This window comes from Falco cherrug, chromosome 10 (assembly GCF_023634085.1).
Source record: "Falco cherrug isolate bFalChe1 chromosome 10, bFalChe1.pri, whole genome shotgun sequence".
Lineage (NCBI taxonomy): Eukaryota > Metazoa > Chordata > Aves > Falconiformes > Falconidae > Falco > Falco cherrug.
The window spans coordinates 4671869-4816047 of NC_073706.1; the positions used below are offsets into that span (position 1 = coordinate 4671869).

Consider the following 144179-nt stretch of genomic DNA (forward strand, 5'->3'; position numbering starts at 1 on the left):
CTGATAATCAAATTAATTCCTAAAATGTAGGCTCTCTGCTACCAAGTGCTTAATTCCCCTGCACCTTTAATGCTGCTCCTCTGCTCTGATATATGGTGGCTCTGCTGAGCCCTCCTCTCCAGATACAGAAGATTATTCATGAAAATGAAACTACTGCATTTATGTTTACATGATTCTCAGACAGTTGCGTGGCAACTGGAATTGTCTTTACTTTTATGCATATTAAAACACTCAATAGATACCCTTTCAATAATTAATTGGTAATGAATGTAGAGGCTGTAGATTGCTATATCCAATGTGTTTAGGCTTTATCCAGTGGTTAAACTGGCTAAAAAAAGCCTTGTTTTTCTGTGTTAGGACTTCCTTAACAGGAGATGCCATGTCCTCTTCTCAAAAATAACAGGCAGTAAACAAAACCCTAGAGGAGCTGACTGACCTGAACAGCATCAAGGCCAGCCAAGTGTGCGTTTGCAATGCACAGGACAGAAACTGTGTATGTCGCAGAGCAGATTGCAAAATCCATGCTGTGAGGTAGAGAGCAGTGATTTTCAATCCGTTCTCGAGACCTCTGATACTCTTGACATTCACCCAGCACGCTGCATCTCTCTTTGGAGGGCCCTGGCTGGCTCCTCCAACATGCAGCTCTCCCCCTGGAATGGGCAACAGCAGAGCAGCGGTGCTGTGCCTTGAGATAGCCCAGCAGGACTTGCTCTCCTCCCCTAGGTGATGGTGAAATAAAGGGTTTCAATTACTTACCAAAAAAAAAAAAAAAAAAAAAAAAAAATCAGCTGTGGCTAGCCTTCCCTGTTTAACCACATCACCTGGACAGTGTCAGTGCCCCATTGTACCTTTGGGCTTCTCTCAGTAGAGAACTGGGATTCCAAAAATCGCCGTGGCTGAGGCTGGCCACCCTTTCCTCCTCACTGGAAATGTAAAAAGGTCTTTTTCTTTAATAATAATAATTTAAAAAGGCAAGGAGGCAAATCTCTGGTGTTTTGGTTTTTATAATTGTTTTAACACAAGATGGAGTAAGAGGTTTTTTCAATCTCCACAGCTCTCCTTCTGACTCATTTAATTAGACCTGAGTGCTAATGGGTTTTCATGCTTTGTAGGAAAGTTGTAGACATGCTTGTTTGGCCTTGCTGTTGTTAGCACTAGCTTTGCACGGATGTTCATGCAACTGAGCTTGTCAGCAGAGGCAGGCACTGCATTGCTTCTGCCCTCGTCTGGGGTGTATCTGGAGTTTTAGTGTCACCACTTGTTTGGATGCATATCTGCTTACAAATCTGCATGTGCAAAGGGATGCACAGCAGTGTCCTCCCTGACCCTGTACGCAGTAGCAGCGTGTTGAAGTTATTTTCTTAATGCTTCTTCCTTACTGTCACAACTAATGTAACAGATCAACCAGTTTGCTTGCTATGAAGGCTTCTGTAGAACATGACTTTGCATGACAAAGTTACTTGAAACAAGGTATTCTGTGCAGCTGGGATGGGAACCTGCCCAGCGCGTCCGCTGATCTGTTCACACGGTTCCTCAGGTGGGTGCACAGTTGCCATGGCTGCAAGATGCAATCATGGTAAGTCATATAAATGAAGGATACTATTGATTGTTCATTTTTGCACACACCATTACATGCACACACTTTTGAAAATAAGGCTTGGGGCATAATTGGTTGCCAATGGAGCTTCACCAAGTTGGCTGCATACATTTGGTTTCCTTTATTTTTATGTTTTAAAGAGCTATTCATGCTGATTCTCGGAACCTGTCTTAGGGCTTCGAATTTCTTCCTGGATGTGTGTGTCTCTGCATTGCTCTTGTGTTCTGCACCTAAAACAGATAATGTGTTTAACCTCACAGATATGCTGGTTGGGTTCTGCTTTGTCTCTACGAAGCAAGGAATTAAGTGTTCCCCAAAGGCTTCCAAAGTTTGTTCCCAGAAATGAAAGTACAGGAGTTTGTTGAAAGCCTGAGACAAGGAACGTGTGGAGGCAGATGTGACAAAGCAGTTGACGGGTGTACTACTGAACAACTTGCTGGGGAAAAATCATTCAGACCCTCTCTTGAGATCCAAAGATTACGGGGGTGTATTGAGGACTCTCAGTCTTGATCTTGAGGATGGGCAGCTGTCGGTGGGTGCTTTCCTGGGCTCTCCACCGATATGAGCAATGCCATGCTGCGGAGCACGGAGGAGGCTCCTGCGTTCTCCCAGGCTGCCAACTAATGAAGTGACAATGGGGTGTGATAACTCACCAGCTGGTGCTGGATTATATAGAGTCACTGCAGCCTATTAACACTTTGTAAAAATCCGGTATGGCTTAGCTTCACTGAACCTGAAAGGCATTAGAATAAGAACCGAAAAGCTGAAGCTCATATGAAGTCACGAGTGTTCCTGGGACAGCAAAAGTGTTCAGACTATTTCTTGAGCCAGTTTGAAACTGGCGGACATATGTCTAAACGATTTTCTGTGTGAATGTCCAGCATATTATATATGGGGGTTTACGTGAGGGCAGATCCTCTGGGCTATTCATGAGTGTCCTGCTCATCTCCCCTTGTGCAGACAGGAGAAGAGGTACAGTGAATTATCACCCAAGTATTTTTGTACTTGCTTTCAGCTTTCCTGGAGAATGTGGAGTCCAGCCTGTCCTTGCAGGTCTTGATCATGCAATTGGTCTGGACCCGACTTGCCTTTCTGCTGAATTTCCTTTGGACTCTGCTTTGGGGTGATAGATTTAGGGTACAGTTACTGAAGAAAGGCTGATCTGATCTGTTTGCTGTTGCTGAAAGGAGGAACAGGTTCCCCAGAATCGGTTGTTTTGGGCTAGTTAGCTGCTAGCTCCTTAAATAACTGGGAAAGTGGTCCTGTGACCAGCGGAGCCGGTGCAAGGGCAGCGTTGGTGTTGTGCAGCTGGGAGTGGGCAAAATGGGAGGACAGGGAAATTCCTGCCCTTTTTGTGGCAGTGGAGTTGTGGCACAGAGATTCTGTGGGTTGAGTAAGGCTACGTACAGGCCTCTCTCCCACTCAGGTCCATCCCTTTTTTTGTAGTAATAATTCTGCTAAAAAGTCATAGTTCAGTGAGACTTTGTTAAATATATTTTTAAACAAAATAACTGTTCACTCAGAAGTAATCGTAAGTAACCTCTCTCCTGATTCCTACATGCAGGTCTACTCACAGCTCCACAGCAGGGGCTGTGGTGCCAGAAGAGGAAGGCTTTGGTGGTTATACTGGGAATCATAGCGTTCCCCCCATCTGCTGGCTCCAGCATTCGGTGCAGCGTGCTGCCCCTTTGACTGCGGATGAGGTGAGTAAACATATCAGAGTTGAAAATAACCCTGCAAAAAGGGTTTGCTTTTAGTCTGTCCTGATTAGTCTTAAGTAATTGAAGGGTCAGCATGAGGAAGGAAGATCCAAAGGAAGTAAGACATAAATGGGGTATGGCTTAATTAAAAGACATTCTACCACTTTTATCATTGCAGTCATGAAAATGGCTTATGGAAGAGTTTCTCTAGGGCTACAAAAGTTAGTCCACAGTTTTTGTCATATATTAACTGTATTCTAGCTGCTGCATAAATTATCCTTTAGTGATGTGCACCGTATAATAACCAAGATAGATAGATACACCTTAACTATTATCTCTCCCAAATGGTGCAGGAGCACTGGACTGGTGCATTACACCACAACTGCAAGCAATCACACTGTAGATGTTTAGTTTAGAAAGGTCCAGAGAATACATTTCTCATACCACCTACTTGCCACAAAACGTTTTCCAATGACTTATTTAAGACCTAATGAAAAAGACCAGAAGGCTATAATACACTAGAGGAAGAAAGCAGGAGAAATCAAAGTCATCAGCAGTGTTCGTTCTAAGGTCTGGTAATGCTGAAATTCCCAGGTAATCCCAGAATGCTGACAGCGTAGGCAAAAATATCTTCAGTGATCGCTGTCAGTATGAGTTGGAGGAAAGCTCTTTCCTTAATGCAATATCTTGTGATGGGTTAAATTCTGCATACACAAGTAATTTATACCAACCAACACCTGATGGCTCTAATGTCACTGTAGGCCCTGACGTGCACACCTTGGTGTCCCATTTCTAGTTACGACTATCTTCGGTGAATCAGGGGAAAGCAGGAAAAGTCCACAGAGTCAATTCTTCTCCCCTTTGATATGTAAGGTCTTTGTGATCCTTGCAGCAAACTAGTGGAAGCCCTGAAATACAGGATTAAGACAACATAAAGATGAGGTTGGCATGCTGTGAAAAGATTTGAAGTAACTTTTATGATGTCCTTATTGAAAGTATTAACCTTTTTTTGACAAGATAAGGGAAAATGAAGTTAAGATGACCTAGCTGTTTTATAACTAAGTACACAGTTTGTACAGATATGTTTCAGATAGCAATGGGAGTTTTCAGTGTCCACCAAAATCTAGATTTCAGTCTTTTGTCTTATTAAAGTCCTGACTCAGCAGATCCCTTCATCATCATTTTGCTTTCAATTATATTACACACAAACTGGCTTAAGTGCTTTGGGCTCCCCAGTTTGATTCCAAGTGAGACAGAAAATGGCACAATTTAGAACATGGAACCAATAGGTGCACTAATCCCCCGACGTCCTTGGTGCCAAGATGTGTTTCAAGTCTGGCCCATGTGCAAAAGATCTTCTTCCCTTTTTATAGTTCATTTAATCAGGGGTGTTTTTGACAAAAACCAGCAAAATATCCTGGAATTACCTAACGTGCTCCAAGTGATTGTCCAATGGTTTGTGTAGCGTTCCCATGCAGAGGTTATATAAAAATGTTCTGTTGCTATGTGAACTGAAGGTTTGTTTTGATGTAGCATCAATACCCAGGAGGGGAGAAAGGGGTGGGGGGAGGGAAGAGAAGACAAGACACTGGCATAGTGCCAACCTCTGGAGTTTTTTGCGATGATAAATTGTTCACAAGGAGTCAGCGTGACCCGCCAAGTAAACCCAAATGCTCTCTAAGAGCCATGGGCTTCAGATACTGCTGACAGACAAGTACTCCTTATCAGCTTTTTTGTTTAAACATACACGCAGAGCGCGCACACGTAGGATATCTGCTATAGCAAGAGAGAACGCATGCCAGCAAAGCGGACTGCACTGGCAGATAATGTCCACACAGATGTCCAGGTCTGATTCCCTGCTCCCCTCACCCCCCCACCCCCCCCAATACAGAAACTTTGCATTTCCCCTCGGCCAGTGGCACAGACCACACTGATACCCTCCGCTGCTGCTTGTGGTGGGTGCATTGTGGAGCACAGCGGTGGCCTCGTTGGTTTCTGAAGGGAGGAATTCCCATTCAGAAATTTTGACTGAGCTAGAGGGGCCCATGTTTCTGTTGCAGAGCTTCTCTTCGTTTGGCCTGGGTTTTGTTTTGTCCTGCTTTTTGTATTTGACTTGGTTGAAAGGCTTGGGAATTACAGCTTTGAAAATGTATTTTGTATTTATTTTCCTCCCCCTGCCCCTTATCCACTTTCTCCTAGAAAGTGTCAATCTTGTTCTGATGAGTGGGTCAAGGCATGAGCTCTGTGGTGGTTTGGGGAATGCTTGGGCATCCTGACTGGTTTTATGGAAATCTGTCTGTCACTCCCAGCCCCTGTGGTGCATCAGCCAGCTGTTTGCTAACAGAGACTGTAGTGCACACAACTCACTCTTGCAGGAAACAACTACAGGACAATCAAAGATCTAATTAACCTGAAATAAGTATTCCTAGGCAGAAGAGACTTAGGGAATTGACCAAGCTGAAGAAAACTGTTTTTCTCTAGTTACTCTCAGAGGGCAATTTTGAAGCAATGGAAAAACTTCAGGAGAGTATTCAAATGTAAGAAAATGTGCTAGAAAAATCCTGCCTTTAAGCAAAGGGGAACCATTCAAATCCTCTAAATCTGAAAAGTGACAAAAAATGAAACAAGATATGTTGAGAAATTAAAGATGTAAACCACAGAGAGAAGATAAAGGGATGGAATCATGAGTCTTCTGCTGTTTGAATGAGCTGATTCATCTGTCTCTTACCCGCTTTCCCTTTGTATACAAAGGGCAGGTGGCGGGGGAAATATGAAGGGCATTATGAAGAGTAAGTAGTCACAGGACATTTGAAAATACAAAGTGTTTTAGTAGTAGTAACCGTGAGCAGAGTGGATGAAATGGGCGCTTTGGTGAGTAGCGGAGTGACACGATCTGCAGGCCAGGTGCGGTGACGGCAGCGCTCGGTGCAGGGCAGCTGGCCAGAGAGCCTGCGGGGGCATTTCCGAGGGTACCAAAGGGAGCAGGAGAAACACTTGGCACAAGCTGTGCCGTGTATCCCTGAGAGAGCTCTGAGGGAGCTGGGGTGTCTGCACCGGGCGGTGAAGCACTGGCGGGTAATACTGGTGTGGGCTTCAGGGGTGGTGTAGCTGCGTTAGCCTTGTGCCCGAGATGGATAACTTAATGAGCTAGTGGGGCTGATCAGCACCATGCTGGTGAGGCTCTTCTCTTTGCACTGGAACCAGCTGTGTCAGTGTTCATGCCAGGTGTTCGGTGCTGTGCTTTGCTGTAAGGTGGTGATGAGCCCTGAGGGCTTGCTCATGAACTTGATCAAGTTGAATCCTTTGTGGTTCCCATGAAGCACACAGAGTTAATGGAATAATAGGTTGTGGTAAGCAAGATGCAGACACAAGAGTTAACACTTGCAGTCCATATCTGGCTTTCAACTTGATTGACTTTGTCATGACACTGTATTTATCGCTTTGTGCAGCTGTAAAATGAGGAGAGGTGACAGTAGGTATCACCTTTCTGTTACAATTGGAGAGAAATGGGAATCGGATATTGAAAAGGATGGTCTAGGAGATAGAGATTGACACAAGTGGGTGAGATTTCCAGGGGTAAGGGGGTGGATTATCTGATGGGGTAACCAATTACTCCTTCTCTGTTTTGTTATTGTTGCCATCAATATGAAGATCCAGGAGCTGCCATACATATTTGATTTTGTGAATGGGACTTAAACAGACAGAAAATCAAATCGGAGCCAGGAACTAGCCTGAAGGCAGACACATCCTAATGCAAAATTTTTTTAAAAAAAACAGATTTGAGCATTCCCTGTGGCATAACTTCCCTGTCCTGTTGCTGCTGAGGCAGCATGGACTGGTTTCCCCCAATTTCCAGGACACCAAAGAAATAAAATACTGTTCAGTCAAAACCAAAGTGCCTCTGGGCAGCAGATGAGGAGGGTTTTGGAGTTCTCCTCTATCTTTTATTGTTTTAATTTTTTTTTTCCATCCTGTGTTTGCACTTTAAGAAATTGTCATTGGTGAGGGGAGAAGGCAAACAAAAGTTGACTTTTGTTAAGCGGCTGAGACTTGGCAGTTGTGTGGAGGTCATGGCGCTCAGTCAGTGTCAACCTCCATTCCCCAGAGTTGTATCCTGTAATGTATTTATTTATCATTACAGACGGCCAAAAAAATTTTTTCCCCTTTCAGTTTGTTCTGTCCAAGGCCGCAGGGTTCCGACAGAGATCAACAGCATTCCCGCAGTGATGAAGCAGCTCGTCAAAAGCTGAATTAGATGTTAAATCTTTCTGAAGTGGGGAGGAGGTGGAAGGAGGGGAATCACATTGTGCTAAGAATTTATCATGTGTTGTTTCCTGTGAGATAATGTATAGGAGAAGATTTGTTATGGTGCAAGTTTCAAACTGCTGTTTCAGGGCTACAGTGTCTGCCAAGCTTATGATATATTTGATCTTTTCTGAAAGTCCTTCTTTTTCTTTTCTACCTTTTGTTAAGCGGTTTGTCTTTCAGGTAGGTAAATACTTAAAATATTTCATCTACCAAAATATGTACAGCTAAGCACCAAAATTTGCATGGATAAGAGGAATAAGCAGTAATCTGGATTAGACTGTGAGACTCAGTGAGGTTCCAGCTCCCAGACAGAAGGTTAGACACTGAAATTGTCTCTTAGCTTTGCAATTGGACATTTTAGCAAGTTGCATAGGCATGCCTTGTTGTAGAAACTGTTACGAATTTTGGTACAGACCTTGAGGGAAACAAGGCCTTGCTTTTCAAAGGTGCTGCATATGCCCAGGGTTACTTAAAGTGAAAAGGAGCGACAGCTTGATGGTGTTTCTGAAAACGTTTATTGAACCATTCTACATCAGTGATCACCTTTTACAGTGCAGGTAACTGTCTTGAGCTTGCACACTTGTAACGTGGTGGAAATATTCTTTGTGTTCTTCTTTTGCTCTTTTACCCCACTCTTTTTTTTTTTTTCCTCTCAGAAGGAAGTACAGCTGAGTCTCATTCATTTATGCTTTCTGATATAATTGTGTTTGCTCTCTGCAGTCATTGAAAAGGGCCCATAGGCAACTCATGTACCTTATTAATGGACTATAAAATGCACCCCTTTTCAATCTAAATTGAGAGGGGAAAGGTGTCAGATTTTTCTCTCTCATCCACTGAACAAATATGCTAGTGTAAGAACCTTTGAGGTAAAATAGTTTTGCTCTGATTCTTCAATAAAATGTCAAGTGCAATGATGGATGAACTGGCAATCCTGAAGTTTACTCAACGTTGTTTTGTTCTTAGTATCTAGGTCAAGATATTTCTGGGTTGCCTGGTTCAGACAAAATTTCTGCAGATCTCAAATAACACGGTTAATATTGTAAGTGGTTTGGTTACCAGGCAGGAAGAAAGCTTATTGATCAGCAGGATTAAGCCCTATGTCCATATGAGCCATCCTTTCCTGCCTCAACATAATGAATCTGAAGACAAAAAGCAGCCATGGCAAGTCCTTTCTGCTGTTGGGTGTGGAAGAAAGCTTGTAACATACCCGTCTCCCTGCCCTCGCTGCTTGCATGGTCTTCTTTCCTAGAGACCCCTGAATAACTTTTAAGATGACCTTTCCCTAAAGCAATCCTGGAAGTAAGTGCTGCTGTGTACTGTGCAGAGGATGGAGCGAGGTGTAGAGGGGAAGCCACAACTTCACCCACTGTTGAGTGCATTTTGGACTTGATCCTCACCTATTTTTTGTCTAAGTGTTGGTTTGGCCTCTGGACCGGGTCAACATGCTTGTCAGATGTTGGTTCCCATCTGAGTGTTCTTGTGAGGAAAAGACACCACTGGTTCAAGCCACTAAGCTCGGAAAACACGAGCAGATACCAAACGTGTCATGGGTGAGCAATGGCTTTGGCACTGCAGCCTCTAACTTCATCCAGGGTTTGGGACCTCAGTCAGCGACTCTGGTTGCCTGGTTTGAGTACAAGCGACTTAGAGTTCAAATCTTGTTTCTTCCAGAAAACAGAATGTTCTGCTTTTCTAGGTTGTCCTAAAAGGAGCTTTTGACCATCCTCCCTTTTGGAGGTTTGTGATGATGCCTAAGAAATCCAGAGTAACCTGCCTTTGCTCAAGCAGAAGGGTACATGGGTTGTGACATCACCTTTCTTAAGAATGGCTCCCATCTTTCACATTCTATTATTTACAGAAACCAGCTCATATGGCAGCAGCAGAAATCACTGAGTGAGCATTGTGGTCATGAGACGAAAGATAAGATCACGGTGGTTTCTCTGGCTATTCACTCAGTAGAACTTGAACTGTTTCTGTGAGAAGGCTAGGCTTTGACAACAGGAGTGGAGAGCCCCTCCAAGAAGAGCAGGTAGACAGGGAATTACAGCATCGTTCTGGGACATGGGAGATGTTTATTTGAAGCCCTCTGGTTGAGAAGTGGAGCTTCTGCATGACTACAGGAGCTGCTGAGCAATTCAGTGAAGCAACAGTGGCATATACGTGGTGTGGTTTGACCTGAAAGGAGGCGCAGGCAGGCTGCTCTGGGAGGACCTCACCTCACCTGGGGGTGCTTGGCACTCACCCGCAGGTCCTGCAAGGGATTTAGGTAGACGAAAGCCTGTTTTGTAGGGTCCAAGCAGGGCCAGGCATGAATGAGCTTGGTGTGCAGCTCGGCTCAAGTGGTGACATGCGCAGATGCGGAGCTGCGTCGGGAGCGCTGCTTCTGGAAGCAAAGATGCACAGAGTCAGGGATTAGACACACCACCTCTTTTGTGTGCCCAAAGGGCGAGTTGTGCAAGGTGGCTGAGCTGCTCCAGTATTTCACTGCTGCCGAAGGAGGGACGTCTCTCTTTGCCACCCTGCTCTTGTTAGATCTTTGCTGAACCAGTTCCCCACGCCGGCTGCAGCAGTGGCGAGCTATCAGAGCAAGTATCTCATGGGACTTCATCCTGTCAGGTGTTTGCAGAAGTTCACAGTGAAGCTGAAAATTGAGCCCTTGCATCTGGGGTGTTACGCTAGCACCTTCTCTGCCAAGCAATTTTAGTTACCACACGTTCCTGTGTACAGTTTCTGAAGGATCTGGAAGAAATTACAAGGGTGACGGTTATGAGAGGGGATGTATTTCAGGCTGGCAAGACATGTTTGTGCTTTGTTACCACTTCGCCTCGTCTGAGCAAAATGGATGTGCTAGTGGTATTCCCGGACTTTCTTGAGCTCTCACGTTAACTTTGGTAAGTGTGTATAAATGGAAGAATGAACATCATACAGCAAATAACTGTTTAGTTTTCAGTTTTTTGTAGAAGGCCTGTCTTTCAGGCTGTAAAATGCCTCTGCAGCCCACTTGGATGGGAGAGTTTCTGAATTGCTTTTCCTGGTTCTTTATTCGCTTGATATTCCTTTACGTTGTATCAAGCTGTCCAGACTGTGTTTCGGGGAGGATCTGATCCTCGCTCTGACACTGCAGGCCACGTAGCAAAGCCCCCTGGTAAAGCAATGTATCTGCCACAATAATATGCTTCCAGTGCACAGAAAAGAAATCCAATAGAAAAGTGACATGATAAAAGATAAGCTGTGTTAAACAAAGATGTTTTCCGTGTATCACATGAAAACATGGTGTATTTCATAACGCAGCAGAGCACACTTCATCAGAATCCCAGGGAAGAAGCAGACCTGCTAAAAGAATAACATTTTGGTGCCAGGGAAGTTATGCATTTAATAGATCTCCACTGTATTTTGCAGAGAGATTTGCAGCTACATTCAGCCTTGGCTAAAACGTAATGGCAACATGTTGTAGGAGCCAGTTGTCCTTAGGGCTTCACATTGCAACAATGGAGCTATAAATGATGTTATTGAAGTGGTAAGTGTCAAAAGGCGAGCAGGATGTAATTTCAATTGGGAGGTGCTTTTGATTAATTGGCCCATTTAAATGCTGAGCTGTCCAGGAGAAAATCCAGTCAGGTTACTTTTTAGACACTTGAAGGGGAGGAAGTTCGACTGTGCTCTATGTGCCTGGTTGCAATGGATCCTGTTCCTTATCCCCATCCACTCTGGCTAGAGCAGAAACTCCAGGAGAGTTCATTTTCCTGCGTGCAGCCTGTCCTGAGCCCTGGCAGCTGCTGATGTGATGCATGCCTTGCTGAGAGGCAGGGCGGATGGCTGGGATGGGGATGGCTGGTCTTTGCTCAACCTGTCTCCTCCTGGCACTTCTTGCCCAAAACAAACCTCATCTCGGTGTTGTAAATGGAAACCTCTCCTAACATTGTCAGCCTCTGGTGGGGAAAAAAAAAAAAAAAAAGAAGAATGTGGTGTTTTGTGTTTGTGTAGAGGGTTTGGAAAATATAACCTTCGGCATGTCAGAGAATGACGGTCTCTTACAACCTTTTTTATGGGCACTTCCTTTCTGCAGCATGCAGAAGAGCAAAGAGCTGATCCTCTGTTGCTTTGGTGTTTACTTTGGAAAGGATCTTTCTATAGCAGAACTGGGATTGTCTCTAAGAGACCAAGCTGTAATTAAGTCTTGTGTATTCTGACTATACGAGGAGAAAAGCCGATTTTATAAAGCCGTGCCTCCCTTCTTGGCCCTTGTGTCCCTTGCCTCTACCTGTCCCCACTCCCAAAGGAGACTGAAAGGGAAGAGAGTGGCTGAGTGGGACAGTGAAGAGTGCTCTTCGCTGGCACCAGAAGGGACTGTGTCAGCAGCAGAAGGACAGAACTTGGTCTGCAGGGCCCTCCTACCTTGTGGTAGAAAATCCCGATAGGGATTTGTTTTATATTTTGGAGGCCATAGGTTGGCTTGCTTTTCCCTCTCCTATCTTTGAACTCATAAATTTACCATTTTCTGACCATGGAACGAGGAACTGGTTGAATGAAATTACTCTGTAAAGTTTGAGAGTGGGACACCTTCCTCGTCCTGGGGGGACGGTGGGGGTGCACGTGGGGGGAACCTCGGGCAGCAGTAGGATGCGGGTCTGCAGTGCCGGCCGTGTCAGCGGGGCGGTGAGTGGGAGTTTTCACCACCAGCACTTAACGCTGGTGCTGCAGGACCTACGCTGTGTCTGCGGGCTTGCGGGGGAGGCTGAAACAGATTCTTGGCATAAGGTCTTGGATCTTGGAGCCTCTTTGCTTAATAGATTGCTCTGTCTCCCTAGTGATACCACTGCAGCTGCAAGCTACAGAGGCATCTTGGCTGGAGTCCTCTCGATTTAAAGGAGAGAATACTGGATAGATCTCCTCGGCAGGAGCATGACTGAATGCTCTCTTTCCACTCTAGCCTGGGAGAGTCCAATTCTGCTGACCTGAGGGACACATCTCCTCATGTCCCAGGCTCTGGAGAAGAGAGAAATAGTGTGTGCAAAAGTTTTCAGTTTATATAGAAAAATTTGAGGTCTCTGGCCAAGAGGCTTTTTTGTGCCTTCTCTGGCTTTTGGAAGTTGCCTAGTTTATTTTTGTCTGTGTGAGTTGGCCTGTTTTTTTAATATATGGCAAAGGTGGTTAGAGTCCTGGATAGACACTTTTTTATGTTTCATATAAACCTAAACAAATACATTAAATAAAGGTCCTTTCACCTCCAGGTTGGTGGTTCAGATCTAGTCGTGCTTGGGAACAGAACTGTTCAAGCAGTAAAAATAAAACATCTCCTGATTTATGAATAGAAGTGTCAAGTTTTGACTTGTTCTGATTACTGGCATCACATTATTTGTGAACATTTAGACAACTGCCAGAAACTCATGAAACACATTTGTGAATCCCAGAAGTTTCATAAACTTCAGCCTGAGTGATTATTTGCTTTCTGGTGAATAAGTGGGCTGGCTAAAGCGGTATAAAAAGAACAGTTAACTAATGCTCAAGTCCCATAGTAATAATAATAAGAGGTAGAGGCTCTTGGTTCTGTCACACAGAAGAGGGTGGCAGCTCTGCTGCAGTTTACACTGGGCAATTGCCATGTGCTCTGAGGAACTGATGTTACTGGTTTGAGAAAGCCAGGGAAGAAAGGATCCAGCTTGACTTTCAAATCTTGCATTGTTTGCTGGGTCAGCTGTTGGGGGGGGGGGGGGGGGGGGGGATAAAATCTACTTTTTGCTTGAAAGCCAAATTGTTATATTGGAGAATCCGTAGCAATAATAATGCCAGTTAGTGCTTGTAGAGCACGGGCGGTGTGGGGAAAGTGGGGCTGTGGTTCGGAGCGCTGTGCGAGACAGGGCGGACAGCTGCCTCCTGACACATGAGCAGATCAGCAGCTCTGTGAATTTGTACAAGCATTTAAGTGCCTAAAAAGCACAGGGATTTGGCAAATCCATATGGATTTCACACCAGGAGTAGAGATGCCATAATTAGAGCCTAAATTCAAGGCATAGCTGTGCTAAGTTGACTCTTTCCCTAGCAGACCCTGCCATACACCTATTTGTTGGGCATTCAAAAGCTGTCAGTGAACACCAGGCTGTGGGAAACTTGGCTAAAAGCAATGGCAATATGTGGCTTACAGTATTTCAGAGCTACTCTGGGACTAATTGTAAATGACATTTTAAAATTTTTCTTTTTTTAATGTTCTTTTCCTTCCTCTCTGAGACTTTATATTCTCTCACTGCTTTCTCTCCATCTGCAGAAAGTAAAATTTAGAAAAGGTTATTATAGCTGTTTTGTCACAAAATGTGGTACTTGCACGGGGAAGATGCAGGAAAGGGATAAAGTGGCATGGTTTGCTTCTGCTGGCCACTTTGCATAAGTGTGACTTTAAGTCATTACTTGTAATTTCTACTGGTAATTATAAATAATAGATCAAGTCCACAATTTATTTGCTAACGGTTCCAACAGATGCAGTGTAATTAACAGACCGTAATCATTAGGGTTTGGAGAGAGGGTGACATACCAATTTTTTAACTGCTTCTCTGCTTAGAAATGCATCCAAGCAGCGATGCACCCAGAGGCATAAGCACATGGATGGATGTACTTTGCGCATGCCATTTTATGTGCATTCTCACTTTGCTTTCCAAGTATTAACATGTGTAAATCCCTTTGGCATGTGCAGATATGTGCAAGTGAGTTGCGCATCTGTAGTGTTTACTTGCGTATGCAAGAAAGCATATGTGGAACTGTGCGCACTGAGTTATGCTTGCACCAAAGTCCCCTGGACATTTGACCTTACGTAGTATCTCTTCAAATCTGCAACTCGTTGATTCAGTTCCTTCTGCCTTAAAAATAAAGGCAGGGTGACTTTGGGTGGAGTAGTAATGATATTATTTTAGGAAATAAACCTTTGAGGCATATTGCCTGGTTATGTCTCCTTTAATCTAGTAACTTGAAAACCACAGAGACAGAGAAACCAGAAATACAGGTGTAGATCAGTGGTGCAGGTTGAGCTGATACCCAAGCCTCCAGTGAGCATCAGCCATTACTGCCAGGCAGATTCTTCTTTCTATGCACAAAAAGCATGTGGCTGCAGCATGACACCACGATCTCTTCATTGCTGTAGGTCCCATCTGTTCAACGGGCTTGTCCAACAAGTTGTATTCAGCTCACGGAGCCTTGGAGCAGGAGGGACACCGCCGTGCTGTGATGCCCATTCCCGGGAGGAGTGTGGAATGTGGCCCAAAGGAGTGAGTCTCCCACAGGTCATTCAGGATAGTAATCATAATTAGCTGCTGCTAATGTTAACGCATACATTTGAGTTTTAAGTGTGGTTAAAATATGGGGAAAAAAGTTCTGGGGAGCACTGCTTTTCCTTTATATTTTGGGAGGGCTTATAATGATTTTGTTCAGTAGCTCCCAATTTCTGCCAATAAAATCTATTCTTTGTGCATGGAAGTAAAGGTGATGGCAATATTTGTAAGAATTTCCTTGTAATGACAGTTCAAACCAAAGAAGTTTAACCAGGGAAGCAAGTGAGAGCCTTCTGGCAAACTGTCAGGTTGTACACCTCTAAACAGCTACCCTAGATTATTTATAATTTTAAAAAAAAAAAACAATAAATAAATGAAAGTACTCCTGATCTTCCCCGTGCAGGCAACCGTGCCAAATCTGCATTCTCATTTTGTGTCTCTTAGCTGCTGTAATTCAGGTTTCCTACTTTTATATCGCTTTCTTTAGGGACAGTGCTGGAGAGAGGAATCCCACCTGACTGCCTGATGCTTAAGACTGTGAATAACAGCTTGGAGAAGACCTTGTGCATATCTTTTGATCTTTGGGCTTCAGACAGCCCTTCACCCATAATTAACTTGTGTGTTGACTGATCACCTGAGTGATCAAGGGATACTCAGTATGTCAGTGGAAACCAGGAAACTATTACTCTACTGCAAAACAGCAATCAAGCCAACTCGTCTATGATACAAATCAGATACCTGCAGGAACAAGTCACGTACTGGCAAGCTGCACTGGAGATGGATGATATACTAAATTATTATATTCAATAGCATCAATTATGTTTACAGGGTGAGTAAGACCATGGTATCTTCATGACAAGCGCTGCGTCCAGATAACAGCAGCAGCAGCAACAACAAAAATTAAAAATTACAGTATGAATTTCAGGAGGGGTACTGCATTATACACGACTAGCCAATAAATCAGGAGCATCAGTGGATTAGATGGAGTGGAATGGTAAATGGTTATCATTCTGTTGTATAAAATGCACAGCTTAGGGTATATAGATCATTTAAAATATATATGAATTTGAAATCAGCCAAAATATATGTCAGGCATCTTTCTTCTTAGAATTATGGTATGTTTTTAAAGCGTAAGTGTTTTTCACAACAAATTTTAGTACGTTTTGCATTCAAATGAAACATCTACCATACGTGTGAAGCCCTTACATACACTGCCTGATGAAAGTGGAGGTAATCATTGGATTTATACGTTCTTTTGCACAGTCTGTCAAAGTCAGCCGTTCTGTCTAATGTAGCACATGGAATAGGAAAGGCTTTCTTGCACAACCTTCCATGAGAGAGAGCATTTACCATCTGACACGCTGCAACATGTAAACAAAGAGTCAAAATAGGTCTGTATTAAAAGAAGGAACTCCAACTGGGAAGGGATTAAGTTAATAACATTTTATGTAATCTCTTTATCAGCATTTCTGTGGCCAGTTTATGATAATAAACAGGCAAAAAAAGATCATGTTTGAGATGGAAGTAAATTACAGTCTGATATGAGTGATGTACCTCATAACCAGTTATAATTAGAAGGGAGGAATCTTACAGCACTGTTGCTCTATAAATCACAGCAGATATTACCCCAACTTGTACAACAACTATGAAATATGCTACGAAATGTGAAACTCGTGAAATAGTTTATTTTGTTGTAATTTTATTACAGAAAAGATCTGATTTGACACAAGCTCATGTCTTTATTTTTATTATTTGTTGTAGGGGTTGCTTAAAAATAGGGTAAACAACCTCAATTCCCTAGAAAACTGTATTTAACATTCCATTTAGTAATGACTATTTTTTTTTTATAATCGCAATTTGTGCAAATGGAAAGAATTGCGTATTTTTGTACACAGCATCCTTTCATGGAAGAATTGATCACAAAACCCCAAACAAGACTTGTCTGTAGCACAAGCCTGCTATTAAGCAAAATTTTGCACTGAAGACGTGAGGAATACAGGATGGTAACTAATAGATGCGTATTTTCTTTTCCTCTTCTGACAGAGTCAGCTTTGACCTGGCCTGGTGCCCACACGCTTTATTCCAGATGTGACCATGGAAAGTCCATAAGGGAGGCAACCAGAGGGAAGAAGCCCTTGCTGGCTTGATGCCTAAAAACAAATAGTAAGATTCCTTGAGTCTTTTTCTTGTATTAAGGTCTAAGTGTTTTTCCTATGATATTTTATTGTATTTTTAATAGAAAACGGATGGGTTTATTTCAGAAGTGTGTTCTTTGAAAACCTATGAACCTCTCAGGAATTTTGGTATGGTGGGGCTGTAGCTGCTTCTATTGATCCTAATTTAAAACTGTAATTGCAAATAAAAACATCATTATATCGCCCAGCTACCTTAATTGAAAGGATTGATTCACAAGAGCAAAGCATGATAAGGACTTCTACATGGGCCAAGTGCTTACGGACATTTTAACGCCTTCATTTCAGCACGGTCTGGGTTCATTCTTGTGTGGAAGAGTGTCTCAGGCATTGAGGAGAGACCTTCATTCTTCTAATACCTGGCCTTGTTTCTTGAGGTGCACTTAAAATAAGGCCAGGGACCTACCTAGGTGTCTGTAGGCAGTGGGACGATTGCTGGGTCTCCCAGGTGGCACAATTGCCTAAAGAAGCCACGTGTATATCAGTGTGTCAAGGATATGTGCTCTAGTTGTGTGAAAGTACTAATGTAACAGGTTCTTATAAGCGTAGGACAAATAATATTATGACTATGAACCATCTTTCTAGTCTGAAGCGGATTGATTATTTACATCTTCACAAACCGGTCTTTTTTGGTTCATCTCCCTGTAGATGGAATTTGAGACTTTTTAACCTTACAGTATGGTTTTCTCTTGGTACAATGTCAAGTTAGGATAACATCAGAAATTTTTCTTTACAGCATCAAACTGCTGTTTTCCAGAATTACTCATTATACTCTATAATATTTCAGGTTCAGACCTGAAACCCATGTAGTCTCTGAAGAATCACTGTCTGCACCTTTCAGCCATCCGAGACGATCGTGTTAGCCCCTAGCTCAGCCTCTTAGCTCTAGCTTACCTGCTGCCTCATGCCAAACCTCTTCTGGTCTTAACTGATACTGCAGTTTGTTAAATAAGTCCTTCGGTTATAAAAGTGTAGAGTATTTTTCAAAGTCCATGTCTGAACAAATACATAAATGAATCTAGGCAGATGTGACGGGGGTGCCTACAGCCCTGATATAAACGGATGAGGTGGAGGGTGTCACGGCGATGCAGTGAGCCCTGTGCAGGCTGGCGCGACATGGGTGGCAGCTGCAGAGCTTAGTCTCTCTGCCCCTTTTAACTCCCTTTCTAAATACGTGTTTGATAGAGCAGCTGATGTGAGAGATTTGGGGAAGCCTTGGAAGATGGACATGTTTCCACTCCTCTCAGGGCAGTTTTTTGTGACTGAACAGGTTTAGAGGATCCAAGGAGGAATAGGAGATTGTTGCATCACAGTTTCTCCTTGCATCTGTCCACACTACAAAATCAGGGCATGCAAAGTGTATTAAGTATGCCAAAGGCTTTGATCATCACCAGTCCTCAGAGAAGATGAAAAGCTCCCTTTTCCTTAAAGGAAATGGTGGAGGCTTAAGATACCGAGTTAGTCTTTCAGAATAAGAACCTGAAATAGCACAGAGGGCACGCCTTGCACTGGCATTTCGCTCAACCCACAAGAACATGACTGTTTCACAACAGCTCAGGGAGGTGAACACCCAAGACCTTCACTGTACCAAAATGCTTTCTGGGATCTCAGCCCAAGAGATTAGCTCTTCTTTACTCTTCTTTAGCAACTCAGATTATTTTATCTTCAGAGCTAAGTAACTCTCTTTGTGGTACAGTATAACAAGCCAGTCATGTTTGCTTAATGTACTCAACTTGGAGGAATAAATTTGTAGGGCAAGAAATATTTTTATAAGTTTTAGATTAAGATCAATGGGGTGGGGTCAGAGGAGAATGTTTGCCACTATGATTGGCTGGAAACAAGAGTGAGATGACATTACTCAAGGGAACTTACGCTGTCACGCAGCATTCAAATATGTGGGATAAACTTAGCTCCTTTTAAAAATAAATTAGTACTTTTAAAGAACTAAACAAAACTCTTGCTTATTATTTGAAATTATTACTTCTTTTGTCTTCTAGAGGTAAACAAAGAGCTGAAGGAGCCTCAATCACTCACTCAGTCTTATGACCTTATGGTCACTGTCCAAAATACCAGCAGTAACGTTCCATGCTGTAGAACTAAGAAGAAGAAAAGCAGATACTCAGCAGGGTTAGCCCAGTGTCTTTCCAAGTAATCCCTTATTTTTACAAAACATTTCCATATGGGAAACTCGATCACTGAGCAGAAGCACTGAAAACAGTGTGGCCAGTTCTTTGTGTAGATACTGATATTGGCTGTTGAATACCTAAAACAGTTGACAGGCTCTAGCAGTGCTGCTCTGCATGTCTAAATGTAAAACTGATGCCTGGGGCTGAAAATTGATCTATAGCATTAAACTCCAACCACAAAATGGGTATCAGCGTTGGGAAGGGAAGCAGATAGCTGGTATTACCTTGTCTGGTGAAGACTAGTAGCTGGAAAGGGTGTGATGAACTGTTGCAGATACGGAACCCCTACCCTTAAGGCTTCACACTCTAGTGAAAAATTGGTTCAAAATAGAAATTTGCAGCATATACTTATTTATGGAATTGGCCCAAGATGTAACCCTGAATCTAAATCCTTTTCCACTGGGTGAAGCTGGGGTCCGGCTCTTTGCTGACCCTGCAGGCAGGCCTGTCTTGCAGTTAACTAATCCTAGAAAGCAAACAAACTTACTCTTAAGGAAAAGTCTCTCTATATATATTTCCCACCACCACCCTATTTTCTTATTTTAGGGAGAATACATTGCAATAATACAGAATCATCATGGTCTCTCTGGTTACAACTGAGTGACACCACATCAGCAGCAGAATATGTACAAATTAAACTGTAACAGTGTACCAAGGAGAGGCACAGCAATATCATAAAAATTATCCACAGTACAATATGACTAATGTTGTGTGAAATGCATTCATTGGCAAAATGATGTCTAGGTGTATCTTAAGGAGTTATGCTGATGGAGATAATGGTTATAGAACAGAGATAAAAGAAGGAAAGGCGAGTGAAAGACAAAAGGTTGGAGCAAGGGCAGGACAGCTGGGGAGGATGCTCTAGTAGGCGTGTTTGAACCAGGGAAAGCTGTGTCCCTTATGGAATATGGAAGGGTGTGAGAAGAACTCAGCTGCAGCTTTCCTACTCACAGCCCTGGCGTGGAGGTGTGCTCGCTGTTTCAGGCATCCTGTATTCTTTCTCACCTCCTTTCACATGGACTTTTTGCAGTCAAACGTTAGTCTAGAAACACAAGCTGTTATAAGTGTTAAACGTTCTCTAGCAGTGTTACTTATAGAAATGTCTTTTTTTTTTTTTTTCTCACCCCCTTTCTAAGTACAAATGGAAACAAATCCCTCAAAGAGAAGGTGCTGATATTGTATTAGCATGTCTAAAACCAAGAAATCAGCTCAAATTTACCCAGAGAGGGGATGGCTCAAGTAAACACTCTGTTAAGGTGCATTCAGAAGTCATCAACTCCTTCCTTACTCTGAGAGTCTTTTTGAAGTGAGTAAATGTTTTGCCTGAATAAGGAACATGGGTATTGGTAAATTAATTTGATTTTCCTCTCTCTCTGTTTAACATAGGTTTGGAAAAAATCTGTTCACTAACCCATCATGTCATCACGCCTATCCACAGATATTTATCTAGCATGTGAACATTTTATTTTCAAAGGGAACTTAGGGATTACCCAAGTAAATTTATTTTTTAATAGTTAAATTCCATTTTCCAAAACTGCCAAGATGCTCGAGAGCTCACAGCTCACTGAGCGTCTTTTAAAAACCTCTCCAAGTACTCTTTAAAATCAGAGCATTGGACAGCAAAGTGGACCCATCTGAAATAAAATCGGTCTTTGTGCAGTGTGCTGCTGGCACACAGGGTCTGGTCTCTGCAGTGACAAACTCTCGAATTACTAGGAAAATGAAGCATTTTTATGGTGTTCCTGATTAGTTTTCTACCTGGTTGGTTGCAAAGAGAAAACAAAAAAAATCATGCAACAAAACCCATGCAACCATGCAGTTCTTGTTTCTGATGTGTTTGAGCCGTGTTAACTATTGTTTTTCCTCATTTATTGATATGCCTAAGAATGGGAGGTAGACCCAGCCAAAAATATTGGGATCCAACTGTTTCTAAAGTCCTAAGATATCTGGAGGTGGGAGCTGGTTTTGCCTCCTAGTGAAGAATGGGTCCCCTAGGAACATTTCCTTGGGAGGCAAAGCTCTCCATAGACATTGGGTTGATGTCTGGATTGGGTGTTTCCGTTGTGCTCCAAAGGCAATGGAGGGATGCGATAAAATCAATGTTTTCAGCCCTAAGTCTGACTTGAGTCTGGGGGTTCTTTGTGGAACTCATAAAGCTTTTTCTCCAACCAACTACCTCCACTCACTGCTGAGGCCATGCCAGCAATCCCCTACTGAAGGAAGCTGCCAGAACTCACGGAGCTGTGATAACCTTCTGCTAATCGAATGACACAAACTCCCCATCAGCACTGTGCTCTCCCCTGCGTGGGCAGGGGCATGGCGTGGCCAAACTGGAGTATTTTGAGCGTGTAGCCCAGGCTCAGTGATTTTGCTCCCTCTCCACGCTGCAATTTCCTATTTTTATAGGTCCATGATGGCTCTATGCAGAATATGTGCCTTCCCTTCTTCATCTGGAAAATAAACTTCAGCCATTTATTCTTGGTGTAGGAAAGCACACTTCTCCTTCACTTTGACTGGAATGTGTGCAGTAGTAATACAGCAAGCTCAACCTTGAGCAGGGGGAGAGGCACTCTGGGAGCTGGGCTGGTTTATATCTCAGCTGATTCTCTTCTTTCTCTCTTCCATATCCCCTTAATAGCTTGACAGGAGAAATATAGGGAAGATACAGCCATCTGATTAACAGTGCCGGGGGCTGGGGGGCTGGGGATGGATGACAGAGAAAGGGAGCGCAGTGTGGCTACCAGCCAAGTTCCAGCAAGAAACAGAATATCTGGCTTCCTCTAATCTCTAGAGGAAAATTAAGTTACAAAAACCTTTAGTGGAAACTTTACATACATTCAGTACCATTGCCGTGCCTGACAGAAAAAACCCTGATATATTATTTAGTTTATAGTTATAGAATTCAAGGCATAAGCTTTCCCACCAGCAATGAAGAGGAAAAAATCCTATGTAAAACCAAAGACAAAACCTCTTAAACTCCCCTGAACATTTTGTGCTATCAGAGTTCTTGAGAAATTCTCCTTTTCATGTTGATGGATGGTCGTATGAATTGTGCATCTAAACATCTTCCCCGATGAGTAAAATGAATTTTTGTGCTTGCCCCGAGAGCCCTTCTGGTTTTCCCAGCTGTTTGCGCCGCCTTCTGCAGGAGCCCAGTAGGGCAGGTGAAGGTGGAGGTGGCAGGAGGCTCCCAACTGTCCCAAACCACTGGCCAAAGGGGCTTAGGCTGCTCCTGCTGCCACCGAGCCGGAGTGCCTAGGCCCTTGCCTCGGACAAGCACTCCTCATCCTGGCATTCATCAGAAACACGTGTGTTACACGGGGAAAAGAATTTCTCCCCCTCTTCCATGTCTGTCATCAATGTGTTGATGAAAAATAGTGGTGTTAGATTTAGAAAAAATAGCATAGGTGTTAAGTGAGCAACAAGTTGGGACCTATGTGTATGAGATAAATCACTGATTAGAATTAAATAGCTTACTTATTGAATGTTATATCTAAAGCAGTTGCAGTAACCATGATGAAAGTATTCCTTACGTGTTACTCAGTTTTATGAGAGAAAAAAAAGAAGCTAGATTGGCTGGTTAGATCTTTCCTTCATTTAGTGTTTTGTCAGGTTCGTATGACGAGTGTGAAGTGAGGCTTCTTTCATGTCTGAAACGCTGGCTAAGGGTCTGAAACGGCATGGCGTGGTTCAGCAGCTTGCGGGCACCTGGTTGGCAGTGCTCCCCTCTTGCTGGTTGCTCAGGCTGGCAGGGAACTGGATCAGAGAGGAGAAAGTACAGATGCATGCTGCAATGTTTCCCACCACCCAGTTGCAAGCAAGCTTGCTCCCAGCCTGCACGCCAGCAAGCCCTTCCACGCGTGATTCGTTCACCAGCCTCAACTGAAGGGAACATTTTCCATGCTGGTGAACGTAAGAGCCATGTTTACATGCCATTTCCCCCCCAGAGAGCTTTATTTCTCTTCAGCCTCGGGGACCTCAACACCGGCCAAAACTCAATATGGGGCTGAAACCGTACACTGGCCATCCCTGGCCCCGGCCGCCTCTGCGGCAGGAGAGGAGGTGGTGTTTGTGTAAGCGTGCATGTGTGTGTGCGCACTCACAAAAAGAGATGTGTGCCATCCAGAATAAATGAGGCTATTCAGAATGTCACAAAATGGACAATTTATGGCCAGTTTCAGCAATCAGTCAGAACAAAGAAGTGAGGTGGGTCAGTATTAAAACCTCACTGTTTTGTTTACTTTAAAAAAACAGTAGGGAGTTCCAGCTGATGAGCAAAGATACTGAGAGGGTAATTAAAGAGAAACAATCTTTGGTGTTTGTCTTATTACAGTTTCTCCTCATTTTGTTGTGCTTCCTGTACCTGGTCTTGAGAAGCAGAGCTGCCGTGTTCTTTGCAGGGTGGCTGCGTGGCCAGTTCTGTAGCAGGGATTCGTTACATGTGTCCTGCTGGGCTCTTGCACCTTGTGGTGAATTAAGGTCCTTGGCACAGAAGTGCTGGCATCCAGCAGAGCTTCTAGGTATCGGGCTATAGGGCCATCCACTTGTGTGACTATTTTTACTGTGCTAATGGGGAAAAAAAATTCCCCTGAAAAATGTTGATAGCTTCCAAAATAATCCCCCAGCCCGAGAGTAACTCCAACTGTATAAGTTAAACCTTGAGAATGGCTCACACCCCATAGTTAACCACGTCACTTTTGTGCAAATATTCTGTTCCCTTTGCATTAACCATTTTGTCTACTCATGCCCCAGTTCTGCTTCCAACAGTTGATTTTATGTCATGGTCATGAGATTATGGATTTCAAATATGTTCTTAAAAACTCCTGAGCAACTCAAAGCTTTGGGCTATATGGAAACAGGTGCCAGACCTTTTAACCTCGGGTTGTATGCCTATAGTAAGCAAGTAAACTTCTTTGTATGACTTCTTTATGTTTCCCGGTCCATGGGCAGCCTTGCCTGACTGCTTGGCTACATGGCATGGATTGGGAAACCCACTTCTTGTTTGTCACTTACTAGTTCTTCATCTAGTATGTCTGGGAGGTAAGGCAGGGGGGAAAGGGGACGAGGACAGGACGGTCTTCTGTGGGCCACTGGGATGGGTGAACCCCCTGAAGCAATACAAAAAGAAGTCGGGAGGCCTTCTCCAACTTGTACATCGTGGCTGTGCTTGGTGAAGCTGCCTGTTGCTCACGGATGCTCTCTTGTGTGGCAGTGAGGGTGAGAGATGGAAAGTGGAATGGAATGGTTGAGAGTTATTTAATGGAAGTGTTTTAATGGAACAAAAGCTATTTAAATACGTGGGTTGTTTCACTGCAAATTTGTGGCAGTAGATGGGGCCCTTACTGTAATAAAACTCCATCAGGTTAGGAAGCCTTTTGGAGATGGTGTATTGGTGCTGACTCCTGGAAAATCAGCTCTAACTTGACTCAGGCACTTTATTTCCATGTAACTGCCCAGCATGAAGAAAAGAAAGGGGGTGTGGGGGGGTAAGAGATGAACCACCATGTGCACACCTCTGTGCCCCTGTCTTTTATCTCCACTCTGTCCTAACAGTTTCTTTTACTGTCTTTCCAAAAAGCTGCAAATCCACACCTTCAAGTTGCCCAGGCTTCCTGACTCTGGTCCTGCTGGCTATGGTCAGGACACCGGCTGTGATCAAAGGTGAGCAGAAAGGGAAACGCACCCCTGAAATGGGATGGGGACAGAACCAGAACCTCACCTTCTGCCGCCAGGCTGTGGGTTTGGCATTTCATTCATGCAAATGCACATTTCCTGGCAGTGCTGGGGCTGGCCTGGAATCCAGACCTGGTCTGTTCAAGGTAGAGCCATTATCCTAAAGTGCTTTTATTGATCTGTTGACTTTCTGTCTCCCTCTTTCTCTTCCTCTCTTCACCCTGCCAGCCTCCTAAAGACTCATATCTTGTCTCGTACAACCAAGGTATTTTAAGGGGCGAACAATGATTTTGAAGTCAGATTAAACAAACCATACTTGACCAGCGAAACCAGATATCCCCCGAATGACATCTGAAAAAGGATCTGTCTACATTTAAAAATTTTTCTCTTTCTTTTCCCCTCTTATGGTTTTTTTTTTTTGGGGGGGGGGTTGGTTTTCTTTTTTTTTTTTTTGCCACTCTGTGTGTGTCCTGGTGATCTTAAAAAACCCGGAAAATATCAACAACTAATTTCAAGGCCAAGTAAATCTCTTTTGTAGCAGCCTGTTCTTTGGAGTGGCGATGCCATATTGCCGTGCTTTGTTTTCGGTTGGTTAAAGAGAGCTCTGGAAGTAAATCTATGCATGTACTGTGATATCCAGCAGTATTAAAGGCTGAGATTTAAAAAGTGTCCTGAAAGACTTAGTAGTTGATGCCCGTTAGAAATCCAAAAAGAGCTGCGTGCCTTACTGGAAATTTCAGGCGAAACATTGCTAAGAGTGCAGTATATCACAGTGACCGACCTGAGCTACAAATCCATTTGAGCTGGAGATAAAGGGAAAATGAATAATACTGGAGAAAATGTTTACAATCTCATGTATTAACAAGTACTAAGAGAGGAGTGTGAAGTCGGTTGGTTTATTTTGATTTGTTATTTCAGTGTTCACAGTTTCTCAGGTTTCTGGAAAATTGCATTTCTTTCCTAATAACATTGCCCATTAACTAATTGGTTAACACATGGGCATTTAGTTAATGATCTGAAAAATATACAGGTAAATGCAGAACAGTTAAAGAAGGCTAAATTTAGTTATAAAGGTGAGTTTAATTTTTTTAAAAAATAAACTCCAAGGTCTTTCATACAGCTAAGTACATTGCTATTCATGAATGCAGCATTTAACAGATTAAGAAGTTATCAGGAGTTTATAGACACATAAACATAAACAGGTATAAATGCTTTATCAGGGAATAGCCCTCTAATTTTTAAATATGGAAACAATATAAATAAAAACATATTTGAATAAAATCCAGAAATTCATATTAAGCATTCTTTTGTTAGTCTGGATAGTACTTCACCCTGTGAAGAATGCCAGCAAAAATGGTGTGTTTTCACTAGAAAATATTAATGAGATTAAGGCCAAAATCTTCTGTAGTTGCATTTATTCCTCATCTAGTTTATTTGTATCACCATTAGGTTTTTTTATGGAAATTAATAGAAAAGAAGATAAACTAATCAGCAATACTAATGAAAATGGTTACCTATGCACTACTGAAACTCTCCTTTCAAGTATACACTTATCGCTCTTGCGAGCCAGGAGCAGAGAGAGCTCGGTGTGACTTAGTGAGCAGTCGTGCAGAGCAGGTTATGGATCAGCACCGGCACTTTGGTCAATAACTGATGTGAAGAGTTTGTAAGCAATCTACTGGTTGAAATAACGTGGAAAAAAAAATAATCAGAGCTTGTTTCCATATTGCTGAAGAAATGAAAAAAAAAAATAAAAAAATCGGTGCTAAGTTTCTTGGACCATAGGATACCCTGTTACGCACTGAAGACAATGGACCTTGATGGATTTGGGGCTCCGTGTAGTGAAAAGAAGTGAGCAGTTCACTGCAGTGCTGATGACTTGGCTAATTCTAATACTGTGTTAGGAACAGTAAACTTTCTTTTTTAAGTCACAGAGAGGGAGAAAGGAATTGGGAGTCCTAGGGAAAGAGAATCTTGAAAGATCAAGGCTTGGCAAACACCCTTTCGTCACTTTTTTGGAGAAACTTCAGCAGGACCACAGCTACAACTTGATGTGTGCTGAACTGCATTGCTTGGGAGTAAACTGCATAAGCTCCATGTCGCACAGTGAGCTAGTAAATAAGGGCCAGAACTGTCTCTCCTTCCAGGCAATAGGTCACATTGCTGCTGATGATGAAGAAAAACATAATTGAGTGTATTCCAAGCTAGACCCAGATTTGGAAATCGTGATCCAAAGCACTATTTCAGCCTGTGAGATGCTCCTAACCTCTGCTATAAGCGGACTGAGAAGTTTGTTTCTGTGTTTCAAAACCTAATTGCTAAGTGAAACTACCTGAGTAAACAGGTTTTAGGGCCAGAAAAGGTTCATAATCATGCTTGTCTTGTAAGAGATCTTACAAAGATAATGCTGATGTTAGTTCTAACAAGTAAATATGTCTTTATATAGAGCAAGGTGAATTTGTGGACTTGCCTTCTGCAAGATGCTATCAGTACAAGCCGTGAAGCTGGATGTCTGAAACAGATCAAGATGACTTTCTGAATATTCATACATAAGTAAGCATTGTAAGTAACTGGCAAGCTAGGGAAAGCAAGCTAAAAATCACATTTTAAGACATAAACAGAGCCTGAACAGAATTATGTAAAACTCCGTCTCCTCAAACAGCAATGCTGAACATTGACAAGTACATTTTGCGATGTGGCACCGTCGAGTGTAAGCCAGCATGGAGGCAGGAGCCTGGGCAGGTGAGCTGATCTGCTGTGGGAAATCCTGTATCGACAGCAGTACTCTCGCTGTAGTCACTAGGGCTTTACATAAAAGAAGTTTCCTACATCTTAGAATGCCATGTTTGGTATTTTCAATTACACAGGATTAAAGGCAGTCCCAGTGAAAAGGATTATGAACCGGGAACTGCGTGGCTATTTTCAGTATCTGTCAGCCAGGTGAACCAAGCAGCTATGTGCCTGGTCTGTGGGACATGAGATAAAATAAGAAGAATAAGGAAGGGAAATATTCCCCTGTAATTCTGGGGGAGGAGAGAGGCAGAATGACCCCCACATGCCTTCCACCTCGCACTGAATCTAATTGCCAGTGGAGCACTTGTGAGCTGCTAGGTGCAAATCCCACAAAAGCCCACTGTAATTAAGCATCCTGTAAGGTGAGGAAGGATGTAAGTGCTGCAATAAGCTCATCAGCAGCGTCTGCATCAACTCTGCCTCCCCCTCGGATACCCTTTGGAAATCTTCAACATGTTTTGTGTTTGTTTCAGAGCCAGGAACAAATGCTGGCAAATGCAAAGGTGTTAAATGTTGGCCAACCTATCCCAACATGCCCTACAAGGCACTGAAGGGAATATTACTCTAAGTGGATGATGAGCTCAGTTCAGAAGCTGTTAAGTTAAAGCTTACTACCCTCATTAAGAGGTGTGTGTAATGTGGTTTTGGGCTTGTGATATGGGAAAAGCAACACTTTCCAAGCCTTATCCTGTCTATTATGCTTGGAGGGGAATCCAGTTTCTGTTTTGCACTGGGTCAAATTCAGTCCAAAGATGAGATTTCTTCACATAGTTTAGTTTGGGATTGCCTCTGTGAAGGCAGGGGCTGAGTCTGGGGCAATGTGCTTTGTCAGAACCAGGAGGGGTTTCCCTGTGAACAGAGGGAAAACAAGGAGCCGGGTACGGAGACGTTCACGTGCCTCTGCTGGGAACTGGAACTGTGCTGAGAGCACTGGGGCTACAATGAAGAGCCACGCAGGTGTCTCTTCTCCGTGCTCCCTGGAGCTCTGCATGCCAGGAGATCAGGTTGTATTGCTCCCAGTAGGGTGTAAATGCAGAAAGCTGGCTCGGGTTTAGCTTTCCATGCAATTTAATAAGCCCCACAGAAATAGGAGTGCTGGGGCAGGCGGTGTGGGATCAGGAAGCAGTTTAGATGCACCAGATATTATTAGCCCAGGACTGGCCCTGCAGGACTGGGCTAGTTTGCACAAGAGGACTTGAGTGTCTCTGCCATGTGCTCCTCATCATCTCCCAGTATCTGTGTTTTTCCTTTATCTGGGGTACCACAGCTCCTCCCAATGACAAAGCACTGGCTCTCTAGTCAGCTTTAATCTTTAGCTGTCTTTGGAGGGTCAGGTCAGGAGAGGTTTGAAGTCCTCAGCCCTGAAGTGAAGCCCTCCCTGCTTCAGACAGGGCTGCAATTGAAACCAGCTGATCCCAAGTCCCTTGCAAACATTTCCATTTCAAACCACTGAAGTTTTATGTCTTCCTAGTAAATTTTTTTTCTTAAGCCTCATAAATCTCATAAAGATCTGGAACAGCTAGTAAATTTGGCCATTCAGATACACGTTTTCCAGTAAAGAGGATAATGATTGCTGTTTCTGATGCCACCTCCCCTCCCCACCCCCTCAGCTGTAGGAGTTCACCTCTTGCTGGCTGACTGCTGCTTGCACGCAAATTGGGCCACACTAAGAAAGGCAACATATACTGGTTCCATTTGCACAAAGGATCCAGGAGGTGCTGGAGCTCTGCCACCTTTGCCACTGCCCCTGTATGTGACCTGAGCAAAATCATTTGACCTCTTCACATCTCAGATCAGAAGAAATAGGTTGATGCTCAGGAATCTTGCTCAGTTCGAGCTGGACAGCATGCATTGGCAATGGGAAGCTGCAAAACTCCAGGCTAGGGATGTTGCCCCCGCACGCAGAACACGGGAGGTCTGTGCTGTCAGCGGGGCCCTGGCCTCGGTGCCTCCTGCCCCCTGCCCTCCGTGCAAGCCTGCTTGTGTCTGCAGCCCAGGAGGGCTCCAGAGCCGTGCTTGTCTCTAGCCCCTAGGATAACCCAGAGAGGAAGACTATCTGCATCCTCCCCGATGCACTGATGGCAAGTCCAGCCAAGCCCCTTAGGCTTGGATTTCCAGGTAGGCTGAAAGAACATGAACCCAAGGAGAATATAAACCCAAGACTTCCTAGACTTCCATCGGAAATATCAGCAAAAGTGCTGAAGATATTTAGAAAAACATACTATAGAAACAGAAAATTGCTAGCATATTTTTGCCTTTATTTGTTGTCTCCCAAATCCAAACAAGCTTATTTCCTTTCCTGCAATGCTGCTTTTGATAATCTTGTGCCAAAGGCACTGAGTCTGTTCTTAGTGCTGTCAATAGCAAGATGCCTGTTGCTTTTAATGGTTCAGCTATTAAAACACCGCATCCCAGTTGTCTGGCTGTGAGCAATCCTGAGCTATTGCAGTGACAATATGGAACCTTTTTCCTCTGAATGTTTCTCTGCAAAGTTTGACCATTTTGGCTGGGGTAAAACATGTGTCTATCTGGGATTGTTTCCAAGGATGAGATTTTGACAGCTGGGCTCATGTTGGCAAAAATCCTGACATCTTGTGCTTCGTTGAAATAGCAGATCCTTAGTGGAGAGGGGTGGGAATCCGATTTCATAGATGAACACTTATGAATTGAAGGCTGCAAGCCTGGTGCAGCTCTTTTCACTCGGGGGAAGAGGTTGAACCCATCCTCTGGGAGCAGGGTGGAGCTGCCTTTCTTCCCATCTCCACCTGTGGGCACAGATGGCTGGTGGGCAGTGGGGCTGACAGGAGCCCTCTGTGCCTCTGCCAACTTCGTGCAGCAGTTTGGGACATGCCTTGGACTGCACCCATGAAAGTGGGTGTCAGCCTTGTTTGGAGTACATGCCTAACGATTTTCATTTACATATTAGATGTTGGGGCATGAATGGTGGGCGGTGTTAGCGCACTTTCAGTGCAAATCCACCTTTGCGGCCATGATCAAAGCTCGGCCTATTATGTATGCCAGATAGCTCTGGAAAAAAACAAAAAACAAAGCCTTGGTGTAGTTTGAAATAGCCCCTTTGGAGGGGTTTATTATTACTATTATGATGATTGAGTGGTTTTTTGTTTGTTTTTCACTGGAATCTCCATCTTGAACTGGAGAAATATTTCCCACAAAAGCTATAATTATTCAAAGCCCGTATAGTTCTGCAGTAACCTTCAATCTGATGAAGTGTCATTTTTCTGATGAAAAATCACTTATTTGGAGACTAGAATTCCTATTATCTCAACAAACAGGGAATGGTGGCACAGAAAATTGTGTCACAAGGTCACTAAGGAGCTCCACATCAGAGCTGAGGATAAACTGGAACAGGTCTGGTAGAAGGTCATCAAAAAGTTTTCAGAAGATATTTTGCAAATATTAAATTTATTTCAAACTTTCCAGTGGCCAGATAGTCCTTTCATATTTTACCAAGAAAAATAACTTTAAAAATCATGAGGTTTTAAACCCACGTTAACAATAATTTTCCATTTCTGGTCTTTCACTGAAAAACAAGGAAAAATATTTTTAAAAATACAAACAAGGTAGTAGTCAAACAACAAAACCCCAAATAAAACATACCTCCTGATGAAAAACAATTCAAACAGTTTTGCTCAGGAAAGATGTAGCTTAGGGTTAGACACACAAAATCAGACATTCACAGCTTGCATCCATGGCAAATGCGAGGTCTCTTATGTTACTTTGACTTTTAAGGAAAAACAGCTAAGCTGGCTCCAATTCTTACTTGCTGTGCATTAAGTGATGTATACAGGCGTTTATGTCAGCAAGCACTTGGGTAGCTTTTTCGACTGTTGAAGCCCTCAAGCTTCTTTTAAAGATGTGGGAGTCTGTAGGTCCCTGTGATGTGATAGATGGGTCAGATTTGAAAAGGTTAAATTTGGGACAGTCCTCGAACAAGACCTCGTGCATGCACAGGGTGACTGCATGCTGTGCTATGAATACTCAGGCACACAGGTGAGCTCTGAGCATGGATTATTTATCTGCACGTAGCCGAGCTGTGTCAGCTGAGTGGCCAGAAAAAGTGACCAGTAACTACACGATTGTGTGAGAAAACCGGCACCCCAGATGCTTTGCTTACGGGAGATGGGGCTGAGGAGTATGATAAAGGACGCTGTATTAGGTGGGACGTTTGGCAAGCGTGGCGCTGACCGATGGCCTTCGAGCCCCTTTCAAAGTCACACCTTAATGATGAGCTCTCCCTTCCTCTCCCACCTGTTTCTTGAAAACTAGGGCAGATATTAGTGCATCTGTGAGCGTTGGGCTGCAGCGTTTAGAGTGCATCTAGCACCTGTGTTAGCTTGATTAAAACTAACATGACTGTTTATACACTGAGAAATACCAGGGGTATGTCTACCGTAAATTAAACTGAAATTCCAACTTTAAGATGTCTTATAGTTCTGCAGCAGATCTGTTTACTCTGGAATAGTATAAGGCAGATGTCTTCATCTTTGCCGATTCTTAACAGGTCACAGGCCTTGCCTTTAAATAACTAAAAGCCTTTAAAATAATTGTAAAACATGCTTTCCCCTCCTCTACAGACCTTAACCTTTGGTTGGCCTTAACCAGAAACACCCAGGATAATGTGATTCTAAACCAGACCATCATAAACTAAGCATCAGCTTTAAAAATATGGTGTGATCATTACCTGAGACCAGGGAAGAGGTTGGAATAATTACTGCTCATGTTTACGCTTCTGTATCTCAGTGGGTTATGTTCAATTTCTTAACGATGATGATTAAAAGCGTACTGGAAACACGTGGTAATTAGAGCGAGCACTTACTGTGATTCTGAAAGCAGAGAGGTAGCTTTGAAGTGGAACTGGACACAGTGAGTACTGCCAAAACATTGGGAGTGCTGTGCAGCAAGCCGTGGTGATCGTCCGTACAGTAACACATCTGCTCCGGCACGTGCAGCATCTGCCTTCGGAGCAACCTTGCAGCCGCTGCTGGTACGTCAGCCAGGCTTCTGCAGCTGGCAGAAGGAGCAGGTTGATGGTGGGTGAATTTGTATTTTATGTATTTATCTGCTTTTTAATGACTGTAAAGCCAAAGCTGAACTTTGGTTTGTTTCTCCGTGGGGGACTTTTTGGAGGGTGAGGCAATGTTTAGGAAGAGGGAAGGAGGAGGAAGTTTGGGGTGGCAGCAGAGAGTGGGCGCCGGTTCAGGCGCTTTGCCCTGCCAAGGTTTCAGTGGGAATACTGACATGAAAGGGAATTCTTAGGCAGCAAGCTGTAAACCTTGTGTTTTAGGAGTGTTTCTGAGGGTGAGGGATAGGGACATGTATTTTGGAATGTATTGCTTTGTTTGTTTTTCCCATTTAAACAAAAATACCCTTATAATAAGAGAAGAGGGAGGAGTGATGACGCTTGTGCTGTAAAATCATGTTTGCTGGAAAAGCTGTCCTGTTTTTCATTGCTTAATTTCAGCTGAAAAGGGAGGGCATGAAGGTTGGAGAGAGCACAACTACTTTATTGGGATTATTTTTATGAGCACTAGAGACGAGCCCTCTCAGGAGGGAGCAATTTAGCAGTGCGTAAAGAAAGCAGAGGTAGAAACAGGCACTCCCTAGCATTCCTTTGGGGCTCCAAGGAACTCACTTTTGGTCATTGTCCTTTAATTTTCTACACCATATATCTTGGCAATTTTCTCTGGAACCCAAATTCAGCTTCTGTCCCTAAGCTGATGCCATCGAGACCTACGTGCTTTCACCATCTCTCCCATTTTGGTGGTGTTCCTGTCCCCGCAGTGTTCCCTTGCAGATGAACAGCTGTCAAGTAATGCTCAATATACCTAAAACAAGGGTTTTGCCCATAGATCTGCTCTTTCTTAAGCACCATGGACAATATTGCAATCATTCCTGTCCTTGGACATGGATGGTTTTTGAGTCAGGTGTCTCTCCTGATTCATGCCTCCAGGCAATGTCGAACTCTTGCCACATGTTTCTGCATGGACTTTGTACAGTGCTGCCACTTTTGTCCCCCTTCATGGTTCCCATGCTTGCTCAGGATGTCGTTATCACTTTCCTCAATCACTACTACAACATTGCTAATTCTGGCCTTGGCTAATCCCATCTCACCCTGTTCTCCCGCATGTTCTTTAGGCTGCAAAAGCTGACAATTTGCCTTGCCTGCTGTCACCCCTCTCACTGCATCTCTCTTGCAAGCCTCTGCTCTTGATATAGCAAGCACAATCTGTTTGCCTTTGCTCCCAAGGTCTTTCACAGCCTTTCTCCACCCAATACAGTATTTTTCTTTTGTGGTTCAGATGGCAGTTTTGGTCTCTGGTCAGCCCACTGTGCCACTCTTTATTGCCCAGTTTTTAAAACTTGAAAGCACCCTTGTGTGTTTTCACACAAGCTTCATCACTCTCTTCCTAGTTTCTTTTTAAAACTCCTTTTCTGAGATGGCTGTACAACCTCATAGCGGTGAAGCTGTTGGTGTGCTGAGAGCTCTGTGATGACTGTATGGACTTTGGTGGCTTCCATGGACTCCCCTTGTCTGTAACATCACCTGTCAGCTTTTGTCTGGGAATGAAGACTCCCTGGTTCAAGAACCATCTGTTTGTGCTGGCCTTGCCTGGTGTCTGTCACTGTGGGTTACTGTCCCGCAAAGGGAGTCCCCAGGTGCTACAATATAATAACAATAATTAAAACCCCAAGCATTAATAGCACCATGTGTCTCCTGCCACTGGTCTGTTGTTACCCCTGTCAGCACTGAACAAGCACTGATCCTGGAGAAAGGTGATGGGGTTTACTTACTTCTGGAAAAACATGGAAGAGTGGATTTCCCTCCCCGCTCCATGCCTCTTGCACAGGGCCCTTTTACTACTCCATCATCCATTAAAATGAAGGTAAAAGGCTTAAAAAGCAGGACAGTAAGTGGTGGGACCAGTATGATGCAATTCCACTTTTCAGTCTTCTGTCCGCTCTGTTCAGAAGTCATTGCCACTTGCAGATTGTTTGGGGGACTTGCAGAAAATGAGCTGGAGTTTGTCTACGAGAAGAGACAGAGCAATGTCACGGGTCCACATCCGATGCCACTCTTCTTGTTAGGTTGTTCATTGTGTATGCGGAGTCCACAGTGCCCTCTCTTTGGTCCTGGCCTGCGCAGGATAGGATCAAATGTGTCCTGCTAGGGCTTTGCAGCACGCTTGGCAGCTATATGCCAGCCCACGGTGTCCTGAATCTGCAACCCGCATGAAATCAGTATGAACAATGGGCTTAAATCCGTTTTCTAAATAGTGTTTTGCCTGTGGAAAGAATCAAAAAAGAAAAAAACAGATGCCAAAATGTCAGGCTGCAAACCCCAACTGCTGAGCAGTTCTTTTTCCTGTGAGAAGGAAGAATTCTGGTGAAAACCAAAAAAAAAAAATAATCCAGCCCTGTGTCAGGAGCAAAGGTCACAGCCTCTGCAGCAGCCAAGTGTGTAGCCCAAGGCCAGTCAACATCTTGAGCCTTCTGCCGTGGCTTTGGGACCTTTTACAAAAGCTGGGCACATTTCCAGCACTGAGCTGTAAGAAGGACAGTTGACCCATGTTGCACCTGGGGCATCTCAGCCTTATTTCAGTTTCACATAAGGCTTTGTCTAGGTTTATTCTATTTAATGGGCTTTTTTTTTCTCTCTCTCTTTTTTTTTTTTTTCTTCTGGTTACACCGCCACAGGAAATTCTTACTGTTCTATTACCTTTTTCCTGTTGGAACGAGCCTTAAACTAAAATGAATAAATAAATATATATACATACATATAAAAATATGCAGACAGGAAAGCTATTCAGATCTGGAGAGGCCTTGATAACGCTGCTGATGAGGTTGCCAGCTTTCCCTGCGTCTGAGCTGAACAATTCTCTACCACCTCCCCAGCCCCTGGGAACTTCAGCAGGGGCAGTTGTGAGGCTTCTAATTCCGACTACAGGTGTTTGGTTTGAAAGACACCACATGCCATGCTGTAATCTCATTTAGGAAATAGGTAATTAAATAAAAATACAGATGTGTTACAGTCACAGTTCCTGAACATCTGAAATGCCTGTTGTTTTAAAAAAAGTAAAGGATAAATGTTTCTAAAGGAGCACTAATGTCTTGTCTTTTGTAATATTATCCAGTATTAGTATTTTAAATTGGAGGGAAAAAAAAAAAAGTTTCAAATGTCAACATCTGCTCTTAACCATTTCTTTACAGCAGGAACATTGTGTTTAAAAACAAACAAGATAGGAATGCCTACACCACCCTCATTCTGCTGCTCTGCATATCCAAGTATTCCTGCTAGTGTTTACTTGTTGCACATTCTGCTCCATCATTTAGTGTTCAGCACCATTTTCTTAGGGTACTGTAGATTATCAAATTCATTCCTGGGGTGCAAAGTGGTAGCTATACTTTCTCAGCTTGGTCATAACAAATAGGATAATCACTAATCTCACTTTCTTGAATCATTAACTTGAAATGTGTAAATGCCAGTATACTCTGGATATAAATTGCCTGAAAACGTTATTTTGAGAAAGGTTCGCCAGCTTTAACACAGACTGTTCTCTGTTCAGTCATAGTGATGATCATAGTAACGATAACAGACTAACTATGGAATTCTTCTTGCCTCAACCCAGCAAAACATTTAATCCTACACTTAACTTTTTAAGCATGTGTGCGCTCCTGTTCATCAGTTAAGCGTGTGCTTTAGCTCTGTGCTCTGCTGCTGCTTGATTCCAGCGTGTGCTGCTCCTCTTGTTCCTTTGAGATGTGCTATTGGTATTGACCGGCTGCAATAAACCTTTGGAAGTAGCAAATGCTAAAGAATGGCTAATACATTAATTCTCCAGTGTAATTCAGGGGGGTCACAGCAACAGCTGAGTGGTGTTACACTACGTATTTTACAAGTTTGTTGGTCTCTCCTTGCCCCTGTTTAACTTTTAGGAAGGAGATCCTCAGCTGTGAGTGGAGACTTGGCCCTGGAGAAAGAATACAAAGCTCCCCAGCCTGGTGAGTTATTGTGGCTCTTTCAGTAACGCTTGGGGGTTCTCTTAAAGCCTGAGCTCTTGTAATCTTGCTATTTCTTTGAACTTTCACTTTTCATATACAAAAATAAACGCCAGCGCATTTCTTCTTTATAAAGGTGCAAACCCATACATTTCTAGTATTTGTGGTGTGGTGGTGATGTTCTGGGTTCTAAAATCAAAAAGCAAATAAAAAGTTCCTGACATTTCTTACTACTTTTTTCATGATTTTCAAGCTTTTCTGAGACTTGACAGGTTTTGAGCACTTAGTGCTGGTAATTCCTCGAGCCCCTGAAGCCTAGCTTATGGGGAATCAGGTTTTTATTGAACTTTTTAGAAAATTCATCCTTCTTTGCTGTGCTGAGCATTATAGAAACACCACAGGAGAGAAAGTCAGGTCTTTAAAGTCTGTACCATCTAAAATGATTGCCAAAGAGTAGGAACGATGACTGCAACCAGTTGTGTCATCTCAACCCCCATTTTGCAGCATTCCCGTAAGAGCAGAGCCCTAAGGCAGCACCCAGCTCTTTGTGTGCATGGCTGAGGCTGCGGGTCGGAGCTTGGTGCTGCCGGGGTTTTCTCGGGGCTGCCGGGGGTTTCTCGGGGCTGCCACGCTTCTGTGCGTGCAGCCATGTGAAAGCACCAGGGGGCAGGGGCAGTGTGGGTTCCCAGCAGACCCCTGAGAGTACCGACTTTCCAGTCTCGTTGGGTTATTATTAAATGCCTACAAAATACATGAGAATCCTGCCATTGTCTCAACTGGTCTTTGAATCACAGGCTCTTAAACAGAGGATATGCTATTCTTCTTTTGTTCCACATTCCTATAAATCTTTTATAAGAAAAGAAAGGAAAAAAAAAAAAAACCAAAAAAAAAAACCCCAAACCAAACCTGAAACGTGATGTCAGTTTTATCCTAAAGCCAGAGGTGGAAGGGATGGTTATCCATGATTAAAGTCCTCAGCTTTGCAATTTCTTTATGTAAGTTATGGCTGTATGTCAGTATCAGTAAGCAAAGCAAAATGCAGTAGCTAGACTGGTGTTCTGTCCAATTGCCTGGGGCCCCAACTGAAATTTAATAAGCAAATGTAAGATTTTAGTGCTTTGGAATGGAAACTTTATGGTAACTTCTTTCTGCAGCCCTTTTTTAAGTGATGTATCACATGTATGGTTTGTGCAGTGCACCTTGGATGCTGAATCTGGTTCTGCCTTTGTGCCATCAGTCCGACCCTCCTCGCTGGGTAGGACAGCATCGGCACGGCACCGTGCCTGGCTGCTGCAGGGAGGTGGCAGACCATAAAATACATAAAGCTGTGGCCTCCCTCTCACAGGTGAATCTTTAGGTCACAGAGCAAGCTGGTGTTGAATACAATTATGGCTGGGGCATCTTCCCCGTGGCTCCCATTCACACAGCTTCTGATGGTAAGGGCTAAGGCAGGTGGGGGAATCTCTACTGATTTTTTTTTCAAGCTGGGGTTAACAAATCATGTTCAGGAATGGCCCATGGAGAGTAGATCCTAGCTTGGAGAATGGGAGAAAAGGGGCATGACTTCTTCCAGTGCTATTTGTTCTTATTTTTTGGGTCATTCTTCAGCTTTCAAAACACAGAGGTCACCTATGGAATTCTCTGATTATGTTTTTTTCTTAAGACACAAATTCATTTATTGCTCAAGGAGTTGCCTGTCAGAGCATGTTTGACTCAGCAGTGAGGATACAGAAACCTTCTCATGGGAAGATGAGAAAAAAACCTCCTAACATTAAATATCCAGTTCCCTGCACAACTGTAGGTGAGGAATGCACGCTCTCTCCTTTGTTGCCAGTTTGTGCTTTGCTGTATCTGATATTTACGCTTTCTTCATTGTGGGATTCATGGAGACTATGTCATAAGCAGCTCCTCATCTCTCTCCAAGTATGAAAATCTGGTCTTCGGGGTTGTGTTTAGAATCAGATCATATCGTAGCTGTTGGCAGGAACGTACTGAGATGGCAAAGGGAGCTTTCCTCTTTCCCCAGCTCCTTACCACTCTTTCCCATTACTACCAGCTGGTACAGCCCCATACAGTCTGGGATTTTCTGCATGTTACTCAGTACCTCCAACATCCCTTTCTGTCTTTAGGAGATGAGGAGGCTGAACAACCTTAGCTTCTTGTGGGTTGTTCCACCTAACCAGGAAAAAGTTAAAAGAACAAAAAAGATTCTCTTGGCCTTGCGCAACTGACTATTCCAACTTTGCGTCCCAGCAGCACGTGCAGATGGTGTGCAAATGGCCAGTCAGACACAGAGGCCCCTCTCCAGGGAAACACATAAAAGCCAGCCGTGATTCTTCTGCTTCTTGGGTAGCGCTTGTATGCTTTTCCTGGGTTAGGGCCCAAGATGAGGCTGCTTCACCCTGCATATTCAGCCACGGTTACCAAGGACAGAAATTACATATACTCTGTTTCAAAAAACATGTCCCTGTATTGGTAAAGCCTTTAGAGTTCAGCCAGTGAAATGTCCCCTGTGATAATAAACCACCGTTCATTCCTCTTGCCTTCTCACATGTGTGTTTATTTCTGTTTGCTCCTTTCTTTTTTGCAGATGGCAGATAAATCTTGTCAGTGCTTTTTTGGCTTTGCAGCCTTTTCTCAATCATCTTTCCTTTTGTATCTCCAGCAATGTGCAAATCTGATGGTTTGCTATTTCTGCTAAGCGTATTTCTTTTCCATGCTGTCTCATTGTCTAATCCTTGTGCTTTTTTGCTGGGTGAAAGAAGAGACAAATTTCCAGTAGGCAAAAAATAAACCACCCCCAACTCATGAAAGGCATGAACACTTTTTAATCACTGTAAAAAATAATAAAATGTAATAGGTTGATGTGAGTTCCTTGTCGAAGTTGGAAGACTGACCAATAGGTCCCTGAGAAGCATCTTTTGATGTGTCTGTAGGATCAATGGGAATAGTATTGCACACGAGGAGAACAATACTGCACGAGCCCTTGAAGTGGAGCGAACACAGATGACACTTTTATTCATCCTCAGCCAGATTGCTTGGTATTGTGTCCTTTCTGTGAAAAATGACACTCTGGCAACAGGCCACTGACTGCAAAACAACTTGGCATGGGCCTCCTGTTTGTCTCAGCCTGAGCTGAGCATCACCAGAGATGCCAGACTGCTAGCCACAAGCTGAGAGTGTTAAAGCACTGTCTTTCTTTAATCAGCATCTCTCTGCCATTTTTAGTGGAAAACACTTGGGGGAGGAGGGATACTTCCTGATGGTTAGAGATCTTTGGTGGCATCAGCTATGGGTAATTCACTCTCTCCTAGCTAAAAGTGACTGGCAAGTCTGACGCAGTCTAGCCAACCATAAACAAATTGTTTTTCCAAGCTTCTGATTCTGTGTTTCCCATCTCCTCTGCCTTTTCTTGCATCCTAAATGGAATTTTTTAAATCCTTCAAGCGATTAGGAAGACAAATCTGATTGACCTTCGGTTTCATCTGAACCACCGTGGTTACTGCAGAAGGTACTGACGTAGCCAAAACCTCACTGATGCCCCTCGGACTTCTCGAAGGCCAACTCCCCAGTTTGTGACTGGAGGCTTTCAGGAGACGGCTGGGTATGCTGTGGGCAAGGTGATGCTGAGCTGTGGGTTGTATTGTAGCTGGGGTCATGGCATCAAAACTGGGTGCAGTACTAGGGCATTTCTACCGTTTTCCAATAATCCATATCATAAATCATCTTTCCAAGGTCCCTGTTGGGTCTTTCTGACTTTTAAGTAGTCTAAGTGGATAAACTAGTGGAAGTTTGTCTTCTTCAAAGCAGAACAGTTTAACTAATGATTTCATAGGATGCCCACGTATTTTATTCAAGTTAAATGGTTTTTGTTCCATCCAAGTAGAAGTGTGGTAAGACATAGCACAGCCACCGCTGTGTACCAGGTGACACTGGACCAAAAAGCAGGAGGTGAATTTCTGTTCTGCCTGCTGGAACCACGCTCTCTTTGTAGCCTACTGCTGTGGAGTGGGTATTTCCCTGACTAAATAGTTGCTTTTTCTGAAGTAAGGTCACTATCTTTGCTTTCAGCTCTGATGCAGTATGACATGTACAGTAGGACCTGTCATAATTCATGAAGTCAGTTCTGTTTCAATGTTAATAAGTCCTTAATCAAGTCATTTGTTTCATCCAGGATGTCACATTTAGCAGTGGATTGTGAAATGCTTGAAAACTGGAATCATAGGAGCATTATTTAATGCTAAGTGTTATCTGCATCATATCTGAAGCTGGAATATGCCAGGAAAACATCCTTCACATTCTGCAACTAATACATCCGAGCTTTCAGGCTCAATCGTGAGTTGGCTGGGTACGTACATTATTTCTCTCTGTTCATGTGTGGCATAATACTATATGTTATATTTGGTAACTCATTTGCACGTTGCTTATCTGTTACCTATTTTGTATGGCTGATTCTTTTGCTTTAGAAAATAACACTGTGAAATGTTGGACCAATCACTTTAAACCAAGAGTTTTAACTCCAACAGAAAATAACTGCAATTTAAAACTAGTAGTCCTCATTCTAGTCTGTTTGTGGTATGTAGGGACAAAGACTAGGTCTGAGCCAAGCAGCTGCTGGTGGGATTAAGTGGGAAGCTATCCAGAGAGACCAGGTTTATGATTATCATCTCCTGTTCTCGATGTTGCCTTCAAGAGGAACAGAGCTAAATGCTAAAATTGTGTCTCTAATATCTAGTTCCTGTACGTCTTTTCCACTTGAAAGGAAGAAAAGGAAGCCATAGTGAACTCATGGCAAATATTGTCTCAATGCATTTTTCTTCTGTACTTAAAGTACATCTAATGTTGTGCCATTCTTGTCTTATAAGCTTGTTACTGTCTGCAAATAGGTATGTTACATACTGTCAGCGATAATAAAAGCCATACCTGTATATGTGACATACGTTGCTGTACAGCAATGTCATTATGTACAAAATTTCTGCAGAGTGAAACATTGAAAAGTCATTTTTTTTTTGCCGTAAGGAACCGTTTGCATTTATATTGTAAATCTGTCTTACTGTTCTTACTCCTTGAGAACCAGACCCCTTGTGGTAGGTAATGTGAAGACAGAGGAGGAAGGGGTCCTGGTCGTAACTGTGAGGAAAACATTTTGGTTGGGGTTTTTCCTAGTTTATTCCCTGAAATAGTCAGTAAAGAATGGTGTAAAATGGGAACTATAAAATATTTGTTCAGATTTTATGTTTCCACAGGCTCTATCAAAATGAATCCTTCCCAGTTACAATCAGTCGATCAAAAATACTAAATGTTTGAAGGAAACTTTTTTGCAAAAATTTTGTGTTCTAAAAGCTGGTTTTTGCTATAAAATGCTTTACTTGAATTTAGTCCCACTCATAATGAGTGCTGGAGCAATTAAAGTATCAGCCACTGTAAGGAGTCTTGGGAGCACAGGAGACAGATAGGATCAGGGCTTAAGCTACTGAAATATCTTTTATGAGGAATAAAGATTTCAGAGACCTCAGTTTCAAACAAAATAGTTGACATATGCTAAGCTCAAAATACGAAACTTCTTTTCCTGCCCTCTCCCACTAAACAAATAAAGATCTATGAAATATTTAAATTTTGTATCTGCAGAAGGAAAGAAAACACTTTATTTCTATTTTAATTTTTTTGGCAGGTGCTCAGACATTTATGATAATGGGATCATAAAATGACACAGAAAGGTTAGGGAAAAGGTGCAGTGGGAATTCTGAGTATGACTTTGTAAACTGTCACATTTGTTAAATTTGTTGTTTGTTCATTTACATGTGTCATAGTGTGGATATTGTGTGTTAGGAAACTTAAATCAATCAAGTGTTTATGTGTGGGGCTGGATCATGCCTTCCTATACTGCAATCAGTGAAATTCCTTTTATTTATTTCTCGCAACCATTACCCCTAAAAAAAAAAAAAAAAGAGAGAGAGAAAGGAAAAGCCTTTTAAATATTTTTCATTAACACATACTATTAAGTGGGTAAGTGCCCTAAGTATATTTTAATTTAATTTAGATTTAACAGCAACATTTTTCCCATACTAATTAAATGCCAGTTTGTTATTAAGAAAATATTTATTGAAGTTGAACTTGGTGATAGATACATATCTATCACATCACTGTTAAACCTCATTAAATAGTGTTTTAATTGCAATTTGTTTTTAATTACCATTCATTAAGCATATTATTAAATCTAAATTGGATGCTTATGAAAGACGGGTTTGCCAATACAAGTGGCTGAGGCCTTTAACTACTGCCTCATGCCTGGGTTCCCATAATTTGAGGTGTGTAGGGTGAAAGCTCGGTCTATTTACATTATTTCTAACACTGTGTCCTCCCTCCCTCGCTGCCCGTGTCTCCTGTTTTTATTAAATGAATTAATAGTATCTGAACCAGTCAACAGATATAAGGGGGGGGGTGGGTGGGGCGCGGGGAGCAGGAAACTAAGAAAAATGGTGCCGGAACTGCTCTTTGGGCGAGGAAGCATGGAGCCAGCAGGGAGGAAGCTGAAGCAAAGAGGGAGCACAGGCAGGGAAAGCAGAAGTTAAACCAGGCATTGAAACCAATTATCTAAATTAAAAGAAGTAGAGGATGGGGACTGGATGCCTGAAGGCTGCAGAGGGATACTGCTAATGATTTGCAGAGCTTTTTCTCTTTGGCTTATCATGGCAAGCCTGGCCAGGGTCAGTCACCGTCACCATCCGATGACAGCCTGGTGGCTTTTTAGCGCAGTGAGTTGCTGGTCTGGGTCCATGTGGTGCACAGCTGCTGGCGTGGGCAGGGCTTGTCCCCAGGGTCAGGACAGAAATGTGCTGCTTGGTGGCTGTGCACTGTCAGCTCACAAATAATAGTTACAGAGAAAGCCCAGTGCCTTTCAATCTTTCTAATTCCACTCCCCCCACCCCCCCACCCACCCCCCAAGGCAACTCTGCCCCCCTTCAGAATGCCACTGAAATGAGCAACCTTATGGGATGCATGGACTTGCTTTTCTTGGTCACATTTGCCAGATTTCTTAGTAGTAGTCCATGAACCTTAGGCAAGCTGAAAAATCCTGAAATCGAAGGTTTTCCTTTCTAAGGATATCAGTTCTTTCAACAAAAAACCTCTATTGAGTTCTGGTTTTAAAGGCTGGATATTTTTTTAAACCTTGAAAGAGAAGAGTCTTTTGGAGCCTTTTGTCTAAGAACTATGCTCTCTTTTTGCCAGAAAAAGAGAAAGGCTGGGAAGAAGGTGTGAAAGTGCTCTTCTGATGGAGACCAGCTTAACATAACCAGTTAGCAAACTGGAGAGCCATTCCCAAAGCAGATGGAGGGGACGGTAACAGGCAAAAAACATGGTCCCTTCTGGGGTGCGATGTTTGTCATCCTCTAGGGTGCCAGTGTCTGTCAGAGCACCAGGGAGGAATTAACGGGATGGGGGCTGCTGGGCAATGCCATAGGGGTGAAAAGACAGTTGTATGATGAAAATAGTGAGGTAGCCTAGGGTATTGCAGACGTTCCATTGGGCTGGATAAAGAAACACAGTAAGGCTGTGTACGTTGACACTCTTTGGCTCTGGTTCTCCTTGCACTGAGGGTGGGTTTGTGCCAGGCTATCTCCATTGACTCCAGTGGATTATCTCCAATTCACAGCACAGTTTAAATCAGATGCAGGACTTCTTTTCTCCTCTTTCCAATTCATGAATCTCTTTCAAAACCTTCTGTACCAGATGTTACAATTGTAAACAAATCATCCTGGCAAACCAAAGTACCTTCTCATATGCCTGTGTCACAGTAGGCGAGGTCCTAGCATTGGTGCCTCTATCTGCCTCTGGATCTTCTGCTCATAAAACATTAGCTATACAATTTTATTTTTTTTTTGGCGGATGTGTATCTTCCATGAAAAAGCCATTTCCATTCCAATACAACAGTGCTTTTATATGGACTGTTTCGGTCCATGTTGTGCAACCCTTTTGCACAACGATTCATTATGCTATCTCGCTTCTTGATATGCTGAATCATGGGATGATGCTCTGCCAGCTCCTTTGTATGCCAACAATAACTTGCTCATGTTTCAAAGATAGGGAGAGCTGCAGAAATCACTGCAGTGCAGGGAGCCTGAACATTTGGCTGAGGGAAGTTCTCAGCAGGCTTTAAACTCCTCCACATGGGTGAGGAAGTTACCTTTCAGCTCCTGCTCTCTTTGGACAACTGTAGGAAACTGCACAGGGCTTCCACTTGTCTTTGCAGAGCTGGATCAGGCCCAGACTCCTGCTCCCTCTAAACTGATGGCAATTAGCCACTTCTGCACTGTGGCCCCTTAACTGAGAGAACATAGATCAGCCCACTATCTGTGGGGCACCATCTGCATTTGGAGGCTTGACCTAACACAAGTGTGGAACTGTGAAGAAGACTTTGGAAGTCTCCATGTAGATACATCTGCGGTGGGATTTCCTGGCGTGGTCTACAGTATGTCGATGTGAGGAGTCAGCTAAATTAAACCCTTTTCTACTGCAGTAGCTGCAACAGTGTGCATTTCTCCAAATGTTCTTCCATGACTCCTGGGTGCACTGGGTGCTGGGTTACAGTACAGCTGCTTATTTTCCATAACTCAGATGTTTGGTAATGATTTCTAATTTCTGTTTTAAAAATTAGCTTGCTTTTTGTCAGTTATGCACAGTATCCTTGCAGAGGCAAGTGATGCTTTCCCTTGGTCATTCTGGAGTTCTTTCTGATTTGTTTTTGTTAAGAGTTTCAAACTGTAACTATTTCTCTGATCACAGAGAATGCAGAATCAACTGAGTATATTCACAGCTGTTCTGAGAAAAGGGACAAGAGTTTGGTCTGAAAGGAACACATTACACTGCTTGAGAACAGGGTTTTTTTAGGAAATATTCTTGTAGTTTAAAAATGTATTCTTATTTGAATACTGTATCCTATTTCTCAACGTCCTTCGGTTTGTAGCACAGCGTAGCACTCTGTACCTTAGGCACTTTGGACAATCATTTGAAAAGACATTGGTTTTCCTGTGAAGGTACTAACTCTGAGTCACAATGAAAAATTCTAGATTATGGCAGTGGTGTCCTAATAGACCTTAAGGATGCATTTACACATCTGATTTGTAACTGTAAGTATTGCAGTAATTTCATATACAAAAGTATCTACTACTTTGATGGATGATGACCTGACTGGGACTTCTATAAGACAGGAAGCTTTAATGCCTCCCCCGCCCACCCCACCCCCCCCCCCCTCCGCTTACTGCAGGCTTATATTCCATGAGAATCTGTCCATGTGCAGTTAGGCTTTGATGTGAGATATAATAAATATCAGATTTTTAAAGAGCAGCATGTACATATTTGTCTGACGTGTATGTATAGAAAAGGTCAAGGGACTTACTGTTAGTGGTTTTATTCAAGGTCATGGGTATGTGAAACATTCTTCAAATGGATGCTGCATTTTAACATTCTTCAAATGGATGCTGCATTTTCTATAATATTTATATCTCCACTTGAGTGTTTCTAGTTCAGCGTCTCAGCCATTCTTAAGCATCCTGCATTATTTTTCCATGTATTTATGTATTTATGTCCTCTTCCCTTGTGTGTCACCTTCTTGTCTCCTCACCCTCTCTTATGCCCAAATGATTTTGCAGGGCAGCCCTGCCACAGAAATGGGTCAGGCAAGTTACAAGAACTGTGGCTTGGCTGGATGGGGATCCACCTAGCAACACCACCACACCAGTGCTGGATTGGGAAATTTGCCCTACAGGAGTTTGTCTTGATTAAAGGCTTCAGTCTGTCTTTGCAACACAAACATAGGAGCCCCCATGCTGCTCTCTGAAATTTACAGCGTATTTTCTTTTTACTCAAGCATATTGAAGCAGAACAGAAGAAAGGATCAAAGGTACCGTAATGTTTCTATAAACAAGTACTACTTAGTTTGGTTTTTTTTATCTTGGGTTTATTTTTTTCCAAACAAATCTTCTAGGCACATTAGGCTCAGATTTCATTTTATTGCCAAATCACCAGCTGGCAACAAAATCACATATGTCTGTGTAAATAAAGTAGATGAGAAGCTGAATAGGAGATTGGGAGATGATTCAAGCAGTCATATTGGCTTCTACACCTTAAAATTTGACTGGTGTATCTGTCTATTCAGCAATGTCCTGTACAGACCCCTTTTCAGCATGAAATACAGAATTACCCCAAGCTGAGATTTTAGTCTGTGGTTTTCCTCTCTTCTAGTGAATTTACAGGAAAACAGATAATTCTTTGGGACTACAACCCAAAAATTCATTTTTTTTTTTGCTCATCAAGCGATGACTAATGCACTCCCTGTTACTCAAATATAGGTGTAACTCTTGTGATGACTGATATTATTATGAAGCATTTTCACTTTGAGGGCCAGATGATCCTTCCTTTGAAAGTAATGCAATTTTGCAATTGGCTTGAGGGCTCTACTGCTGCTTTTTTGGTATGTTTAGATTCACTTTGCAATGAAACCTCAAAATTGACTAATTTATCTTTAAGGTCCATGTTGCTATATAGCCTGTCTCCATTTGTAAATAGAGAGTGGTATGGTCGCCTCGGATTTTAACCTTAAATTGTGTTTCTTTGTGCCACTCCATAACTCCCAGGAAAAAAAAAAGCCTGACCATTATTATTAGACAAACATATAAAAAAGTAATCGTCATCTTCCCTCGAAAAGCAGTTGAACTTGGGCATCTTTTCAGACCTGGTTGATAATGAGACAGAGTTTTCCCCATGCATTGTGAAAAATGGGATCTTTTTGACTATACTTATGCTCACTCTGGATCCCTAGTGAAAGAAATCTTGAATTTTGGATAACTACTGAAGAATTAGGATATTTGGTCATATTAGTCTATTTGAACATCTCTCATCCCAGGGAACTGTACCTTGACAGGATTCCCTTTGTCAGAGCAGTGGCACGGAAATGCTGCAACAGCTTTCAAGGATCTGTTTGCAGGGACAATGTTGCCCTCAGTCAATAAACTCCAAAAGAGCTTAATTAATGAGTGGGGAAAGACCTCTGTTACCGGGGAGGTGGAAGATAGAAATGACAGGGGTTGAATAGTAAATAGGCTTTGTTTCTTGCTAAAACTTTGTAATCCTTGCCTTTTCCTGAACATGCTTCTCTTAGGAGATTTAAATCCCAACTGAGTTCTCGAAGCTCTCTTCACTACTACAAGTTATGTTTTTCTGTCAAGGGCTCCAATTCTGTGCTTTCTTCCTAGTGTTTCCCTTCAGTTTGTAATGCAACTTGGGCTGTAATGTAGGGGAGAGGGGCTTCAATTTGGGAAATATCAGTGTATCCTCACTCGGTGACTTTTTTCCCCCAGATTGGATGGAATAGCGAATACTTCCTGCCCCACTCAGTCATCTGCGTAAAAAGATAAAATGGGAGTTAACAAGGGTCAGGTTTATGACAGGGAGAGAATGCTGCTAATGACCATTATCTATGCCACAGGTTTAACTTCATTACTTTTGCATTAAGTTCTTAATGCCCAAAGCAATAAGCAAACTCAGTCCTGTTGAACTGTAGTAACCTAATCTTCTCTCCAAATGAAACAGAGGGGAAAGCAGAGCCATTTGACATGGCCTTTATGTCATCTTCTCTCTTCCCATCCCCCATCTCATACTAGCCTTGTTGTGAGTTTCCCTTCCTTCTCACAGCCTTTTTCTTTTTACTTTTTCCTTCCTTCCTGAGTTTTTCTGGCTGTCCAAGGCGGTGTTTGGTGCAGGATTTACTCTGACGAGAGGGTTTAGGCCTTCCGTAATGGTGGGTCCAGGGTTTTTCACATGGAGAAATCTGTCTCAAGAAAGTTTTAAAGTACGGTGTTACACAAACAATGTCCAGAATCAAATAATTTTAATTTCAGAGGTAAGACAAAGCTGGCCGTGATATTGTGGATCCCAGTAAGTCATATCTAGGAGAGAACATTTGCTGGATGTTTTGAAATGTGATCGCACTTTTGCAAGGAGAGTTGAAAGTCTTGAGTGATTATATCCGAATGTGACTTGTAGGCATGTAGCAGTCTTGACTCCAACCATTAGTTCATCATCTTCTGCTTCTCCAGTAACAACCCCTGCTGACATAATGGCTCTGAGCTTGCCCCACTAGATGTGTGAACAGTTTAGGTTTAGTGAGCAATGAACAAACACCAACAGAGAATTAAATATTTCATGATTTAGAATGAGATCAGCATTTCCGTTGTTTCAGCTCTTTTCCTACTCGCCCTCAACTTTGTCAACTGAAAATTAATGAATTATCCTCTTCTGGTGTGACCTGCAGGGTTTTGCCCTGTGGCTGGAAAAGGAAAAGCCGTTGAGTAAGAAGAGGGAGCACAAATGGATTTCCTAATGCATGTGGTTCCCAGACCAACAGCCTCAGCTTTTGGCAAAAGATGAAATCCAGCAGTGCATCTTTCCTGGGTTCTCCAGCAGAATGAGAGGGAAAGAACCAGTGCTGGCAGGTAATTGGTGAATCTGTCTAAAGTGTAAGAAATATGTTATTGCTTATAGAAAAAGGATCCCAAAGTGATAGGTGCCTGGGAAACGTGATAGATTATATAGATAAAAGAAAATAATATAAACTATGGAGAGTTAAGCAATGAACATGAACACCTATGAAAAAACCCTATCAGCAATGCAATGTAATATATTACCATAATGCAATATTATATGGTAACCTCCATATGAGAACCTTGCACTCTGAGTAATAAGTGCCGAAGGCTGAACATTTATCTTATGACCTGTTCCCTGTTCAGAATGATCAGGGTTACCAGATATTTGGGGCTCTGAGAAAATTGTCCCTCCTTAATAATGTTTCCTTGCCGTGCAGCACAAAGGGTTTTAGTTTCCCTGCCCCTTTCCGTCTTGGAAAGGACATATCGGTGTGGTTTTTCTGTAGCCAGGAAACTGTGGCTACAATAAGGTCCATGAATATTATAACAAGGCTTGATGTTATCAGTCTGGCAGCCATCATCTCTTTTAAGAAGTGGTATCTCCTCTCTACAGACATGTTCTGCCTCCTGACTGCTTGGCTGGATGCTATGGCTGATTTGTTTGGTTTGTACTGGTCACAGATTCTTCTTCAAATTGCTAACATCCTTATCACTTTTTTCCCAAATGAGATATAGCTTACATTTTTGAAACAAGAGAGTCGAGTGAACTACAAAACAATTCAAGCTGCGGGGAATGCCACAAGTAGGAAGGAGAGAATGGTGGATCCCACCACAGGTATGTGTAAACGCAAGCAAATTAAATGGTCTCTATTGTATCTTTAGTACTGACTTGCTGAGCTTTGCCACCCTTCCGTAGGAGGGAAGGGAGTGTTTTTCATCCCTGTGCTGAGCTTTTTAAAATCGCCATCAAATTCAGGCTTCTCCCACTTTGATAAGTTTCTGGCCTTTCCCACTTTTTGCTTTATTCATGCTTATTCCCACCGGTAACCCCTCTTGAGTAACAACGTCTCTTGATGTTTTTCAGCTTGCCTGGGATTCACAAGAACGAGTTCTGCAAGAAACAAACAAAACCAGAAAAGCCTTCCAGTCTGGTAAAATAACCCTCACCTTCCATAAGCGAACTGAGAAGAGATGCACGCTTTTAAATTGTGATTGAGAACTCCTTTCAGGTATGGGAAACAACTTCATCGTATGTCAGATTGGGTATTTAGCCCCTAAATGCCTATTTTTTGAACAAATAAGCTGCCACAGTTCTGAAGTTCAGGGTGAAGAGGGCTTACAGAGAAGCAACACTATTTTCTAGGAGCGCAGAGCAGATCAAGGGCCCCTGTGCAGTGAACTGTATCTGATTCTACACAGCCTGCAAAATTAAATTTTGTTCAGCTTAAGCATTTAATTACTGCAGATGTTCAGGAGATACTCTGTGAAGCATCACCTACTGGGGCCCTTTGGACAGATGCTGTTTGCTTTGACACTCCATCTGTCACTTCAAAATACTCACTGAAGCTTTAACTAGCATAGCCCTGCAGGGTTGGCATCAAGGCATGGCATGTAAGAGGTTAAAAATAAGGTCAAGGTCATAGCCTGCCATGCATGCTAGAAGGTCAGTGAATGACGATTGCCACTTCTTGCTCTCTACAATTTTCAGCAGAGAACACTGTATGTATCATTACACAAAGGCTTTTGTTTTGCTTCCTGGAAGATCTTCTAATACCAGTGATATCGGCCCAATAGCTTGTTAGATCCTTACATTGCTTTGGAGATGGGCAAGATACGGCAGCATATAATGGGTATGGCTTAAACCAAGTTAAAAGCTTGGGCGTTTCATACCAAAAAACAGAGATGTAGTATTGGTATGGGTATGGAACACTACTGGGATCTTCCAAAAGTCAGCATAGCTGTTAATTTGCCTCAGAGAAGTATAGTGCCTTTGGAAGGCATTTTCTTTTTGTGTTGCCATTCCTCAGGTGTTTGTCCATGTCTCAGGAGGAGGAATTGTGGAGACAATGAATTAGGCTAGTAAATATACCTCACCATGTTTGTAAAATCTTGTTAAGCCCAGACCATTCTTGCTCCTACTATGTCTGCAAAATCTGTCTACACTGAGGCTGTAAACAGCTTTAGTGGTGGTGCTGCTGTAATGGACGTGGCAGGGTGCCTTGCTCTGCTGTCCCTTGTTGATGGTGGCAGTCAGCTTTTCCCCCGCTCTGCAGTTCTGAGCCCTGTTAGTCCCACATATTATAAAACCAAAGGGTACAATAGACCTATGCGTTTTGATCCATTGTATAACATTCAGTTCTGTACAAATCTGATTTCAAATACTTCTAGAAATCTGATCATAAGCTACTGACTTTACTAGCTCCATTTATAATCTCATAAAAGAAATAGGTTTGGTAGGCTCTGGTTTCCATAAACTCATGTTGACTGCTTATAGGTTTGTCTGTTTCCATGTTTTGAGGTTCACATGATTCCTTTGCTTAGCTTGTTTTCATCAGCCACAGTGTCTGTGTAATGTATCTGTTGTTTGGATTAAGACATTGGCAAAGCCTCAAGTTTATTTTCTAGAATCTTCCTTCTTCCAAGGCATGCTGAAAGCATTTGCTTCCCAGTTTGGAATCTCTTAGATGGGAATTGCTTAGGTGTGTTGTGTTGAAAAGTATCTTCCTCTGGTAGTAGTCTTTTGTGTTTCAATGTTAGCTCTAAGCGCAAATTCCATTTTAAGATTCCTAATAGACTTCAGATTTACTCTATTTTATGCATTGTCCTACCGGCTATATGATTTTCCTCACTTCTGTTGGGTTTCTGCAATCTGTGACTGTAGATTAGTTACTTGATCAGTATCATCTCTTCTCTTGACTATTGGGTTGTGGCATCTGAGGCTTTTAGTAAGATGCTCGTAAACAATTCATGGTCACATTTGGTCAGTGAGACTTTTTCCCTCAACTGAATTGCCCGTAACAATTTCACAAAGCTGAAAGCTTTGCAGGGCACTGAGTATATATCATTGCTAGTTTAGATGGTTTGATCTTTATTGATCACAAGGGTGAATGACTCACAATTAATTGTACTTATGTTACTGCTGTTCATTGGGTGAGCGGTTCCTCTGTTGGTCAAGAGTAAGTTGCCAGAGGTTTTCCCCCACCCGGTGACTTCTCTACCACCTTGACAGATTACAGCTAGAATATTTAGCAGTTCTAAAAGAGGTTAGCATTGACCTCTCATATGGGAGACCTTGAGGTTAGGTTATTTTTTCATCCTACACCTCGTAAACAGCCAGTTTTTGTATTAGTCACCCTGCTTCCTAGCATGATGGTAGTGCCACCTTGTTGCTTTATGAGGGTCATCAAGTAGGAAGCATTCAGGATAGATTTTTTTTTTTTTAATTGTGACTTGTTTATAGGTAATGCCTTCTTTTGCACTACTCATTTTTTTTCTAAAACCTGAGCCCTACCTAAGTAGATTATAACCATTGATTTAAACATTCAGTCATGCAAATCATCCTATGAGGTTCAGTAATAGCAGCTAGGTCAAATTAGTGCTCATAAATGACTAATTCTATTTCCTCTTGTTTATTACCCAGGCTTTTGGCATTGGTGTATAGTTAATTAAATAATTTCTTCTTCCCATCCTCCCTCTGCATTCAGAGCCTTCCTGACCATAGTCTCCAAGGGAAATCCATCAAGGGCAGGGTTTACTCTTTGTAGATGATGGTTGGGTGCTCTCCTCACCTCCCTGGTGTCCTTGCAAGTGACAGCTGAGCATTAGGGCACAAGAAGCTGTTACCACCTCTGCTATTCCTGTCTTGCATCTAAACTGAGAGCTGAGAAATGGAGGTCAAGGGCTCCCTTTATGGCTTTTCTTTTGTCCTATAACATACAATCCTGTCTCTGTCCTCCCGAATTGGCAGATTATTATGCTTTGCCATTTTTTGGTCCCTACCCACTATTGAAAGAGATGTCCGACTTCAGGGGATGTGCTTTGCATCAGGAGATCAATTAGGCTTGTCCAGTGTCCCCTCTGGAGCTTCCTTTTTCTTGTATCCCTACTTACACTTCCATGTCTGATTTCTGTTACTGCTTGTCCTTTATATAGATTTTATTCCCTTCTTCATCTGAAGGAGAATATTTTTTCCTATTAAGCGATGGCTGATGCTGCTCCTCATTGCGGGATTTAAATAGACTAGCATTTCCCCCCTGTTTTACCAGCACTAAATTCACACGCTGTAACAGAAAACCAAGCCCATACACTGTCAAACAGAGACACTCTCACAGTGTGGTGACCCTCTTTCTGTCACCTGCCATGTTTTTCATGCTCAACCTACAGCTGTGAAACTGTTTTTTCCCCCCTCTCTTCAAACAACAAAAGCCAAGGAACACTCCTCAGCTTGATGCCTGTCTTAATTTGCTGAACATCCTTGGGCAGAAATGACATTGATAACAGTGAGAGAAGAGTCTCCAGGAAAGCAGCAGCAGCAGCTTTTCATTGCCAGCTCCTCCACTGGGTCTAAGCTAATCACAGCCATACTGCAAAATTTATTTAATTTGTATGGGCCTGTTCCAGAGCCTTCCTATTGACTTCAGGGGCATTGGATAGGGCTGGATGGTAGCTATGGCTTTGCTTTATGACTCAGTATCACTGTCTTGGAACGGTCTCTGCCAGATCAGTCAGATTTTCCATTAAAACATTCTCTGAGGAGAGAAATGAGTGTTCAGCTAGCTGCCTGCTAGCAGAAATGTCTGAATTGTCACTTGTGTATTTTTCCCAAATAACTTTCTCCTCTGCCATGAGAAACTTTTGGGTTTCAGGCTGGACAATTCTGTGAGTGTCTGAGAGTGCTGAGATTATTTGCTTGAATCTTTACTAGCTAGCCCTGCTTACTGTATTTGAAAGTTCCTTTTGTCCTTTCAGTACATACCATGTTGTTACCTGAAATGAGAGGAAACTGATATTTTTTTTTTAGGGATAAAATGTGCAGACCCTATTTCCAGTTAATCTTCTGTGATAGCAGTTGCTATTGTGTGACTACTTGACCTGTGACTAAGTAACTATAATAGTAAAACAGTTTTAGCCTAACACCATAGAAATCAAAACTAAAACTGTGGCTCTGTAAAGCAGTATTTGTTACAAGCTAAGCATGTACTTCATTAGAGAAAAGGAGACTGGCTGCCATTACTAAGCTATAGTATATAACTGCCTCTTCCCATACAAGTGATTTCTAAAGATTGCTTTTTTTTGGCTTGTATTTTTTCTGTTAGTTTTGTTTGTTTGTTTTCCTTAAGGAGAACCACACCTGGGTTTTTTTAGTCTGATTTGTGTTTTGTTTTGGCTGCTTTGTTGCTGGAAATGGTTAGGGTATGAGTTAGCCCCTCACTTCAAGAGGGATGTTGAGGTGCTGGACCATGTCCAGAGATGGGCAACAAGGCTGGGGAAGGGGCTGGGGCACCAGTCTGATGGGGGGTGGCTGGGGGAGCTGGAGGTGCTCACCCTGGAGAGGAGAGGGCTTAGGGGGGACCTGATCACTCCTTACAACCACTTGAAAGGGGCTGTAAGCAGGTGAGGGTGGGTCTCTGCTCCCAGGTAACAAGTGACAGGATGAGAAAAAATGGCCTCAAGTTGCTCCAGGGGAGGTTTAGATTGGATATTAGGAAAAATGTCTTCATGGAAAGGGTGGTCAAACATTGGAACAGGCTGCCCAGGGAGGTGGTGGAATTACCATCCCTGGAGGTATTTAAAAACCATCTAGATGCAGTGCCTGGGGGACGTGGGTTAGTGGTGGACTTGACAGTCCTGGGTTAATGGCTGTACTTGATCATCTTCAAGGTCTGTTCCAACTTAAAGGATGCTATGATTCTAAGTTAATCTGCCCATGTAACACACCTACTGCCACTCTGACTGGGCTCCACATCTGCTCCGGGATTTTATTTGCCGATCCATCCATACTGCACTCAAGGCACCTCAGGCTCAGGAAGGAGATTAATTTCTTTTTATATAAATCAGTGTGTTGGTCACAATTGCTTTCCAACTTCTACCTGTAACAGGTAGGGAGACATGCAGAGTTATAGAAGGACTTCAGGCAACTGGAGAAAATGTGCATACGTATGTGAAAGCATTGGCTGGAGATACACAAATGCATAGAGAAGTTGTGGAAGGTAACTACATCTAGAAATTCATGAATCATCATCTGGTATCCATCTTACTACCTTGCTCCCTAATGAATGCAGAAAGATAGAAGGTTTTGGGAGAAAAAAAAGTTTTCGGGATCTGGGTAAATAAAGGTAGTGATATAAGCAGACATATCCTCATTGTCTTTATGGGAGTCAGGAAAACCCCTGCTAGTCACCCCTGGGAACAGAGACTTTTGTTTCTGAGATGGTGCTGTGTTTGAACAGAGAAAAGTTGAGGTGATGGACTAAAGTCACAGAGCAAACCCTGTCACACCATGTCAGGCGAACTTCCTGCGTTCTCGGTGGTCAGAAGAAGTGGGGAAAAAAGAAGCATAAAAAAAATAAGTAGCAGTTTGCAGTTTTGCCGCTGTCTGCTCATCTTGTTGGTTTTCTTCCTCTCTGTTCTAGGAATTCTATAGTAGTGTTATGAGGAATAATCAATTAATGCTTAGAAAGCAATTATAATGATTCCCAGTTTACACATGAATAAACAGAGCACAGCTTAGGTGACTGAGTCACAATCATTTTCTGAGTCTGATAGGGCATGGGCAGCAACAAAGAGCCAGCTCAGCACTTGTGCTCTAATTGCTGTTTTGCCAGAAAAGTTGGGGCTGGAGATCAAACAGACAGAAATGACTTATAAAGCTCTCTGAATGTAAATTGCTGTGTATTGTTTTAAAATTAAAAAACAATATATATCAGTACACTGTAGTGATTTCACAAGTACTACATAGCTAAGACAAGACTTGCTTAAGGTCTCACAGGATGACCATGATGAAGGACAGGATCCAGGCATTGTGACTCCAGTGCTGTGCTTAAGCACAAAACCATCTTTCCTCCCTCTACAAACTTGATTTTTTATTATAGGGTATCTTATCATAAGTCTGTATGTGATACCTTAAATCCGTATCTGATACTTTTTTGTGTGTTCAGCCTGAAACATGGTTAATGTAGAACTGTCCTTTTTATGTACATCATAGCTCATGATATCTTGCTTTTATTGGAAAATCCACAGCTTCAGGTACAGTGACCTGGAACTGTGGTCACTCACTGATGTTATTCGCGGCTCTGTGTGTCCACTGAGCAAGTGCCTTTGGTACTGTATGTTTGGATTGGAGACCTTATGCTATAAGGATCCCTCTTTCTTCCTCCAGGGACAAACGTGTTACCATGATGTAAAACCAGGTCAGCATGAAGTTCCCCCTTCATGTCTGGGGGCGTATTTTTGTTGTTTGAAAACCCACAGAGCCCATATAACTGCAGAAGAAGCACAAGCCTTGCTCTCCTACTTCTTATACTATCAGCCAAATGAGCAAGCCAGCTTTTGAGTCCTCCGGGGTCATTTTATTTTTAGGGCTGATGCCTGAAGCAGGAAGAAAACAGCTTGATCTGTAGGTTCTGCTTTGAGCTTCCAGCACTGGCAGCAAAAAGCAACTTCTTTTGCCTTGCAGGCGGAGTTTCACCAACAGAAAAAGCCGTGCGGGCCAGCGAGCTGCCATGTTGGAGTGTTGCTGTGCTGAAGCACAGCACAGCTCCTTGTCTATCACAGAGCTGATTTACTTTTGATCTTTTCAGTCTATACTTGACATTCCAGATTTTTTTCCTGTCTCTTTATTTAATATCAGCCTTTTTCTTCTCTCCATGCTTTTTCAGGTTTCTCATTTTTCCTTGTTTATCTGAAATCCATCTTGGAGACACTTGTTGCCCCGGTCTCTGATCTGTTTTGAGCCCCTGCCAGCTCTGCTGCTGCCAGTGGATAAAATGACTGAGTCACCGCTTTCTGAATTTTGCATTTGCTTGTGGGGTGGCAGAGCCAAGGCCATCATGAACAAATCAAGCAACCACAACAAAGGCCCAAAATACAAACACTGGGACTTAACCTCAAAGCATATGCTGGAGCCCGATGAGGTGACAGCCAGCAAAATGCATACTGAAGGACCTCAAAGCATTACTCAATCTCAGTCCTGCTTTAACCACATCAGAGGCACACACCTCACACAGCTCTGCATCAGGGGAGAGGGTGGAAGGGAAAGGTAACAGTGACCAAAGGACCTTTTTCCTCCTAGAATGAATTAATTGCAGCAGAGCAGCAGATAAATATATTCTAAAAAACCAACCAACCAAACAAACAAAACACCAACCCCCCAAAAAATCCCACCCAAAAACCCCAGGGTTATTGAATGCAGCAAAGCTGCAGCTGAAGCAAGCAGCACTAATTGCATGAGAGAAGGCCCAGTGTGGCAGAATGGCTCTTCTGCTCTCCCTGGTGAGGCTGCGAGCCCAGGTGACTGTTTGCCTTCCCTGGGCTGGCCGGGCAGCTCGCTTCTCTGCACCAGCACCATTCCCTGCAGCGATGGCAGCATGCTGTCACCACACTGCTTCCACGGTACCTGCTCTTAGGAAATTGTCCCGGTGCTGACTTGCTTTTAATGGTTGTTTCCTTGTTTCTTATGCTTTCTAAACATCAGCCTAGGAAACTTTATATCAGGAAAAAACCCACCTGTCTCTGCCTGACCTGAAGGGCAAGTGGGTGCCTGGGCTCTTCACACCTCTGTCTGCTGGGACCAGAGCTTGACAAAAGGTGATTTATACCCTATGTGCCAGCCGCGATTAAACACAGGGTTAATAAGCACAGTGATGCTGATGTTGGCAGAGGTTTTGTTACTTAATTTTCGCTTGATCAGGGTCATCCCTGTAGTGCAAGCAGAGGCATGGGGGCATTTAATATAACCTGGCTATCAGGGCTCTGTGGCTACCTCCGGGTTTGGTCACTTTTGTTGACAGCATGCTTTATTAAGGATAGAGAGGGGAAAGGCTGAAATACACTCATCCAACCTGCAAGCAGAGGATGGGACTGTATCAGTGTGTTGTTTAAAATACGCTAGCCTGTTTGGCTTGTAATGGCCCTATAGTAAAAAGATGTTTCATTCTTTAGCCCTGATGCAAAAGGGAAATGGGTTCCTATTTGCATTGTCCCCACAGTGTTTGTGTAATTAATGTATGTGGGGGGTTCTCCCTCCCCCACCCTCTCCCAAGGTAAAAAATGACCTTGTCAAAATTTAGATTACAAAATCTTAGTTACTAAGCAATGGGTAGGGCCCCACTGGGATGGCATCCCGGCTCCTGAAATGGTATGTATAGTAAAAACTAATAAAAATGGTGTCAGAGGCTCTCAGGCTTCCAAGTCCCCTGCTGTGTGACCCCCTGATCCCAATTTATTAGCTGAACCCAGGGAAGCAGACAAACCTCTCTGGCTCCAGACTGTAGGCTCCGAGAAAGGAAATAATGCGAGCTCCAGAGCAGCGGCTCCAGAGCAGGAGGGAAGGAAGGAGGGAGGGAAATCCTCATGGAAAACAGGGGGCTGAGGGTAGGGCTGGCGGGAGCTGCTGACAAGAGCCATCTGAGCAAAATAGGGAAGGGAAACTTGCTCTGTGATATCTCTGTACCTTGACGTTCAGATGCTTTAAACATGTCAGAGAGGAAGGGAAGGAAGGGGGTGGGGAGAGCGGGGCTTGTAAGGAGGCAACCAGCCAAAGTTGTTTCCTTTCATGTGTTAGCAGCGTGCTTCAGTCTGAGATCACCTTGTGCTGGTGAGGGAGGATTTAGCAGCTGGGGGTGGCAGATGGAGTGGCAAAGAATGTGCCCTGTGGGTCAGAGGGGGATGCGCCTTCCGCCTTCTTGCTCCCCACCTGCGAGAATTTTCTCTTTAAAGCATTAAAGGCGATGCAGCTCATCACGGTGCTGCTAACCCCCTGGATTTCCTCTTTGGTGTGCAATACACGTAGCAATTAAAGCATGTTGCACAAGGGAAGTGTGATTTTGCTTCGTCCCCGCTCCCCACCCCACCCCCCCCTTTTTTTTCTCCCCCTCTTTTTTTTTTTTTTTTTCCACCTCTTGAAAAGCTGCCAAAGCAAAGTGATATTGATGAGGATGGCTTGCTTCGATTAGCAGAGGCTGGCTAAGGAACAGTCACCTCCAGCCTGTTTCCCTCCCCCTCTTCTGCCTTGGACAAGAAACCTTAGTATTTTCTTTGCTTTCAGCAGTTGTCTGTCTGTTCTGCACGTCTAATCTATGCCCAAACCGAGCTGAAGTAGGGGTAAGGAGCGTAACAATAACTCTCCTTGTTTAATGCCAATCGTTGCATTTGAAGTGCTTTGGCTTCCCAAGGGTGATGTTATCAGGAGAAGGCACTGCACTTTTCAAAAGGCGTGATTATGCAGTAAAAGGGCTAATGATGAGAATGAACGATGAAGGCTGTGTAGAAGGTAGGCATACGGGAGCAGAGCAAGCCTGTCCCATTTGCCAAGTATACAGGTGCAATTTGCTATTTGGAAATATATCTGGGGTTTTCTGAGGAGGGACTGGCCCAGTGTTTCTCCTACTCAGTGGCCTTAATGTGTGTTTCTCAGAGCAAACAAAAGGGCAGGACTGAAACTCTGGCTGCCTTAGTGCCACCTGGCTTGTGCCCAGAAGGGTTCCAATTATATTCTCGCTTACCTGGAGGTATCTTGGAGAAATACCTCTGGCTGTAAGACCAGTGCAGATGACAACTTTGGAGGCTAGAAACCCTTGTGTGTAGAGGCAGATCTTGTCCTGCATTAGGAAATAAGTTAACTTCTCCTATTAGGAAATAGGCTGCAGTTCTATAAATCCAGGCTTTCCTGGCTCTGTTTCGTCTCTTTTTAAATCACTGCCAGGGCGATCAGTTTAAACAATCACATCGTTTGTGTTTTCCGTAGTCAAACACAGGAATTCTGAAGCGTTGTGTAAAGGAAAGTTACATCTCTCTCACTCCTTAGCAGTAATCGGTGCAAGTCCAAGGTCCTTCCTAGAGGAGCAAGACGTACTTTCTGCCCTGGATGCACGCTGCAACCAAGGAGAACCTAAACCTGCACCCAGGCTTGAGTCAGGCGCTGCTGTTGTTACATAAAATCATCTGAAATGTTGCTGGTGATCTGCAGCTCGGCATTTGCCTCTCCGCTGAGCAGTGGAATAGATGTGAACCTTTCCCTCAAAAGGTGGGCAATGAAAGCTGCTTCCTCAGGAGCAGAGGCAGAGGATGAAGAGGAGTACGGCTGGAAATGATGCCACCTGCACTTCCTGGAGCTAGGGCTTTCCACTCTTCCCAGTGAGGCTACAGTCCTGACGCTGTAGCTCCTACCTCCGTATGCTGTGCCCGTGTGACTGAGAACAGAGGAAGAAGCATGGTCCCACACAGGTAAGCTCTCCTCCTGCATGGCCCTCAGCCTCAAACCTGAGTTAATAACACAGTTCCCTGCCTTAGGGCATGTGTTGGGCTTTCTGCTCTGTGTGGATACTGGTACAAAGGTAGCTGCTTCCTGAGCTTTGGAAGGGGAAGGCAGCTCCCTTGGTTGTGGGCTATTGTGCAGTTCGGTTGTGGTGGAACCTCAATGCCTGCAATTTAAGGGCAACAGACCTTTTGGCTCACTTGTGTGCTGAAGCAGCGTGTAGGGGGAGAGTCTGAGTTCTCCTTAACGTCGATCCTCCCCTATAACCTTGGGCAAGTCGCGTTTGCTGCACGGCCCTTGCCATTTGTGGCTGAAGTATCATTTTTCTCGAGATAAGCTGAAATTCAGTGTGTTGTTGGATGACTTTTATCTTGTTATCACAGACAGTGTGCACTTAAAGTGTGAAAGGAACTGCTCTGCTTTATAACTTGGATGTGAGGAGGGATTATTTTGCAAGAGGTCATGGGAGAGCGAGAAAAGTTATGATCAAGTTGTGCCCTCTGGAATATGCTGCGGGGTGAAGAAGTGGAGAGTGATATCTTCGCTTTTCTTCCTTTCCCTTCTTTGCCGAGGATTCAGAGCAGAAATGACCTAGGTCATTTTTTTTGTTAGAAAAGATGCTGGTCTGATCTGAAACAAAAAGAGAAAAGCAAGTCACTGTTTCAAGTGCATTTGTGATTCAGCTGAATGAAAGCCCAGTCTTGCCAACTCATGATTTGATCATCAGTGCCGCAATGCATAGTCCTTTCTTATAGCTCCAGGTCTTGAGTTTTGCACACACACACACACACTCCGCTTCCCCAGTAGGTTTCATGATTTCAAAGAAAATGTAGGAAGCATGACCTCAGTGCACCCTCAGGACTGAGGCAGTGGAAGCCAATGGATTAAAGAGTGGCTCAGATTGCAAAGTGGGAAGATGGTAATATACAGCTCATATAAAAAGATAAAGAAAAAATGAGTTCAGTATTGTTAGCTCAAACTTTGAACAATACAAGAGAAAATCCAGGATTTGGGATCTGAAAAGGATCTTAAAGTCACCTATTTGTAGCTCTATGGATCAAGCTAAGCAGGTGGGAGTTGAGTTGCAGAAGTGTCATGGAGATCTGCATTGCAGATGTGAGGGCAGGAGAGCAGCTGTTGCAAATTTTTACCAGCGTTGTGGTCTTGGTCACATTTATGTAAAAACAGGTGAATATTTTGTCCTATGTAAACTGATGATTACTTCCTTTATTGTGTACCAAACCAAAAAATACAAAAAGAGGTCCTCTTGTGCCTGACTGACTTAAAGTGACGTAAGTTTTTTGGGTTTGGGTTTTTGTTTTTTTTTTTCTTTTCTCCTACTTTTCTTAACACTAAGGTTTGATTAAGGGAGAGGGGGGGAAAATGTCTAAATCTCTGTTACTGGAACCAAAGTATTCATGGAGTGATCACTTTGTTTGATTACTATCAATGCTGTTGGATATTCATGTGCAGGGTGAATATCCCCCACACAATAAATGCATTAATCAGTACACCAGTTACTATTATAAGAGAATGGAAGTGGTATGTGGATTTGGAAGTGTGGCAAATGCAGTCAGCCACATGACTCCAATGAACAAAATAATACTCCAATGTGAATGAAAAATCTCCTACTCCCATTCCTAACCTTGAGAACAGGCTCGGGAACATGAAAGGTATTTTGTCTCTTCCTGCCATATCAGGTGGTCTAGTAAAGAGATTTGCTTGGAAGGGAAAAGGCAGGTGCGTTCTGTGCTCGGTGGTTTCTGGGCTGGTTTCTGGATGGCAGTGCAGGGCACGGCTGGGTTAGGCTGTAGCAGGGATATTTGCCAGGGTACGGTTGCTGACAGCTCGGGGGTGTCAATGGGAATGACACCAGGGTTTAAAACATGCTCTGTGAATTTGGATGTGAAGCGGGCCAGAGAAGATATGAAAGACATGAAAGAAGTGTGGGAGCTTCTCCCTAAGGTGAGATTCTGGACACAATAACCTGTTTCTGTCAGGCAGTGTTAAAGTAAATAAGTTAATAACCGGTTTGGGTTTTATCATTAATCCTGTCTCTGATTTCCACTTCAGTATAATTTTAAGTTTGCCATGTAATTCCAGAGGCACTGGTCAGAGGTGAATGTAGTAAAGAAACAAAAGAAATACAGTGAACCCACCCTAATTTCAGTGTAACCTGACAGATTATGGACAGATTATGCAGAAATGTTGCTGTGGCTACAAAGCAGGATAGTGATGATCCCTCCTGCCTCGCCCATGGGGACGGGGACGGTCTGGGGCAGGGATGCAGCCAGGTGCTGTGCTGCTGCGACAGCGGTAGCTCCTGAGCCCTGCTGAGCTCCTGCAAGCACTGCAGAGCACGTGCTGCCTCGTGAGTGGCAAAATACCCTCTTTTGCTCTGGGGTGTGAGGCACATAGGTTGAAGGGCTCTACCTTACTCTGAAGGGTTCATTTCTGCTGCATTTTTAATATAAATGTCTCTGGTTTAAGAGTGAATTACTTTCTTGGTTTAGCAGGTCAGGTTTTCTTAAATTGAGCCTAATTTATGAGAAAATCAGGAACCCCTGGCTAATGCTGTGTTTCCTCTAGTTCAAACATAAGGGATAAAACCAAAGGGCAGAGCTGTGCCTGGGGAAGAGAGAATAGTGATTTCAATGCAACCGTTGTCGGCACAGACACTGCACTTCACAGCCCCAGCCAGAACCCACCACCATTCTAGAGAGAGTGCAAGAGATGCAGAGAGCTGGAAAGATGAGAGAAGCCAGAACCAGCCAGAACCAGGACAAGAATAAATAGTGGTCACTCAAAGCCTGAAGAGGAGGGAGTGTCTAGTGATCAGGCCATCAAGCCTTGGATCTATAAATGAAGGTACCATGTTTATTCCCTCCAGGGCCCCATTGTCAGAAAGACTTTTTATTTCCCTCTTGTCAGCCAGAGATGGACATGGTTTGTCTGAGTGAGAACAAAGTGTGTACTCCTTTCCCAGGGCTTCTCACAGCCGTGGGGATGTGGGTATGACAGGGGAAGGTGCATTTCAAATGGACCTTGTCAGAAGGTGAACTCATTGTCACTTAAAAGAATCGGATAATTTGCAGTGTCTGTTTATGGGCAAAGAGTAACATCTTTCTCTATCTTTCTGCAGTATACTTAGAAGAGACATAATAGCCTGGTCATGTGCTGGAAAGAAATGACTCATTTTTTATTGGGTCTAAGTGAATCTAATGTATTACTCATTTTTATGCAACTCTAGTAAATTGTACTTATTAAAACAGGGGGGTGGGGGGAGGGACAATTACCTAAAGTCTAACCAATATGTACTAGAAAATTAATTTAGAAATATGCTTGACCTCAGCTTCCTCATAATGAAAATCTGCTGACAAACCTTGTGATTTTGTTGCTCTTTCTAAAGCAGGGTTGCTAGTAGTTCAGGTGTCAGGACCAGCTCCTCATTCAGATCCTGGCCGGCTGGTTTTGCCATTGCTCTCCCACAGAAAGGCTCCGGCTGCAGCCGCCTCCTGGGCTTTCTGCACTGCTTGCTGCTGAAGCATCTGGGTCCAACCCCATCGCTGAGGTCTGCTGGTGCTGTGGGAAAGAGCCCTGCAGGCTGCTGAACTCTGAGCTCGGCTTCAACAGCTCTAAAAGTGCTGGTTGCTCATTCTTCTGATGACACTAAAATCCTGTGATGTGTCCATGCGCCAAGGTATGCTGTTCTTTGCCTCACAGCCCCTCGTTGATTTTTTGCTGACTGTCTTCTGCTTAGAGCAAATAAACCAAACCCCATTCTCCTTCCCAGCACTATTTATCATTGAATTCTGACTGAGTGAAGCCCCATATCCAGAGGACCTAGGAAAATGGCAGCAATTTTCAATTAGAATATCCAGAACAACCTTGTCACCTCTTTCATAATCATTGCTTTTATTTTCAAAGGTTACATAAGATCATATTGAACAGCACTGAGTGCTATTTTTCTTCAGCCATGCTTACAGTGCCGATGTGTAGGAGCCCCACGCACCTCTAAGCTGTGATTCAGATCACAAAGAGCACTCTGTGCTCTCTGGTGTCCCGTTTTTCCATCGGTGATTTCCATTCATATCTGCTGAGTTCACAGAATTGGAAGGTCTGTGGTACCTGGAAGCAGCACACTGCTGGGCACCTTACCCTCCTCCTCCTCCGCCTCCTTCTCCTCCTCCTCCCCCTTCTTTTTCCATGAAATTTATGGAGTTTGGATGGAGCTGGTGACTTGGTCACTGGGGCACGAAACACCGCAGCATCTCCTTTGCTCTCTGACAGCTACACCATGGCATCACTGCTCCGTGAGCAATCACACCTTAGCTGATGTGGGGTTTGGTGAGAGTTTGACTCAGGAAGGGACTAAGGAGAATAGATATAATACATATAATGGGGAATCATTTCTACTTGTGCTTTTTTATGGGTTTTGTGCGTGCGTGTGTGTGTATTTTCTAAATTACTCTTCTGGCCATTTGTTTTCATAAGTGAAAAGAAAGGAGCCTGGGAGAAAGCAAAGCTACTAAAGTAATTGGAGTGATTCTGGCTGGTTTAAGGAGTGGGCAGACACTTCTCTGAAGCTGGAGAGATCTAATCCTTGCCCTTTGGTCAAGTACGCTGTAAAAAGCACTTGTGCTTCTGGAAACAAGGACTGATAGCAAACCTAAAGAGAGTCCTTCAGCTCGAGGGGTTTCAATAGACTTGTCTTAGTGACTGTGTAAGAGACTGGCTAGGAAGCACCTGGAAACTTATCTAATTTTTGCAGTTATTCCGGTTCATCTAATGAAAGATCTTATTTCTGCCTACAAACACTGTTGTGCCTAGGTCCTCAGACCCTCAGTGCTGAAGCAAAACACCACAAGAAAAATATTTATGAGACAAAATGGAAATACGGTTTCCTCCTGTTGTTGGTCCCAATTTTACTGCAGTTCTCAGAGGGCTGTGAAATGCCGTGCTTTATTACTGCTTGGGTAATTATGGAAAAAAAATGTTATTTTCTTCTTCAGGTTTTTGTATTCACTTTGTACTTTGTCAAAAGTCAAAAAGCTTTAAAAAAAAAAGGCTGAGGTTTGCTGGTGGGCAAATTGACATGTTTTCAAAGGCCTTGGTGTATAACATAGCACTTTTGCTATATACATATATATAAAAAAATCAGCTTTTCATTTTTCCATTTCTAATTAAAAGTTCAGTGAAATGTAGAAGGTTTTATAGCAAAAAAAAAAAAAAAAATTAAAAAGGAGGAGGATTGATTACCTGGATGGCTTATAGGTGCAGAAAGTAGCTGTGGACACCTAGGCAAAGTGAAATCAGAGTTCAACAAATCCTCTGCTTCTTTCTGAAAATCACATCTATGAGTCAGCAGAATAAGCTCCTCTCTCATCTGAAAATGTTCGTCTTGGAGATGCTGGCAGCTGTGGCATTTCCAAGCCCCAGCGAGGCGTGGGTGGAGCAGGGGTAGGGACAGGTCTCCCTGTGGCCGCGGTGGCGGGGCTGGGACCAAGCACACGGCCGCTCTTGACGCTTGCGGTGGAGCGATGCTCGGCGTGGCCGCGGCAGCTGTGGCTGGAGCGCTCTGCCTTGCGTTGCGTGCTCCTGGTGATTCATTGGGAGCTGCTCTGCACAATCCTGGGGTTGCAGCTCATTCAGATGCCTGGCACAGACTGTGCTTACCCCCTCACTCATATGTATGGACAGGGGCAGCCCTGGCGGTCCGAGCAGTGGGTGACTGGGGCTCACATCAGTGGGATTTTGTATTCTGGTTGTGGTTAGAATTCCACCAACTCATTGTTTAAAAAAAATAAAAAAATAAAAAAAAAATATTTTTTTCCACTGTGGAATTACTCCAGGCATCTGACTTACTCCGTCAGCCTTTCCTTGGCAAAGCAGCCTCACCTCCCCAGCAGAGTGACTCAGGATGCTCGTCTTGCTGGCTAAGGCTTTCTTTCCCTTCCTCCATGTCACCGTACACCCTTTTCCTCCCTCCTAGCTGCTGCCGCCTAGCATTTTTAGCAGCAGAGCTTGTTGAAAACACAATCGTCTTCTTCAGTCTTGATCCATCTTTGACATTTTCTGACCCAGTCCTCTGAGCCACACTTAGCTGATCAGAATCTCAAACAAGCTCCTTCACCCGCTAATGCAGTGTTAAGGCGATCAGCGCTCAAATCCCTGAGATCTCTCCTTTTTCACAGAGGTTAAAGAGAATCGTTTTTGAAAACTTTAGCTTTCTGCCAAGTTAAAAGGGAGGAGATCAATGGGATCTGTGCAGTCCTGATGCAGTGCCCTGGAGGTTATGTTCCCAGCCTGCTGATAGCATCCAGGCTGCTGAGTCCTTCCAGCGCTGTCTGGATGTGTCCCATCTGGAAAGGTTCAGGAAAAACCATGCGAGTGGGAAATGCAGGACTGCCTCAGGTAATATCTGAGGTTTTGCAGGAAATTTTTGGCAAGGAAGCTGCTGGGCAGCCTGCGATCATCACAGCTCTAGCACCTCTGGGATTTATAGGGCTATTTGGCTGCTGCAAAGCAAGACCATAATGACTTACACCAAACCATGACAAAGCAAGCAGCAAGAAATGAAATGGGTAAAATGTTAGCCTGCTCGGGAGCTGCGGCTTGGTAGGTGAAGCGCTATGAAGACAGGCACTAGCAGTAGAAGAATCTGAGAGGAGCTGATGGTGTCATCAGCCACCATCTGCAGAACTGCTTCTCTGACACTGCTGTCCCGTGGTGGCCATGTGTCTCCCTGCATTGCCTTGGAATGCCCAGGAGCTGGCTGCACAAGCAGGATGTTGCATGCACCCAGGATCCCAAGACTGGAGAATTCACGTATTTTTCTTGAGTTATCAAATCTAGAGAATGCTAATCTTTGGTTATTTCATTAAGCATTGGATTGCCACAGAGGTCTTAATAATAAAAACAAAACAAAAATGACAAAAATACTTTACAGCCGTGAATCTTTACTATTGTTTGCCAGTCTTTGTAAGTAAATGTTTTTTCTTGGTTCTTAGACTCGTGATGGAGCCGGCAGTTCCCTTGAGTGATGTTATCTAAGGGCTGGATTTCTGGGGTTTTCTCTTTGCCAGTAATTTCTTGTGTGGCCAATCTATTCTGCTTTTATTTGATAGCAGGAAAAGGTTTTATGTGTTGACATCAGAGTCTTTTTGCACTTTACAATATGTGTCTGTTCACTGATTACCTTTCTGAGAACATCAGAAATGCAGGGTTACCCGCAAGCTGCGCAGACACCTAACAAACTAATTGACATTATAGATAGATGTTATGTATTTTGTCATATGATGGAAAGGAGATGTCTGCTCTTCCCAGGCTGTAGGTGTGGAACATCTGAGACTCACAGGCACTGGCCATGTGGCTGTATTGATGATGTGCATTGGTCGCAGGTGATCAGCTGGATCCTGGGGTGTTGCTGCAGGGTATCTATCCTGTAGACAGGCGATAACGCAAGGCTAATTGCAGGCATGTTGGATGGAAAAGCACATCCAATCTATGGTAGTGTCATACAGAAGAATGTCATATTTTCTAAATGCGTTGCTCTCGTTTTGGACATTTTTGATAGGGACAATGGTGCTTCACATTAGCATAGTTTTGGCAATCATGAATTTGATGTCAAATTGCTGTGCCTTGCAGCTAAAACTGTTCTGCTCTGGCCAGCAGCCAGGTGGTGATACTCAATTGCTTCTGGTCTGAGATGGCTGTCTGGCTGCTCTCCAGAGACAATGCCATCTGAAGATACTAGGCATGAGCTTCTTATCCTTTCTCGTTCTTTTATTAGCAGCCTGGAATTGAGCATGGAGGAGGTCAGTTGGGCTCCTGCCAGTGGGTGCCGTGAACGCGTGGGTGGTGTACAGGGTGTGAACTTGGCCATAGGGTCCTCCAACAGCTCAGTTGTGCTGGGCAGGGCCTCACTCAAACCTGGCTGATGCTTCCCATGGCTCTAGAGGTGAGCATGGCTGTCATCTACCTTGATGTCGGTTGTGTCCCCTCCCCTGGCCAGCCCTCAGTGCAATCTTCAGTGCCTTCTCTCCACTGGTATGTCAGCTGGGCGTCAGGCTGTGGCAGGGTGTTGATGCAGCCAGCCTCATCTTGGATGCTGGACATAGCTGTGGGAAAAGGATCTCAACAAAGAGGATCCCAATACACAGCTGTCCCCCAGGACTCTGGGGGGTGAGATGAGGGTGGGTGTGAAAGGGCGGCAGGGCAGGTATCCGTGCGCTGTGTGGGGCAGTGGGTGGACATCCCAGGCGCTCATGGTCCGGATATAAGCAGGGACCTTCACTGGGGCAAACCATGGGAATGAGAGGGCATGTAGTGTGGGGGTGTAGCCTAGGAGATGATGAGCTCATGTGCCTCTCTTTGTTGTTAGTCTCTTAAAGGCGATCTCTGCTAACCACAAATAGGTTGTAAAAAAAGAGGACAGATGGTAGAGACTAAATGTAGTTTAAGCTAGTCAATGGCAACAAAAATAGGGGGATTTATTTAAATGGAGCTGCATTTGGAATTCTATTTTAATCTAGTCCCTGTGCTCCATTCATCGTGTTGCTGTCTGGGCATCGTTTTCAGGGCTACTGACCCCTAAGTGTGTAAATGCATATGCAGAGCTGGGACTGCATTTCCACCATGTCCATGCAGGCATTTGTGCTAAAACCAGGGTTGAAGTCCTTGGGGAAAAGGAGTGAGGAGAACCACGGAGCCCTACCAGCTGTGTTTGGAATAATTCATATGCTGTCTTGGTGTACAGTGAGGTTGTGCCTGACCCCCAAATCCTGGCTCTTATGTTCACATTAAGGCTCGGTCTGATCAGTAGAGGGTAGAGCAGGGGGCTTGAAGGCAGAAATCTGGTTTCTATTTCAGGCAGTGCTACTGCAACATGCTTTTTAAAAGGACTGGTGTATTATGTTTTTCCCACAACCAAAGGGAAATGTACTCAAAAGGGAGTGTTAAAAGGCAGCCAAGGGAAAGAGGAAAATGGTGATGTGATCTGATACCCGCTGACCTCTCTTGTATAGGCATATCTCTGCTTCTCTTGGGTACCCTGAGAAACACACAACCCTCCACAGAACGGATGTTCTCTGAATATTCTCCCCCCCACCCTTTTTTTCCCTTCCTTTAGCCCTTGATCTGTTTAGAAGTTCCCATTTGCTTGCCTCTGGTTTCCATAACCTCACTGACACTGAAGCAATGAGGAAAACCTAGCGGTAGTGGCTTAGCAGTGGAAGTTCAGCTCAGTCCAGCTGCGGGCAGTTTAGTGTTCACTCTTCCTTTTTGTTTGGTGGTGGGTTTTTTTCTGTTTGGGTTTGTGTTTTGTTTCTTTTATTCCACTACCATGTCCATTTCTGCAGAAGCAGCTGACACCTTAGTCACAAGGTCAGAGTCACAAATCTACTAAAGCTCTTAATACCTAGTTGTATGTTTGTGTGTGCATTTTCTTTTTCAGGGTAAGTACATATTTTAAGGATGGAATAATGGTTTGTCCAAGAATCAACAGTCCACAGGGAGCCAACTAGTCTAGCAGCCAAGGCTTGTGCTGTTTCCTTGAGGTTTTGGGGATGAGTTGCTTGCCTGTCCTCTTACATAAAAGCATTGCAAATTGTCAGAATAAACACATTTTTAAATATACGACACCATCAGTCAGAGCTTAAGAGAATCTCATTGGCTGGAAAAGAGATCAAGGCAACCGGGAATTTGGATGACCTGACCAAAGTTTTTGGACTAAAAGGTTCTTTTTCATTCACTGGAGCTAGTAAAATTTTTTTCCCCTTTTTTTCTTTTCTTTAGGTAATCAGCCAGGAAAGAAATAAAATATCCTCCTCCTTCCTCCAGGCAGTGAATTTTGAATCAGGATCCTATTACGGTTTTTTGGGGTTTTTTTTTGGTTTTGTTTTTTTTTTTTTTTTTTTGCTAAGGACAGATTGCTACTGGGTAGGAGTCCTTGCCTCAGAGCATGCTGGAGAAGGAGCCAGCATGCAGCTCTGCTGTCTGGGGTGGTTCATTGCTGGCTGATTTACAAGCCAATGGTTCATTTAGGTTAACTATGGTCACCTGGGGATGGTACCCTAAGTTTTTCAGTCTGGGTTACATCAGCTTTAATCAACACAGCCCAAGGGGGGAAGCTGTGGCAGGAATTACACTGAGCAGAAGAAAAGCCTGGTGCACAGCTTTTTGGGCAAGCTGCGTGACGTTTCTGTGCACTTGGTCGGTTCTGTGGGGAGAAGAGGTCCTTCTCGAGAGGTGCCATCAGGGCTCTTCCATTCCTGCTCCCTGGGCATTGCTGGGTTTGCAGGTTCCCCTGTGATTGCACCAAGGCTGGGGGAGAGGCAAGGTGGGACAGCTTGTTGAGTCATCTTTCCTATGTATCCTCAGAGCAGCAGGGCACTGTCTGCGACATAAACACAAAGGAGTTGTCTATGAAATTTCATTAAATTTACAGGCAGCGATTGTTATTCCAGAGCAAGGAGGAGATGGAAAGAGGCTGAGGTCCAGCTAGGAATTGGCTAGACTAGTTCTTGGATTGTTTTCCACACTGTGGTTATCCTTATCTGCATCTGGAAACTGGAGCGTGTTGTATGTGTTTGTAAGAGCAAGCGGATGTGTGAAGTGTTCTGGCAAAGTCAGAAATCTCATTTTCCCTTCAATATAATTCAGCCTGATTAGATTGTTATTGACATGCTGAGAACCTGCTAGGGTTGTTACATCTCTGTGGAAAGGCATCTGTTTGTTCCTCTCCTCCCTTCTGCCTGGAAGGATTGCAGAGCTGGAAATGGGAAGGACCTTTCAGACTTCAAATCCAGCTGTGAAATAAATCTGTTGGGAAAGCATAGCATGCCCGTCAGCTGACCAGCAGTTTGACAATGTATGTGGAACTGTAAGCCAATTAACAGCAGTTTGGAACAATTAGTAATTCCCTGATGGGGGGTGGGGGTGGGGAAGAAAGAAAAAAGAAAAAAATACACACACCCCCACCCCCCCCCCAATTAAAAACCTCAAAACAAAACTGCTGTAGTTTGCTGGATGATTTTCATCCCTTAGATCATTGCTAACAAGAATTACTGGCAGTGTTTGGGTGACCAGATTTGTCTGACTCGATTGCACCATGTCAGCAATGTGCAGTGTTGCGTGATCTTTTGTATCTCCGTTTGTTCAGGATAAAGTGGGCAGGTGCGCTGCGCCCAGCGGAGCTGTGCCGTGCCCTATGGAGGTACCTGGCTGAGCTGCTCCCCCTGCAGCACCTGCAGCTCAGTATGCAGGACCCCACCAGGTTAATTTGGGCAGGGCGCTGGGTCAGTGTGTCTATACCGTGCTTGATTCAAGCTAGCTCGTTGTCCTGGTTTCAGGATTCTCATTCGGAATTAGCTTGGCTGTTTCTGCATGGTGGTGCACAGTGGCTGCTTGTAAAACCAAGAGGTGGTGCAGACTAACTGGCTTTAGAGAACATTCCTTCCCAAAGCTGGCTTGTCTTAAGTTTGCACCGTGAAATGGTCAGATCGTGGCAATTCTCCCATTCAGCATTTGCCTTTGCGAAATGTGGAGTCAGTCAAAATATCTGGGATGTTGCTGTCTTTGATCACAGCTGACCCAACCTCAAAAGCCCTCATCCTGAAAGCTCTCTGAAGATGGATTTGTCTCCGTGAATGATTTTGGTTTCAGTAAAATTGCATGTTTCAGTGAAATGATATTTCTTCTCACTAGCTTATTTATATTCATCATAATTGCCTCACTGTGATGCCTCCTATTCATTTGCTGGATCCACTTGTCTTGCATCTTGTTCTGACTCCGAGTGCTTTTTAGGGTAAGCCTGCCTTTCAAGAATATGCATGATTGGTACCATAGGAATAGTTTTCATGTGCTTGCAAGAAGTGCATTGCTAAGCAAAGTAAGCAGGGAAACTGGGAGAGATGAGTGGAAAATGACTACTTGAAGAAGAGGAAAGAATTAAAATAGATGGCAAGGAGTTAAAATAAACAAAGGTCCTTTTTAAAATTTTCTTGCCTTTTTTTTTTTTTTTTTTTCATAATCCCAATCTTATGGTGATTGCACTGGCCAATCCTTGATACTTTTCTGTCTGATTAGAGCTGGGTTGTAGTGGCCATGATGAGTTACCACAACAATCTATTATTGGCATTGTTAACAAGTGTCCCTCATTAAACTAAGAGGGACAGGGAAGGGAATCTTTTCAAGGTGTTTCTCAGCTTCTAATTATTTAAATTTATTTTAAAGGATAAATTTATTTTAATTTATCAGAATGTCCTTGTCCTGAAAATAAAAGCTCTTCAGTTTTGGTGGTGGTTTTTTCCCCCCCTTCTTCTATAAATTCATGCTTTGAGGAGAGTTAATTTACTATGCAAAGAATTTTTGAAGGTCGTGTTCAGTGCCATTAGCATTGTGCAGAGGACCTTTGAGAATAGCTGTTTGTCTGTGCAGGTATTTCTGTGGCCCTGTGTTGCTCTGTGTACCAGATGCCATTTATCTACCAAAACAGGAGGCACCTTTCTGTCCACTGTGTCTAGCTACTAGAGATGAAATTACTGTATATCAAAACACAAAGATATAACAAGTCAGCTGTCACTTTCTTCAGTCCTAGCTTGGAAATCTATAAGGAAGGCCAATTAGATGTGGGTGGAAGAGCTCCAGAAGAGCTGAATCTTTGAAGGAAATACTGCCTTGGTGAGTTTAGTAGGAATACGATCTGCTGCGTTTGCTTTCATTCTGCAAGTCTAGTGAGAAATTAGGTGACATGTTTATGCATTTGCTATAGAGGATGAATTTTCTTGAGGACACAGACCTGTGAGGTGGCAGATCTGTCCAGCGATGGGGAAAAATAATTTGCTTCCACATAACACAGGAGTTGAAATTATGCAAAAAAATACTTAAGGACTCTGAAAGGTTTCTCTCAGGATAATAGCTCTTGTTCTGGGATTCCTATAGACCTTTTAGCACTACGTAACTTCCCCTCCATGACCACAGGTCCTATAAATTGCACAGGGGAACAATGTAAAAATCTGTTTTTCTTCACAGGAGAAAAGCTGTCGGGGAGAACACTGAGGTCAGTTCCAGTCCCCTACATTTTTGGCTATTATATAAGGCATGGTTAAACCAGAAGATTCCCAGATTATCTGTAAGCATGTGATGTAGGCAGCAGAAGGTGCCAAGTATTTCCTCACAACCTTGAAAGAGAGGTGATGTTAAAAAAAGAATAAAAACTGGCTACAGCTGTGAGCTAGAGTTACATTTGTGCACTGTGAGTAAAAAGTGTGATATAAGTTCAACTAGTTCTTCTTTTGATCATGTTCTGACTTAATTTTGTTGAGTGCAGGTTTTCCCTTCCCACCAGACAAACACTGTTATGTGCGCTCCACACTGAGGAATACCAGTTCTGCCACCTTTCATGCGGAACAGCACATTAAGTTACTCTTCCTTGTAACTTTCCTTGAAATCAAGCACAAACTATGTATCAGTAACCATAAATAAATAGAGAAAACTCTGAGACTGAAACCATCTGTGCCCTTTACAAGGGAAAGATGTTCTCCCAACGTGTCCTACATCAGCCCATGCCCCATTCCTTTCACAACCTGTTTTTATTTATGATATGGCTGCCCAGAAGAATAGTCTAATGCCACAGTTTGTATCGGCTTACTCAGTCCTTTGGCTGAGAGAGTTGAGTTTATATATATATAAACTTTACATAAAACTTTCTCGTGGCACTCTACTGACTCCCACTGTGTTAATCTGTGATGACATTTGGATGGCCAAAGTGCCAGCACTGCCAGGGTAAGGATGAGGAAAGAAATAGGGGAGCTGGTTAGCTTGCACCTTATTTATCCAGCATGCAGATTATTGTTGGAAAATGGCAATATATCCACCGAAAGCACTGGTACACCAGTCTGAGGTTCCAGTATGGTACACCGAATTATAGCCACTCAGAATGAGGATTGCAGAGGCTTCCTCAGCAAACACATTTTTCAAAATGTCACCACAGTATTGGCTGTGAGTAGAGTTTGAACAGAGCAGAGACAAGGAGTAACTAAAAGTCTGCCTGATGAGGAGAGGTTGCCAGTAGCTCCCTGTGAATACTGCAAGTCAGGTCCTCACAGCTAAGCCTGGGACTCCCAGATCTCACGGAATTTCAGAGCGGTTTCTTTCACGAGGTCTGCTTGGGTTGCACTTGTCTGATTCCCGTTTCGGGTTCCGGTACCTGCAGGCAGTTCATGTGCTCTGCTCCTACCTGAGGGTCCCAGGCAGCAGCTTGTGCTTGCTCCTGAGATCTGCAGGTGCCACCCAGCCTGTGGTTGTCCTCACCTGGTGCAATGCCTATGTATATATCTGCAGTGTGTTAAGTGCTGGGCCCTGCTCTGAGATCACAGTTATGACCATCACCTATTGCATGGGAATCTACTCTGTTGGAACTTAAAAAAGATAGATATGGGAAGGTGGAAGTGGATATGGAAATTGCTCCTTAACAGTAGAGAAACACTGCTGTGCATCTCTCATTACTGTTTTCTAGTCTGTTAGACTTGTGTGAGGAAGCAGAAAGTTTGTCATTCTGCGGAGCTGGCGGTTTGGTTCGCATCACCAGCCACTTGGTTTCTTAAAATATGAAATTCTGCAAACGCTCCGTCTGCAGAAGTCGTATGGTGATTGATTGGCAGGGCTGTTCTGAAGACGTTGAATGGAGCCAGATGAAGGTAACTTGAGATGCTCACTGTAAGCCTTTTGATTCAGAACTGCATTTGATCGATGTTTACACTTGATGTGTGGTAGAAATAAGTTTGAGGGGAATGCCGTAACTCTCTTCAGACTGTGCTGTTCAGCTGCTGGCATTCGGCTGTGTGGTTGAGACTTACAGTCTTCTTGCATCAGCTGTGCTGCCTCTGAACTGGCTGAAGGAGAAATCCAAGGAGAGTCTCTCTGATATTGTTCTGTTTCAAACAATGAGCTCAAAATTATAAATAATTACAACTATTTTGCATGAAAATGGCACAAGGTGCAAATGGTACACCTTAAAGGCTATTGATGGTGGGAAAAGAATCCCATCTCTGCTTAGCGTTTTGTTGGATGTGGGAGCAATTGTGTACTTGTAGTTTGAGTAGCTTTTATTTTATTTTAGGAACAAAAGTACAATATCTGCAGGATAGCTGCAGAAACAAACAAAAAAAAATCACAGCAACTCAGAATCTGCAACAGCAGTTGTTTCTTGGTTGTGGTAGATATTTGGGCAGTACCTGGAAAACAAGTCATTAGAGCTTCCTTACCTTTGAGAACTACAGTCCTCTGCCTCAGAAACACCTGTATTCCCAGTTGCTTTTCTGTCTGTTAAATAATGTGGGCATATGATTTGAGCCATGAGGCTTAAATGATGTAAGCATGTACCTGAAATTAGGCATGTGTATGTGTTTTGCTGAGTAAGGGTGTCCTAGTCAGGTATTTAAATTTTAAATGCACTGGGGCCTTCACTCATAAAGTAAGCAAATTTCAACCTAGACAGCAGAGAGAGGAATAAACATTAAGATCAAAACAAACTGTTATCAAAGTAGCTCTTCAAACTATGTAGAATTGCACTTTAAGATGGGCAGAGCATCTTTAAAACCCTTTTGCAGTAGCTAAGAGCTTATACATTAGCTTTCATGAGAGGCATTACAGATGTCTGTGAATATTATATAAACACTAGCCTTTTTGCAACAGTTTATAAGCCTAAATATTTTATAAGAAAGTACTGAACATTTAACTCGCCTTGTATTTTTTATACAGCAATAAAAACACCATCTTTATCAAAAGACGCTGGAAAACCTGACTAATAATATGACACTTTGTTATGAACTAGGAGGAAAGTTCACTGGTCTAGAATTAATAAGGGGTGTAATCTGTATAGGAATTCCTACATTATAGGGGAAACAGCTAACTTTGGCTTTGCTTGCTTTTGCATAAAGATGCATGTAGTCTGTGAGAATGTTCTCTGATGTATCTTTATGTCTCTGTGGCTAAAGAGGTTTCAGTGGTTTCTAACTGGACACTGCCTGGAAAATGAAAATACCATGTCCATACCTCAGGTGATGTATGCAGGACATTGCATGCCTTTGCCAAGTAACCTTCCTTCAGGAGGCAAGAAACATCCAGTTTTAGACCTGAACATTTTCTCCCAAAACACATGTACCAATTTCAAGGGGATCCAAAGCATGCTTTGAGGAAGCTATGACCAGTTGCTTTAATCCAAAATTGCCAGATGGGTTCCAAAAGGAATAATTTCCCCAATGACTGATGTAGGACTTCTGCAGTACTTCCAAAGGCATTTCACTCCTGTTTTCACACATGATATGGGCGCATCGGGGCAGCACCTCGAAGGATGCACCTCCCCACTGTAGCAGACCCCACAGGCTCACCCTCTGCTTAGAAGAATTAACTGTTCTGAGAAATCACCCAGCCTGAATGCTGGGGCAGACCAGGGGCAACGCTGGACCAGAGTCAACTCCAGGAGCGGGAGGATTATTTACCTTCTGCAGTGGAAAGCTCTCAGCTTCAGTGTAGGAAATTTAAGGGCTGTCTTTGTTCCCCTACAGCTTGTCAGAACACTCTGTGGTGGGTCATTTTGGGGAGAGGGCTCGTGTGTTTGAAGGGGAGCTACATTCCCAAGACGGTAAAGTGGAAATCTATGAGCAAGTGAGATTCAGGACATAACCTTTGTTTTCCACAGTTTGCCTTAACATTTCCAGCAGGAAAGCTACAGCTTTGCCCCCTGCAAGCAGAGCAATTGAGTACTGTAAGTAGGCTTCTGGGGGAATTTTAACACAGGTTTACTAGGTGGCCATGATTTTTCAGAGCTAGCAGGCTTAGGTAACACCTGAATAGATGTCTGAAGATCACAACTTGAAGGACTAGTTGGGAGAAGGAAGAGTTTCAAGTTCTATGTCTTTTCAAAGCCATACTTTGTTGTAAGGTCATAGTTTTAATCTTTCATGTGTCAGTTGCTGATTAATTTCATTGTTCTGAATTTACTGATTGAGTTAATAATTTTTATTGGTTTTATCACCTAAATATCTTTATTAAGCTTGACCTTTAATGCAAACATTCACTTGGCTTTCAATAGAAATTCAGCTTCCAATTCTGTAGGTATTTAAAAGGTTGCTTCCTTTGTGTACTAGCACAGCTGCCCACGAGTGGTGTTCCGGTAGAGATAGCAAGGCCTCAAGCAAAAGCCTTCATCAGCCAGGACTATGAACCAAGTTAGGATGACACAGCGGTAAAAATGCTTGGCCCTCTCTAATTGTCACTGCTGCTGAAGCAAGTGTGTGTAACAGCAGGAGAAAACTTGCAGTTCTCCATGATTAATAAACCTGAAAGGTCTGTATGTAAGGTCTTCTACTCTAATCCTTTGTTTTCTCCAGAACACAGCAACGCATCTGTAGTGCCATTCCATTAGCAAGGATGAGTGCATATTTTTCCACTCCAAAATTTGCATGACCTTTGGTCACTTAGAGCAGAAGAATGAACAACATCAGAGATTTCCATGTTGAATTATTGAGGAGTCTACCTTTACTCGCTGAGTGTATGAGGCTCTCCCTAAATGACCCACCTGCACTAGGTGGGAAAGAACTCTCTTCTTGTCCCCTGAAAGGAGACCACCACATCAACTGCAAAGATTCAGAGTTACAGGATATTTGTACCTCTTAATTCTGTCAGGAATCATGGAACTGGATTTGCTTAACAGAAGATCATGTGTATTGAAGGGGAAATTCCTTTCAAAGTGCACAGACATCAGGTCAAAAGTTTGTGCTGGCCAAATGTGTTATTGCAGCTGACTAGGGTAGGCTGGAAAATGATGGGCAAGAGAATGCATGCTCTGGAATAAATGGTATGGTTCATGTGGCCAGATCTCACACACAAGCATGTTCAGGATTAATTCCTTGGTGGCCTACAGTTATTCCCACTTTACATTGGCATAAAAAACGTAGAAAATATGGTTAGCATTTGTGCCATCTACAGAGAAAATACCAGTGCCAGCCTGAATTGTACGATTGTTTTTGTGCATCTGTGTTTTTCCTATAGCTTGAACAGGAGCATGGCTTCCTTCAAGCATAGAAATGTCAGAAAATCTATCACCAGGCTTGTCCCCATAGGTTTAAGTGGTTTGCAATCAGTTTTTTCCTATAATTGTATTTATGTCTTTCTATTTTGAATAATTCAGGAAGCCATCCGGTCTTCTTTGTTCAATGAGTATATCAGGCCACCTATAAGTCATGAGGCTGCAGAAGGTGAGAAAGAGTTCTTCACCTCCCCCCTACTTTTTTAAACAAGGTTTATTCCCTCCATTTGATGAGTTGGAAGCTGAGACACTAAATGACTTGGCCAAGGTCATACAGGAAATTTGGGATGGAGCACCAACCATATGATTGCTACTGGTTTCCAAGCCAGCTCTCAAACCACTGGACATCCTTCTTAATTTCCAGTCTTTTCTGGCACTGCTACGAACTTTCTGGTCCAATTCCTCAACCACATCATACCTCTTTTTCCCTCCTTTTGTAAATAAAGCCAACCTTGCAAGGTACCATACCAAAGCAATCAATAGGTATGTAGCAATGTTCTCGGCCGGTTTCACTTCTCTTCCAGTTCACAGCTTGTCCACCAACAAATTTATTCCTTGCTTGGAGCACTTTACTGAATCATTTCTATTCAAAAATGTCTGTTAGCACTTTGCTAAGCCTCAGACCGTACATCTTTGATCCACCCATTTCAAGATTAGACGGATGACAGAACCCAAACTCTAGATCCAAAACCATCTATATTTTGGAGGTATATTCAAAGCCCAAGCCTGGATTTGGATTTCAACACGGTTACTTTGATCTGGCTTCAGATCTGCATACCGTGTTCTGTGACATCTCTGTTTCTAGCACAGAATCTTGTGTTCCTATCTCTGTGAGAGCACTGAGCTTTGATGAGTGTCTCGGTGCACATTGTGTGGGAAATGACACCTCCTGATCCTCCCAAACTTCATTCAGGTGGTGTTCACGTGCAATGGGTTTTTTTTAAAGGTTGGTTTGTTATTACTTACCTGGAGGCCTAGGGAATCTGGCGTTTTGACAGAAGTGAGTGTGCAAGAGATCCCGCTGTTGCATGTTGTTCTTGTGCTCTCCCTCTTGTCTGTTTTCCATGCGGAGTGTGCAACTGCCTCCTGCTTCCTAGAAATCAAACCACCGCCACTCCTCCCCATTTCTCTCCTGTCCCCACATGATGAGAACATTGTCTGGTTTTTCCCCCATGGATGGGAAAGCCAGGGCAAGCTTGGTACTGTGGTCTTTTGCACTAACAGCGCTTCAGTGGCAATTCACTCTTTCCAGGGAATTTATTCTAGATTTATTCACCACAAAGCATCCAACCATAACAACTCGGTAATTTTAAGGCCTAAGGAAAAAATGTAACAAGATGTTCAAAAATTTTGGTTTGGGATAATTGGGAGTTGTTTATATCCTTGTACTACTGATTATGTTGTCATATACCACCATTACTGGTGTCCTCAGGAACAAGATTATCTTTGCTTGGAAACAAAGCCTCCATTTTAACCACTTAAATGCTGGTTAATGTAGCTAATAAACAGGAGGAAAACCACCCCCCTGCTGTTACTGGATCTATCAGATGTTAAAAATCATAGTGATGAGGGTTGAATAAACAGATAGACGGCTAAATGAAACGCTGTCGGTTTTATGATAAAGCTGTCAGGGCACTGCACTTTTTCTTCAACACGTTTAGGGCAGGGTGCTCCCACTGCACAGCAGAATCCAGCTCTTGTTCTTCCTGGATTAGAAAATAACTGTCTGTGCATTCACATCCTACCAAGCTCTCCAAGCTGTACCTTCCTTAGGTTTTATACCCTCCAATTATTTCTGTACGAGCCTGGAATTCACATCTCTGGCACATGGTTTTCCCCTTGCCTCACTGACCTGCCAGGGCTGCCCCTGAAGTCCGAGGGATGCTCCTAGTGCTGGCAATGTGCTGTGTAAGGTAGGGGGCTTGGCAGAACGGCTTCTCCTTGGGCTCCCGGCGACAGCTGGAACTGGTGTTTCCTCCTGTCCCACTGGAAAGGATTGGACTGAACAGACTCTTTACAGTACTTTGACAGTTAAGAAGAAGTTTAAGCATAAATTACATTTGCTTTCATAAGACCTTTTAAGATTTCCAGAGTGGCATATGAAAGCTTTCCTGGGATTTTTTTGGTTGTGTTGTTTTCTTGGTTGGTTTTGTTTGTTGGTTTGCTTTTTAAAGGTTCTGTCAATAATATGAATAATAAATTCTAATGTTTTGTATCAACTTCCAGCCTCTTTGAGGTTTTCAGAAGTAATTTCCCCCTAATTTCATGGGAGCTGAGACCTGGAAGGCAGCAAGCTAGATGCACTTTGTCAAGAGGAAACATTATCTGCGTCGAGAATTTTCATAACATCTAATTTAAAGTGTGTTTTAAATTTTTTTTGGGGGAAAAAAAATCTCAACAACTATAGAGAGGAAAATAAGCCATTTCCTTAGCTTGAACCTGCATGAATTAGTGGTAAAGTGTGATCTCTAAACTTGCAGTTTCTGAACCATAAAATCTGTTTATTTCACCCTATAAAAGAACATTTTAACTTATATGGCTATTTAAGTTTAAAAGCTATTAGGGAAGTGGGTGGGGAGAGGAGAAGAAGCTTGAATCAGTAATTCAGGCTTGCAATACAATCTTCATCTGCTGCATAGCTTGCATAGAAATCCCCTTCAATGTGGATTTTCTGTGCTTGTAGCAGTCCCACCATACAGGAAATACACAGTATATATTTCCAACATTATCCATAATTGTAACAAAGCTTATAAAGCAACCCATTCCTTGTGTATTCCTGGCGATCTGCAATAACTGGATATTCTTAAGCATGCATTTAAAGAAGGAAAAACTTAACAAGATCTGTCAGCAACTAGCATCTGCAGTGACTTTCCAAAGGGAGTTGGGGGGAAGGTCTTTACTAACATGCTCTTACTGCAGGGACAGCTTTCATGGCTAAGCCTACCTACTTGTGTTTTCTTTTATATCCGAATTTCAGGGGGGCTTGTGTTTCCCTACAGATTGAAAGTGCTGGGACAGGTCACAGCACCCTTGGGAGGTGGCATGTGATGAGGAGGGGCTGCTTGGTGCTGCAGACAGGGCAGGGATGGAGGAAGCCTGGGTCTTGCTGTGGCACCCTCCCCACTGTGCTGCAGCTTGTTGCATCCCAAAGAAAGCAGAGAGGGGCCAGTGCTGCTGCAAATGTGAGGTGAGCTTCTGTCCTTTGCCCCAGGGTGGAGCACAGGGAGGGCAGGCTTCTTATATGGGCTCTGATGCTCATTCACACACAGACGCACACACTGTCTTTTGCAAGCAGCAGCCTTGCTACAGCAGTCACCTTCAGTGAAAGGGAAGAGAGGTTTTGATTCTCTCTCTGCAAAATTGGTAGAAAATTGTCAACGCTTTGAGAGCCCGTGCTTCACTTGAGCTGTGCAGGCCCTTTCTATACTGACTATCCCTGAACTTGCAGTACCTTGCTAAAAATAGTTAAAAGCGTAACCGTGAGTTCCCTGAACTGTGATCCTACCAGTTCGCTATTATTCGACTCACCATTCCTTTGAAAGTATTCATCCTTCCCCTCATAAAACTTAAATCAGCTCATTCCTTGGTCCAAGAGTTGACATCATTATGATGTTACATCCTATGTAATGGTGTGAGACCTGGAAAAGCGTTCACAGCAAAACCACGCGGTGAATTGAATTTGCAGCGCCTCAACCCTTGCTTGCAGTCTAACCTCCCTCCCGCCCTCCGCATTTACTTGTACTTTTAAAACCTGTGCGGTTCCTTGGAAATACCCCCACAGTAACACAGCAGCACACTGCTGAGGATCTATCAAAGGTCTTTTTAATGTTCCCATTTTTCTTTCCATGGCCCCATTTGTTTTACAATGTTTGTGAAAGAAAAAGTAATTGTTTTACCAAATTAAGCTAGGTTTCTTGCCAGGAACAGTGGCTAGGATCTTGTTGACATATTTGGAAAAGATTGTTCTTTCAATACATTTTGAATGAGTTTTTTTAAGGATGTCTGCCATATACTGTTTCCAAACTCAGACCACATTTAACTGTTTAATATTGTACGGTGACAGGGACAAATTAGCACCTTTAATTTTCCTATCAAAATTAACACATCCCAAGAAGACATTTCAGGAGCTACAGATCTCTTATTTCTAAATAAATGTAGGAAACTACTCAAATACGGTGAAAAAATCTTGGCCCAAATCAAGTTTAAGAGTTTGATATTGATTCCAGAGACCTCAGAATTCTACCCATTTGGATTATTTGTGTTTGGAGTTATGTTTTCTCTCATGTGTCTTTTATATGACGGTATTTTTGGTTTTGATGGAAAGCTCTTTTCACAGTCTGCTCTGAAACCTACACCTCATCTCTTTGCTTGAGGGTTTCCTCAGGGGCATGATAGGGGTTTGCTTGCCACCTCCTTTCATGCATCCCTTGGCCTCTGGGTTTGCTTCTTCTTCCACCTTCCACTGAAGCACCTGGACTTGGCCACAGCTAGACATGGGCTGATGGGCAGGCTGCGCGGGTGCTGCTGGTGGGAGGGAGAAGCTCCTCCAGTGCCTTGCTGGCACGTGTTGCGCCCAGTCACGTTGGCAGGGATCACTGCAATTTGCTTCATAGTTGTGCCTTTCCCTAGCGAAGGGCACAGCTTTCTCCCAAGGCATTGGTAGTATTCAAGGCTTTTAGCCTTTTGTGCTAGAAGTTTGTTGTGTTGGAGGTTCCTGGGTGGCTTGTCTTCAGGTGGATGTTGAGATACCAAGTTTAGCATTGTGACTGCGGTGACGGCGGGGGTGAGACGACCCTGGCAGTGCTGCTGGCTGTGGGGGGATGTGGTGCTGCATAGGGACATTTTGGCTGTCACATGAAGTGTACGCTTTGATCATTTGTACTCAGTGAAGCTGCTATGCAATGTAAGCACATAAAGATTCATATTCTTTCTCCCAGTTTTGGTCCGTGTAGAACTCTTGGGTTAACAGAAGAGAGAACACAAATCCAAGTCAATTCATCTGTCTATTTCACTTTCCTCTCTGCGAATATTAAGGCCACATTCTCATTTATACTAAGCCCACTTGCAATATTCTGGCAACATAAAGATGCCTTAGCAGGAATGTAAATTAAAGCCTCTTTATACTTTTAATAGTGTTTGTAGTTTCACTTGGCTGCAGTACAGGAATGACACATGTCTATACAAATGGCATTTGCCATCCTGTTGATGGCTGCTGATATTCTTTGTGCCCCTACCCCCAAACTAACTAAACGATGAGCCTGCTGCAGTCCTAGCTTTCCAACCACCTGAAAATGTGCTGTTTTCTTGAAACATCTAAACCAGGATTTAAGCTGAAAATAATTCTTCTGTCCTCCCTTCACCACGTGATGGCCCTGTATGTGTCTGCTTGAATCTCAACTAAATGCCCAGTTCTGCAATGCCCAGACGGATTCTTCTTATTGTGTCTGTTGCTTAAATTGGGGAGGAAAGTTCTTCATCTCAGTATGCCTTGTACAATGCAGAGCACCCTAAATTTTAGTCAGTGATGACTGTGAACTGCGTAGCCTTGAGACTGCCATGGAAAAAAATGTAATGCTGTTCTCCCTCATGGAAATCCAGAACTCTCCGGTGGTTTAGTCTCCCATTCCTTCTTTTCCAAGGTCATGAGAACTTAGTCTGAAACCTGTTTGTGGTCTAGGACTGACTGTTAGCTTGTTAGTCTCAGTCCCTATTGATTTTAAATAAAGACTATTACACACAGAGAGAATAGGAGGAAAATAAATGTCTCTAGCAAATGAAAATGGCAGTATTTGGAGCTGCTAAGGAGACTGAGATCTTAAAATAACTTACATAGACGAGAAGGCTTAAGGGTCTCGGTGCAGGTGAAGTGGTCTAAGACTTATGAAATGCAAATATTGATAAGATTCTGTAATTTAGTAAACGGATTCTTAAAAACTAAGAGATTAATACCCTCCCCATGTATAGTAAAGAATGTGAAGTCACTCCCAAAACCTTCAGAGAGCACAACATACAGTGCAATAATGTTTCTGCAGAAAGCTCTTGTCTCTTTTACACTCTTAAGTCCTGCCTGTGCTCTCCCCGTAGACGGTACGAGTCTTCGCTGCAACACTTTCTATTGAATGTTCATACTGTTTCATGAATGTTCATTGCAGAGCTGTTCATTACATTTCTCCTTCCAGATCTCATCTGACAGCATATTTTTCTGCATTTCTGGATTAAATAGTCGTCCGGTGTCGATAGGTGACTGGAGGAATTTTCCGAGTGCCTGATAAGATGAAGCTAACCTTTTTTGGGAGCAGCTTGCATGAGGAGCATTCTAGAGCTGAACGGGGCTGTTAGAACCTAATCTGCCTGATTCTGTCACCGAAGCTGTTATGGGTTGTTTACTTATCACATTGCATTGCTATTTTATGAAGGATAAAATATTCCAAACCCAAACAAACTTCCAATTCAAGAAGAAAGGTGGCCTCCGCTGGCTATCAGTTGCCCTCCATGCAGAAGAGAGGAGCAGCTTGCTAAGACCAAGGCTTCTCCTGAGCCCTCATTAGTTCCTTGCTTATTGTGGTCTGGCAGTGCCCTGGCTGCCGAGCTCGAAGCCGATGACAGGGGAGATGATAAAGTGTCTGCTGAAGCTGTACATGGCTGCGGGTCACTGCCTCGAAATGTGAGAACAAAATGGGTCCGAGCGCTAATGACTTTCAGGTGTGCACGCCAGGGCCTGTCAGGGCAGTCAAGGAATTAGTGCTTGGCACAAGGCACAGACCTCTTGGCTGCCAAGTTAAACATAAATGGGGCCTCGTGTAAATAAACAAGGGCAAAGTGAGCTTTTACTCACACTAGATTGTATATCAAGCTCACACACACGCACCGAGCCCACGGCACACGTGCACACGCGGCAGCCCCTCCTAGGGCAGGAAGGCAAGGCTGGGTGCCAGGGGTGAGGGAGCTCCCCAGCACCACTCTTCATTTACTGGCCAAGGGGGCAAAGCCCCTGCTTGCTAGAGGCTGTTAAATCTGCTGGAGCATTGCTTTGCTCTTTGCTTCCTTTAGCATGCAGATGGACCGGGTCTTACCTTGTAGGATATTTCCTTCCTTACCCTGGAAATCTCCTTCCTGATCTCCCAGGGCCAGTCCCCCGTCAGCCCACCACCTCTCCTTTTATATTCCCAACCCTCTCCAATACACACCAAGATTAAATTTCTGCTTTGGCCTGGATTATGTTTTCCAGGCCAATATATTATGCCACCTTCACACGCCCCTCCCTGCCCCATCTGGCTTCCATCCTACCCCCATAAAGATTATTAATATAGCCTGCTTCCAAAAGATTTATTAGCAGGGGCCAAACTGGTGCCATTTCCCATTTTACTAGAGCACTGAAAATAATCCTGAGGAGTGTGCCCAGCTATAAAAATGTACTTATACTGTCATATTTGCAGTTTCAAACATGCAACACTTGATAGTCTCAAAAGTGCTGTTTAATTGGGTTTTATGGGTTCTAATTAATTATACCATGTAAAAAAATTACTTGTCCCATTACAGCTCTCTGTGGTTTACTCTGAAGAGCAATGTAATTTAGAGATAAATTGTCCTTCTTATCCACCTTTTCCCAGCAAGTTTCAGAACGGTTTAATTCTGCTGAAGCCCAGGAAGGAAGCTGAGAGAACTCTGCGGTTTGTTCAGGGGACACAACTTTCCCCAGTACCTGTAAACAGCTTTAAATGTGACTCGAAATGGTTCCACATAATTTCTGCTGAATCAGGTTGCTGAGATTATGAATAATTCTGCAACTTTCCAAAGTTCAGGTCTGTGGTGGTTGTGATTTTGCAAAGACTTGAACGTGTTTGCAGCTTTATATGCTGCGGATTATTTCCTCTGATTATACAGAGTTAAGAGCAAAGGCAGCTGACCATGTTTGCAGGTTTTTTTGCTGGGTAAAGGTCTAGATTGAGCTTTCTTTCCATGATCCTCTGTTTTACAGGTTCTGGCCACCTTTCGGTGTGACTAGTAGCAGAGGAAACCTCTCAAGTTAACTTTCTATTCTGTTTTGCAGAATCACGAAGCCTGGATTATTCAAACAAATTCTGGGGCGGTCTGCTGACTTCTAAATGTTTCCTGGAATGACGGTGAAAAAGAGCGGCCAAGCAGGTACACTCATGGTTGTTTAAAATATGCTCTTATATTTCATCCATCACTGTAATAAATTTGGTCTCATGAGGCAAAACATGAAATATAGTAGAACTGAATTAGACAAACATTGTGTCTTGCAGTCTATGACTTTATCTGGAAGTTAGGGAGTCAGAGTATCAATTAATGAGAAAAGACAGGGCAAAGAAACCTCTTTAATTTACCTTTTATAGGCAAATGCTACTCACTTCAGAAATATCATGTCACACTTCAAGCAACGTAAAGCTTTTGTGCGTGACCGATCCCTCCAGAACTGCACCACCCAGCCCTCAGAAGGCAACCTGGAGACTGGTCCCAGGTCACTGCTATTAGTCTTAGCACCAAAAGGTTATGATTCTTAATGTGACTGCACAGATGAGTGTTCACTGGATCAAAAAGTTTGTTAGTCATGCTTCACTAATTTGCTTATTTTATAAAATAAGTAACCAGTATGTCAGTTGCTGGAAACTTGGATCATCCTGGGTGTCCGGCTCAGTCTGCTTCATGGTCTGGAGCAGGAACAGTGTAAGAGCTGCCAAAAAATGAAAAAATGAACCACCAGGGTCACACACATTACTCATCAATCTGAAAAGTAACAAGATTAATACTAAGAACTGTTTTTTACACAGTAATCCTCTCCTGTAGTAAAATTATTTAAAAGACATTTTAGTACATGTATCTTGTTAGTTATCTTAACAGCAACTGAAACCTGCAACATTTTTGAGGAATGACTTAGCAAAACAGAGCCCGAACCTGAATAAACCTGAAAATCTCCATGCAGTGTTTAGGTAAGCCCAAACAAACCTGAATATCTTGGTGTTTGTAGTCTTTTTGTTTGCTTATACTGCCTCAGAAAGCCATTCATTGAGAGGAAACAACGTGAAACCTGCTCTTCTCGTGATTTTCATCATCCAGAGATTTAAATTAGTGGGATCTGCTCTTTTCATGCTATTCTGTCTCCATAAATTACTCCTGGAGGCATTAAAAGGGCTTGTGAAAAACACAGTAATAAATACCCAAAGCACAAATACAAGTGCTGCAAACTGCTCACACTGCTGTGGCAGCAGCTCTGTTGTTAATTTATTGAGCAAAACTGATGAGGGACCTCAGCACCTGTTTCAGCGCTAGTCTGTGTGGAGCCTCATTTTACACTGCTCAAACCGATGCTAAAAATCCCATTGACTTTCTGAAACAGTATCGTGATCGTTTGGGAGCTGACCGAGTTACTCTTGATTATTCCGAAGGACAGAGGAATAAGGAAAATGAAGGGAGAGAAGAAACGTCAGCTGTAAAAGGATCTTCTAGCTGGTGTCACCTGCAGCAAGCAGCTCCAAGCCCTGGGTGGACCATGCCTCCGGGCAGGAATGGGGAGGTTGTGTAACAGAGGCGAGCTCTGCCAGGTCCTTTCTCCTGACACATCCCAGACCACAAGTATGGCCCCTACATCTGAGGGAGAGGAGCAGCAGGGGCACGCGTGAGTCATGGCCCTCATGACAGGGGAATTCCTCGCTGGCTGCTGGCAGCAGCGGGGCTGAGCGGTTTCCACTGCCTGAGCATTATGGAAAGAGCCGTTCTCAGCTGAGTATTTAATTCCAGTTTCTCACCTCCCTTCAAAATAGAAGATCCTGACATAGGGAGTTTTTGATCAAAGAGTTCTCATGCAGTCCTTCTGACTGATCCTTTGTGAACTAGGAGAAGCCCAGGTTCCCAGTGAGCCCCTGGGTTTCCTGCAAAGGCATCCGAGTCAAGTTACATTTTGCCCTCTGCTAGTCCCCTTGATGAGAAAACACAAAAGAACAAAATATTAATCAGTGAAACAGCCAAACTGTCCAGCATTCCATAACATTTAATGCCTGGTTGGCCCAAACCCTGGTTTCACCTCTTGAAAGCCCCCTGGGTCTGCGCACACCTGGAGCTGCAGGAGCGCCGGCACGGCTCTGCTTGCTGCAGCCACTGCCTCCGCCTGGGGCACTCGGGGCTGCCGCTTCTTCATTCACAGGTCAGTGGTGGTCCCTTTAGATTAAAAAAGTTCAGATTTGGGTCTTTTCTCATGGCTGTATGAAACAGAGCAGGCCTGTGGATGAGGAGCTCTGCTCCTCGCTCCGCTATGTGCAAGGGAAGCAGTAAAAGTATCTGGAAAATGAGGATACCTTCCTTGGTATCACTGCATTGAAAATAGCACCTAGGGCACTTAATAAGTTATTTATTACAAAATTTATATGCTACTACAGTGGTATTTTAGAAATAGCTGATGTTGTACCTGTAACTAGGATTGCTTGAAACTTTCCAGGCTTCTTTATTTCCTTGTAACTCTGTCAAACTCTGAACATTCACATTGAAATTTCCCATGCTAGTATCAGCTCTGGTTGATTTATTTAGAACAATTTAAACCCAACACAAATAAAATTTCAAGGGAATTTGAAAGTTTGAGGCAAGGGAGGCATAGGTGTTCTCCTGATTCAGTTATTTCATAATTTCATTTCATTCTGAATTTCCTGCATACTGGAAATTTGGATTGCTGCCTCCCTGTATTCCTTCAGCAGTGAATGTTCCAAAATAGAAGTGGTCCTGGTCCACCCAAACAGGTATATCCTGATTCCCTGAAACAGAAAGGCAGAGGCAAAATGCTGAACTGAAACCTATAGGCAGATTTTGATCACCTGTAATTTCAACTTCAAAACTTTAATCATTTGGGCTTAGTATTCCATGCCAGGTATCTTTCCCAGTTTTTGGAAACTTTCAGCTGATTAAGACTCAGGAGCAAGGAGATGTAACAATATAAATTTTTTATATATATATATATATATTTTTATATATATATATATATTTATAACACTTCTATCCTGCATATTATATTTATCTTATATGTGTATATATAAGGGTTAAATATAAAATTTTATATATATATATATATATAATGGAGACAGTGTTCTCTTTGAAAAGCTTATTATGTAGGAAAGGGTGTCGGGAAATCATGAAATTAAGGTTTCCTGCACAGTGTTTATTTGGCTTCCTTTTGTACATGTGTTTGGTGTAGCCTTTAATTACATGACCACGTACTATATTTGGTGGAGGACCTTGGCCTCACTCAGTTCAGAAGGTGGAGCAGCTCAGGAGATGAGTCACAGCTGGGTAGAGGTGGAGGCTGGTGTCTGATGGACCTTGCTTGTATTTGCTGTGGAAGCTGGGAGAAGTGTAGTAAGGGATAGGGAATTGAAAAGAAAATGGGGGATCTCTATGGTTAAGGCATCTGAATGCTGCAAAACTCTCATCTAGCTTAGAGAAGTCAATTTAAACTAAATTCTTCCCAACTGGCTATTAATTTTAAGTTGTTTTCTGTGTTCCCATTTGCAGAATATGTTGTCAGTGGTATTTGTCCTGATACGTGATGCTGTACAATGTTAAACATTCTGAGAAATCAATTCCCAGACATCTCAGTTTGGGTACCCAATGTTAGCAGACTGTTTTGACCTGAATCTCTTTGTGTTTCAGTTTCCCATCTGTTAAACAGGAATAATAATATCCTCTCATCTTACAGGGTGTTGTTATAAGAAATTAACATTGTGAAGTACTCATATGCCATACTGATAAAAGCCCTAAAAAAATGCACGAGAACATTAGCGACTGTGTCTTCCAAGAAGGTTTTGAATAGTATGAGGTAAGTAAGGCCTCAAGCCTCATGCTGAATAACAATGCTGTAACAAAATATTGAGTATCTGGTTATTAAGGGAGCACTGTCCATCCTGAGGTGGAATCTGGTGGAAAACAAGACATAATTCTATATTTAAAGGGTGAATCATAAAGCAGATGAATAAGGTTTTGTGTTCTGATGTTTTGATCACTTGGTTTTGTAGATGTAAGTGGTACATGTGCAAAAGGATATCTGTGGCTAAAAGAAACCCCAAATTTGAGTTTGAAAATTCTTGTTGTTCAAAGAAGTATGCAGGATCTTAATTCTTATCTCTGTAGACAAGATGGTCCTTGGTGCCTGGTGGGTTTTGGAGAGGAAGGGGCGTTGCAGCTTATACTATTTGGGAAACAGTTTTCAAGATTATGTTAAACTGCAGGTTGTTGCCTTGCCTCTGTTTTTAAAAGATGAGAAAAGCTTTCCAGCTGGGAAAGCTGGTAGTAGAAATAGCTTTGAAATTAGTACATAGATTCTTGCACACACCTGGATGGGCTCCTGCAAAATTTGCATGGGGTATTACAGTATGTTCTGTTACTAACACTTCCTACGGCTTGTGGAAGAGGAAACTCCTAGGTTCTGTAGCAATCAAGTATATAGCTTTCACAGAGCTAGACAGACTACTTATTAAAGATAAAAGAATATATTGGCACAAGAACAAATGGGTATTAATTGGCTATGGATAAATTCAGTCTGGAGAATAAATGAAGTTTTTTTAGCCGCCACAGCAACAGGATTCTTGAGTGGCTTCCCAGTGAGAAGAAACACAGAGTTTCCTAGCTTCCCTCACATGATGTCTGGTGAAAATAAAGTGGGTTGCAGACCTGAAGATCTGTATGAGAGCAGGCTGAGCATAAGAACCTAGGAAGCTGGTTTCGAATCCCATATCTGCCATTTCCTATTCCTAAAACCAGCCCTCACAAGGTTAACATTTACCTTCCCCGTTTCACACTTGGAGAAACTGACTCCTAGAGGGATGAAAGGATAAATCCATTCTCAGCTTCATTAATGAGGACTCATGAGCAGAGCAAGGAATCAGAAAGGCATCTTTCCAAATGAGACAGACCCTAGTTCTGAAAGAGTAAAGCACTCTGTCTCCTTGTGCCCCTCTACAAACCCTTCCCTGCCCTCTGAAGGATGCAGAGCATCTGTGGAACAGGGGTCTGGCATGATGCAGAGCTGGGGCATTGTGTGTACCCCCAGTATTTATTCACTTTTTTTATTCTCTGCTGTTTGCAATGTAAGGCTGCATTTGCTTTGCTGATAAAGGACCCTTTGCAAACACAGAGAAGAGAAGAACAATACCAGGCCACTTTGCAAGTCACTGGGTACAAAACATAGCTGCCCCTGCACCTTGTGAGAAGTATAAAGTGTGTCTGATTGCTTAGCCATCAGCAGGAGGCAGCTTAGGGTGAACCATTCCTGCTGGTTTGCCACTATTAAGATCCAGCAGTACCTTGATGTTTCCTCACCGGCAATAATTTGCAGGATTAAATACTTCAAGCCACTCTAAAATTAGTTCCAGGAGGCATTTTGTGCTTTCATTTCAGAGCTCTCGTGAGCCTTTCCTACTTTGTAAGTCTGCTACAGCTAATTACCTGATGGTTACAGTGCTCTAGAAGATTTCAAATATCTGTCTTTTCCACTGGTCTAAAGACCCAAGTGGGGTTACAGAGCAGAACTTGTACCAGGAGTGTTTGCCAAGCACTGTAACTAGCTCAGACAGCTTTGTGAGATGGGCAAATAAACTACTGCAGACAAAATTATCGTTGCCCAGTGTCTCCATCCAAGATTTAAAGCAAACTTATTTTTGAGTCTTTAAAAACATCTCAGAAACCCATTGAAAGAAATGCTTGTATGTATTGAGTCCTTTACATCTGTCTGATCCATTAGAGAGGCTGCAGGATCACAGCAGACGCTTCCAATGGGACTGCCTTCGATGCTGTGGTTTAAGAGTTTGCAAGGAATATTTTGTACTTTATTTTGAGAACACCTGTACTTCGTGATGCTACTGTCTGTCCTATGCAGACCTGTAGCTGCCAGAGCCGGAGGCAGAATAATTTTGGGAGAAGCGAGAAATCTTATCACATCAGCAAAAAAGCACCGCCTGAAGAAAAAAGAAGGGCTTGTGAGCCCTCAGTCTGCAGAAATCCACTGGCAGTGGTATCTCCTTGAAGAATCAGATCACTGCCTGGTGTTTTGGGCCGCCTTTATTGGCCTGTGCTGGCTATGACCATGCCATTATCCTTTCTATTTTCTTCCCACCCTTTTCTGGCCCCTTTGAGATGATTCACTTTCTGAATATATACATGTGTCATTTATAAAAATCTTAATCTCCTGACCACAGCAGAAACCCGGAGGGGTTTGTTTCCTTACTTGTGATTTCACAGGCTTGGGTTTTTTTTTCACCTGGCACCATGCCCAAAAGAAATGATTTTTCTCTCATACTTCCCAGGGTCATCACTGCTGTTAGCATCTTTTAAAACCTGCTTGCTCATTGCTTCCGAGACACGAAGGCAGGCACAGCTTCATCCACCAGATCCCAGTCTTACTTTATTGGGTTCGGCGTTCGTGTGTTAAACCCATGGCGATTTGAAACCCATTACATGCATCCCTGTAACAGCAGCAAATATTTTTTACTCTTTGAGCCATCACTGAACAAATTGAACTTGTTTCCTCATTTACTCTGAATGGAAGATGCCCATCTCCTTCAGCGAGATATTCGGCAAAGCTGTCCACCACTGTGGTTCAGTGCTTCTTCTTGGGAAAGAAACTCGCCAGCCATTGCTGCAAACCTCCAGCACAGTGTCACGGTACCTGAAGTCGTGTTTTTCAACTGTAATGGCCTAACATGAAACTTCTAAGCTGTATATACAGAGACCCCGAATAGCAGGACTCAGTTCCTTCAACATGATTTTCAGAGTTTACACTTGGGTGTGATGTTTGAAAACCACGTTCTAAGACGGAGACCCAGCTGCCTTTGAAGCCCATGGGAGTTTCAGCCTCTCCTTGCACAGCAGAAGGGTTGGGCTCTTTGCTCTTTTGTCTAGTGCAATTTGTGAATAATTGCTATGATCCAAGTGACGGGCTGGATTTTCTACCTTGTTTCCAAACCGTGCTCCTTCTGAGACCAGACTCCTCTTCTGCCTTTCCCAAAACAAAATGCCAAGGGAGCATGGGTAGAGGAAATCCCTTCAAACTGAGTAAACAGCTCATGGGGGTAGGCCAGCAGGATTCATTCATGTTCATTCAGCCTAGGCTGGCTGGTTTGATTCCAGTTGGAGCACTCTCTTCATTACAGGCCCCCCGGGGAATGTTAATCTGTACAGTATAAACATTTATAAACATCTACTAAATCATTACACTTCAGCTGCCCCATAAACACTCCTGAATGCTTTCCTTAGGCAGCATTGGTTGGGTAATGTGTGGCTTTTTGGAATGAGTTTACGGGTGTTTGACACTGGTAGAAATATGGGGAGAGGGCACGGGAGGTTAAATAACATTGTTTAAGCTCCATGACTTGTTTAGGATATAGACAGAAGCTGTTTGTGAAGGATTAAAATGGGTCTTGCTGGTAGATGCTGAGGAAAATCCCAGGTTGTCGAGGGGCTAAGGCAGCCTTTCAGCTTTGTACACTGGATTTTAGTGATGCCATTGCCATGAACATCACAAAATGCACCTACCACTAGTCCACTTGACATTTCTGGACCCAGGCAATGCATCCTTATTCATCGATGACTGCAGCAGCAGCTGCTTCTGAAAGAACTGCCCCATGCAAGGAAATAATGTAGACATAACTTCTGAAAACTGAGCCATAAATAACATAACCCACAGAACTGTAATCAGCTGGACCACAGGTCCAGGGCTTGCTTGTATGCACTTACAGGACAGGTGAGCATGTATATCATGCTTATATATATACATATAGGCATGTATATCAACCAAAATAATTATGTTTATGAACCAAAATGAGCATATATATATATATCTGCATCTCTGAAGCGTAAGAACAGTTTTGAATGGACACCTAGCAAAGCAAACCTTGTGCTTTGTAAAGCTGAACTTCTCAGCTTTTGGATGTGATCTATCCCCTTGCTTGAAGGTGCTGGCATGAATGAATATTAACAGAACTGGGGTCATACTGACTCCATACCCAGCTGTAGAAGACATACATGAATTTAGAAGTACTAAGTAAAAAAACAACCAACCAACCAACCGTCGTGACTTGGTCTCAAATGAGTAAAGGATACTTCCCTCAATTGTTAACATTTTGATTGTTTGCAGGGGTTTTGAAAAGCTAGGAACTGATCGAGATGTTATTAATTACCACAAGGATTGCATGTGAGTAATATAACCTGAACAGAAGTTAAACGTGTTGTATGTGAAAAAGATGTGTTTACTGACAGCCTGATGAATAGATAACAGCTTGATTTCTAAAATGCATCTTAGGAAAAATCATTTAATTGGCTTAATTATATCGTATCCTACACTTGAGCAAATATGCTTGTGTACATAAATCTGTTTTACTAGTACGCAACACAGGTATGTGGCTGGACATTATGTCTCAGTCTTCAGAAGCTACTTTTCCATCTCCTCTTTCTTGTATTCATAGCACAGAGCCGCTGCCTTCCAGCTACAACCACACCTATTTGTGAAATGAGGGCAGAGAACACAGAAGATTTTCTCCGAAGTGGATCTGGATGACCGTGCAGGCAAGCCAGAAGGCAGAAATCCTCCCTGGCAGACACGGAGCCATGGCTGCAGCTCTCCTGGCTGGGCCTCCAGGCACCATCTTCAAATTAACAGCTGGAGTAAGAACTTGTGGATGGAACAGCTCCAAAATGCTTTGCAGAACCTCAAGACCATGGGGCCGTGGGCTGTGCCATCTCCAGACCATGGTCCCATCTGCCTGCCCTGCTTGGACACCAGTATCAGGCTAGAAGACCCATCCTGATGTGCCTTGGCCCTTGGTACCTTGCAAGAAAATGGGACGAAGAAAACTGGGTTTGCTACTTGTGTTTATCAAAACCTCCTAAAACATGAAATCAAAGCATACCCATCGCAGGCTAGAGACGACTTTACCCTATCTGTGCTTTCCAGCTTGCAAATCTCCCTCCCTCTGTTTGTGTGTGTGTATTTTTATATATATATATATATGTATATGTATAAAATCAGTAGTGGAGGGTGATTTTTCCACAGCTTTTCTGTGGCACGTAATGAGGTGGGCAATTTAAAATCTGTTCTGTACAGTCAAGGATCCAGCTCTCAAAAAGCGTTACACATTATTAGCTTCAATTGGTCTTTTAACATCCATCTTAAAGGGTCAATAAATGAGTTTGCCTAGAGGTAATCTAGTTGTTTTCATGTGTAGGGCTATGGTCACAGCTGGAGGGCACCGGCAGGGCCAGGCTGTCTGTCTGCCTGCGTAGACTTCAGTCTCTAGAGTCAGTGTTCTATTAATTTTACAGTACCTTAAATTCATATTGTAATTATGAGAAAGAAGCAGAGAGAGGGAGATATTTCCTTTTAATAGAAAATAGGTTTTAAAAAATCTGGAGCTTATTATGCCCCTAAATTCTAATTATGTTACGGCTGGACTTTTATCTCGGTACACTGCAAATAAATCCAGACTAAGGTGGCTTGGATGTATGTTTCCCAACCTGACAACAGGAAGCTATAGCCAGGGGAGAGAAGAGAGCAGAGCAAACGGTATGAATCTGAAAGAGTGTCATATTTTGAATTTTACGTTTTCATCTTTAAATATCTAGGCTGAAATTTGGTAACTTAATTCAAAAGCAAAAGTAAATTTAGTGGTCTCATACAAGCCCCTAGTGGACATCATTTATCCAGTTGACAAGATCACCATGTATTTTAACAGGATGAGGTCTTTGATTTGAAAGTAAAGCTTGGAATATCCTTAGTTAAGAGGACCGGGAGACAGGGAAATTTTTAAAAGTGAAGGGTGGTGTACATCATCCCACAGCTGTCTGGGATCAAATGTGTGGCAATACCAGCAGCTGCATAGGTGTGGGGAGCCCAAAGGTGCAAAAGTGATAGAATTTGCCTATTGACTTGCTGAGCGTTGGCTGAAATGCACTCAAAGCCTGAAACTGTGTTATGTTGCTATTTCAGCTCTGATTTGAAGTGTACGGTAAGGAAAACTCACATGACGTTGTTAATACAGACACTTTTCCATTTAGTTAAAAAACATTAACAAGAGAGGACTGCAAACATCACTTTCTGGGGTAAGTCTTCAGACATCAAGAACTCAAGATATTTTGTAAGTACAAGGCTGGTGTTTGACCCTTCCCTCCCCAGCGATCAGGACTTTCCCTTGCAGAGTCCCTGGGTGTTTACAGCCAACGTACAGACGTTTAAGACCACCAGTGTAATCTAGGCTCCATGAGAGGCATTTAATATTGGCTTGACATGATCTACTGCAGCCTTTGTTCATATTTCTTCATATCTCTGAGGGGTGGGATAGTGGTGGTGGTGATGGGGGAGGGAAGAGTGGAGAATTGAGACTGTAACTTTGATCAGAGCTTTGTGAGGGGGGCGGTCTGAAGCACTGTCCTTGCAAGGTTAAGAACAAGCACGTGGCTGATCCCCGTACGCTGCCCCGCGGCTCCCGAGCAGCCGGTGCCACACTCCCGGCTAGTGCCTCTCAGGGCTCCCCCGGGACCTGGCTCAGCTGAGCCTGCCTTCTGCCATCCACTTCAGTCCGTCTCTCTCCTTTCACAGAATCAACTGCTTCTGAAAAGAAACGTGTTCTGCAGCAGCCCAAGTGACCTTGATCAGCACGAGTCTCTCTCGCCCATTGGTGCGGGCACCGTTAATTTAGAGGAGGACTGAACGGCAGATGCTGACAGCGTGTGCCTGGCCCCGCTTCAGTGTGGGCGTGAGAAGGTGTTAGGTGTAAACCTCGTGCTCTCTTCTTCCAGCTGTGAGGAAGAGGAGGGGCTGTACCCCAGCAGCACTGATTTCAGGTCAGGGATGCAGCACCTTCTGCTCGCTCAGCATTCATTGGGAGCTGTAGCAGTGCGGTCGCAGCCTCCTGGGGGAACCGTGAGCCCTCTGCTCCCCTTCCTTTCCAGTCTTCTGTGTTTCCTTACACCAGCCTTGAGCGTACGTACTCTGCGCTTCCTTCCCTCCAGTCATTCCTATTCCTGATCCAGTGGGCCGGACCCTGAGTGATAGTTTTGGGCTGTGTCTGCACCGTGGCACACATGGCTGCGCCGCTCGTGGCTCTGCTGCCAAGGGGCACGCGTGCTTTGCTTCCAAGGAATGGGTTTGCAGGCAGGAATGTCTGTGGAGACAGAGCTTTTTCGGTAAATGTAAATACCAGAACATGCTCCCCGAAGGCACTTTAACAGTCCTGGGAGAACATCTGTGCCCATAAAGGCAATTCTCAAGTTGTTCCCATCTAATTAAGGAGCCAGAACATCAGCTTTTTATCCGGAGAAGACAGCTTCCATTTTGCCAGTCCTCCTTTCTCCTATCTTGCCTGCAAAGTGAAGGCTGGGAGCACCTTTTGCAAAAGTTATTGGCCAAATAATTTCAGATAGTAAATGGGCATATGGAAAATTAAAGATCATTCATGAACTACTAGAAGCTGGGGAAAGAGGAAAGGTCAGTTGAAAAGGGACATATCATTTTGTTCCTCCTTAGGAGATAGATAAATTGTATGTAGTTCTTAGGTTGACTTGATGCATAAAAACAAATCCTGCAGCCAGCTTTAGAGATAAGCACAGCTTTGGAGTTCCCTGGACAGTGTTTTCCAACACTAATGTGCAGTCCAGCCTAGTGAGTTCAAGCAAATGAGCAGATTTGGCTGTGGAAACAGTTTTGCTTCCTCTTTTCCTTGCAGCATAAGTTTGGTCAGGGGGAAAACTTTACTTTTGAAAGTTTAATGCTATTAGTGGGATTTTGGTAAGTTATTGTGTCTGTATCTCAGCCTTCAGCAAATATTAAGCAGTAAAACATGAGCATAAGACCTTGTCTAACTTCATCCCTGCTTTTTTATGCCAATGCTTTCAGAGGTAGCCAGAATTGAGTTCGGTATGATCATGTGAAAGAAACAAGTCTCTCAAAATTAGTCCCTTATAGACTAAACTTGTCCCTATCACAAAATCTGTGATGTGCTGAGCCCGATGTAGGTGGGATAGTTATTGCCGGGAAGGGAACAAATGCACAAACCTCTGGCTCTTGGAAAGCTCCTTTCTCATGGATGCAGTGGATATGTCGGCATGAGAGGGACAAGGGGAAGGGAGTGTGAGCAATGCTTTTGCCAAAGTATTACAGGTTCTTTAGCTTTTTCTGAAAGTGTCAGTTCAGAACCATTCCTTAACAAGAAATCAGTAAAGGATTTGATCCAAAGGCTACTTGTCAGTAGGAGTCTTGCTTATTGACTGTGCTGGGGTTTGGATTGGGCCCTAAATCCTACAGCTGTGCCTATTAATAATTAAGTAAAAAGAGCTGGCAAAGTTTTTCATCCACTGTAAACAAACATGTTTCCACTATGAAGTGCATTTAATGGAGTTTTGCAGCATTGGTCTCCCGGGCAAGCATATTAGTCTCTGTTTTCCCTCCTTGTCCTAATGGCCGCAGCCAGGAGGGGGGCTGGTCTGAACTGTGAAGGAGGCTGGTTTTTATCCACATTGAGTGGAGAGGCATAAATTGGCATTCCATATCATCATAAAAAAAATTCCCAGCAATTATTAAAAGATTCTTATCTCTTGCTCCCTACATGGATAATGAGATCCCTCTCTGCTGGACTGAGACAGCCTGTCTCTCAGCTCACTTAATGAAATGGACCCAAGTTTGCAAATTAGCATAGCCCTGACTCCAAACGTAACCTCTTGTTGTCCAGTTGTACATCAAGGCCCCTGGCTTATGTCTTTTCTTATTAACACCCCGTAATCATGTCAACCCTCTTTAGTTTTCATTTCCTGTTTCCTTTTACAAATTCACTTTTGAGTTTTGAGCACGTTGTTGGACGCCTTTGGATGAGCTGGGATTTTATTTTTGTCTCATTTTTAACGTTATTGAAGTATAAGTTTGTCTGTGGGTACTGCTGCAGTTCTAGGGAATCTGGTTTCTGTTTAGTACTTTTGCTGGTTGTTTGCCATATGATCTTAAAGCAACTCCTTTCAAACGGCTGTGCTCGTTTCCCTTCCATTTTTTTATTTTTTGTATTTTAGACTGTAAGATCTTGGGGCCAGAGATTTTGTCTTGCCATATATTTGGTCAGTGCCTTGCAGAGAGCAATTTTTGTTTCTGTGAGGGTGTCTGTGTAATAGATTATTAAAAAGGAACAGCGATATTGTACTCTAGCAAGCACAATATGCTAAAGGCTTTCTAAGAAGTCAAGACAGACAAACCCTTTGAAACTCTTTTTCCTTCTCTCTCCCTTGATGTGAAACTTCATTGTTGGACCTTTAGAGTAATAAATCAAAGTAGCTGAAAGAAGTGAATCATGATTTCTTTTGCCCATGTGCAGCTGACCCAATCTGTCTTTGATAAGGCAGTGCCCTTCCACTTTATCCACTACCCTACTAATTATTCTTCACTTTCATGAGCACTAAAATCCACTCACACATTAGAATAAAAAAAGAAACAGGGAAGTGATTAGTTGTATACAGATAAGAAGCAGCCCACAGTGTTAGCTGGGTAATAACATTTTTCTAAGATTTCTTTTTTTTTTTTTTTTTCTTTTTTTCCTCCCTGAAATTCATTTTCTCTCACTTACATACATTGCAGTAAAAAATACTTACGGTTTCTAACACAAAAGATAACTCTTCAATGCAAAGCTTTAGTGTATGTCTTTAAAAGATTTATTCCTTTATCAAGTATTAATTTAAGAAGGGGTGCCTTGTAGGTAAGGCAATGACATCAGTGGTAGGCTACAGGGCAGCAGATTTATTAATTTAATAGGTTTATCCATTTTACAGCTAGGATAATCATATTTCACTAAACTGGTACACAGGGAGGCCTCAGCCCATCTGACAGCTTTATTCTTGTGTAAGTTAACAAGCACATTTTGTACTCATGACCTTGTGAATTGTAAAAGTGTGAGGAGCTAGAGAGGAATGACAGACCAAATCCAAGAAACGTGTTAGCATTTCAGTTTTCCTGAGTGAGATTTATAAAGGCAGCTGGGAGAAATCTCAGCTGCAAAGATAACTTAAACATTTGTTAATTTCTTGGGTTTAAGAAAATATGCAGAATTAAAAAAAATAAAATAAAATAACGGAATGTTAACTTGTAAAGTATGGATATAATTTGTTTATCAAAGACGCCAGTTTAACAGTAGAATTTCTCCCCTGGCAATAGAGGAGTTGTTCTTGATCTGGGACAACTAGAGCAGCATTGGGCTGGTTTTGTCTAAGGTGAATGTGTTTAAACATACCCATGTTTGCTCCTTGCGACACCCTGTGCTTGCTGTGGCCACTAAGTCCCCTCTAGAAGTGTTTAAAATTCTTGAAACTGGCTGAGAAATAATGAGATTAAGTGAAGAATGAAGCTAGGCTTTTAAAAATGCCTAATTAAAGCCATTTTATGGTTAAAACCCTCACGTATACTTGTGTCATTTTAAAGCATTTCTTGTTTACTCGATGGGAAAGCAAGCAAGCATGCACTCCTTTAGGGTTTTCTTTTTTCCTACTGAAATCTTTGGGAGAAAAGGAAAATATTTGCCTGTTTGCGTAAAAGCTCACACTTAAAGCTGGACTTTTTAAAAAAGCCATGTTTCAGTTTCTTGTTGAAAAGATGACATATTCAGGAAGAAGATACTTCCTATGCCAAAAAGCCATTCAACTGAAAACTAACTTCTCTTCAGAAAATGTAACATAAAAGTAGGGGTTAATCCTACTCTGTCCTTTTAATGAAAACAAAAGCCGAGCTACTTACACTCTACTAACTACAAGCTCTTCAAACAAAAGAGTAAATACCTCGGACCTCACCAGAAAATGGTACATTTGGCAACGCTGAAAGAACTGAGAGAATTGTACACCTCGGGGATTTGTTTTCATTTAGATTCAAGCTCCTTCATGCCATTCTTGACACGTAAAAAGGAGTATTATCTGCAACTCAGAATTAGGCCACGAAGATGGGAATTTCAAACACTTGGATATTGGTCGAACATGACAGGCCAGTACGGAGATACAACGCGCTGGGAGTTTCACTTCCCTCTATATTCCTCGTTTCGGGCACATCCCGTTTGACAGCAGCCGAGGGCTGTTTAGCTCCTCACAGGCGTCCAGACCTGTCGGTCCGTCTGGAAGGCCAAGGGGAACAAACACTTGCTCTGCCAGGCTCGATGCTGAGCATGTGCCTGAAGTGACACGCTGGGGCGTGCGAGCGAGGGGTGCCCGTGCCGGCCAGTGCCCGCAGGGTGACAAAGTCCCTTGCACAGGTTCGATGAGCTGCACCTCCTCCTCCAGCCACTTGCACTTTCTGGTTTGTAGAGGGCAATAGTTATTGTTGGGGTTTAAAATGTGGTATAACGATATTTATGTTTGCAGGAGGAATCAGTTAAATAAATAAATAATGTTCCAATTTGAACTGCTCTATTGGCAACAATGTTTCAAGGTTCCCCTAAAGTACACAAACAAGTGCCCTGCTGGCAGTGCAGGGCTTGCCTGAGCTGCCTGGAAAAGCAGACACTGTGGGAACGTCCTGCTCGGTCCTTCCCGGGTCCGTATGGCCTGACGTCCTTGTGTCACCCCACGGACTGTGTTCCCTGCAGGTCTGGCAGGACTCTGAGAGATGGTCCTTGGCTTGGCGGAGGCTGGTTTCTTCAGGATCCTGTGCATTCCTTGTTTTCCAGGGCTGGGAGGCTGAGCGTTGGGGTAACGCTTCCGAAGTGCTGTCATGTAACCGAAAATCCCATTCCATTTTCTACCGTATGAGGAACACAAAGAAGGCGGCCAGTTGCATCAGAGGGTGCCATAACCCATCTTACCATAAAAACAGCAAAAAGCTACTCCTGTCAGGTGTGATAGCGTAGTCCCGTCGGGTTTTGAGGCTGTGACCGTTCCCTTTCCTCTTTCTCAAAAGGGGGGAACCTTGTTCCCAGGAACACGCTCAATCACAGGGATGTTTTATAGTTGGCTGTGGATGTGTTACTGGTTGGGGATCCTAATTATTATCAATTTGTAGATTGCCTTGAATGTCTTATTAAGATTCCTGTGGAATGATTGATCATAATCAAAAAATTAATCACCAATCAGCCCTGGCAATTAACATTAGCAAGTCTATTTGCATATATCTGATAATTTATGCCGCTGCTGGAAGAGGGGACTTTTGTTGAATATTATTGATTAGGGGAGAAGAGCCAGATGCTTCTACCATTGGGACATTAGGCTTTATTAGATAGGGCTAGTAATGTGTAAGAAATTGAAGGGCATTCCTGCAGACTGCTGTAACGTGTGCATCTTCAAGTGTCTAGAAGGAATTTCTTAAATGCATACACTGAAATCTCTTAAATATTGAAAAGTGGGATATCCTGCTTTAAAGAAGCTTTGACTTTTGGCTCTTATTTATTGCAGATGCTTTAAATATCTAAAATGTTTGATAATATCAGCCTAGATTGTGAGATTTACATTACAAGAAATTACTTAAAAGATAAAATTATTTACTGTTATAAATAAAGGATTTACAGGCTTGCGATTAATTTGACTAATTGTACTATTTAAACTATGAGAATTGAATAAATAAAGTCCTAGAAGGTTGACAATAGTCTACACTTTTCAGTCAGTGGATTTTGGTTAATTAATTTATAAATTTTTTTTTGTCTTTTTAAATAGATATTTTTATTAATGCACTCATAAAGACTGGTTTATTATCCATATCATCAACACTGATTTTGTCTTCAAATTGTCTTGAAATTGCTTATAGGGTAGCACATCTGCTTAAAATGTTACGAGCCTGGTCACATTTTCTGATATTTATAATCTTTTTTGCACCATAGCCTTTGGTTTTGCTTCATTACCCTTCAGCATCTCGCGTATCTGGTGCTGTAACTGCAGCTACGTGAAAAGGCACAGTCTGCTATCATAAATTCAGATTTGGCTCTCATTTATAGCTGCTTAAAGATTAAGAAGAAATTAATTTAAGCCAATACACAAAGTGGTAACAGTTTATCCTCTAGCTGTTGCGGTCCTATAAATGAGAGCAGAACAAAATATATTTCCTCTAAACAGAGATGGTCAACATTTTAAGTGACACAATTGTATTGAAAACAAAGGAGAACAAAACCAGGACTTCTCTCTAGTTTCTGATTTAAAAAGTAGGAGCATTCAAAAGATGTTTTCATTTTAAAGACTTGCATTCTTTTGATCAATTTTAATTTTCAGTTGTAGTTTTATTACAAGCTGGAAAACTTTGTAGTTCATATAGGGTTTTAAAAGAACCTCTTGTGTGGAATCTCTAAAACTCTTGTGATGTTCTTAAAACGAAAAAGTTCCCTCTTTAAAATACATGAGTGAATCATGGAAAACTCTATTCTGAACATAGCTAGGTTGGTTTATTCTCTGATGTGAGCTCTGTGCTTATCTCAGTCTTTTTTGAACAAAGATTTTTTTATCTGCCTGTACACACTAATCTCTTTTGCAAGCTTTAAAAGCTTGTGTCTTTAATGTCATTAATATATTTCTCTGGGTCTTTTGACTTCTTTTCCCTCCCCTTAATGAATTCTGCTGTTGATTTGAAATGGGAACAGAATCACATCCCAGCTCTGATACAACAATCAGACCCCAATTCCAACACAATAACAGTATTAAAGAAGTCTGAAATGTTATTTCTTTTTTTTTGTTGAGAATTAAGTAATCTGAAAAAAGACTGTCAACAATTCCCAACTATATGCTGTTTGAGATTTTGGATTAACCAGTTATAACATCTGGGGTTTTGCTGAAGTTAGTTGGTAACCATGAGATCTTGTCACTGCAAAGTTCAGAGGTTAATTGAAATCAGAGAGGCGTATCCCATTCAATTGTCCCGTTAATTACGCCCAGCTCCCTCCTCCACCCTCCCATAAACATTGGCCGCTGACCACTCTGGGCCAGCCCAGGGAGAAAGTCACTGAAGCCCATAAAAAATGCCTGGAATAGGAGAAAGGGGTATGTGCGTGCAAAGAGGGAGTCAGTGACATCCCAATACATCATCCCCCAGCTGTAATGTTACCAGTTTTCGCTGAAAGCTGGTAATGCTTCGAGATTTATGGCAGGTGTCCTTTGCTGAGTGCATAGCTTTGGTTGGGAAAACTGGGGAGGCATTGGTTGGGATCCTGCAGGACTGGTAAGGATTTCTGGCGGTGGTTTGCAGGGATGGTCATGATGGTGCAGGAGTTCAGGCTGCATTGGACGAGCAATATATTATGGTTAAAATATATAAATTTCTGTTCTTCTTTCACCAAACTGATATGAACAGTAGAATTGTGCTGGTAATTATTAATTATCAGATGTTTATTGCAATGACAACTTTCTGCAGGGTTTCTGCAGTCAGCAGTTATGCACTATTTACTTTACATTAACCAGACAAGCACAGAAGATTTCAGAACTGAAGGAAGATTAAAATATTAACATAGAACTTCTAAACCTGTCCTGCCCTTGGTGGTGGGGGAGTCTCCATTGCCTTCAGTGGGAGCTGGCTTGGATAAGGAGAAAAAGAAGTCTTCCCACTTGGGTGAGTTTTGAAGTTTTGAGCTTAAGGATGGAAAATAGGTTTGGGACATGACTTAAAGCTAGGTGGCTATGGGTCTTAAAAACTGGGATATTCAGAAAATGAATCTAAAAATCTCAACTCACATGTTTGTCCAAATTTACCTGATTTAAAACCTAATCTTAATGAATATTAAGCATAGGCCTGCAGGATTCCCTCCTCCCTTTTCTTCTCGCATCCTTCTTCCAACAAAATCCTGGCTCTCCCGGGCATTCCAGCCAGCCAGGAGAAAAGATACTGATCCTTGACCAGTTTCTGCCATTGTGTATCTGCATGATTGTCGGTGCCGTGTCCCCTGGGAAATGCAGCCTGGAGTCAGGACCCTGCTGCCATGTGCTGCACAAACCTGAGAAAAAAACACCCCTTGCCTTGAAGATTTCCTGATTTTAAACCTCTGTTGTCTTTAGTATAGGTTCAAGTGACTGTTCTCAATACTACACCCACCTGTGGGCAAAAACTAAGAGTGTTACAGCCTCAAATGAGGTCCTTGTTCTAATCGCAAGAAAGTATATCAATCACCCAAATGATTCTGATGAATAATTCTCCAATATCCTTTTATTCATCCCCCAGAAATGACAATGTAGCAGTGCTAGTAGAATTTTTTTCTGTGAACATGTTAAAATGAAAATGAAAAAGCTTTGTATCTTCTTTCAGAAAGGCAAAAGCAACACCCAAACTGTTGAAATCTTGTTAATGAGAACTGAAAAGTTTTTTGATGTTCACAGCTCTTACTAGTTTTCAAAAAACAAACAAAAGAGTCCTAAAAATTCACTTCTCATTTCTATAGCCAACAGCAGCATTTTCTGTTTGTTTGTTTAACTAAAATAAACTAGCAGTTACTTGGTTCTACTTTGTTCTAACTCAAAATTATTATTTTTATATGTGATTTTACTTTTGTTGAGCAGCTAAAAATGATCATTTCTATTCCATATATACTTAGAGCTAATACTTCATAACAGCTTCTCCTGTGATGGGGTGACAACATATATATACACTATACACACAAGCAAAAGGGGTTTTGTATGTAATTTATGTGCCCAAGCCATATACTGAGCCCATACGCTACCAAGGAGGAGAAGCTAAATCAATCGAGAGTGATTTCCAGTGAACAGCCATATCACATCTACCACCCATTTGCTCTTGGCTGGCTGAGAAATGAAGCAATTTAAACCTATTGGGTCATGCTGAAATGAGGGCCAAAATCTTATCAATGTGTCGCACACAACTGAGCCTCATTTTGTCCTCATTTCCAGAGCCCCATGGGCTGCAGCGGTTGCCCGTAGTCCAGCGGTGTCTGTGACATGGCACATTGGCTTCCTGGCTGCTGCGCCGCTGCCAGCGGGGGGGTTGGGGGGGGAACAACTTTTGGGGATGAATGGGGAGACCCTAGATTTGAACTTTTTTGATCTGCAGAAAAGTATAGAGGAAAATGCAATTAGTCTTCAGTTAGAATGCAGATAGGAAGATAAGCTCGAGAAATCCAAATTTACTGTGGTATACGAGATGGAAAAATAAATGTTTTCTGTTCACTTGCTTAACATTTCATACAATCTTGGAAACATTCCACTGCCTGACCCTCGTGTTTTTGGGTTATTTCCACATCTCTCTTAAAGCTGAACCCTCCTCAAATGGACCAAGCAGCTAGTTTCTTAGTTAAAATAATAATAATAAAGTGTAAGAGCACCCTGAGCACCCTGAACATCCCACAGCTCGCTCTTGGTGCAGAAGGGAGCACCTGGAAAGGCTCAGACACTGGCCCAAGCTCACAGGCACAAGTAATGCACGGCATGTGGTTGCTGTTGGGTTTTCCCATTTCTTGCTGCTTCATATTAAACATGAAATTCCATATGGACCTTTTAATGGTTGCTTGGAAATTGGATGTCTGTCACCCCAGAGGGACGTATTGGCATTCTGCACCTGATTGCATTTCTCCCTTCTCCCCCACAGGACGAGTCAAAGGTTATGGTTCAGAGGAGAGGGAGTTTGTCGACAGCAGGTTCTCCTCAAGCTGAGAGGAGGCTTTTTCTCTTTAATAGCGTGGGTAGGTTCTGCATGGATGTAAATACTTGTTGGAGTTTGCGTATGTGATTGAGGAATCTGATCCAAAATAAACCAACACGAACAAGAAAGTGGAAGCTGCTCCCGAAAGAAGTTGTTCTCATCCAGAACGTTGGCAAAAAGTGTAGAGCAAAGCAAACAGAAATAAAGAAGCAGTTCAGAGCTAGGCATAAATTTCCATCCATGACTCTTTTGTTTTCTACACCTGCTTAAGGGAGGGAAAAAGGGGCTTTTCTTAACTGTAACACTTCTGAATACCTTTTTGAAATCTTCAGAAATTGAAATATTTTCAGTGTGTCTTGCAATTTTGTTCTCTCCAGCATGATGTGACCACAGTGCTATTCCCCCACTGGGCAGCAAGGCACAGCAGTGACTTACCCGCACAATCTGCAGCGGAGCCAGCTCACGCCTGTCAGAGTCCACGTAGTGCTGCTTCGCCCCATCCTTGTCCAAGTTCCTGAGCCAGTATCTCTGCACCACATTTTGCTCTTCATACACACGAGTTGTCCTAAGGTAAGCCCACCCCAGCCTCCCCAGCGTGGTGCTCTGGACCCTGTTGCATTAATTACAGGTTTGTTAGTGGTTTGTGGCTTAGCAATGCTACTTCCCCCATTTCAGGTCAGGGAATTCAAGCAGAAGAGGTCAAGGTCCAGAACCCCTGGATGTAGTTCTCCTAAGGGGCTTTGGCCGGGTCATACGGGATGGTTCACAGAAAAAATCTCATACCTGAGTCTTCTAAAACACCCCGCAGCACCCTGCGGTGCTTGGCCTCTCAGTGCCTGCAGTGGTATTTACACAGAAGGAGTGGATAGGACACCAAGTGGCAACATCTACTGTTGAATCTAAGCTGCTAAAGTATGACTCTGGAAGTTACTTCAGTAAGTCTACTCTCTTATATTTAGTTAGGGAGACAGAAATCTTTCCTTGGATCTGGGTGATGCTGTGTGAAATAATAATGAAATCATTATCAGCACCATTTCTAATTTCAGGTACTTAGAAATCATGAGTCAGGTTTTCCAAATCTTAGGAATAATGAAATAGGTTTTTACAAAGTGTATTTCAGGATATGACTTGTTTCTGTTTTCTCAACTTTTTGGGTGCCATTGGTTCACTTGTAAAGTTTCAACAGAAATAGATGGTTTCTAAACTTGCTTTTAAAAATGACACTCGGCTTCTGACATATTCCAGTGTTCTAGATCTGGGCTTTAACAGCAAGACCAAACATTTCTGGTAAATTTATATGTGCTAATAAATGCAAACTCCTTGCCAAATTCATAGCCCCCACAATATGCAAGGAGCATCAGAAGTGAAAAGTAAATTAAATCTGTAACTGTTTCCTAGTTCTGTACTAGAGGTTACACGAACTTAAAGCAAATGTAGATTATAGCCAAATTCTGTTACATGGGTTTCATTCAAAGTATCTTTGCTGCTGTAAGCTAGCCAGTAATGTCTACTCTAGCCATCAGACATGTTCCGTAAAAATTCATGAGAGTTAAGAAATAATTACCATAATAATATTTTTTATTTGTCTCCTGCATTTCTATAGGCTTTACCATTTTTCCCTCATTCTTACTCTGAAATTGTCATACTTTATTTTTAATACCATTTCTTTGAATTGGTATTAAAATCTAAAACTTTAAAAAATGAAAGTTGAGATCCATAACAATCACCTAATGGATGAGGCCAAGGCTGTAATGAAAGCATTCGTCATCTTGAGACCTGTGATATATTCACTAGAATTAATAAAATAGCTGGAATTGGCAACACAGGAGAGGTTGCCTTGTAATCAAGGTGCTCTGGCTGGATGTGATTTTACTGTAAAACTGCTGTTGGGTTCCCAAGGTCTTTAAAACCTGTACCCGATTTGGTGGACTCTACATAGCTTTCCTTTTAAAATGTGCTCTTTAATAATGCATTTGCATGTAATGCACCCAGTCCAGCTCAAGCCTGGTATTATTAATGCATGGACACAGTCCTTATGTTGTCACTTGGCCAGAGCGTTCCCCTGTAACCACACTGTCCTGCACCCTGTGACGTTTGTGTCCTACTCTCCAGCACATGTATGCAGGCAGGGTTCAATCCTCAGTGCAGGCACATTGCTCTAGCTCTGTGGTTGGCAAAAATAAGCTTCACTTCAGCTCTAGTTCTAAAACTTTCCAGATACTCAAGACTTAGCTGCTTTTTGGGTGTATGAGCTTCATGGAGTTTGGTGGAGTTTGCAGGAGCTTGCCTGCTCTGAGGATCCATGCCAGTGTTTTTAGGAAGTTTTTTTTAAAAAAATGTGTATTCCAATTGTTAACCATAATTGAGATAATATTGCAGAAATCTGTGTCGCTTATTGACCTGACAGAGTGTAAACAGCTTTTTGGAAGCCTCCCAATATGAAATATCCCAGCCCCTGTATTGTTCTTATACACAAAGTGCAGGAGAAAATAAGCAATAAAACACCAGATGGGTTTCCTTTGAAACATAATTGCTAGCCAGGTGCAGACCCCACTTTTCACAGTCAAAAGTTTCCATCATTTTGATAAGATTCTTTTAAGTTATAGTATCAGCATCTCCTGACCTGAACTATCGGTCAGTTCACCACACATCTGGCACGGATGAGAAAAGCGAGGGGTTCAGCTCTCGGTCCTCTTGGCCACGGGCTGCTTTTCCTGAGAATGGTAACGGAGATGCCAACTGGTGCCCACCCTGGCTGTGACATTCTGCAGGGGGGACACCTGGCCGAGGGAGCTGTACTGAAACCCATCTGGTCTTTGCAGGCAGCCAAGCAAGAACATTTTTTCCCCCCTCCTCTTTTCCTTGCAAGGAAGCAGAGCAATAAAATAATAATAATAATAATAATAATAAAAAAAGGCATAACCCGTCTCCCCTCCCATTCTGACATGCTGAGTGCCAAAATTCAGATCAAATCTTTAAGGCATCGTGAAAAGGCAGTGAAAACAGGGGTTTATTATAAAGGCAGGGCTGTGAACTTTGGAACATATCCCGCGCTCCCGGATGCACCTCTTCACACTGGACACAGCTGCTGGAGGCTTCCAGGGACCGTGGGTGGTGGGTGAGGAAAGGGGAAGAGGTAGTTTAGCTATGCACAATATTTCCCATAAGAAATAAAGCAATAGAGTCTCACCTCACTGCCTGTTTTTCCACATATATTGAGATGGGAATGTATTTATATAACCCTATTAAAAGGGAACACTCAGTAGCAAACTCGGTCTTTAAATAGCTACTGTTCTGCATACTCCAGTCTCCAAACTCCCCAGTTTCAACTCACACCCACTTACATTCTTTTGACATATTCCTCAGGTTTTTTGTGACTTTGGGGTCAAATCCAAAACTTATTGAAAGCAGTGGAAAGACACTCGGTGAATTCAGTGGAATTTGGATAATACTCTTAGAGCTCAGATACCATGGTGATAAATGCAATAAATTACATAGACAAAAGTTGCCCATTTTGGGCTAGCTCCACTTCTACAGAAACAAATTAAACTGTTGCTATTGACTGCCACAGGAATCATTTCTGCCCCTTCCCTTGCGGCATTTAAGCAGCTCCCAAAACTTTTTACAAATAAGGGGAATATCTTTATCTCCCATTTTCAGGTTAATAAACTGAGGCACAGAGCCACAATTAAACCTGCTAGTCAGGCAATGCAAAGGAGCTAGAATTCGACCCAGATACCAGTTCCCGGACCACCCAGTGGAAAAAAAGTGTCTGTTAGCTGCTAGCAGACTCAGCCGGTGCTACCAGGTCCTACTGATGCCAACAGGAGAGGAGGGCAACCAACATCCTCCTGTGAAACACTGAGTGTTAATAACCTGAGCAGCCCTTAGGAAGCAGTTTGTTTTTACCACCAAGATGCATTATTTCACACACCCCCCCCCCCCCCATCAGCGTTCATATTTTCCTTTTGACTCCTGTTATTTTGGTTCCATTTAGCAAATACATTCTTGGGGTTTTTTTTCCCCTGTGTCCCTCCAGCCACCTTAGTTTGCCTTTTTTTTTTCCTTCTTTCCCTTAAAAACTTTTTTCCTCATTCAGTGCACTAAGTGGATTTATGACCCATTTAGGCAGCTTACAGTGGCATTGCTTTAACAGTTCAGAGGCAGAAGGGCCATAAAAAGATTTACAGTTACAGCAAAGAGTCGGTTGCATGGAAGTTCGAGATCCAAATTAGACAAAGGGAGCGGAGCTGTGTGAGTGGCCAGTAAAAGAAGCTTGGAAACAAAAACAAACGAAACTGCTGTTAGAGAAGGAGGTTGGGGTGGGGGCAGAGGAGGAGGAGGAAAAGTTGCCCGTTAACTTCATGTTACTATTGCAACAGGTCTGTTAATTCTCTTATATAAAGCCCCTTTTCCTCCTTTTTTTCCTCTCCCTATGTTGTTGTTGGACAGATTTCCTTTGCAAACACAAATCTCAAACCCGAGAGCAGCAACTTCACACAGTAGTTGAGATTCCAAGGCAGATATTCCCAGGATGTTGGCAGTTGTTTTTTGCTGCTGCTGGTGGGATTCCAGGATACAAACCCCAGAGAATAAAACCAGGTGACTGAAGGAATGGGACCGGTCAGAGTAGAGGACTTCAGGTTGCACTGTGTGAGGATAATCCGGCATTTAAAAGAAGCTAGACACTGAGAAATAGATTTTTATCCTCTCCCTCACTAGATTTTTCCTGCTGACTTCAAAAGAAACAAGACCAGGCTTGACCAAATCCATAACAAGCTGAGGCAAAAGGGAGATTTGCCACTGACATTAAAGGAACATGCCTGGGCACAGAGCGACTATAGCTGGGGGCTGCAGAAGGTTGGGGGTTACAGGAGGTTGGGGGCTGCACTCCCGTGAGGCTCAGGCTGCACACTGTTCTCTCAGAGCTGTGGACAGAAACCACTTGGCAAAGCCACATGTCCTCTGCGGGCAGCCTGGGAAGGTGCCACCTTTGCAACTACAGGTGCGGCCGGCTGGTGGGGGGCAGCTGCCTCTGTCCCACCGGCGGGTGACGGGCTGTGCCACGGCACTGCACCTCCCTGCCGGGGGACCTGAGCTCAACAGCTCAGGGAAGGAGCCACGGTAATGCAGCAACAGGGCTTGCGACTGGTTGGAGTACGAGTAAAGCAAGCACAGGATGGCCTGCACTTACCCACAGAGATATGTGCTGAGTGCAACACGGGAATGGCTCCAATGAGCCTGTGCTGGGCTGTTTACACTGCTTTGCTGGGCTTTTATTGTAGCTCTGTAAGTATATAATGTGGAAACAATCATAAATAAGCTATATACAGGAAAAGAACAGTACTTCCCAGATTTAATGTAAATGCCCAGGGTTTTTTGATAGTTGAAAAAGCATGCTACGCTTTTGTTTTCCTTCTCATTGCTGTTGTATTTATTCTGCTGCTCCCATTGCTAACCAGCTTCCTGTTCAAAACATCGCCTTTGGTTTCACACAGATACGGCACTTCATTTCCTGAAGTCTGTCACACAGCGATGCTATCCAAATGCCTTCTGGGCACCACACAATCAATACCTGCATTTCAGAAGTGGGTGATGTGTCTATTAATTGCCTTATTCTTATTTTCTGTTGGCTATCGTTACATTGTTCAAGGTAGCAGCAGCACGGGAGTTTTTATTTCCTAATTTCTTGTGTATTTTTTTTTGTGGGCTTCACCGGTGAAGTTCTTGACATCACTGGGTCCCTTGGACCTTGTTTCCTTGGTGTCTTGGCTATCCTTTGCTTGCTACGTGCTCATGGATCTCCAGTGAAATTAGTGTTACTGGTAGTGTAGAGGACACTGGGATCCTCTGGATGAAAAAGCACTCCATAAATCCTTGCTCTTTGCTCCCACACGTTCTCACACGGATGTTAACATTCAGGTTTCAGGGTATATATAAGAGGAAAAGAGCAATCGCAGTGCTTTTCCTACATCCCCTTTAGATCTAGTTCTTCCTCCTTCAGAAGAAAAATCTCTTAATATAAAGAGAGGTAATATTTTAAAAAGGTTTGGCTGCTGTTTGGCTTTCAAGGGGAACAAGCAGCCAGCCTCAGAAAGAGAGGGGCTAAGGTCTAAACGAGAAACTAAATATCACTCAGGCCCCTATTAAAATTTAAAAGCTAATTGACAATAGCCAGACAGACGTCTCTTACCCCTTCTCCCTCCTCCTCCCTGTGGCAATCCGCATGTACAGTGTCCCCTTGCCAGCCTTGGGCACGTGCAGCGTGTGGTGCTGGGTTCCCTTCATGCACGTCCGTGGTGCTGTGCTCTGCAGCTCTGCCCTGCTCGCTGCCCTGCCAGCTGGCTCCCTCTCTAATCGATGCTTCGTGTGGTGCTGTACAAACCTCAAGTGACCAGTCATTTCAGACATTGATGGATTTCTGTGGCTCCCACTGGAGATTTTCAAGAGGACACTGAACTGTTACCAGTTCTGCTGTGTCAGGGCTGTTCCCGGCTCCTTCCTCTTGCTATCCCCCCTCCAGCGCTCACTCTCGCTTCTCTCATTCCTCTCTTTTTCAGTGAGAAGGGCCTTGAACTTCTGGTAGAGACTTGACATATGAGAGAAAGCACTGAAAAGGAGAAAGGACTATATTTTATGAGCGATGGTTAAAATGTATTCTTGAAATACTATTATATTTTTATTTTTTTTTTTAGAATTGAATATAGTCGTGTGGACAATACAGCAATTTCCATGAAAAATTCTTAGAGTGGTAAAAGGCTTCACTTTTTTGGGAGGAAAAAAAGATCAAAAATGAATAGTCTTTTTACAGACTTATCAGGTCTGTACTTCCACTTCATTTTCCCTCTCGTTCCCTCCTTTTCTTCTTTGCCTTTTTCTGTGATATTTATACAAGAAATACATAGTTTTTTTAAACCCAGGAAACCTGCAACTTTTAGACTTTATTATGATTCTATTAGTTTTAAAACCAAATCAGTGTTCTCAGTTTGAATCAAGTTGACAAAAAGATGGAAAACATTTTGGAAATATGATGAAAAAATTCCTTCTAGTCTTTAGAGAAATGAGTATGCATTTCCTAGGGAGGGAGGTACAGCAACCTTCTTCTTTCTCTTTCTATGAAGAAAATAGGATTTCAAAAGTTGAGTTTTGCTGGTCATCAGTGTCACAGGTCAATACAGTCAGGCTGAAACGCCAGGTCTGAGATCATTAGAAGAGGCTGTGTCAATTTTTCCGTTGTTGGAATTGTTTTACCTTCTTCCCCCTTCTCTTTTACCTTCCTCTTAGCACCTCCTCCAGCACTGAAAACAGACCGTACCCTGTTGCAAAAGACTCGGTCGCCATCCCATCGCTCTCCTGTGTCCCCAGCTGGGGCGTGGAGGTGCCATCATCCCCTCCTGCCCAGGCAACACATGGACACAGGGCATGTGCCATGCCCGCAGCCAGGCTTGGGCTGCCTGAGCGAGCTGCAGATCACAAATGACTTTCACTTAAACTAGGAGGCCCCCACATCCCCTGTAAGCTGGTTTTGACTGTGTCTTCCAGTGTGTAATGTGCTCCGTAAACAAATAACCTGTGTTTTTTTAACTGGGTCATTATGAGTTTAGTTGTACTTCAGGCACGGGACGTGGGGAGGAAGTGGTGGGACCAGGAGCAGAAGGGGAGACAGTGGCAGCCTCAGACCCGGAGGACTGCAAGGAAACAAAATATGGACGGCTGCCAGAACAAATGCAGGGGCTTTTGGGAAACCGTTCTGAGGCCTCATGAAAAAGCGAGAGAAAAAAAAGAGGTTAAGGAAGGCGCAAATAATGTCAGACCTCCAGGAGAGGTGTTCGCCACGGGCAGGTAGCTCCAGCAGGGTTTGCTCGTGCTTCCAGATGGCACTTTGCTGTCTTGCTCAGTTATCGCACCTTTGATGAGGTTGTGGACACCAAGGCCAGAGCCTCTGGACTTCTACAGTCCAGCAGCATGAAGTGTTACAAAAAGGAGTGGAAAAAAAAGAACTTCAAAATAGCAGCAACTTTATACATCTCCATATGTGGTCTACCTTTTGGGGCTGGAATGAGGATCCTCAAAGGCATTTATGTGGCTAAAAGTCTGTGAGGCCTCGTCAAAGCACAATGTTGTGTTAGAGAGAGCAACATCTGGGAAAATTTCTCTGTGTGTTTCCTCTCAGGTTGATCTGCGTTGAGTTTATGGCCCTCTGGCTTGTTTATTAAATTTTACCTTTTGGATTTAAATCATCACGAAAACTCATTGTGGGAAAAAAATGCACGTCTCAGCTTCTGTTTACTCAAAACTGAATGAAGAAAGGCTCATATTCTCACTCCTCGGTTTCTCTATGAATTTTAGTGTAATAAGGCCTCTTTTTATTCCACAAATGACTACGTTTTGGAATAGTTATGAGCAAACTGCAGTTTCAAAACCTGCAGGCGGCACCCAAGAGCACTGAATAGGACTTCTCCAGGCTTGCCTTCATTATTGGCCAGATTCTGATCCCAGTCATGGTACAAAGCTTTGCTGGCTGATGGAGATGAGGACCTGACTCCATGTTTTAGTAAAATGACGGCTCACTGGTTTAGAGCTGAAGAAAGAAAAAAAAAAAATATATCTGTTAAGCTTCTTTCTCCCTAGGGTTGATGACTGCCTTTCGTTGTTTGGTGCTCCACAGAGAGGTTTGTGGGTGCTGGCTTTAGGGGCAGGTGCAGTGACAGAGACCACTAGTAATGAGCTCATTGCCAGGAGCAATAGAAATGGCTCACAAATGTACCAAAGCCAAATGTGCAGTTACAGGGATACAACAGTGATACGGTAGATAGGATATCCTGCCAAAACGCTGTCTAAGTAGCCATTAATGGACATCTGAGTTTTGCTAAATAATTAATGTGTCTGTTGTATTTTTTTCTTATAGATCTTTCAAGGAATTTAGTTTCTTTTCCTTTGCATTTAGTTTCTGTTCCCTGAAATGCTGCTTTTGAGCCTGTCTTCTCAAGTGTTTGTAGACATTGTCTGTAAGTTGGTTTTCTACTAGTAGCTCATGTCTGTTACAGTCAAAAAGCATTTAGCCCCAAGTGTGTAACAAGATAGATACCTCTCTTTGTTCTCATACTACAGTTTGGAAACTGAGATGTAGCCTGCTGAAGTGGACTTGCCAAAGGCAAGCTATAGGTCTGTACAATAAGCAAGAACAAGTCTTGTCCTTTGACTAACAGTAAGAAAAAATTTAACAGAGGTTTAAAAACTACTAAATGAACTATCTGAGTCCTGGAGCTCAAGGAGTTCTAAATAGTGCTCTTTTATTCCTCTCCACCCGTGAAAAAATTGCTATTCTGTTGTTGTTCGTACTGAAAATACCAGCATGTTGCACTGGCTTTGCAATCTCACTTGGCAAACTCAGGCAATGCAGAGATCTCATAAACAATGGGGTGTGGAGCTGCTGGTAAGAGCAAGTCCCCCACTGAACATAACTGGTCCTTTTCCAATTTTCCTTCAGTGTTTCTGTGGTTGGACTGGGTGCCCCAGATGACTGGAAAAGGCTCTGCTCCTTGTTTCTCCTGATTGTTTGGGGGGTATTGCCAGCTTTGTCCAAAACCCTGGCTATCGGTGTGAGGAGGATGTCAGCTGCAAAACAGCAACTCATATTCTTCTCTTCTTATCACCAGTTGTTTTCCCTGGATGCCAGTTGACCACTTTGGCTTCAGCTTTCAGTTCTCCAAGGGGATGAAGCCAATATAATCATAGTATTAGTGGCTAGATCAAACGTATCCCAACAACCAGAGGAGTGAGCAGGGCTGAAGTTTTGGGTTGGCCTTTGCTGAAGGTGGAGGATGTTCGCTAACTTCAGTTGCAGGGATGCAGGCAGAGCAGGCACGCGTGCAGGGATGCTGGAGGCAGACACCGGCTCCGGACTGCTCCAGTCCTCGCAGAGGGGATATGGTGCGGGGGGCTCTTCTCCGCTCTTACAAACAGCAGGTAGGTCACAAACTAAGGTGTGAGGTTAGCTCCAAACGATGGCCAGTTCTTTGAAACAACCCAAACCTTTCAGCATATCCGCTTAGGACAAGGTGTTCTTCCTTTTCTGAAGCACAGAGGAAGGAAATGTATCTTCAGGAAATGTTTATTTTACCCATGGATTGTCTGAAGCAAAGTTTGACAATACCCGGAAAAAAAAAAATCCTCACAAAATTAATATAAAAATAGGAGGGGTTATTGACAAAATGCGTGATTTTTATGAGCTATAGAAAAGAAAATGTGCTGTAATGCCCTAGGCTGGTAGCTGGGAGTGCGACCGGGTGCCCGCGGTGCAGCTGACGTGTGACCCACGGCCCCTGCTGTCTGTGGGCCAGGTGAGTCAGGAGGCAGCTCCCTGTCCCTGTCCTCTCAGCTCTTGCACATCTTAAAACAACCGTTAGCAAATGGAACAAGTGAGATACTTGACAATATAGATGTTTATGTGTTGGAAGGAGAGATGCTACTGAACACCTAACACAGAGGTGTAATTTAAAACCCAGATCTGCAGGAAGCTTCCTTCTTTCTCCAGACCCCGGGAGATGTGTTAGGCACATTTCTTCTAAATGCTGTGGCTCAGCTCCCCCTCCTTTTTTTCCACGCTTATTTTTTGTAGCATTGGAGAACCGTAGAGGAAGTCTTGAAGGCAGCTGGTCTCTGCAAATGAAACCTGTGAGATTTAATGCCGTTAAAAAAAAGAATGGAGTTAAAAAGAAAATAAAAGAAATATTTAATTTAGTTCTCTAAAACAAAGCACTGCCCAGACCCCTCTTCCCAAGTACACACCATCGACACCCTACCACAGAACACAACCCCCTCGGTTATTGCACAAGCCCGACCCAGCATGTCCCTGCAGTCTGCCGCAGACCTATAACCTCCCGCTCCTCCTGCCTGGCTCCAGCATGCTACGCTGTGAGCCTGAGTTGACTGAAATAAGCATGGAGAGAGGCTTCCACAGAAACCTCTAAATGGGTTTTAATGTCTCCCCACTGTAGGATTCCCGGAATTAATTTGTGTCTGGCTTTTGAAATCGGGGATGCTGTGTTAAGGAAGATGGATGCCCTTAAGAAGTATTGAAAAGAATGAAGGGATGACAGTGGTGGTTTATGTAGCAAGCCTGGCCATGGATGCAGAGTAGTAAATGTGGTTGGTTGATTGAGATCAGATTTTTTTACTTTTTCCAGTGGCAACGCCCGTGTACTCTATTTATTTATTTATTTTCCCCTTTCCCTCCAAGGCACCTAACAACAACACTGTATTTTATGAATCCCTGTGATTATATATCTAGAAGGATGGCATTCTTGGTTTCCTCCGAGGCCAGCAATCTATACCCACAGGAGAAGGATGGGAGAAGTAGCCAGCAACCTTTCTATATTATTGCACAGAATTGCAGGAACTGGTTTTGGTTTATACCGCATTGGGGGAACGCAAAGTCTGCACAGAGCATCTCCATTTACTGCTTCCTCTGTGTGCAGCCAAGGCAGGATTGCTTACACTCCCTTTGCACAGTTACTGGGGAGGGAATAATGTCATGCCTGCCCTGCAAGAGATGCAAAGCCACTGCTTTATGTCAACTGTTTCCATTATCCTGCTGATGGGATACAGCTCAAAAAGATTAGAAGTGCTTCATGTAACTGTGCAAAGCTGATGTGTAGGTCCAGGCTGGTTCAGCTCCTTCCTCCATTTCCACTTCTGTGCCTGTTTCCAGCAGAATGGCTCCAAGAACTGCATAAAAAAAAGCAGCCCCTCACTTGCTCTTGCAGGGCAGTGGTGGCTGATGAGACCCCCAAGATGTGGATAGCAAATCGAGTGCATGGCTGCAGGGTAAGCCAGGCTGTGCTGCAAAGTTAGGAAGTGTTTTTCCACAGTTTAGAAGATGATTTGTAAAAATAGGGGGTTTAGTTTACATTTTTTCATGGGCCACAAGGTCAGCTGTGGAGTAAGGGTTGGATTTAGATTTCGAGTCATCTCTGAGCTTTGAAGAAAAAAAAAAAAACAAAACAACAGGCATGTTTGATTTGTGCTTTGCTTCATCTTCCTGCTGCCTTGGTAATGGGGCTGCTTGTGGTGTTGTGGGGGCAGCCCCACAAGGTCTCTGATCCTTCCCTCCTCTTCCTATCATTCACCTCCTCCCCAGCCCTACCAGAGTCAAATATAAACTTTCTTAAAATGAACACAAGATTCATTACACTTGACCAAGCCTGACTTCCCAGAAATGAAACCAGGAGAGCAGAGCCAGCCAGCCCCCTCTGGCAGAACTGCCAGCTCCAGAGAGGCAGAGGATGAACCCACGGCGAGTCTGAGCCTTTTGGATGGGGGATAGGGTGCCAGGGAGGGGCATCTCACCTAGGGGACTTCCTGGGGTCCACCGCAAAATAGCAATATCGCCAAGTACCTCAATTTTCACAGTTCTACTTTTCTTTTTTAGTCCCAGTTGTAACCTGGATAACTGGACACAACTGATTCCCTGCCCTGATAATGGATCAAAAGGGACCAGGTCAGTAGCACACGTTAGTGCTGTTGATAGAAGGGAGCTCTTCAGAGCTCAGCACAAAACTAATCTAAGCAGGACAATAGCTGATTCCCTTTTATGATGTTTATGATGCCCTTTGTTTTCTTTCCATTAAAAAGAAAAAATAACCACAAACCACTATCACCAAAATGGTGTATATTCATTAAAAGGATGAGTAAAAAATAAAGAATAAAACATGCGGAATGGTTTTCCAACCCAGTTTTGCCTTCAGAGTGGATTAAATTCATTTCAGCTCTGCAGAAGTCACCCAGTACCTCACTGACTGGGATGTGCCAGTGCCGTACCAGCTGGCCACGAAGGTGGACAAGCGAGCAGACACTGGGAAGGCTTCAGTTCCCACTCTCCAGGGCAGCTCTCCCAGACATTGATGTCCCTCAGCCACTGTACCAACCTCCTCTGCTGGGCCACTTTGTCCTTCGGTGCCTGGTAGCGTACACAAGGCAGCAAAGAGCGAAGCTCTGTGGTGCAGCTGCCCTAAAACCACAGCACCGGCCATGACCTTCTGGACTTGGAAGTTCACACTTTTTTCTTAGGCTCCCAACCCCACAGGCATTCCCATGTCACTCCCTGAGAGCAGCTGTGTGCAGGTGTTGCCTATGGTACTAAAATTATTCTTTCTGAAATGGCATGGGAAAGAAAAAAGTGTAGACAAAATAATAAATACACCTGTATAGGACTCCTTTTCCTTACCAGGCAGTAGATGTTTTGGGAGCAAGGTCAGAGTTATCTGATATGTCCCAGATCCCTTCTTCCTGCACTTGACACCTTCTCTAACTCCTGATGGTTATCTGCCTTTCCTTTCCCAGGACAGGTATCTTTGATCTCAGCTGGCCTCGCTGTTAAACACTCTCTCTTGCAATGAGAGCATGAGCTTCTGAGCCTTGCTAATCCCAAAACATCCTGTACGATTGTGTGACTCTCAACTTTCTTCATCCTACCAGCAATACCTGCCTTGTTATTTGGGGAGGAAAAAAAAAGGAAAAAAAAAAAAAAGGAAGAAAAAGATGTAAAAAGCAAGAGAACCTTCACACTGCACCAAACCTGCTCTTTATGGAAAAAAAATTAAACTAAGACCGTTGAAACACTCACTCCTGATGGCTAACTGCAGCAGGCAGCTCAGACCCCTTCCTCTGTGGGTCTTCTTGCTTTGTCTATGCTGATAGTCACAGGCAGCCTTAACGAGGACAACTGTAGTTAATTAAGATTGGCCAACACTTCTGCAAATTACATATGTTCTGCTAGGGATTACATTAAAAGTTTAAAAAATAATAATAAAAAAAAACAACAAGGAAAAAGGTTTATTTTCATGTTAGGTTTCAATTTGCTGCCCTTTTTTTTTTTTTTTTTTAATTATCTGCTGTTTTCCACTATAAGCATTATCTACTCAAGCCAGAACAGATTAAAACTAATTGTTAGGCCCCTCTGTTTTTCCTTCTTACTGTTTTATCTCCTAAGCAACTTTATTTGGTACAAGACAAATAATCTGAATTCCTGAAGTCAGAAACAAGGAGTGGGAGTCCGGGAAACTGGCTGCTGATCTAATGCAGTTTTTGCAAGTGTGGTTACGGTTAGAAACTAAATATGGCACCGTGTTACTGCACACACGGTAACTGCGCCCTGTGTGTCAATGTCTGAGTCACAGAAGTGTAGTTTACTGACAAAAATATGTTTTACTACTCTGGGCTGCGAGGAGTCAATAGAGTTGGGAGTGAATGAGTTGAGCTCGCTGCACCAAGCGCTCCCAACCGAATAACCGGGCTCGCTGAGCGCCCAGGGGTGGCTGTCGGAGAGCAGGATGGATGCAAGCAGCAGAAGGGGCATGAATTGGCAAGCAGATGTTGAATCAAGTGTCATTTTAGCAAAAGGGAACGGTTTGTTTGTGTCAGATGAAGATGCCAGAGAGCGGGTGTTCTTGCCTAGCACCCCATGGGGAAGGGGCTGTGCTGGGGGGAGCACGGTCAGGAGAGCTGCATGATGGCCATAGGACTGTTCTGATTCCAATTCTGTGAAAGCATTTGAAAAGTTTTGTTTCCAGCACCATGCAGAACAGGAGTGTCTTTCCAAGCCTTGATGCTGAGAAACAGAATTGCCACCCTGTGGCTCCCTCTCCCCCCTGCCGCAGGACAGGCTCCTTCTACCAGCAAATGAACTGGCAAAAGCTACATTTTTTCAACTTTTGGACTGAACTGGCTCGATCTGAATGTTACTGGCAGAAACTAAATTAATATAATGTTTTCCTTTTAACAGAGCCCCTGCTTTTTTTTAATCTTTTAAATAATAAGTATCCACCAAGGAGACCAGCTGGCATTCCCATACTGCACACGTTCATCCTAACCTTTACTATTGACTGACTCATACAGCATGCATCTGCAAGAGTTATTAATGGAAAGTATTAAATAAATTTGGTTTAATATTTGGTAAATAGGAGGTGTCTTTTCTTTGTGCTTGAATTTGTGTTGCAAATGTCTATGTTTGTGTTATTTATATTAATATATTTCACGGGCTGCTTAATAATAGTAGCAATTAAGATAATAACAATAAATACTAATAATACTGAGCTCTTCTGCTTTTCATCAAAGGAGGTCAAGACTCAAGGCTATACCTCTGGGGCTGGTATAATGTAGAACTGATCTCCTCCTGGTATTTCTATTTGTGGAAAGTTAGGAGTATCATGCAAAGATCAGATCGCCTGCATTTTGGCCTCTGGAATGTCTCTTAGGCATTATAAATGCCAGTAAGAAACATAAAATTGGAAAGAAAACAAACACCAGGACACTGAAAAATATAACCACAAATACTGACCTATCTAGGGTTTTTTTTCTGATTTAGCAGAATACTATTAATATTATAATTAAAGCTATTTTGTAGCCTGGGGGCTTGAGCACCTGGCTCTTATTAGAGCTGGATTCTTAACGGGGGTGGGGGGGGTGGGGGATGTGTGTGAACAAAAAGACAGGAGAGGAGATGGCCCCAAGGAGAACACAAGAGGGCACAGTGGCTCCTGTGGTGCACTTTCTGTATGCTGGCTCTTTGAAATGTTGAGGACAGGGTGAATTCAGGCCTCTGTTTGCATGACATGAATAATTACAGTAACATGGTCAATTAGTTGGAATGGTAAAAATGTAGTTTTGTCAACTCGGACTGGATTGTTTGCTAGAATTATTTTCTGGTTAGTGATGAGTCAAAGGTAAGATGATGACTGTATCATATAAGGTTAATGTGGTAATAAGCCCCACTATAAATTTGATAGAATTAACCTGGACAGTCGGGAGGAAAGGGACCTATTGTATTAAATAAGGTACAAAACGCATCTTCTAGACAGGTGCTTTCTGTGGCTTTCCTCATCTATGCCACTGGTTTTCTACTGTATTGCACTTAGGGGAAACTAGTTCTGTAACTTCAGAAGCAAAGGACACTAATGCTGCTTTTCGCTTTCTCTTCAAGGAGGATGTGTGTTTCTGCAAAGCCTTTTTCAGGTGACTGATCAGAGATGACCCCAGCAAAGGCAAGAAGCATTAGTTTGAACCTTAACCAACCTCATCTCGGTGGATGCTGCTGAATTGAGAGGTCAGTTGTGAAAATTTTCTTCTCAAAGTTTTAGTGCTGTAAATAGCTACTTGGAAGAAAGCAGCACAGAAATAAGCAGGATCCTATCCCAGATGTTAAGCTGAAGTTCAGAGATCACAGCCTTCCTTAGATGCCTCGGACAGGGTGCTTGTCTGGGGAGTAAAGAGCCTCCCTGGACCACGGCCACTCGCTGGCGTTGGCTTTTGTGGAGGGAGAACTGGGGTCAGAACCATTCCACCAGAGCAAGTCCAGCGAAGGGCTGCAAACAGTCTTTTCTGGATTTGCTCAGCCACTGTTTCTGACTGACTTTCACGGGAGGTTGCAGACTGGGCATTTACTGTGAGAACTGCAGCTGAAGCCTCTGAAGGCTGTAGTCTATGATGTGACATTATTTCACAATTAAAAACGAACATCAACCCTCTTTATTTGCAAAGAAGTCCTCATCTTCAGGTCTCCCCTACATATTATTTATAAGACACGATGTCTCCTCTCATCCAAACCAGCCCCCAGTGGTTTCCTACCCTCCCAGAAGTCAATCAGCCTGTTACTGCATACGGAGCTGCAAAAGGGAGATGCGATACTACGCTGCATGCAAAAAAAGGTAAAGAAACAAGATCATTAACATCTTAATATCCTGTCCTGACATCTCACAAATTATTTTAGACTTCATAGCCAATGTAAACAGGTTTGTTTTCAACTCCCCTAATTGCCTGCTAATTGAGAGCAGATGCAGGCCTTAACTTTCAGCAGATAAAGAACAGCCTCTTCTCTCGGGTTTTGCATCTATTGTGAGGTCTCTGATGTATGCCTGCGAGCTTCCCTGGTTAGCGAGGCCGAGATGGAGAGGGATTGGAGCTGCTCCTCTTGAATTGAGCCTGAAACTTCAGTGAGACAGAAGTGAAGACAGAGCTATGGGACTCATCAGTAACATCATCATCATTATTGTTTCATTTCGTACTTCAGTGCACTTTCTGCAACAGCGTAGGTTTCCTTCTTGGGGGTGGGGGGGAGTTCTCCGAATTATAGATGGGTTTCTCGTTCTGATAGAAATCACTGGGTTTATGAAAAATGCATTGCTGTCATATTCCATTATCTACTTCCTCCCATGCTGCAATCCTGTAGCTTGCAAGTCATTAGATTCTTTTTCAGAGTTCCTTTGAAATAATCCTTTCAAAAAACACTATTCATTGGGTATGACCCCGGAGAGATACTGTCTGGTACTAAAGCTCTCTTTTAGTTCTGCGAGGGAGACCTGTAACAACAAGATAAGTGCATGTATATTCCAAGTAACGTCTGGAGTTGCTGCCTCCCATTAAATGCAATAGGAGCTCACAGTTCAAATGGTAGAATTTTGCTTTGTAAATGTAGGAGAAAATGTAGTTCAGATATATAGGTAAATTTGCATTTGGTAGTGATTTAATGTTCCATGGTCTGTTTTAGTTCCAACTTAAATATTACATTAAAACTAGCAATAAAAAAAAAAAAAAGACAAGACAGAAAAAACGTGCTAACTGCTGCGTTCAGAAAGAGTGGATACGATTTTGTTCTTGCTGTCAGTGTGGCAGCGAGCTGCCTTTTACTTTCTCCTCTTCATTTAGCAAGTCAGCAGCAGTAGTTAAATGATAGCCCTCCGGTCTTTCTTCAGGACTGTTTTTGCAAATGAAAGCAGGAACTTCAAATCCTTGTTTTTTTCCATATCACTTACAAGGTGTTTTGTGAATTTTAACATTTTTGCATCTGTCTGCGAAAAGGCAGAGGGCATGGGAGTAATTCTCGGCGAGAAGTGTCCTTTGTGCAGGGAGGCTGCTAGGGTTTGTACTCCTGGGTTCAGGAGGTCATAAAGGATATTTAAAATGGGAAAAAAAACCAGCAAAGAATAAAATGCAGTTGGGTGGTTTGTGAATGATAAATAGGTAGGAAAAAAAAAAAAAGAGAGAAGAATTCACACCTAACCAATGTCATTCAGAAATACCTAAAGCACCTGTTATCTGGATTATGAAATGTTTTTCAGTCCCAGAACCACAAAACCTTCAGGTTTTCACTGTGATTTCTTCCTGAAGCCCTTTTTTCTCCCAGGGCTGGCTGCAGGCCTCCCTGTGAACACAGAGTCACCCCTGCCGACATTATCCCTCTCTGGAAAGTTGCCACAAACCTTGCAGAATAAAGTCCTGATCTAAGAGCGATGCGAGCGGTTTAATAGGAGGGCAGGGGGGCTTGAAGTCAGTAGCACGAGGCATAACAGACTAAAGCAGCGGTCCATTAAATCAGCGCACTAGGGCCTAGGCATTTACAGTCACACAGTCAGATGTTTCCAGTAATTGTTTCCCCATAGCATTTTTATTAGGTGCTCCATAAATAATATTCACTGCCGTGCTCTTCTCATGATCTTTTATAAAAGGAGAGGCAGGAGAGAAGGGGAATTCGCTTTACCTTCAGCTGAATTTCGAGGTAATTCTGTCTTGCAGTCCTAGTGAAGCAGATATGGGTGTGGAAGTTATGGGCAAATTGGTTCCTTGCTAACAAAACATTGTTCCCTAAAACCATCATTGGACCAACTTAATGCAAGGCAAGTTTCTATTTCAGGCTCAGATTTGTCTTCTCGTCATGGATCCCACACAGACCTGGGATGGGCAGGCAAGCAAGTGCTGGGATTGGAGCAGGAACTTTTTTCTATGTATTGTTTGTTGTTAACTTTTTTTGGGGTAGTGTTTATATAGGTCAAATCCAGGGTCATCTGGTCATCAACAAACAGCACTGCCATCTCCTCTCTGGAAAGAACTTCTTAAAGCTCAACACTGTTGCTGTGTGTCTGATCTGGTCTGTACATGCAGCACCTATTGACAAACATTGGCTTTTTGATGGAGACTACTGTGTACAGGCTTTTTTCCAGAAAATATCACTGTGTTGTCTGAGTTAGAGTACTAAAGTTAAGCAGTCAGGTTCTTTCCTGGCACTAGGACTTGTGTTTGGCAAAGGGCTTTTACTCAGGTATTTGATTTTTAACATCAATTTTCTAGCCAAAGTAAGGTTCCCCAAATAAACTCAAGGATCTGGGGAGTTAATATTTTTACTTATTGGACTCTAATATCATGACCAACCCCAAGCAGAACTCAGAGGAGCAAGAGTAAAAGGAGAGTGGAGTAGATAGTCATGGTTCGAGTTTGCTACTGCAAGGGTCACAAAAGGTGCAAACCCTCCAAGCAGCATCAGGTGTGTATTTATAGAGACCTACTCGCAAGCGCAATACTTCTAAGGTGAAAATCTGTGCATCAAGTGTAGATGAGCAAAGAAATTGTTGGTAGTTGGACAGAAAACAGGGTTTTGAATAAAGAGGGTCGTTTTGCTTATAGTAACTGCCAGTGTCTACTCAGGTTTGGTGGCCTTGCTCCTTGGTTGTCTCCATAAGAGGGTTCAGTGCCATGTGGTTGTAGTTCAAAGGGGATGGAGTATTTTTAAGCGGCTAGTTGTTAGGGGACTGGAGCTATCTTAGCGGCCTTGATTGCTGGCTGAAATATGTAGTATTGTCGTTTGACCCACGATCCAAGACCAGGGTCAGACCTAACGCAACCTTCACACCTTGGCTGGAAGCGCCCTGTGAGTCTCTGCTGGGAGCAGGTTGCTGAAGCCTGTGGCAGCTGAAGGATGCTCTGCTGTCGGCCATTGTGTTAGCGATGCCAGGGGACATCGTGCCAGCAGGAAAAGACAAATCATCTGTTTCTCAGAAAATATTGTCTCCAGATAATTTCTCAGTTCCTTTTGTTCTCAGTTTCGTTTCTGGACTACTCAAGCTGGGGAAGTTGCAGCCTGAAGTTAAATAGGAACCCATTCAATACAAATGTATGTATCTATTTTGTAGTATAGGAAGATTCAGTTCGGTGAACCCAGGCTGTTGGCATTTTCTAATTCCCTCTTGCTTCAGCAGGTAAGGGATTAACCCATTGTTATTTCTTTCTAAAGGAACAGAGAAAAAGATATACTCTACAAAGACCCTGATTTTTAAAAGAAATAATAATCCATTGGTTTTTTAAAGAAATATTTTATTGGAACCATAAGGTTTCTTTTTTTTTGAGAGAGGGAGAAAATTTGAAATCCGGAGTTTATTTTTCCTTCAGTGTCTCTCCTAAGAACCAACAGGAATTGAGATTTTTTTTTTTTTCTCTCTTGTGTTTGTGCCTACTTATTAAACACACATGTGGCCTGGATTCCTTGTGTAGGTGCAAAGAGGTTTGAAAAAAAGAAAAAGAAAAAAAGGTGTAACCCAGTCCATTGACCTGTCTCTTTGCCCTTAGGACTCTTTCGAACAGCTGTGAGAAAAAGAAGGGGGGGGGGGGGGGGGGGGGGCGAGAAAAAAAAAAAAAGGAGGCAGTTTAACAAGCCAAATCCAGATGTTCATTTCATACACACACCCTGAACAGCTTTTGCATCGTTTATTTCGTTTTCTGAAACCATTTTTCACCAGCCTGTTTTCTCAGCTGGGAAACTTCTGGTGTAGTGTTTTCAAAAAAATATTGCATTTGGCATTACAAGAAAACAGAGCCTTTAAGACATTAAAAGGACAATATCCTTGTTTGACTTGGCCCAGGGAAGCAGGGCTATAGGAATTTTAGATTTTTGTACCACCCAAAGAATAGGTAAAAGAAATTTTCCACTCTTAAACCCAGTTTACATGGGAATTTGAGAGTTGATTTAGCTTGATTTTTTTTTTCCTTTAAAAGACTTCTCTGAGGACTTTGTGTTAGTGTAGACAGACTTTATTAGCGTGAAGAAATAAGCAAAGTGATAGCAATCACTTCACATCTAGATTCTGATGAAACATAGTTCAAAACTCAAACTCATGCTGAGCGAACCTTATTTTTGTTTTGAGAGGGCCAGATCCTGATATGCTCATTCACACCAACATCTACGTAATGTATACAGTCAAATTTGAAATTATTTAATACTGGTGCAGTTTTTTAATGTTTTCAGTATAGGCAAGCTACACGAAGCACAATTCAGATCGCTGTGTGAATAGCGCTGACAGCAGCAAGGGTGCTGGTTAGCTGACAGGACAGTCTCTACGCTGAGTTTAGAGCTACCCCAGCAGCTGGCAGGTAATGAATGAAATTAGGGAGGACAAAGTGCAAGCGAGACTTATGCTGCTATCGCTTAGCTAATCGAAGGATATATTGCCCTGCAGAAAACTGTGAAACCCCAACTCCAGTGAAGCCAGTGGGTGATTTGCAGTTTGCCGTCCTTCACAACATAGGTTAAAAAAAAAACACAACTGTGGTTTTTACCCTGGGAGATCCTCCAAGTGTCATTCACTATTACTTACTGTATTAGAGAGAGACTTGATCCAAATTTCTCCATGTAAAGAAAGGTCTATAACTGCAAAAAGTTTGAGCAAAGCTTTGGTGCTCCTTTTGTTCACCTGTTCTAAAGTAGAAAAAACTGTTGATCTTATCAGAAATGTCACCATCTTGTACAGATCTTGGACCCATCAACTGCAGAAAAAAAAGCAGATGGTAAGAATTGTTAGTGAGAATTTGAAGGCATAGTGTGGTTAAATTAAATAGATGATGGAAGAAGAGTATTAAAAGATCCCAATTCATAAAACTTTTACATTATTAAACAGGTAAATAGAATGTGTAAGGTAATAAAATGTCTCAGACCATGTTTTCCTTTCACTTTGCTACTGCTAAAATAAGGGCAAATCATCAGGTCTGCCGTAGCAGTACAGAACATTGGAGGGTATGGCGTGGGGGGCTGTTTGTGCGGACGTATAGATATGCTCATCCTTAAGCCTTGGTAGTGCCTGGTAGTGAGAATATCAGCGTTTCGGTGTCAGAACACCAAGTGGGCTATAAATACTTGGTCTTTGAACTATATTCTTTTCAGACAGAATAAAAAAAAAAAAAAGTAAGAAAAATCTAATTAAAACTTAAAATGCATTAGGCAGATTATTTGGCCAGTACAGAACTACAGTGGAAAGTTGCCAAGCAGTACTAGTAAGTTCTGTTGAGCAAAAAGGCAGTCTTTTTTAAAGCCACTGGCTTGGTACACAGATTGAATAATCCTGGAGAAAACACGTGTTGTCTGTCCATTTCAGGAGACTACAAATCTGTAATGTAAACCAGTGGCCCTGAAGTGTTTTTTCCTCTATTCTTTATCTGATAGCATGCGTTACATGTGCATGTTGTCTCTGTATTTATTTGCACGCATACTTGTACATGTACATCATTATACACATCTACACAAAAGTGTAGATTAATTAATTAAAAAGGACAGTCTGTTTGTGTAGATATCAAACCTAGAACCTAGGCAGCTTCACATCTGACTTCAATCTGCGTACGGAGTTCTGGAGTTCTTTCCAGGAACTTCTGCACAGATAATGTCAAGACTCTGTATTAGGAAATACTCTGTCAATGTACATACAATGCACAGTGATATTTCCCTTGGGAAATGTAATTTAGAGATCTCAGGCTATCAACATGTACAAATACCACTACATACATCTCTGCTGGAAGGACAGCCTTTAAGGCACCATGGAACCAGTGTCAGGGTCTCATTCTGTGCTTGCACAGCACATGGCAGCCTTGGCCTGTGGATGGGGCAGTTATGCACTGCTGTAAGACAAAGAGAGTAAAGATGATTCAGGAGCTGAGAAGAAAATGAGGTAATGGCATTGTATGGGGGAATCTGGAATAATGCTGCCTTGTACTGTCAGCCTGGACCCTTCCAGCCATGTAAAGGGAAAAAAGTAAGCCTGGTGAAGTGTGAGGGCTCTTATCTCATTCTGTCTTTCAGCAAAGCAATGACCCATGCCACATGGCCTCCCAAAAATGCCTTCTTTGTTTAGCCAAGAATTACACCCTGTAAACATTCCCAATCACTGCATTGAAATGGTTGCATTTATTATAACAGCCTCCCATAAACTTTGGTTCAATAGTCTGTTTTGAGAAGGGTTAATATGTGCTCTGGGAACACCGTTATCAGTGGAGAGGAATCCCAGCAGCAGTCTCCGTGATCCCATTTGGTGCCTCCCAATGCAGAAGCCCAGTGTTGCCCACTTGGGTTTCCCTAGAACTTCAACACAGGTTTGCCTAATACTTTGCAAAGTATTTGCAAAGTATGGGGAAATATTTCCCGTCAAAAAGATTGAGGTCAAGGGGAAATGATGATATTCCTTTTTGTCACACCCTGGTCAATTCTTTTTGATGCCACTAATTGTCACTGCAGGGAAGTTGTGTGTTATCCTCAGTTCTCCTCTCTACAGACTCTCTACTGTTACGACTCTGCCAGTGAGAACAGACACATCACATTTTAAGGGAATTTCTTTTGTCAGTGTGGTTGCACTGTTTTCTGGAGACATGCTAACAAAGCTGCTTTTTGTCTACACAGTGCATCCAAGCCTCTGGCTTAAAAACAGCAAGGAAGGGAGTGAGATTTATTCACCGATGACAGAGCACAGGACAATGCAGAATTGGCCATGGTCACCCGTAACTGGTGCCGTGTGTTGGTGTGGTTCCTGGCACAACACCACCGCCTTCTTCCACAGATGGTGACGATGGTGATGCTCACAGAGAATCAAAAGCCCTGCTGCAAAGGCACAAATGGCAGGTGGTACAGACTGTTTTCAGCAATGCTTTATTTTGTCTTCTGGTTTGTAGGAGTAAAAGAAGAAGTTTTTGTTTAGAAGTGGACATTGCGGTCAAGGTAGGAGATGGTGATTTCTGAAAGTGATTGTCTATATCACTGAAAAAAATATAATTGGTATTCACAGAGTCATGGACTAGTTAAGATTGGAACTGGCATTTGTAGATCATCTGCCCCTGCTTAAAAGACAGCCAGCTTCAAAGGTGGCTAAGGTTTCTCAGGGCCATGTTCTGTCAAGTTATAAAAATCTTGAGGGTTAGGTGTTTTACCAGCCTTCTGTGCAGCCTGTTCCAGAACTTAACTTTTCTCCTTTTGATTTATTTTTTAATGATGTTGGAATTTGTCTTGCTGCAATTTGTGACCATTGCCTCTCATCCTTTCAGTGTGCCTGTCTCAGTAAAGTTGGACTCTATCTTCTTTGTAGCCATCTATCGGTTAGCAGAAGGCACCAATTAGATCTTTAACCTTTCTCTTAATCTTTCTTTAACCTTTCTCTTCTTCAGCTGAAAAAATTCACCTCCCTCAGCCTCTCCTCGTGTATCCGTCTGTCTTGATGGTCCACTGCTGGACTCAGCCTAATTTTTGACATACTTCTTGTATCGTGAGGAGGGAAAATGGTCCAGAACTGGAACCGGGTTTTAGTTGTGGTGAACATTTTGATTTTAACTGTCTGTTCTGTTGACATCAGATGCTCAGGCCTTGACCATAACTGTAACATAATGGCTCTCATTCAAATGTTGGGAACATCGGGGTGTACCTGCTCAGCCTTCTTGGAAGAGCCTGTTTCCTGAACACTCTGTACCCAGGTCATCCTGTCCATTCATTTGGCTCTCTGTGACAGCAACACAGTTAATCGCCTTTTTCCCCATTTGCTGAACCTACCGGGTCATCCTGGAGAAGCTGATTTTGTTTTCTTCTTTGTCGAAGTGCATGCGCTCCTATGGATTTTTACAAAGCAGCCAGAAACATCTAGGAAAAAGCAGGAGTGAAAAGCCCTCAATTTCTTTTTCTATGAATAATTTAGTGCCAACTTAACTGAAACATTTGAAAAAGAGATTTTTGGTGCCTGGCTTCATTAAACCCTCTATCCCCAAATGTATTCTCTATCAGTGTCAGCATCCAACACTTCATCTTGTCCCAGTCACAGCAAAGGTCTTGTGGAAATAAAATCCAGGGGAGGGAGAGGAAAAGCAGATTATTGTTGCCATTATGCATGTCTCTGTGTGTGCACACATGCTCTATAAACTTACAATAGGGGGAAAAAAGCATCTATTTGAAAAGAAGGAACGAAGCCTCAAGCCACGTCAACTTTCCAAAATGAAAACTCCTTTTGGGGGTACCAGCCACGCTCTGTTGAGTTAAAGATCATTGTGCCACACTGCAGCCTCCCTCTCTGGAGCACGTGTTTTAATCAGAGTATTATGTTCTCATCCACTAAGCTTTTACCAGCACAATGAGTGGGACCTCCTTCACTTGGCAGTGGTTTTTGTCAGCGATCTGTCTTCTGCAGCTATTTCCGTGGGAAGGCCCTCCATCTGGTGCTTGGCAGGGAGGGGAACTTTCCTCTCAAATGTTTTCTCTCGCTGTCTTGCGCGCTCCCTGTTTAAGGTATACCCCTTGGAAATCTTCAACTTCCAAGATTTATTTTTGCACAGGGTACACACTTTGTTTTACGTGGTCTGGCTTTCTTTTCTTTTAACAAAACTCCACCCCCACGCCCTGCTTATCCTGGCAGAGGGTGAAGAATGCTGTTTGCTTTAACATTACCTTCAGTCTCAGTATGCAACAGGTCAAAAGATGTGACAAGTACACACGCTAATCCCTTTCCCTTTCAATTAATAGAATAACACAGATGGGAAAGTTTACATTGGGATCTGACACTTGCTCCAAGCTGAAGTTAAGAAGGAGACGGGGTTGGACATTGCCTTTCGGATCAGAGCGGTTACTACACAAACTCACTGCCCCACTCAGCATCAAGTTGCTCCTGTCATCCCAGACCCTATTTGCTCTACTAAGAATGTTCCCCTTCCCCTTCTACTCTCCTTTTGAGAGTAGCAGGTAGAGTTGGAGAAGACTTCCATAGCTTTTGTAGAACGAAATAATCCCCAAGAATCAGTGATGTTCAATTGAAAAAATGTCAATGTTTTCTGCTGAAACATCACCGTTTGTTTTGAAATGGTGACTTTTAAAACATTTGGCATTTCTGAGCATTGAAATATCACATGAGAAAATAATTCCTACTAAACCCAGATACATTCTTAGCAATAATAATTTGATTTCAATAAACCATAGTACCAGTTTTGTTTTGTATAATCAGACTGTTTCTGTTTCATTTGATCTGTTTTCTGTTTCTTTGTAACTCCAGAGTACGTCCTCTGGCATTCTGCATGACGTAGCCCATTTGTGAGTTTGCACACCTGAAGATTTGCCACTTACGTTATTCCTGCAGGAAACACGCAGCAGAATAAGACCTAGGATTATGCCTATGATGGGAAAAGCTGCAGCGATGAGTGGCTGAAAGAGCTGATCCATCACACACCAAACGCCACTTTTTTCCCACCAGGTACATACCACTTGACAACGCCTTTCATGAGAACCTTTTGCCAACTCCCCATGAGGGGTGCAAGATCCTGATTACTGGGAAGTCCTTAAAATTAAGGTTTTGAGAGTATGTCTGTAATGAGATTAATATCTAGGATCTATTCTTAGACAGTCACGGGCCTCAGGGTATAAACCTAAACACTTAGTAAATGTATTTTCTACCTTTAAAAAAATCCCAATTATATAAAGAAAACTATATCATAATTAATGAAGATAAGATTAGAGATATAATTTTAAAAAATAATTTTTACTGAAAAAGAGACATATTTGCACTGAACTTACTAGCAATGGAAATAATTTGTATTAGAAACTGTGCCTATAAGGTTTGCATAACCACAAATGTATTGTTCATGGGAAGCACCCAGTGACCTGCTTTCTGCTTAGAGAACTAATATTTGTGTTTGAGAACCACTGCCTATCTTTTTAATCTAGTTTCTTTCAAAATGTGTAGTTTCAGAACTGCTTTTTCACGTTGCTTTAGACACTTCTTCATGAATTTCATAGCAGATAGAGTGTGTAACTATTTTCTGCCTGCTACTACTGATACCCATGATAACTCACAAAAATCAAGATCTCCATCTTTGACCTGGCAACAGCAGTGAGGCTCATTCATGCACACATGAACATGACCATGCAGAGGAGAGAGTAGAGCAAGCTCAGTTCAAAGATGCGCAAAGCCTCAAATTTAGGGAAAGGATCCATCTAGATCAATGGAGAGATGCTTCCCCAGAGGAAGCATGAGGAAGACCAGCTTAAACTAGTTGCTTGTATTGTAGTCACTAGGATGAGGTGAGAGAGATCCTGCGATCAAGGTTGGTCCACACTGGCTCAGATATACAGGCCAAGATTCAGGACATCTCAGACTGGGCAGTTTTCTGAGGTTTTGGCATTAGAAGTCATGCTGATCTTTCTTCCTGGTTAGTGCATGAGGAGATGGGCACCTCCAGGGGAGCTGAGTGTCCCACAAAAGCTCTGGTCTGACTCCTGAAGGTGCATTTCTTACTCCTGTAGAAAACCCTGAAACAGCAGTACTTTCACTATCACTGTAGCGATTAAATGTGGGTCAGGTAAGTCCAGGTTGTGATTCCTCCCCAGGGACCAACATTCCCATTGGTTCAGGGGGAAGTTCAGGCTCCTTATGTGGGGCAAAGCACCAAAATATTTTTGTCATCCTGACATTTACTTTCTGTTGTAATTTCCCTTCTGACTTCTTGACTAAGACCTCTAGCAAGGCAGAGCAACTAGTGCCCATCACAAGGAAAGCTTTTACAACATGGGTGACTGCCCACAAAAAACACAGCTGAGACCACCAACTGTTTTATTTATTTTTGTTCCAATTTCTGCTGATGGAGAAGCTTATGAGATACAACTCATTTCCCTGGAGGTCCCCAGGGAAGCGTTGGTCAGACAATCCTTTTCTAGCCTGCTTTGGGCAACGCCGGTGGTATAGCCCTGCTGGCACTGAGCTCAGGACACGGTGCTGGTATGTGTCTTAGCACAGGTAGCTGCATCAGTCAGTAAAGTCTGCCGAAATGAGGTCTGATTCAATGCAACAGCCAGATTATTTCAGCCACCAAACTCTTGGGTTAAGAAGGCAAATGTTTTAATTCACTGTTACTCAGAGACTGATTTGAATGAGTTATCTGGAGGACAATGGCTTAGTGTCCTGAACTACAGGTTGTGAAGAGTGAAACAAAAATCTCTCGTAATGGGTATGGTGCTAGAGAGGCTCCATGATGGGTGTGAGACACTGTTGTGGCCTTTTTGAAAATAGCCCCCTACAACCTGTAGAACCAAATAGAGGTTTTTAGATCTATATCTGTCTGCAGACCTAAGTTTTAAAATTTCAGATGCCTTTGCATTTCTCTGCACTAGATTATACCCACAGGTGCCACCCAGCGCAGTAGGTAGCATCCAAATTGCATCACCCTTTGGCTAATTTGAGCAGGAATTTTAGTATCCTTTGGAATCACACTCCTCCCTGCTTCCTCCAGTTTGAGGGAGGCCAGTAATTTCCTGGTGGCCATTTAACCTCAGGAGGCCTTTTTGCCTTCCCATCTCCTACCCCACACAGCCTAAGATGCTCCTGCCAGCAAGCTGAGCCGAGGCTCGCCTCATTTCCTCCCCTGTAATTCCACTCTTTACTTTGAAGAGAAAGGTGGTGAATAGATTAAACTTACTCCGTCCACTGTGGCCGGTCTATCAGTCCTTCCTCTGTATGGGGACATAGAAAAAGCCACGTCGAGTTCTAGTAGCAATTCAGATAGACAGAGCCTTCACTTTAACTGGACCTTCTATATGAATATCTCAAAAAATTACAGTTCTGCCATGTAAATAATTTATCCCAGCACACCCATCTTACAAACCATCCATGCTATAGTTAGGACTTGCCTCTACTGATGTTGTTTGGAGTATTTCCACCAAGTTTAGTTTGAACTGGATGATCTTCTTAGAAATATTTTTTTGACAGTGTAATTTATGGTTCTTTGTTGATTTCTTTAATTCAACCTATTTTCGTATAAGAAAGATCTTTGCTTCCTAATGAAGTAGGCACAGCACAGACCTCATCCCTGTAACCTCACAAGCCAGAAACCGTTATAAGATCATGTCCACAACAAGCAGTAAAACCTTGGTTTATAAAAATATCTCATCTATCCAGAAATTGGGTTTTCACAATGGGGCTAAGGCACAGCAAGAATGCCAATTCATTTAAAGCATACAATTATATATGTGTGTGTGTGTAGATTATAAAACCGGGAAAAACAGCTTGAAGGTAAATGTCCAATGAGTTATTTTTCTGTTAAGATAACCTATGTTTATTCTCATTCCAGAGATCATGTGACTGATCAAACCAAATGTATAATGAAGCAATCAAAATATAGGTTATTTTTGGACCAAAAGAATAAAGTTGCCCTCTGCCACAACGCCTACAAAAAGAGCCGGTAATGCCAGGAACATGATGTGCTGAGATTATTGCTTATCGTGATTGTCGCATAGATCTCTTTTATTTCTTGTTTGTTTGTCTCCATCTCTCTCTTGTCCTACATTTAGCTATCAGGCTTCTTGGGCAGAGCACGATTTGGCATTCGTCGTTACAGCAGTCATTATTCCCAAGGGGCTCACGATCTGGGACCGAACGATGATGATGATAGATATTAAATGTAAGTCACAAAACAAAGCTCCACAGCTGAGTTTTAATTTAAAAATGCAACATTATATAAAGGTTTATGAGAAAGCACAAATTTTGCAGAGTCATGTTTAGTTCCTCTTTCAGTCTCTGGTGACAGCCTGTATTCCAAGAAAGAGGTGACTACTTGCATCTAGTAGTTTCCTCCCGGTGAAAACCTCTGTGAGTACTTGGCCACCCCCAGATATGGCAGCGAGAACATTGGTTCACAGGTTTATATTTTATGTCACTTTCCTACAAATCATATCTCCTTTGGTCACCAGAGCAACCCATCTCAGCACTTGCTTTCTGAGAACTGAGTTGACTCATCACTCCTAGGTTGTTTTTTTTCTCCTTGGCATGCTTCTCTTCCTTCACCTGATGGCATCCTACCTTGTTCCTTGGCACCATTGTTATACATACACGCATTTCAATGTCATTTGTAGAGACTGAGTGTGCCATTAGAACATGGTCCTAGACGAAGGGGAAAAAGAGGTAAAAGAGGTAGGCTGGAGAGGCACCATTCCTGGAAGACCACCAGGAGATGGAAAACATCCATGAATTCAAAGCTGGTTTCAGGCAGCCTAAATTCTACCTATGTTCTCATGCCTAATGTTTATCCACTAGATATTCTGGACCTTCAGGGTTGCCAAACCAATAGGAAACCAAAGTTGAACTAGGAGAATTAGATGGAATACAGCTGTTGGAGGCCACATGAGTATGTGTCCTTCGCTGTCATGGAGCTTACTGGCACAGCTATGTGAATAATGGCCTATTTTTGTTTTCTGACAATTCTGAAAACATGCACCAAAAATATTTGTAAAGAACTTTTGAGTGTATTCAAAACATTCTGTCTTTAAAAAGTGTGTGAACTGAAAAGCTGTCAGCTTTACTTCTTGGGTTGAATTAGAAGTTTCAATTCAGTTTTGTTCATTTAATTGTTTTTATTAAATTTTCTCTAAGCTTTAAACAAAACCCCCACAGAATTTGAAATAAGTTTAAAATTATTAATGAAAAGTGCTGATCTTTCCTTTTGAAAATTTGAAAACTAAACATTTAAATGTTTTTGAACTGTTTTGTTTGAGATGGCTATTTTAAACCACTAGATTTTGGAGAAACTATCATAAAGCTGGGGAATATTTTGATTGGTCAGAAATGAGATTTTGGCAAAATCTTTACTATAACACCTCGACAAGCTCTAGGCATCAGTCTTGCCTCTTCTCCCTGCCTGTATCAACTCCTTAAGACACTGCCAAAGACAGTACATGGCTTCACTCAAGGCAAGGGCTGTAATATTGTTTGGTCCTAACGTGACCTGTACAAGTAGACAAAAGGTATCACCATCTCTGTTGCTTGGACTTTTTGATTTTCTAAGGGTTTATAACTTCAAACTGTCCATACTACCACCAGAAAGGCAGGCAGTCTGAGGGAAGCACAGGTGTAATTGAAAAAGGGAGTCTGTACACTGCAGGTCACACTGTGCTTATTTCTGCATGGGAGGGGTTCTCTTGGGCAGTGCTGGCCAAATGGCTGAGCTGTGGGTTTATACTGTCTCAGGTGCTCGCTGTGGTACAGTGTGTGTGTTTGCATACAGCGGGAGAAGGTATCTGCTCATCCATTCCCAAAGACAGGAATAGAAGTCCCTCCACTTGCAGAATGTATAGCCATCTGTCGATCCTGCTTGCAAATGGAGAAAGGCAGTTAAAGTGGTGGAAGCAAGATTAATGCCTGGACCTTTACTTGGAAGTAGGCCAGTAAAATGAAATAAATGACCACAAAGAGTGGAAGATGATCAATTAAAATTTCTTTAGAACAAAGAGGCTGCTGGTACGACTCCAGGAACTCGGGGTCAAGTCCAGGTTCGTGCTCATTGCCAGGTTGTACTTTACTATGGAAGTCACAAAGTCATCTGGAGAAGTGATTCAGTGAAATAATTTGCAATTTGCCTGGGATCACCTGCAGATGTCCCAGGACATTCAAGAATGCAAAATTATTTCCTTAATAAGAGGACAGCGGTACTGAATCAACAGTGAGACATATTTGATGCATGTACTTCTCACGTGCAATTCACATGGTACCTGCCGAAACCACAAGATATGGTAAAAACGGACCCATGTGGCTGGAAGGCAGAAAGTCCATCTCTGGCAGCCCTCCGTTGTGACTTTCACGTGAGAGAATTGAAGTAGTTGAGGTGCATCTGTGGTGCATCTCAGCGTCCAGCACGGGTGTTTTTCCTTTTTTTTTTTTTTTTTTTTGCCACTTCATACAAAACTGTGGGGTTATTTTCCTCTTCCAGACTGAGGAAATCTTCTCTTGGAAAGTATGGTTCCAAGCAGTTTAAGGCAAGAGCTCTTTGAACACCTTTCCCACCCCTTTTTCCTGCTGGAGATGTTCGGTCTTACCTTGGTATCATAAAGACCCTGCGACTATGGTTTTTTTTCACTTATACTTATCATAGGATGTAAACTCTCATCAGGATGTGATAGCATTTGGCAAATGGTGACTTGTAAAGGTGCAGTTTTGAGTAAATTTAAAAAAAAAATAAAAATAATAACCTGGGCAAGGTTCAGCCTTTAGGAGAGTGGAGCTGTCTCTCTGTAATGGTTACAGTGACAAATGTAAAACATTTGTATAAAGGGAATATATTAGTCACCAGCTTTTATTATAAGCCTTTCACATTCTTTAATGACCAGAGTAGGCTTTAGGCAGCCAAGCAGGGGACTGTATGGCCCCTAAGTGCCTCTTACAGCCTTGTAAAACCAGGGCATGATCTTACCCTCTCTTATCTCTAAAGCTACTTGTGAAACAAAACATACTAGTATTTGGCTTGCTAACCATAGATGCAAACCACTGCAGGGCTGGAGGGTGTTTCATTAGAACTCCATTAAAAATGAACAATCAAGATTTTAAAAAAATAATCAAAATCCACAGAGCAAAGCCTCACCATATAAAACCTACCCAGTTCCTTTGCCTTTCCTGTGAATATGAGCATGTGTTGCTTTTAATTTGTGACTGTTGCAACTATTGGGAGTGGCAGAATGCTTTTCCTTACTTATCTATTTATTTAAACAGAGTTTGAAAACCCTGCACAAATCTGGGTGCAGGCTTGTGAAAGAGAATTCGCAAAGGCTCGGCATGGCAGTGTTTTGTTCTGCTTTTAGATGCAATTTTATCCATTGCTGCAGCTGGCTGTTCCTCTTTTAACAGTCAGGCTGGCTCTTCAGACCATGTGCTTAGGATAGCTTATAAATTGCCAGGGTAGATACAGATGATTGTGTCTGGCAGTATGTCTTTATGGTGCTGGTGGTAAAGGAAAAGCATATGTAATGCTATAGAACGCCACTGGCAATACGATACCTGGCTGGTGCCTCATGCCATCTCTGATCCAAGTGATGGTGGTTCTGCAGTGACAGTCCGCTTGATACTGGTTTTAAACTATTTTCCCTTAGAAGTGGCAAGCCTGATGGATATCTAAAACAAACTTTAAGAGAATTTATGACAGATGAACTCTGGAGGTTTGGTTTTTTGGTTTGCGGGGTGGGAGGAGATGGTTTTGGGGTTTTTTTTCTTGAGATTATTAAGGCCTGGGATGATTAAATCTGAAAGCACCTCTGATCTATGTTAGCACCCATTGCTGTTGAGACACCTACGTGTAGCTGCCAAAGAATGGTCAATAAAAGGGTGACAGAAAGGAAAATATACAGTTGCAAGTTTTGAAGGGTCTGCTTTGATCAAGAAGAAAACGAAATGCAAGTGAGGTACTCTACATGGTGTCACTTGGAGATCTCAGGGAAGCAAGTGGCAGTAAACCAACAGCAGCAGCCACCAGGGAACCCAGTTCAAAGCAATGGTTTGATACAGCATCCATCTTCAGCACAGAGCAGCTCAGCCTTGCTCATTCAGCATCTTCAAACTAAAAAACTTCCTTGACTTTCACACTAGTTAGAAGAAGCAATAATCAGAAAGAATTTACAATTAACTTTGCTCATCCAAGCTGTCTTTGGCAAGCAGGTAGGTATGAAAGTTCATAAACGTTTGAAGTGTTGGGATCTTAACACAGAGTGTCAGAAACCACTTCATTTTTAGCCATTTTTCACCAAGATGAGTTGACAACTCAAGATCTCAAAATACTTGGCAAATGGGTAACTTCAGCACCTTTTGGCATATTCTAACCTAATCGTGTTGAAAAACTTTGTTTGATCTCGAGTCTCTAAGGCATTGTTTTATGTACATTATTTACATTGTTTATGTACAAACAGATCCACATTTTGCAATGAGAAGTTGGTTGTACTAGGAAAAAACCAGGATTACAGTGCCTAACTCTGTTAGAGCCATATGTAACTTCACTCGACTTTTTTAATTACTGCCCCCCTCGGTTGGGCAGCCTGTTGCGGGGGGAAGATGCGGAATGTGCTGTGACCTCTCTCCTCCGGTGGTGGGACAGGGGCTCATGCCGGTGACCGAGTGTACCGTCTCTGTACGACGTTTCTGATGAAGTGAAGGGATCGTGTGCTGCTGGCTCTGAAGAGAAAACAATCACTCTGAAATCTCAGAGCTTCCTTAGAAATGTAAAAAAATGGGGTGGGAGCATAAGTTAATTGTGCTTTTACACACTGTTATACTTGTCACCGTGCCAGACTCTACATTTCTTCCAAGGGTGAAATGCAAACTCCAAATTCATGTGGTTATGAAACAATTTCAGTATGAGCACTCAGCGAAGAATTATAAAGTGGGAAAGACACAGTCCTGTGTCACAGCTGGTTGGGAATGGTCTGAACTGATCAAGGCTTCTTCCAGCTTGGAGGAGCCTTTTGGAGTGTATTGAAACCATCCTGCATCTGTATGTTGAGTGTATATAAGGTACTACAGAAAAGCTGATTTGTTTTGACATTTCTTTGATTAGGAGATGAGGCAACTGGCAGAAGGCATCACCGTCATTCCAAGAAATCTCATTCCTCTGCAATTGGAGATTTAGGAAATTAATCTGCTTTGCCCTGATTTATACCAGTATAAACTCAAACGTTGGAAACTGGGCATGGCAAGAAATCTCTGGCATTGCAGGGGACTTCTAGAGGAATAGCAATTGCAGTGGGAGACCTTGATGACCAAGGACCACACACCGTTTTCTCTCTGGCAGTAATGGGGCCTGAGGCACCTGAGGGCCTTTGTAAGCTAAGCTGGGGTCAGCCCCACTTTGAGTTCTGAGACCGGGGGAGTGTAACACCATTTAAAAATCACATTATTAACCCTTGTGATTTCAACATGACCATGTGTGCTTCATAGAGACTGTAATTGCAAGGTCAGACCTGATTTGCATCACCACAGAAGGAGAACCAGTCCCAGATAAGTACCTCATCGGACAAACAGCGTTTTGCTTATTTTTGTTATCAGAGATGAGTCAAGGGGGATAAAAATGCAGAAGGAGGGGGTCAAAATACCCTGAGGCTAAATCTAAACTGGAGCAAATCCATATTAAAACCCGAACGTGCTAACTAGCACATGCAAATCTATTCTGTTAGATATGTAAACTGAAATCCTTAAGGATGTGTCATAGCCTAACTCACACTTGGGTGCTTAACTCCCATTGATAACACCATGTGCTAATTCAGGCACCCAGGTTTCCGTGTAACATTCTTACTATGAAGAACAGTTGGTCTTCAAGGAAAACATTTACATAGATGACAGCTATTTTCAGGAAAATGAAAAGTACTGGGTGAAAAAGGAGGTTTTGACATTGTGTGAAATATGGGGTTTACACACAGTAGTTTTCGCTGTGTGTATATAAATGGGTGATTTACCATATATTGATTCACACACCATTTGTAAGCGTCTAATTTATTTATTTAGAGAGATGTATGGAAACCCTGATTTGAAAAGCAGTTTGTGTAACATCTGGTATGTCAGCAATGTAACCTTTCAGTTTACTTGTTGGTGAGAATGTCGATATAATGAACCTGAACGCAGCATTGGTTTACACAGGTTTCCTGGCAGACAAAGCAGTAGATTTGCATGTCAGAGTAAGTGACATGTGCCCTCCAGTTTTGAGCAGTTCACACAGCTAACAGGTATAAATGGGTAGAGCACGTGGCTGGTATCTTACGTTCTTACGCTGGCAGTACAAATGGCATGTATGTGTGTGGTGTGAAACACTTTGACCCCAAATTTTTCAAAAGCGACCTTTGATTTTTCAGTGAAAATGTGGTTTGTTTGTTTTGTCGTGTGGTTTTTTTGGGTTTGTTTGGGGTTTTTTTTGGGGGGGGGAGGGGTAGTAGTTTTGGGTTTTTTTAATACATGGGAAAAAAGGTAAAAGTCATAGACCTGAAGGTGACTTTAGATCCTGGTAGCATGTAATCCATGAGCCTTCCCTGGGTGTGCTTGTTACCACTACACTTACAATTTATGTGTTTTCTACAAAGATATTCTGCTGGGATGCAATAGAGGAATCCAGTGGATTCTGGATTGCTCTTAATAATATGCCAACAGGAATGACAACAATAATATATAGTTTACACCTTTATATTACTGCCTATACAAGATAGATCACATAAATCACATCACATTTTTTTCACTCTGGCTTATTGCCTGACACTTTTGAAGTAGGAAAGTAATAAATGCTGTTGATATTGAATAGCAAAAAAAACCCACTTAAGTGTAGAAGAAAAGTCCAGTGATGGCATCAGGTTTTTAGGTTGATTTTTAGGGAGTTTAGACCTGCACAGAGAAGTCATTTGCCCAGTTCTCACCAAAGTGTCTGTGTGAAAAAGCAGGAGACCTGGCCTTAGAATGGTGCCTCTGAGTGCACCCGTCAGCCTTGAGGCTCCATCCCTGATGTGGCGGTGGGTGGGAGGCTGCGCGGGGCCAGCAGGACACTGTCTGGGTCACTGCACGGTGCAGCTCCGCTTCCCCACCCTTCGCCTTCCCAGGGGCAGGGCATGGGGTGATAGGACAGGTTATCTTCTTCCTCCTCTCTGCCTTCCTCTCCTCCCCTGCTTCCTCACCCCAAAGATCTGCTTTGTGGTTTGGATTTCAATCAAGATACCAAAAAAGGGTGGGAGAGGGAAGGAGACAGTTACTTAACCACTTTGAGCATGATTTTTCTCTCTTTTTTTTCCCTCTTTTTTTCCCCCTCTTTTTTTTCCCCCCTCTTTTTTTTAAAAAACAAACCAAAAAAACAACCAGATGCTATCTGTTTCCCATTGTTCTGCCCACACTATCCGGTTTGGGTCTGATTTGGCTGGTGTGTGACTGTATGTGTGAGGGAGAAAGTCACAGGGAAAGCTTTGTGCATCTGTTATTATCTGGTAGCTTTAAAAAAAATTAAAATAACATAAAACCCCAAACTTGCAGCTAAGGGGAGGAAATTTCACCAGCTTTTCTAGAGCTTTCATTTTTTGTG

At 42.9% G+C, this 144179-nt stretch overlaps 3 long non-coding RNA genes across 3 annotated transcripts; 2 read left to right on the plus strand and 1 right to left on the minus strand.

The window, feature by feature from the left end:
* The first annotated feature begins 3166 nt into the window (after positions 1-3166).
* LOC129737003 (uncharacterized) lies at positions 3167-17024 on the plus strand. Its single transcript, XR_008734299.1, has 4 exons — positions 3167-3300; positions 14735-14873; positions 15349-15690; positions 16905-17024. It is a non-coding gene; the product is annotated as an uncharacterized LOC129737003 (long non-coding RNA).
* A 19635-nt stretch (positions 17025-36659) lies between these two features.
* LOC129736996 (uncharacterized) lies at positions 36660-99972 on the plus strand. The gene is made up of 9 exons (XR_008734289.1): positions 36660-36726; positions 38387-38524; positions 40898-41071; positions 49034-49214; positions 49875-49980; positions 50230-50374; positions 86760-88871; positions 90411-90530; positions 95170-99972. It is a non-coding gene; the product is annotated as an uncharacterized LOC129736996 (long non-coding RNA).
* A 143-nt stretch (positions 99973-100115) lies between these two features.
* LOC129736997 (uncharacterized) lies at positions 100116-107751 on the minus strand. Its single transcript, XR_008734290.1, has 2 exons — positions 107712-107751; positions 100116-102455 (listed from the first exon to the last, which is right to left on the minus strand). It is a non-coding gene; the product is annotated as an uncharacterized LOC129736997 (long non-coding RNA).
* Between the last annotated feature and the right edge of the window lie 36428 nt (positions 107752-144179).